Source organism: Ahaetulla prasina, chromosome 1 (genome assembly GCF_028640845.1).
Source record: "Ahaetulla prasina isolate Xishuangbanna chromosome 1, ASM2864084v1, whole genome shotgun sequence".
Taxonomy (NCBI): domain Eukaryota; kingdom Metazoa; phylum Chordata; class Lepidosauria; order Squamata; family Colubridae; genus Ahaetulla; species Ahaetulla prasina.
This window is the reverse complement of record NC_080539.1, coordinates 66,396,602-66,540,780: the sequence shown is the minus strand read 5'-3', so window position 1 is coordinate 66,540,780 and position 144,179 is coordinate 66,396,602. Positions and strand designations below refer to the sequence as shown.

General features: G+C 38.0%; 4 protein-coding genes and 3 non-coding genes across 7 annotated transcripts; 6 read left to right on the top strand and 1 right to left on the bottom strand.

Moving 5' to 3' along the window:
• The first annotated feature begins 40,851 nt into the window (after positions 1-40,851).
• On the top strand, positions 40,852-70,121 carry PPP1CB (protein phosphatase 1 catalytic subunit beta). The gene is made up of 8 exons (XM_058162407.1): positions 40,852-41,218; positions 54,897-55,028; positions 58,684-58,914; positions 59,106-59,210; positions 63,606-63,677; positions 64,670-64,821; positions 65,168-65,302; positions 67,183-70,121. The coding sequence occupies exons 1-8, from the start codon at positions 41,167-41,169 to the stop codon at positions 67,285-67,287; spliced, it is 984 nt and encodes a 327-aa protein (XP_058018390.1). The 5' UTR covers positions 40,852-41,166; the 3' UTR covers positions 67,288-70,121.
• Positions 70,122-83,784: 13,663 nt separating this feature from the next.
• On the top strand, positions 83,785-96,578 carry SPDYA (speedy/RINGO cell cycle regulator family member A). Its single transcript, XM_058162280.1, has 6 exons — positions 83,785-84,019; positions 84,597-84,655; positions 85,710-85,795; positions 92,212-92,383; positions 95,274-95,559; positions 96,461-96,578. Exons 1-6 carry the CDS (start codon positions 83,785-83,787, stop codon positions 96,532-96,534), a joined length of 912 nt encoding a protein of 303 aa, XP_058018263.1. The 3' UTR covers positions 96,535-96,578.
• A 16-nt stretch (positions 96,579-96,594) lies between these two features.
• On the bottom strand, positions 96,595-105,933 carry TRMT61B (tRNA methyltransferase 61B). The gene is made up of 7 exons (XM_058162157.1): positions 103,985-105,933; positions 100,869-100,971; positions 99,782-99,972; positions 99,387-99,478; positions 97,806-98,026; positions 96,973-97,041; positions 96,595-96,827 (listed from the first exon to the last, which is right to left on the bottom strand). Exons 1-7 carry the CDS (start codon positions 104,804-104,806, stop codon positions 96,724-96,726), a joined length of 1,602 nt encoding a protein of 533 aa, XP_058018140.1. The 5' UTR covers positions 104,807-105,933; the 3' UTR covers positions 96,595-96,723.
• Positions 105,934-108,041: 2,108 nt separating this feature from the next.
• Positions 108,042-136,160, top strand: WDR43 (WD repeat domain 43). The gene is made up of 18 exons (XM_058162028.1): positions 108,042-108,387; positions 112,608-112,742; positions 113,218-113,336; positions 115,230-115,350; positions 116,615-116,754; positions 117,413-117,515; positions 120,716-120,780; positions 121,563-121,734; positions 122,078-122,164; positions 124,691-124,813; positions 125,716-125,856; positions 126,235-126,321; positions 127,036-127,067; positions 127,754-127,817; positions 128,661-128,774; positions 130,353-130,422; positions 134,909-134,961; positions 135,055-136,160. The coding sequence occupies exons 1-18, from the start codon at positions 108,100-108,102 to the stop codon at positions 135,196-135,198; spliced, it is 2,058 nt and encodes a 685-aa protein (XP_058018011.1). The 5' UTR covers positions 108,042-108,099; the 3' UTR covers positions 135,199-136,160.
• On the top strand, positions 114,470-114,547 carry LOC131189381 (small nucleolar RNA SNORD53/SNORD92). Its single transcript, XR_009152995.1, has one exon. It is a non-coding gene; the product is annotated as a small nucleolar RNA SNORD53/SNORD92 (small nucleolar RNA).
• On the top strand, positions 115,461-115,545 carry LOC131189383 (small nucleolar RNA SNORD53/SNORD92). The gene has a single exon (XR_009152997.1). It is a non-coding gene; the product is annotated as a small nucleolar RNA SNORD53/SNORD92 (small nucleolar RNA).
• LOC131189382 (small nucleolar RNA SNORD53/SNORD92) lies at positions 122,540-122,614 on the top strand. Its single transcript, XR_009152996.1, has one exon. It is a non-coding gene; the product is annotated as a small nucleolar RNA SNORD53/SNORD92 (small nucleolar RNA).
• Positions 136,161-144,179: the final 8,019 nt, after the last annotated feature.

Here is a 144,179-nt window from a genome sequence, read left to right as displayed (position 1 = left end):
ACACACAGGCATTAAATAGAAAGCCAATATTTTCAGTCAAAATTTTACAGTATTCTGCTGTATTTTGTTGTTGTGTAAGGCAACAACCTGGTAAATACCCAGAATTATCCTTCAGCCCAAAATAGCTAAAACTAACCAAGATCTTGCTGTTCTTGGTTATTGTGGGTAAACAAAACCCAGGCTTGCAAAATAAAAGCCAACTTTCATATGAATCCATTTTTTGTCTAAAAGTCTCTTAACCCTTTCAGACTATTTCTGAAAGTTTTCTTTCGAAGTGTGCTAGTTTTTGTATTGCCTGCCCTATGCCAACGAGTCCTCATCATTTCCCCACCACCACCATGTCATTACAATGTGTTGTTGTTTTTTTTCATTTAATTCTTGTATGTCAGGATGTTGCTAAATGCTCAGGAGACAGGCAGTTAGAAAACTTGCAGTGCACCTTTCTTTTCACAAATACATTGCTGTACATAGACTAAATGATGGCAAAGTGAAAACAGTAGGCAATGTTAGGCTTTGTCCTTATACACCAAGATCTTTTAGGTGGTATACTTTCATCACAATATGTCAAGCTTTCTCTGCCTAAGGCTACTCTTGTTCTTTCCATTCACCTAATTGAATGGAATCACTGAAAGTACCATAATGGTAAAATGCTGATAATTTTCACTTCTTTTGGACTTTGCCAAAGAAACCCAAACACCATACAAAACAGTGGTGGGTTTCAAATTTTTTTTACTACTGGTTCTGTGGGTGTGGCTTGGTGGGCGTGGCAAGGCTTGGTGGGTGTGGCAGGGGAAGGATACTGTAAAATCTCAATTCCCTCCCCAATCCAGGAGAAGGATATGCAAAATGCCCATTTCCTCCCAATCAGCTGGGACTTGGGAGGCAGAGAATAGATGGGGGCGGCGCCAGTCAGAATTTTTACTACCCGTTTTCTGAACTACTCAAAATTTCCGCTACCGGTTCTCCAGAACTGGTCAGAACCTGCTGAAATCCACCTCTGATACAGAAATAAGACAACATTGGTAAAAAAATAATTCATCTGGTTTAATTTCATTTCAATGTATAAATGCTGTTGTAACTTGAAAAAAGGAACTATCTTCGCAGCATCATCCATTGATAAAGGCTAATCAAGGGTCTTCTGTACTAAAATTAATGAATATATTTAGCATAGAATTTTATAAGACAAATTCCACTCCTTTTGAACTCCCATATATCAGAGGACTTTTCTGGGGCCACACTTGTCATTTGAGCGACATGCCAAGTTCCACACTCCCAAAGTAATTGATAATGTTATCTACAGGTCATTACGTCTAGTTTACATGTCATAAGTCTATGAGTACTCTCCAGGTAAGTACTGCATAACTTCCTCTTCTGTGACATGAAACATTACAAATTGACAACAATATCTGGAGGTTTTTGGGGCAGCATTGAAGTCTTATGGAGCCATATACAAGTCTGATGTACTACGTTATGCACCTTCACTGTCTATTCCAAAAAAATGTTGAATTGGATGGTGCTTACTTCCAAGTAATAGTACATAATAGTCTACTACTAAAAACTGGCATCAGTATAGCCAGCTAGGGAAAAAGGAAGAAAAGGGGGGGGGTGGAAACTGTTTCTGAGTGGTACATCAAAAAAAACCATGGACTTCAAAGATATTATTAATCAGTCAGGAAGAGATTGCTTCTGTTGAGAGAACCAAAAGATCACCATCTGTCAGATCAAATAGAATCAGCACATACAGCAGATCAGTAACAATTGTGACCAATGAATATGCTTGTGAACTGTCCAAGAAAAGGGCAATGGATATTTAGCTATAGCAACATCTCCCAAGCCTAGTTCGATACACAACTTCTCTTCATGTTCCAGTTTTATTTCTTTCTGCTTCACTAAAAAGCTCCTTTGCCCTTGTACTTTTCCCAGACTCCTTGTGCTTGGCATGCTGCCCCCGAGTTTAATAAAAGCATTTGTCTCATTCAACTGGTACAGGATATTTGGCAGCTGTTAAAATCCTCCTCCCTTCCCCCTCTTCCCTGCCTACCATTGCCCAAGATAAATAATCCAGAAAAGCAAATGGATGATAGTTAAGATGACGATTTCAGAATTTGTTTGGAGCAAGAGAAATGACTGCCAAGGACAGAAAAGAGGACTGTGGATCTGAAAAAATGTGTATTGGACACAATAAAGCAGGGTTATTATTTTGTTCAGAGAGGTCACTCACTTTGCTGTTTTTTGTGCTAAATTGTACATTCTGTAGGAGTGCTTGGAAGAATAACAGCTGGTTTATATGAACAGTAAATTATGTGGTAAAACTATTCCTGGGGTTGAGCTATACAGAATGAGACCATCAAGTACAATCTTAGTCTGCAAAATGTTCCAGGTTCAGAAATGCATAAAATACATTATTTAATCCCCATCATTAAAAAAGATACAGGGTGGGGGTGGGGGGGAAAGAAGAAAAAGAAATAGAATAGTTCCACTCCATATTATATGCAAGTGCTCTGTCTGCTCTGTTTACTTCTTCTTATGAGGTATCCACAAATTATTATCCATTGAATTATTGCCATAATCATCACCGTCATCCTTTCCTAGTTATTCTAAGCTAGATGAATACTTTAGAAAACAGAAAGGACAATCCTCAGTAGGGAGAAATCATTATTTTTATTGTTCCAACTTTTTTTACTCTGTGTGTGTGTGTGTGTGTGTGTGTGTGTGTGTGTGTGTGTGTGTGAGAGAGAGAGAGAGAGAGAGGGAGAGAGAGGGAGGGAGGGAGGGGGAGAGAGAGAGAGGGAGAGAGAGAGGGGGGAGATTAAACTATTTGAACAGAAGTACCTAAAAACCAACTAGGCCTGAGGACCATGTTCAAATCCATCCTAAACCATGGGTGTTCAGTGGATGACTTTGGACCAGTCATTTTCTCTTAGTCCAAATAATCTTACATGATAGTGGGGGATGGGATGGAGGATGGACGAATACTCTTTTGTGCTCCTCCAGGAAAAGAGAGATGTAAATAAAATAACATTAAAAAAACAACTCCGTTACATCAGACCAGAGGACCCATTTTTGTACAACACTATGTTTCTCATAAGGACTAGCCAACTGCAGGCCTCTGGATTGTAGGCCAGCAGAAGGTGGAGAAAGATCCTACTTCTTCTACTGTTCCCCTGCAAGTAATATTTAGAGAGAAAGTTCAACCTAGAGGTAACAATGAATCTCAAGACTAAGAGCTTTTAAATAAATAATGAATTTATCGAATCCTGTTTTTAGACCATCCAAATTAGTGTACATCACATTTTTGTGGTAACAAATTTGACAGGCTAGTTATGCACTGCAGAAGTGCATCTTCTAAATTTCCTTTCGATCAGCTTCACTGAATGGTTCCTAATTCTAGTCTTTTGAGAAAAGAACAATACATTTTCCTTTCTACATTCTCGATACCAGCCATAATCTTATCCATAATCAAATCTCCCCTTCAATTTCCCCCTTTTCAAGTTAAAAGTTTTGAGACCTTGTGTGGCTCTTTTATCCTAAGAATCAATCACCCTGACACCCTGATACTTTTAGTTGCCCTTTTCTATAATTTATATAAATCCACATGTAGTTTCAGTCCCCATACTTGAGAATGAATGAATGAATGAATGAATGAATGAATGAATGAATGAATGCACACATGTTCATCCATCCATCCATTCTCAAGTATGGGAATTTGCATAAAGGTATTACAATGTTGGCATTTTCAGTATCTTTGCTGTTTATCACTACCATGGAATTTGTCGTTTTTCTCAACTGCCTGAATTGATATTTTCATAGATCTGTTCACTGTTGACATCATCACTGATGTATGCAGATATTTTGTTCCTTAATTACTGGCAGCCCCAGATCCATTGATATCTCTGGGAATTTAAGGGAAGGTTACCGCAATATGCAGTACCATTCACTCACTTAAATTGAAGTACATTTGGTAGTTGATTTACCCAATTTAAAGAAATCCTTCTGGAATTCTTCACAAATACTTTTGGTTTTTGCTGCCTTGAATAGTTTAGAATTAACATGAAGTTAACCAAGTTGATTAATCTGCATCACTAATGAAAAGCCAATATGTAGCATAGTGCAAATATAATAGGGGAAAAGTAAATTTGATACTCTCCATAATAACATTACTTATGTATCAATTGAACTAGGAACTGCACACTCAGGAATAACAATGCTCTTTGTCTTTTTTAACCTTATCTGTGTACAGTGTTCAGTGTTTGAAGAAAGTTTGGGCATTAGCTTAAGACGTGGTCTGCCTCTCTCACCAGATTGCCAAAAGAGATATATGGGAAACAGCCTATGATGACCCAGGGTATGGCACAAAGGCAACACAGCCAGAAAATAAATACAAGTCCCTTTATTAGTACCAACATTGCCCCCAACATCCCTTTACTTTCAGGTCTGGAGAAAACCTGTAAGCAGACAAAACTTCCAACCATAATTCCAACAGGGCAAGATAAGGTAATTCATCTGGCAGGGCAAGCAAGATAAGGAATTCCAGAATTGAAGTAGCATGGCCGTATATCAAACCAGTTGGGAGGATGCCAGGAACTCAGATAAAGCAGTCAACATATACATGAACTCAGTGTTTGTTCCCGACAACCACCCCTCCCATTTGACTCTCCTTTTAAGGGGATTGGGGCCCTTTCCTCCCTTGAAAGCCACGCAACCCACTTTGCTCTCTTCGTTCTTCCCTGTGTGCCCTAGGATGAGGAGGGGGTGGGCTTTGGTCTTCATCAGAACCCTGTTGTGGTCCTCCAACAGCCTGCGGAGCTGGCAATGGAGTCAGACAGCGATGAGGCTGAGGAAGAGCATGGGACAGTCCTGGAAGCTGGGACAGGCCCAGATCAGGGCTCTGCATCGGAGGCTGAGGTGGGGCCAGGGCCATCGGGGAGTGAGGTGTGGACTCCAGAGCCTCCAGAGACTGATACTAGTGAGGCAGAGGAACAGGAGGACCCTGTTCCTAATGCACACATGAGAAGAGCTGCCAGAAGGCAAGAGCAACTCAAGCAAAGAGGACAACTTGGGAGTAGGGCCAAGAGATTATTGGCCTCTCCCATAAGGCTTAAAACAGACCAGCAATGGCATTTGGATTTTGCTGGAAAACAACATTGGTAGCTTTGTCTTCTTGCATTTATTTTTGTATCAGTGACTTCTGAACATTTGCCAAGAAAGGCTTTTGGCAGTTTGCCTAATTGGACCAAGGTTTGTGACAGGACTGAAGCCTTTTCTCCTAGAAGCACGAAGCTGTAAACACCTAGCCTGAAGATGGCGAATGGGATTTCGTCGAAACGTCGCCAAGACACTTCCAATTTTACACGGGAGAAAACCCGAATAACCAAAGACCTACATATAAACATCCGCGAAAACCTCAGAAAATAGATATAGATATAGATATATAGATATAGATATAGATATATAGATATAGATATATAGATATGTGTGTGTGTGTGTGTGTGTGTTTAGGTCTTTGGTTATATAGATATACTTAATGTTCATAGCAGCTACAACTGTAATAGCATTCATTTAAAGTTCATATAATAACATAAAATAAATAAAGGATGACACAAAGGTCTACTAAAACAATATCAGAGGATCTGTTATGCTTATTCAGTTTCATTTATGTAATTATTGTTAAGTATAGATGCACCAAATCACATACACTTAAGAATCAACACATATCCTAAATAAAATTTCACAGTGGTTTCTTTGAAAAACTTAACTAGAACCTTTTCCTGATTTTCTGTCTTGACTCGGCTCCCTTGCCTTCTATGTCTTTTCTTTTGTGACAGTGTCCTATTTGAAAGTCTGGCCAATTTCCTCAGATGGTTCTCTGGTTGTGCACCTGAACACAGCTACTGGTATCTTTCTCCACAGGTTTTCACAGCAACTACTGAGAAAGGGCACTTTCATTAAAGTGCACTTCAAACAGCAGAGACCAACAGCAGCATTTAATCTGCAGCAGAATCAGATGCCCACTATGCTTCCAACAGGTGAAGCAATGCTATAAACCAGAGGTAGACAATATGCTGCCCATCGGGCCCCTCCCTTGATGTCTACCAAGCTCCCTGCTCTATTTCTATTTAAATTACGATTTTAATTAAATTAAAACAGGAAGCCAGGATGCTTTAGAGGAAAGCACTAGCTTCTAGAATCAGATTTATACAGCAGTGCCTATGGGTATCTCAAAACTCTGCAAGCAAGAGGACAACTTGGGAGTAGGGCCAAGAGATTATTGGCCTCTCCCATAAGGCTTAAAACAGACCAGCAATGGCATTTGGATTTTGCTGGAAAACAACATTGGTAGCTTTGTCTTCTTGCATTTATTTTTGTATCAGTGACTTCTGAACATTTGCCAAGAAAGGCTTTTGGCAGTTTGCCTAATTGGACCAAGGTTTGTGACAGGACTGAAGCCTTTTCTCCTAGAAGCACGAAGCTGTAAACACCTAGCCTGAAGATGGCGAATGGGATTTCGTCGAAACGTCGCCAAGACACTTCCAATTTTACACGGGAGAAAACCCGAATAACCAAAGACCTACAAATAAACATCCGCCAAAACCTCAGAAAATAGATATAGATATATAGATATAGATATAGATATATAGATATAGATATATAGATATGTGTGTGTGTGTGTGTGTGTGTTTAGGTCTTTGGTTATATAGATATACTTAATGTTCATAGCAGCTACAACTGTAATAGCATTCATTTAAAGTTCATATAATAACATAAAATAAATAAAGGATGACACAAAGGTCTACTAAAACAATATCAGAGGATCTGTTATGCTTATTCAGTTTCATTTATGTAATTATTGTTAAGTATAGATGCACCAAATCACATACACTTAAGAATCAACACATATCCTAAATAAAATTTCACAGTGGTTTCTTTGAAAAACTTAACTAGAACCTTTTCCTGATTTTCTGTCTTGACTCGGCTCCCTTGCCTTCTATGTCTTTTCTTTTGTGACAGTGTCCTATTTGAAAGTCTGGCCAATTTCCTCAGATGGTTCTCTGGTTGTGCACCTGAACACAGCTACTGGTATCTTTCTCCACAGGTTTTCACAGCAACTACTGAGAAAGGGCACTTTCATTAAAGTGCACTTCAAACAGCAGAGACCAACAGCAGCATTTAATCTGCAGCAGAATCAGATGCCCACTATGCTTCCAACAGGTGAAGCAATGCTATAAACCAGAGGTAGACAATATGCTGCCCATCGGGCCCCTCCCTTGATGTCTACCAAGCTCCCTGCTCTATTTCTATTTAAATTACGATTTTAATTAAATTAAAACAGGAAGCCAGGATGCTTTAGAGGAAAGCACTAGCTTCTAGAATCAGATTTATACAGCAGTGCCTATGGGTATCTCAAAACTCTGCGAAAGCAAGAGGTATACTGAGGATACTTCATTTTTCGTAAATGGATGCTTTGTGACTAATTATGCCTATCACTGTATCCATTCTGCGAACAGCCAAGTTCCCCATAACAGCCATTTTCAAGTGCAACCATCAAAAATATCCTGACAATTTCAATAGGACTTTTGGCCAGAAAGATTGCCTACCCATTATTAGGGTTGCAAAATTTTGATTTGAGGTTACTTCTCACTTTCCTAAATTTCTGCTCCGTCCAGGTATTTTGGTCAGGTCAGATGGTACTGAATTAAACTCTTGTTGTATTGTCTCTATTATTAAATGCCCACACTCACCACATTGTGAAAAAGATTTGTAAAAAAGATTTACAATGTTAATTCATCCGAACTTGAAAATATTCCAAGGTTCTGTCTTAGACCCAATACTTTTCAATGTTTTCATCAATGATTTAGATAAGGGGATAGAAGGAGAACTCATCAAATTTGTAAACAATACCAAGCTAGCAGGAATAGCGAACACTCCAGAAGATAGGCTCAAGATACTGAAGGGTCTCCAGAGACTTGAACACTGTGCTCTATCTAACAAAATGAAATTCAATGGTGAGAAATATATGGTTCTATATTTAGACAAGAAAAACAAAATGCACAAATACAGAATAGGTAATATCTGACTCAATAGCAGAAATTGTGAGAGGGATCTTGGAGTCCTAGTGGATAATCACTTAAATATGAGCCAGCAGTGTGCTGCAGCTGCCAAAAAAGCTAATGCAATCCTAGTCTGCATTAACAGAGGGGTAGAATCAAGATTATGGACATGAGCATCGCACCCTAGAGTTGGACACTAGGAAGCGAACCTTTATCTTTAGTTTAATGAAAAGCACTAGGGGTAGCAATGTTCCAATATGTAAGGGGCTGCTACAAAGAAGAGGGAGTCAAGCTATTCTCCAAAACACCAGAAGGCAGGACAAGAAGAAAGGATGGAAATTAATCAGGGAGAGATCCAACCTAGAACTATGCAGGAATTTCTGACAGTTAGAACAATTAATCAGTGGAATGATTTGCCTCCAGAAGTTGTGTGCGGTCCAACACTGGAGGTTTTTAAGAAGAGATTGGACAGCCATTGGTCTAAAATTGTATATAGCAAGAGGTTGGACTAGAAGACTTCCAAAATCCTTTCCAGTTCTGTTATTCTGTTATTAACTATTTAAGGATAAGGGAAAGTTGGTCAAGTTTATTAAATCAAGGCTGATAACAACAAGGTTGCAATCCACAATTTCTGCATAATGATATCTGAAGCTGAAGGGAAGCAGGGTGGGGTAGGGTGGGGGGAGAGAATGGGGAAAATAGAACATTGGACATTAATTTTATATTTTTATAAATGAGAACTGCTTCTGAAGGTGCTTCCTAACCAAAAAAAAAATATAAGAATTAATTATCTGGTCCAGAAAAAAAAATTCCAGCAGATTATGCTCTGTTCAATTTTCCCCATTCTTTACTGATATTTACATCATAAGTATATCTCATGATTAGTTCTCCATAATTAAACTCTTTCTGCTCCCAAATTTGTCCTTTTATTAATTAAATAAAATCTAGGACTAGAGAACAGGTAAAAATTTCTAGTCATCCAAAGTGTTCCCTAAATAGTCTTGGATCAATCATGACTTGGCTAACCTACCCAATGCATGTTTGTAAGGAGAGAAATACGTCATGAACGTATTAAAATGTTACTCATTTATAGAACACTTGGACCACTTTAATCTGAGGCAGCATACAACTCCTCAATACCTGAGATTAAAACATTACAAATACAGTCCCTACCCAGGGCCTGACATAGATTATATTTCCTAATGCACCTTTAATAAGATGGTGTTGGGTTTTGGGTTGTTTTTGATGCCAGGACAATCCCATGTAGATTTTGTGGCAATGTTTTCAAAATTGGTTAGCTACTGCCTCTTTTCTGGGGTTGAGAATAAGTGACTAACACAAAGTCACACAGCTGGCATTATGTCTAAACCAGGATTAGCATTCAGAGTTCCATTCCCCACTATCCTGTCAGAGATAAAGAAATTTCTTGGATGCGAAGTGAAACGTCTTCAAAGAAAAAAGCAAGAAAGTCCAGTTGCCTCTTGAAAAAGCACCTTTGGGACAACCATGACCTGGATGACTGAGGATCTCTACAGACTTTGAGCTGCACAATTTGGGATGAATACCCTTGGAATGGTGTGAGAGTAGGAATGGATTTGCAGAGAAAAAAAAATTGCAGAGTACAGGAACCAGGAGCAATACTCAGGTGATCCTAAGGACACAGATAAACCTTCAAATGCTTCAATGACCCTCTAAAGCAGGGATATCAAATTTGCAGCCCATGGGCCGGATGCATCACGCGCTGGCCATGCCCATCCCGGTTTAGCGAAGGGGGGAAAAGTCATGATATGTCACGTGATGACACGAGTTTGGCACCCCTGGTCTTTTAGATGCAAATAATTAGCTGTCTGCAGGGAATATAAATCCTTCCATTCTCCACTATCCTGTCACAGCTGAAGAAGCTTCTTGGATGAGAAGTGAAACATCTACAAAGAAAAAGCAAGAAAGTTCAGTTGCCTCCTGAAAAAGCACCTTTGGGACAACCATGACTTGGATGACTGAGAATCTCTACAGACATTCAGAGTCTGCCAAATTTTAGCCTGATGTTTTTAACCACTGTACCAAAATGACTTTGTAAAACTATGTATTTCCAAGAATTAGAACTAAAGTAAAATGACAAACTGCAGTAATAGGTGGTTAATAACTGAACACCAGCAATAATACAATAAAAGCAACATTGAAATGTTATTCAATACAAGTGCTGGGAAAAACTTTTTTAAAAGTTTCTTCATTTTATTCATGATCAAAGACAGCTATTTTCCAATTATATAAAAATAATAATGAATTTCAAAGCATAAATTCAGGTAAGAATACATGTCTTCCTAGTAGCTGTATGAAATTCAGGCTGATGTAAACCACTAAAACAAGCCTAATTTACAGATCACAAACCAAAGTAATAATCCCAGAGTCAGTTAGTCTCTCTCTCTCTGCCACACACACGGTTTCAAAAACAGTGAATAACTATCAGTAGCAAGTAAGCCTTTCTAATGATGTTACTGTTATAATAGAATAGAATAGAATAGAATAGAATAGAATAGAATAGAATAGAATAGAATAGAATAGAATAGAATTTTTATTGGCCAAGTGTGATTGGACACACAAGGAATTTGTCTTGGTGCATATGCTCTCAGTGTACATAAAAGAAAAGATACGTTCATCAAGGTATGACATTTACAACACAATTGATGGTCAATATATCAATATAAATCATAAGGATTGCCAGCAACAAGTTATAGTCATACAGTCATAAATGGAAAGAGATTGGTGATGGGAACAATGAGAAGATTAATAGTAGTGCAGATTCAGTAAATAGTTTGACAGTGTTGATGGAATTATTTGTTTAGCAGAGTGATGGCCTTCGGGAAAAAACTGTTCTTGTGTCTAGTTGTTCTGGTGTGCAGTGCTCTATAGCGTCGTTTTGAGGGTAGGAGTTGAAACAGTTTATGTCCAGGATGCGAGGGGTCTGTAAATATTTTCACGGCCCTCTTCTTGATTCGTGCAGTATACAGGTCCTCAATGGAAGGCAGGTTGGTAGCAATTATTTTTTCTGCAGTTCTTATAATGATAAGAAGCTATCATTATAAAGATCATTTCTCTTGTGATCATTTACCACATGGCATCTGTAAGCATATTAGAGTTTTTGGAAATTCTTTGATGTATGGACTTCAGACTCCCAGAATTTTCTATCTAGAATGGACATTTCTAAGAATTCTGGGAGTCTGAATTCCACACAACTGAAACAAGCAAGTTGGGAACAACTGACTGACTTTTGAATCAGTCCTTTTTCAACTTGCAATATACACACTATGAGTTAATCAGGAACCACAGTAACCAGAACTGATTAAGAGTAATATGTGAAGACAAAACTGTCAACCTGCCACAGTTCTTGGCGCAACAAAATTCTCCTTAAGCCCAACATCATGCAATGAAGAAATAAAGTGGTACTCCTTGCCCTAACCCTGCTTTTAATAAACTGGACATTTTTCTGATTCTTGATAAGGGGATATGACCAGGGGTGGGTTCTACTTACCTTTACTACCGGTTCGCAATGGGAGCGCATGCACGCTTCTGCACGTGCGCAGATCGTCAATTATGACGTCCGGGCATGTGGGCAGAGCCTCCCCCCGCTTTTACTACCGATTTTCAAGAACCGGACAGAACCAGGAGCAACCCACCACTGGATATGACTGGTTTCTATGAGGAGAAGCTAGACAAAGCTCCTCTGTTTTAGTCAGAAGCACTTTGAAATCACTGAAGGAGAAGCTATAGCCTGTTTGCAGTCAATAGCTGTAACCATGGTTGCACATCATCTGGTGGTGGGAAGGGAGAGATACTTTCTCTAAACATGAACTCTAAGGTTCATGATGTTGCCTGAGTTTTTTCAGCTTTTCAAAGATGGCAGATAAGCCAACGGTTGTAGTTTGGCTTCAAATTATTTACAATACACTGAAGAATGATAAATGGAGGTGACGTAGAAATTTGACCATCAATGACTGTTTGTTGTGCTGACTCCTGAATGAAGAACAGCAGAGGAACAGGAAATTCAACTACGAATTATTTCAGCCTCATTTCTCAAATGAGCATTTGATTTAGCTCTGCAGAGATTAGAAGGCGACTGTTGAAAACAACCCCAAATTCTATAAATCCTGTTTGTCTAGAGAAAAAATTTAAAAACTCATATTTTACCACAAAAATGTAAAAAAGTTGATAACATTTTTTCTTTTGCCCTTGGACCTATAATTTGAGAGTGTCCAATTAAATTGATTTGGTAGCAGATTCAGGAGATAAAAAAATAGTTCTTTAAACAACCGACAATTATTTTCTAATACAATTCACTCCCATAGGATGAGGTGCCTTTATATTTGTCTTCAGATTTTGAATACATTCAGTTTAATGAATCATGCCTTTAGTAAATTACCTATTCATTTTAACTTTTAATTGTACTTAATTAATTACAGTAATTTTTCCTGCTTCACAGACTGAATAGAAGAAAATACTATTGTGATTATCTGCATGTCAAAACTTGCCTAGTGAAAGCTTAATATGCTTGCTTCATTTATCAACAAGCTGGTTATTATGCTAATTATGTATATATTGCCAAACAATAGAAAGAATTATTACTTTTCTAAAACACTGTAGGATTACTTTTTATATGAGAGGCTTGGAAAATAATGCTATACTTGAGTCATATTTTAATGGCATACATAATTCAGGTGTCCCTGTGTGCACACATAGGAAGAGTTTAATCCAAAATTAAAATCTCTATTAAACCACTCTTCTAAAGTAACCCACTAACATCTTACAAAGCCTTTATTAAATTACCTATACATTAGAAAATTACCAAAAAAAGGAGAGGCAACAAAAAGAGCTTAAGTGGGCTTGTGTAATTTTCAAAAGCAAGGTAATATGTTCATTGCTGAGATTTAAACAGAATTATCAATAATTACATTCTCACTTTAGTTGGAAAAATTATCTATGACAATGTGTCTGATTATTTAGTTCTTTCCACATGGTGACTGTTGTTAGGCAGCTGGGGGAAAAACCCTGTTTTTTATGTCTAGATTCCCCACCCCCAATGATTTATCAAACCAGCCAAACCAACCCAGAATCCTCATTCAAGGCACAAATGATTAGGCTCAAATCATCCTACTTCTGACACACCATTCAAAATCCCAGTTCTACGGAAAAGGCTCTAATGCTGGAAACAGTAGGACAAAAGAAGAGGACGAGGAGCAACAAAATGGACAGTCTGTGATGGGATGTGACTTTGCCAACTTAGAGACTTCCTAGAAAGAAGCTTGGAATAACATATTGTAGAAAGTTAGCACCCGCCCCCAGAAGAATGAAATATTTTTGGAAATATTAAAAAGGCAGAATATTATATTTCCCTAAAGGAGAAATGGATAAACATGCTCTTGGAGACAGAAAGCAGCCCCCAAGTCTGTCTTTTTTTTAAAAAAAGTTTTTATTTCCCATAATATATCCAACAATTTAACCAGTGTACAGTACAATTAAGTTATGCAACAGTTATTCCTTCCCTTAAATTGTACTCATTTGGGCCTGCCCAACCGCCTCTCCCACCCTTAAAGCTTTCTACCCTTCTCTACCTTCTTCTACTTTCCCCATCCTTCCTCCACCTCACTTTCCTACTTCCACTCCTCCTTCCCACTTCTCACTTCTGCCCTTTCTAACCCTCTCACTTCCCCTCCTTCTTCTCCTTCTATCCCTTCTTCCCCCTCCCTTCTTTCCTACCTACCTACCTACTTTCTACCTTCTCTCTTCTCCTCTCTCCCTACACTTTCCCTTCTGGAGTGGTTGCTGAGCAGCCCCGACTTTGCACCATTCCAACTTAATTAATTCTTCAATTATTCCTGTACATTAGCAATCAATCAGTTTGTAATCTTCCCCCTTCCCCCCCCGCCCCCGAGACTTCCCAGAACAGAATACAGGGTATAATGTCTAACAAACATAATCTAAAATAAAACATAAAACATAATCCTCAATCACTCACATCTTCACAATATCAATTCCCCTCTTTCTTAAACATACTAATACAAAACAAATCCTAACTTCACTCAAAAACTAATTGATATTTTTTATCTGATACTTATTTTGAATATAATCAATCCACATTCTCAATTCCAAAAATATTTTTCTTGTGTACAGTCTTTCAAATACGCAGAAATTTTCTACTAAATTTGATACTTTACTTGTCCATTCTCCAATTGTAGGTAAATCTTCTTTCTCCCCCCCCCCAAGTCTTTCTTAATAGCCCCCAGCTTAATTTGTGCCCATTAAGATTGGGCCAGCCTATTCAGAAAGCAGCCCCAAGCTCCCTGTCCCCCAAGCAGAAACTGAGGACACACATTTTAGAAATGCAGATTCATTCAGGAGGGGATATGTTGAAACTCCCTGTAGCAAAGTCTGAACAAAGGCAGCATGGTAGGATTAGTCCCTCATTCAAGATCCCAATCAGGACAAAGGCATTAAGCCACAATAGGAATTGCCCAATACCCTTTCAGAGCACAAGCCCCTTCATTGCATCACTCTAGAGCAGTCCAAACTTCAACCAAATTAGCTCAAACAAGCACCTAGGGCAGTGATGGCTAACCTTTTTGCCGTCATGTGTCAAAAGCGGGGGGAGGTCACAAATGCATGCCCATACCCATAATTCAATGCACCCTGCCCCCCGCATGCACCCCCCCATGCTCCCCCCACTTTTGGCACGTGATGGCACGGTGGACCTAGTAGGCCCGTTTTTCGCCCTCCCCAGGATCCAGAGACTTTCTTGGAGCCTGGGAAGGCAAATAACCTTTCCCACCTGCAGAGGCCCTCCAGAGACCGGAAACAACCCGTTTCCCAAATTCCAGTGGGCCTGAAAATCAGCTGGCTGGTGCACTCATGTGCGCTGGGGCTGAGCTAGGGCAACACTCGCATGTCCACAGATATGGCTCCACGTGCCACCTGTGGCACGCATGGCATAGATTCGCCATCATGGACCTAGGGTTTGCATTTTCTCTTTTACCTAAAGCAGGGCTGTCAAATTCCCAGCCCGTGTGTCACACGCTGGCCATGCTCATGCCTGGCTTAGCAAAGAGGAAAAAAAGTCCCAATATGTCACGTGGCGCTGCCATGACAATGTGAGTTTGACACATCTGGCCTATAGAGCTAGCTATGACCCATACATAACCCCTACATGACCCCATAGGAATCTGACAACAACCAATAGAATACATGTTCTTGCACAGGAACAGGAAGCTCAGTGCAAAGCCCAAAGGAAGATATAAAAGCCATCCACTCTCAACTCCATTTTGTCAGCTGCCCAGAACGACAAACCCATGTGGTTCTGCTTCATCAATAAACCACCTTTCCAATCAGCCTCCATGTTTCCAGTGTCTTTCTCCTGGCTTGGAACTGAACCAGGAGGATATTTCTTCCAACAATATTGTGCAAATCCTGAGCTGGATGGAGAGGGAGAAGAGGTTCAGGGTTACATCCAGGCCTTTTCTGGAAAGGCTCAGAGTTGGCAAAGTATTCCTCTCTGCTACTGCAGGTGTACATTCCACCACATGGAGCCAGCTGCAGTGGCAATAGATACACCACTGGGAGATTTGAAAGAACAGGTTGAAGACAGATTGTCATGAGACAATATATCAATCTGATTGCTAGGAATAAAAAGTAACTTATAGCGGATAATTTTTATACCTAAGATGGCCCAATAGAGCATTATTTTGATTAGAAGATGCTTCTTGCTAATATGACATCAAGTATAATAAAAAGTAAACCTTTTTTGAAAAAGCCGTTATATGAAAGGTTTTTCCAATAAAATGAGAAGATATATGGGTTCAAGCAGACTCCTTTGTGATTATGCTGAGGTCTACTACCAGATTAAAAAAAATAATAGTTAACAAACTGTCCCTATGGTTTCATATGCCAGAAGGGTAAAAAAGTGAAATAATTAAAAAATAATTAGATACCGTATATACCGAATATAAGCCGATCCGAGTATAAGCCGAGGTCCATTTTACCCCAAAACTGGGGTAAACTGGGGACTCGAGTATAAGCCGAGGTGGGAAATGAGGCACCTACCGGTTGAAACCTCCCTCCCTCAGCTGAGAAGGCTGGCTGGCGGCTCCCGCCCGCCTCTCACTGCACCGCAGGGCTTCAGTCCGTAAAATGTGAAAAGAAAAAACTCGAGTATAAGCCGTATATACTCGAGTATAAGCCGAGGCTTAAAAAAAACAAAAGGTTGAAGCAATGAAAATGGGGAAGAGAGAGAAAAAAAGGAAGCAGGAAATCTGCTTGGGGCCCTGAGTGCCCGGAGGCTGCCAGTTTTACCTGGTATGCGGAAAAAGAAATTGAGGAAATTGTGTAATAAAGATGAGAATAGGAAACAAATTTGGCTAAATAAAGGTACTTAAAAGAAAAGGGAAATATATAAATAGGAATGTTTGGGTTTTTGTTTTGTTTGTTTGTTTGTTTGTCTCTTTCTCTGTCTTCTATGGAACCACGTGGTCTGTCTGTTAAGATTTGTGCCTTCCCTAATTTAACTGAGATTTATGGCGGGAATGATCAGTGTGTGTGTAAATCTCAGAGTTTTGTTTTCCTCTCTGTCCTCCTTGTTTTTATGTGTGTATGTCTGTCTTTGTGGGCCCTTGAAGTAATTGTAACTGTAAAATGTATCTGATCTCTAGAGACAAGAATTTTAAATTGTTAGAGAAAAACAAAAGGTTGAAGCAATGAAAATGGGGAAGAGAGAGAAAAAAAAAGGAAAGCCTTTTTCCTGTCTTTGTCCGGCCAACAAAATAGTAAAAAGGACTTTATACCCATAATTCAATGCACCCTGCCCCGCATGCACCCCCATGCTCCCCACTTTTGGCACGTGATGGCACGGCAGGCCCAGTAGGCCCATTTTCGCCTCCCAGGCTCCAGAGGCTTTCTTGGAGCCTGGGAAGGCAAATAACCTTTCCCACCTGCAGAGGCCCTCCAGAGACCGGAAACAACCCGTTTCCCAAATTCCAGTGGGCCTGAAAATCAGCTGGCTGGTGCACTCATGTGCGCTGGAGCTGAGCTAGGGCAACACTCGCATGTCCACAGTTATGGCTCCACGTGCCACCTGTGGCACGCATGGCATAGATTCGCCATCATGGACCTAGGGTTTGCATTTTCTCTTTTACCTAAAGCAGGGCTGTCAAATTCCCAGCCCGTGTGTCACACGCTGGCCATGCTCATGCCTGGCTTAGCAAAGAGGAAAAAAAGTCCCAATATGTCACGTGGCGCTGCCATGACAATGTGAGTTTGACACATCTGGCCTATAGAGCTAGCTATGACCCATACATAACCCCTACATGACCCCATAGGAATCTGACAACAACCAATAGAATACATGTTCTTGCACAGGAACAGGAAGCTCAGTGCAAAGCCCAAAGGAAGATATAAAAGCCATCCACTCTCAACTCCATTTTGTCAGCTGCCCAGAACGACAAACCCATGTGGTTCTGCTTCATCAATAAACCACCTTTCCAATCAGCCTCCATGTTTCCAGTGTCTTTCTCCTGGCTTGGAACTGAACCAGGAGGATATTTCTTCCAACAATATTGTGCAAATCCTGAGCTGGATGGAGAGGGGAGAAGAGGTTCAGGGTTACATCCAGGCCTTTTTCTGGAAAGGCTCAGAGTTGGCAAAGTATTCCCTCTCTGCTACTGCAGGTGTACATTCCACCACATGGAGCCAGCTGCAGTGGCAATAGATACACCACTGGGAGATTTGAAAGAACAGGTTGAAGACAGATTGTCATGGAGACAATATATCAATCTGATTGCTAGGAATAAAAAGTAACTTATAGCGGATAATTTTTATACCTAAGATGGCCCAATAGAGCATTATTTTGATTAGAAGATGCTTCTTGCTAATATGACATCAAGTATAATAAAAAGTAAACCTTTTTTGAAAAAGCCGTTATATGAAAGGTTTTTCCAATAAAATGAGAAGATATATGGGTTCAAGCAGACTCCTTTGTGATTATGCTGAGGTCTACTACCAGATTAAAAAAAATAATAGTTAACAAACTGTCCCTATGGTTTCATATGCCAGAAGGGTAAAAAAGTGAAATAATTAAAAAATAATTAGATACCGTATATACTCGAATATAAGCCGATCCGAGTATAAGCCGAGGTCCCCAATTTTACCCCAAAAACTGGGGTAAACTGGGGACTCGAGTATAAGCCGAGGGTGGGAAATGAGGCACCTACCGGTTGGGGAAACCCTCCCTCCCTCAGCTGAGAAGGCTGGCGGCTCCCCCGCCCCGCCCTCTCACTGCACCGGCAGGGCTTCAGTCCGGTAAAATGTGAAAAAAAGAAAAAAAAAACTCGAGTATAAGCCGTATATACTCGAGTATAAGCCGAGGGGCTTAAAAAAAACAAAACTTGAGTATAAGCCGTATAGACCCGAGTATAAGCCGAGGGGACGTTTTTCAGCACAAAAAATGTGCTGAAAAACTCGGCTTATACTGATAAACCTAAAGGGGCCTTGAATTCTAAAGAAAAGAAAAGGAAATATATAAATAGGAATGTTTGGGTTTTGTTTTGTTTTGTTTTGTTTTGTTTGTCTCTTTCTCTGTCTTCTATGGAACCACGTGGTCTGTCTGTTAAGATTTGTGCCTTCCCTAATTTAACTGAGATTTATGGCGGGAATGATCAGTGTGTGTGTAAATCTCAGAGTTTTGTTTTCCTCTCTGTCCTCCTTGTTTTTATGTGTGTATGTCTGTCTTTGTGGGCCCTTGAAGTAATTGTAACTGTAAAATGTATCTGATCTCTAGAGACAAGAATTTTAAATTGTTAGAGAAAAACAAAAGGTTGAAGCAATGAAAATGGGGAAGAGAGAGAAAAAAAAAGGAAAGCCTTTTTCCTGTCTTTGTCCGGCCAACAAAATAGTAAAAAGGACTTTTCATCCTATTTGTTTTTTTTTCTCCTCTCTATCTTAAAGTAACAACTCAAGTTTATAAGGAAACATTTTAAGTTCACTTACAAGATAAGTTTATGAGGAAATGTTTTAAGTTCACTTACAAGAGAAAAAAAAAAATTCAGTCTTGCATTTACTGTGTGTTTAAATGATTTTACCTGTTCCTGAAGCATGTGAATCCAGTTTTTTCTTCCTCATCAGTTGTTGAAACTGCATTTTGTTGAAACTGCATTATCTTTTAGTAACTGCAATATTGATGTGTTGTTTCTTTTCAAACTCTGCCTGCAAGATATCTACCCCCCTCCTTTTTTAATCCTGTTACAATGCCTTTCCTGAGAAGATTACCCACAAAAGTGGGGAGGAGATTCTGTTCTAATGTCTTTCAGCCCTGAAACAACTTGAGTCATATTTTAATGGCATACATAATTCAGGTGTCCCTGTGTGCACACATAGGAAGAGTTTAATCCAAAATTAAAATCTCTATTAAACCACTCTTCTAAAGTAACCCACTAACATCTTACAAAGCCTTTATTAAATTACCTATACATTAGAAAATTACCAAAAAAAGGAGAGGCAACAAAAAGAGCTTAAGTGGGCTTGTGTAATTTTCAAAAGCAAGGTAATATGTTCATTGCTGAGATTTAAACAGAATTATCAATAATTACATTCTCACTTTAGTTGGAAAAATTATCTATGACAATGTGTCTGATTATTTAGTTCTTTCCACATGGTGACTGTTGTTAGGCAGCTGGGGGAAAAACCCTGTTTTTTATGTCTAGATTCCCCACCCCCAATGATTTATCAAACCAGCCAAACCAACCCAGAATCCTCATTCAAGGCACAAATGATTAGGCTCAAATCATCCTACTTCTGACACACCATTCAAAATCCCAGTTCTACGGAAAAGGCTCTAATGCTGGAAACAGTAGGACAAAAGAAGAGGACGAGGAGCAACAAAATGGACAGTCTGTGATGGGATGTGACTTTGCCAACTTAGAGACTTCCTAGAAAGAAGCTTGGAATAACATATTGTAGAAAGTTAGCACCCGCCCCCAGAAGAATGAAATATTTTGGAAATATTAAAAGGCAGAATATTATATTTCCCTAAAGGAGAAATGGATAAACATGCTCTTGGAGACAGAAAGCAGCCCCAAGTCTGTCTTTTTTTTAAAAAAAGTTTTTATTTCCCATAATATATCCAACAATTTAACCAGTGTACAGTACAATTAAGTTATGCAACAGTTATTCCTTCCCTTAAATTGTACTCATTTGGGCCTGCCCAACCGCCTCTCCCACCCTTAAAGCTTTCTACCCTTCTCTACCCTCCTCTACTTTCCCCATCCTTCCTCCACCTCACTTTCCTACTTCCACTCCTCCTTCCCACTTCTCACTTCTGCCCTTTCTAACCCTCTCACTTCCCCTCCTTCTTCTCCTTCTATCCCTTCTTCCCCCTACCTTCTTTCCTACCTACCTACCTACTTTCTTCCTTCTCTCTTCTCCTCTCTCCCTACCCTTTCCCTTCTGGAGTGGTTGCTGAGCAGCCCCGACTTTGCACCATTCCAACTTAATTAATTCTTCAATTATTCCTGTACATTAGCAATCAATCAGTTTGTAATCTTCCCCCCCCTCCCCCCCCGAGACTTCCCAGAACAGAATACAGGGTATAATGTCTAACAAACATAATCTAAAATAAAACATAAAACATAATCCTCAATCACTCACATCTTCACAATATCAATTCCCCTCTTTCTTAAACATACTAATACAAAACAAATCCTAACTTCACTCAAAAACTAATTGATATTTTTTATCTGATACTTATTTTGAATATAATCAATCCACATTCTCAATTCCAAAAATATTTTTCTTGTGTACAGTCTTTCAAATACGCAGAAATTTTCTACTAAATTTGATACTTTACTTGTCCATTCTCCAATTGTAGGTAAATCTTCTTTCTCCCCCCCCCCCAAGTCTTTCTTAATAGCCCCCAGCTTAATTTGTGCCCATTAAGATTGGGCCAGCCTATTCAGAAAGCAGCCCCAAGCTCCCTGTCCCCCAAGCAGAAACTGAGGACACACATTTTAGAAATGCAGATTCATTCAGGAGGGGATATGTTGAAACTCCCTGTAGCAAAGTCTGAACAAAGGCAGCATGGTAGGATTAGTCCCTCATTCAAGATCCCAATCAGGACAAAGGCATTAAGCCACAATAGGAATTGCCCAATACCCTTTCAGAGCACAAGCCCCTTCATTGCATCACTCTAGAGCAGTCCAAACTTCAACCAAATTAGCTCAAACAAGCACCTAGGGCAGTGATGGCTAACCTTTTTGCCGTCATGTGTCAAAAGCGGGGGGAGGTCACAAATGCATGCCCATACCCATAATTCAATGCACCCTGCCCCCCGCATGCACCCCCCCATGCTCCCCCCACTTTTGGCACGTGATGGCACGGCAGGCCCAGTAGGCCCATTTTTCGCCCTCCCCAGGCTCCAGAGGCTTTCTTGGAGCCTGGGAAGGGCAAAAATGGCCTTTCCCACCCCTGCAGAGGCCCTCCAGAGACCGGAAACAACCCGTTTCCCAAATTCCAGTGGGCCTGAAAATCAGCTGGCTGGTGCACTCATGTGCGCTGGAGCTGAGCTAGGGCAACACTCGCATGCCCACAGATATGGCTCCACGTGCCACCTGTGGCACGCATGGCATAGATTCGCCATCATGGACCTAGGGTTTGCATTTTCTCTTTTACCTAAAGCAGGGCTGTCAAATTCCCAGCCCGTGTGTCACACGCTGGCCATGCTCATGCCTGGCTTAGCAAAGAGGAAAAAAAGTCCCAATATGTCACGTGACGCTGCCATGACAATGTGAGTTTGACACATCTGGCCTATAGAGCTAGCTATGACCCATACATAACCCCTACATGACCCCATAGGAATCTGACAACAACCAATAGAATACATGTTCTTGCACAGGAACAGGAAGCTCAGTGCAAAGCCCAAAGGAAGATATAAAAGCCATCCACTCTCAACTCCATTTTGTCAGCTGCCCAGAACGACAAACCCATGTGGTTCTGCTTCATCAATAAACCACCTTTCCAATCAGCCTCCATGTTTCCAGTGTCTTTCTCCTGGCTTGGAACTGAACCAGGAGGATATTTCTTCCAACAATATTGTGCAAATCCTGAGCTGGATGGAGAGGGGAGAAGAGGTTCAGGGTTACATCCAGGCCTTTTTCTGGAAAGGCTCAGAGTTGGCAAAGTATTCCCTCTCTGCTACTGCAGGTGTACATTCCACCACATGGAGCCAGCTGCAGTGGCAATAGATACACCACTGGGAGATTTGAAAGAACAGGTTGAAGACAGATTGTCATGGAGACAATATATCAATCTGATTGCTAGGAATAAAAAGTAACTTATAGCGGATAATTTTTATACCTAAGATGGCCCAATAGAGCATTATTTTGATTAGAAGATGCTTCTTGCTAATATGACATCAAGTATAATAAAAAGTAAACCTTTTTTGAAAAAGCCGTTATATGAAAGGTTTTTCCAATAAAATGAGAAGATATATGGGTTCAAGCAGACTCCTTTGTGATTATGCTGAGGTCTACTACCAGATTAAAAAAAATAATAGTTAACAAACTGTCCCTATGGTTTCATATGCCAGAAGGGTAAAAAAGTGAAATAATTAAAAAATAATTAGATACCGTATATACTCGAATATAAGCCGATCCGAGTATAAGCCGAGGTCCCCAATTTTACCCCAAAAACTGGGGTAAACTGGGGACTCGAGTATAAGCCGAGGGTGGGAAATGAGGCACCTACCGGTTGGGGAAACCCTCCCTCCCTCAGCTGAGAAGGCTGGCGGCTCCCCGCCCGCCTCTCACTGCACCGGCAGGGCTTCAGTCCGGTAAAATGTGAAAAAAAGAAAAAAAAAACTCGAGTATAAGCCGTATATACTCGAGTATAAGCCGAGGGGCTTAAAAAAAAAACAAAACTTGAGTATAAGCCGTATAGACCCGAGTATAAGCCGAGGGGACGTTTTTCAGCACAAAAAATGTGCTGAAAAACTCGGCTTATACTCGAGTATATACGGTAAACCTAAAGGGGCCTTGAATTCTAAAGAAAAAGAAAAGGAAATATCTTTGTAGACCACTTGTGAGCATTGGGATTTGGGCCACTGTTTTCTCCTAGTTTCCCATCTTCCTAAGCAGATTCTAGGTGGTTGGGAGAGGAAATATTGTGTTTTGTTCTCTCTTTTCAACTAACGTCTACATGAAACCACCTGGTATATTGTTGATAGTTGGAAGTCTATTTGTTCCTAGCTAGGAGGTACATGTAATATAGTGGCACAGATTCAAGAAAACTGGTGCCATAAAACAATTATATAAGATACTTAGTTATTAATAAAAAAAATTTACTAAAAGGACTGCGTAGACAGTGAATCCCAATGCGCAGGGCCCTCATGCCACACCTGTTGGCCATTCCTTAAAGGAGTTGTATCTTTTCCATCATGTAATCCCAGGAAAAGACACATTTGGTTTAAAGACATGCCTATAGATGAAATCTACATACCCAAACAGACTCTAAATTAACTTTTCTCTTTTGAATCCATATCACTGCATAGCCATATTTGCTAATTGCCAATGGAATATTTCAGATGAATTAGATCAGATAGCTTAGCCAGGCTCCTTTCCTATTATTAAATTGAAATTATGAATGTCTAAGAAAAAGTTAGTAATTTGCACTTCATATAATTATAGTGTTCAAGGACACTCAAACGTAAAACAATATATAAATTAACATATCATTACATCCAACTTGTACAAAACAGCTTTGATCATGACAGAACATGCAAACTTTCAAAAGCAAGAGAGAAAGCAAAAAATGGTCTATTCATGGCTATTAGCTGAGAGGCTCAACATATGCCTCCTGGGTGGGTGATGTGTTCCATTAGTGCCCTCTGCCATTATAAACTTTTTTTGTAAGAATTGGGTCATCATCAGAGTGAATTCATTTCTATATAATGTGAATGGAAGCAAAATACTGAATAATAGCACATGATAAAATTTTGCATTCCTATTGAAAATTGTCAACTTAAACCTCACCTGAAATATATAAAGAAACGGAAAGTCAGTTTGGGAAAGGTATTTTCATACAGTCTCTCTGCAGTCATCCAAAACCAGCTCTTCACACCTCTGTGATCCTATGCCTTCAACAGCTGAACTAGTTTATTTTGGCCTCAACTACAGTGTTTTCACACTACAAAGCTACCCATTTGCAATACCAAATCTTTGCAGTGTTTGTGAGTATTGTAAGTCCTTTTCCCATTAGCAAGTATTTGCTTTACATTGTTCCTATCCTGCTAGTTGAGAAATTCAGCTGCAGAGTGCCTGCCTTTGGAGCGTTGTGTATCCCCTTCATAAAGTAGGAACTGCTCATTTGAGAAGAACAGGAACCAGCTGACAAATACACACAGCAGGAAGCATAAATGTTGATGAGGCAACAATTGAATTCTGTTCCTTATGCTCCCGTTAGGAAGAATTTATTGGCTCAGCATTTTGCAGTTACCGTATATACTCGAGTATAAGCCGATCCGAATATAAGCCGAGGTACCTAATTTTACCACAAAAACTGGGAAAAACTATTGACTCGAGTATAAGCCGAGGGTGGGAAATGAGGCAGCTACTGGTCAATGTAAAAAATAAAGATAGAGCCAAGTAAAATAACATGAATATTTATTTGAACGAAAAACAATAAAAGTGCAAAAGGGGGTCCCCAAAAAGAATATGGTATCAAAAATACAGTATCTTTAAAAGTAACAGCAACCAAGCTAACGAGAGCTAAAATCCCTCAAAACTGGAGTTCTCCTCCTCATCATCTGTTTGTCCAAACAGAGCTTCAGCTACTTCAGCTTCTGTGATGTTATCCGCATATACGTTGTCGTCATCACTGAGTTCACAGTCGTCATCATCACTGCTGTCACTCTCATACAATGCGCTGTCTTCACTGCCATCCATAGCATTACTAATGCCACATTTCTTGAAGGCACGTTGCACCATGTCCTCTGGAATATCTTCCCATGCATCACGAACCCACTGTGCTATTAGTTCTATGTCTGGCTTTCTCAGATTTCCAACTTTTGTCAGACGAGCTTGACCAGATGTCATCCATTCATGCCACATCCTTCGCACATGGTCCTTGAAAGGTTTATTTAAACTGACATCTAGGGGCTGCAATACAGATGTAAGCCCACCTGGAATAACGGCCAAAGTGACTTGAGATGACTTTGCCAATTTTTTTATGTCATCAGATGTGTGGGCTCTGAACATATCCCAAACTAACAGTGATCTTCTAGTCCAGTCCCCACTCCTCAAGCAAGAGATCCTATACTGTTTCAGACAAAGGATTGTCCAGTCTGTTCTTTAAAAACCCTCCAGGAATGAAGTGTCCAATAAGGTTCAAATTGCAAGTACCGGTAGTCCTCAATTTAAGACTGCAATTGAGCCCAAAACATTGTTTTGTTATTTTTCCCTAACCGTGTATGTATCCCCCTGCCCCCCATTTTACGTCAGGCTGCCATCAAAGCGAAGCACGGCTGAATATTATTATTATTATTATTATTATTATTATTATTATTATTATTATTATTATTATCATTATCATTATCATCATCATCATCATCATTATTATTATTATTATTATTATTATCATTATCATTATTATCATTATCATCATCATCATTATTATTATTATTATCATTATCATTATTATCATTATCATCATTATTATTATTATTATTATTATCATTATCATTATTATCATTATCATCATCATTATTATTATTATTATTATTATCATTATTATTATTATTATTATATGATGATGATGATTTTTTTGCATTGGACAGAGCGAGCTTCAGTTTACCAAACTTTGTATCTTTTAATGAAACGTGTTAGTCTGGAAGGGACTGTTTGAACTCACAAAACACTTGCAACTTTTAGTTCCGTGCTGAGGATTTTTGGAAAGCAGCCCAGCAATATTTATTTATTGCTCGGACTGCTCTTATTTTCACTCCCCCTTTTCTTTTCTTTTCCTTCCTCCTCCTCCTTCTCTGCCTCTCTTCGTCCCCCACCTCCCGGGATCCTTGCGGGTCGAAGGTTCTGCCCTGCCTTACACCAGCCGCCCACCTATGCCAAGGTCTCCCTGGCTCTTTCGCTCTCTGTAAGCAGCGGCTTCTCGGCAGCGTCGCCCCCCTCCCCTCCATGGATCGGCTCCTTCCCCAGCACTGAAGGCATCCTTAGGAATACACCTCCACCTCCAGGAAAATAAAAAGAGGCAGAGAAGGTAAATCGCCCGCCCCGTTCGGAAAGGAAGGGGAGAGGACTCCAATGGAAGAAGGGAGAGGAGAATTACCAATAACAAACACAAAGCGCTGGGTTAGAGGTGCCTTGTCATGTACAAGGAGATCAGAGAGGGCAACCACCGCGAAACAATAATCAGACTCAAAACGGGCTGCTTATTTGCCATTTGCTCTGGGTAGAACGGGTTTTTTTTTTTAAAAAAAATTGGTTTGGAGAAGGAAAGCTAATTTGCTGATCTGCGCGAGGGTCGGTTTCTTTTGCCTCCCTTCTTCTTCCTCCTCCTTCTTCCCACCCTAGCTTGCAATGCCCCCATCTCTCCTCCTCCTCCTCCTCCTGCCCCCCTCTCGGGGGGAGAAATTGTTTGTTCTTGCCGTATTTCTCCGCTTTCCAAGAGGCTTTTCTTTTTCACCTCTTTCTCCCCACCTCCCCAATTTCCATAGGGGGGAAAAAAAACCCTGGGGAAAACTTGGCAAAAAATAAAATAAAATAAAAAGTACTGAGTGCAAATGTTTTTTTTTTATACTGTAGTTGGAGTTTTCCACGTTTCTTTTCACATTCAAGGCAGCATTCTCCCCCATCCTCGCTGCTTTTCCAAAACATGCTTTGAAACCTTTGCATTTTATTGGGATGTATTCGTGACAACGCCTCCGCCTCCGAGGCGAGAGGAGGCAGTAAGAGGAGGCGAGAGTGACAAACAAATAAAGAGAGTTCTTCTCGCCTTGGCGTTGACACACTCGCCGTCCTCTCCGAAAAGCCGAAATTGAGTGCGGCGGCGGTGGGGGTGGGGAGGCCGCCGTGAAGTGCCGGCTGGGGAGCCGGGATTGAAGTGCCGGCATGCTTTGCCAGCTCGGCCGGCTCGTTTTGGGCGGCGGCTGGCCTCGGCGTTTTCTTCCGCCGCTTTTGATGGCGGCGGCGGCGGTGGTCGGCGGAGGCGGAGGGCGTTGACATTTCGCCTCTCACTGCCCTCCTCTTGCCCGCGGTGGGGGCGGAGGGCGTTGTCACCTCGCCCTCCTCTCCGAAAAGCCGAAATTGAGTGCGGCGGCAGGGAGGCCGCCGTGAGTGCCGGCTGGGGGCCAGGAGCCAATCCCGGCCCCCAGCCGGCACTTCACGGCGGCCTCCACCCACCCACCCCACTGCCGCCGCACTCAATTTCGCCGGAGAGGAGGGCGAGTGACAAACGCCAAGCGAGAAGAACTCTGTTTGTCACTCTCGCCCAGCGGGCGTTTGTCTCTCGCCTCCTCTCCGAAAAGCCGAAATTGAGTGCGGCGGCAGGAGGCCGCCGTGAAGTGCGGCTGGGGGCCAGGAGCCAATCCCGGGCTCCCCAGCCGGCACTTCACGCGGCCTCCCCACCCCACTGCCGCCGCACTCAATTTCGGCTTTCGAGAGGAGGCGAGTGACAAACGCCAAGCGAGAAGAACTCTGTTGTTTGTCACTCTCGCCCAGCGGGCGTTGTCACTCGCCCTCCTCTCCAGCCGAAATTGAGTGCGAGCGGCAGGAGGCCGCCGTGAAGTGCCGGCTGGGGGCCGGGATTGGCTCCGGGCTCCCCAGCCGGCACTTCACGCGGCCTCCCCACCCACCCCACTGCCGCTCGCACTCAATTTCGGCTGGAGAGGAGGCGGTGACAACGCCTCCGCCTCCGAGGCGAGAGTGACAAACAAATAAAGAGTTCTTCTCGCCTTGGCGTTGTCACCTCGCCCTCCTCTCCGGCGAAATTGAGTGCGGCGGCGGTGGGGGTGGGGAGGCCGCGTGAAGTGCCGGCTGGGGGCCGGGATTGGCTCCGGGCTCCCCAGCGGCCTCCCCACCCACCCCACTGCCGCTCGCACTCAATTTCGGCTTTCGAGAGGAGGGCGAGAGTGACAAACGCCAAGGCGAGAAGAACTCTATTTGTTTGTCCCTCGCCCTCCTCTCCGAAAAGCCGAAATTGAGTGCGAAGCGGCAGGGGGGGGGAGGCCGCCGTGAAGTGCCGGCTGGGGGCCGGGATTGGCTCCGGGCTCCCCACCCACCCACCCCACTGCCGCCGCACTCAATTTCGGCTGGAGAGGAGGCGAGGTGACAACGCCTCCGCCCCCACCGCGGGCAAGAGGAGGACGAGTGAGAGGGGGGCGAAAATGTCGAACGCCCCCTCCGCCCCCACCCTCCGCCGACCACCGCCGCCGCCATCAAAAGCGGCGGAAGAAACGCCGGAGGCCAGCCGCCGCCCAAAACGAGCCGGCCGAGCTGGCAAAGCATGCCGGCAGCATTTGCTCGCCCTGCCGCCCAGCTGTTCCCGAGGGCAAAAAACCCTCTCCCTGGGTCGGCTCTGCAAGGGTAGACTCGAGTATAAGCCGAGGGGGCGTTTTTCAGCACAAAAAACGTGCCGAAAAACTCGGCTTATACTCGAGTATATACGGTAATAGTAGTGAAGATGACCAGAGATTGGCCTCAAACTGATTTTACTATTGTTAATACTCTGCATAATGCAGAGTATTAACAATAGTATGTGGATTCTATTGTGGGGGAAGGAAAATAAATCTTTGATTCTCCTTTGAAAAATAATTTGACAAACCTTCTTCCCAAAAGAAGCCGAACCATTATGATTCCGATTGGCAGTATAAAATTTAGAGGCTGCCTGAAAAGCTGCCTAGAATTGCTCCAAACAATGAGCTGGGTTGTATTTAATAAATAAATAAAAATATCAGGAACTCTTTACAAATCTTTGAATGTTTTGTGATGCATCTGTATAATCTGTAATTCTGAATACGTTATGATTTTAGCTAAACAGTTCAAATAGATTAGAAGTTGTGTATTACAGTAATTAAAGAAGCAAAACATGAGTTTTAGAGTCTGCAAAATTGTTTTCAAATAGCGGTACTGCTATGCAGATTTTCCATACATATTACAGCTTTCCTTTATACTGAGAAGGCCACTTTTTAGTTTCTCTTGTTCAAGTAACAGCCTAAGCAAAGGAGTGACTACTCCAATGTAGCAGCTACTTGCTTAATCATTCTGGAGAGAATTTCAGATAAAAAGTGGTCCATGCAATTTGTTAGCATAAAAAGCCTAGCATGATGACAGCCTTAAAGCAAATTGTGACATGATGAATACAGTTAAGCGCCTTCGTTCTAATCTAATGTTTATGCCAACCTCACCACCTGCATGTTTTCGTTTAATAGAAACAGCTTTTGAAAATCACTTTGAGGATGAACATTTAGCTTTATTAACTTCCCTTGAGCCCTGAAATGAAGCTTATGTTGTGTTGAATTGTTTTTGGTTTTGTCACAGGCTAACCCAGGATACTAAGTTCACTTATAAGAATAAAAACCACCATGCCTGAAGTAAAACTTCCATTGTGATCAATGACAAGCAGGCAGAAGTAGAATTAACTAGCAAAGTGCCACACTCACTGTAGTTGAGGCTTTTTATAATCCCAGACATTGTAGCCTCTTTTGTGATTTGAGTTCCAATTAGCTGAAAAGTCAACAGTTGTGAGCTGCAACTTGTTTCTTTCAATCCATCAGAAGAAGGATTGAACCTCTGGTGACAATGCTATGAGAAGAAAGTTAAAAATAAAGGCCTGAACTTCTTCAAAGATCCAAGTATCCTCCAGTTTCTACAATTTTGATCCCAGCATTGTATTATCATGTATTGAGCAGAGGCAAACAGAAGGAAGGGAAAAAAGTTAACATATTGTTTATAATTGAAATCTAATATTAGCATTTTAGGATACCCATCTTAAAACAAGATCTATATCGATGTAATCCCGATTCCATTTTTCTGGCTATAATCAAGATTTTGCATGAAGTCATGATTAAGCAAGAAATAATTAGTTGTTAGTTTAAGAGCCCATTTTCAGTTAATGCTTCCCTTTCTGATGTTTTATCATTCAAAATAAAATGTAAAACTGTTGGTATGGGTATTATTACGCTAATTCATTCTTGAGATTTCTAGCAACATTACTATTTTTCTAATAAATCTATTGTGGCAATAAAAATATAGTACATTTTAAATTCTAAAATGGAGTTTGTTACAATTTTAATATATTTTTTCCCCACATTTAACAACATGCTGTTGCCCCACAATCTTCTCCAAAATTTCCTAAATGAGAGCCTGGAAAAAGAGAGAGTCTCTTATTCAGTCATTGAAATGTAGGAATTTAGCACCCACCCCCCTCCTAGAAGAATGAAATGTTCCTGAAGTATTATACAGGTAGTCCTTGACTTACAAAAACAACTGGAACTGGAAGCGGCAGTGAGATACCAAGTGACTCATGCTCAATTTTACAATATTTTTCACTGTGATCATTATAGTAATCATGTAATTATTAAGAAAATCCAGCTTCACTCATTGACATTTGTCAGAAACCAGCTGGGAAAATTGCAAATGGCAATCACCTGATCCCAGGATGTTGTATTCCATGCCACTTGCCAAATGACCCGGGGTGAAATCCTCTTACCTTTGCTACTGGTTCGCAAATGCACGCGCGCTTGCACGTGACACCTCTGTGCATGCACAAGACCATCTGCACATGTGCAGAGCGTCAAAAATGGGGCATGACGACGTTCAGGCAGGTGGGCGGAGCCTCCCGCTATCGGTTCGCCCAAGCCAGATAGAACCGGCTGCATTTCACCACTGCAAATGACCTAATTTTAATCATATGACTATAGATACTGTAATGGTCATAAATATGAGGACCATCATGTCACCTTTTTTTAGCATTATGACATCAAATGGTTGCTAAATGAATGACCATAAGCTGAGAGCTACGTGTAATGTTTACCAACATAATTAAAATATGTAATAAAATACCCTCAGTGTCTTATTTGGGAATAAATTCATAAAATAAAAATGTTTATATGATTTACTATTATAAAAGTTTAGTCTGAGTTAAAACAACCTGCCAAGATGCTCACTTGCAGCACTGTAGGCTTCCTGTTTCAGGGCAGCATGGTCTTTCCGCTTCACACTCTGCAGTGTTTAAATAATCACATTTCACACTTTGTTGACTGTAGCTTCAGATGCAAGATTGAAATAAGTTGCCAGCTTGTAAACGCACAGAACTATCTGCCAATGTTAATTGAAGCACTATTCTTTAACAAACCAGAGCTATTAATGTGGATAATAGAAAATCTAGTGGTATGGGGAAATATGAATGCTGAAAAGTGGTATCATAGCCTATAATTAAGTGCTACTAATAGAGAATTGAAGTCTTAAGCAAATATTGGTAATCAGAGCGGGGTATTAACCAGTTTCCATTTTACATGCTTGTGTGCATGACTTCATGTTTCATTCACCCTAACAGAAAAAGAAATAAATGGATAAAAATGTCAAATTTGGCTGACTGTGCAACCACCATATAAATGTATAATCAAACAACATTAATAATCATAACCAGAGTATGTTAGCATCCCTTCACTTCTCTTTCAGTCATTATTTGATGAATTTGTCTATAATACTATAGCAATATTTAGGGGAATCTTTCTCAATTAGAGCTTCTGGATAATTCAAATCTAAACTCTCCGAATCTTTAAGTAGTACTTATTGGTGTTGAAGTTCAAAAGATCTTGTTAGGTAAGGCTAGTTTAGAAAATTCATTGGTATGAATCACTGACTGAGAGTTTCTGGATTTGTACATTCCTTTTTTCCTACTATTGATGCTTAGATAGATAATAGGTAGTAGAGAACAAGAACTCTTGTTCACTGAAATGTGGAAAGATGCTTCTTTTGAACATTTCTTTATTAATTAATGATTATGTTCTAGGACAGCGGTCACCAACTGGTGGTCCGTGGACCACTGGTGGACCACGAGAAAATTTTGGTGGTCCACAGAAAAATTATTTGCATTTTTTATATTGCACTAAATCAGGAGTCCTCAAACTATGGCCCCTGGGACGGATACATGCAATGAACGTTTGTGCTGGTGCAGAGTGTCTCCCCCTTCGGGGTCTTTTTGTGAGGGTCGGAGGGGGGCAGAAATTCCAACTTGGGGTCTGCTTCAGCCTCCTGGTGCGGGGCTTTGGGTGAAGGCTGGAGGGAAGCGCCACTGGTGGCGAAGAGCCGGAAGGCCTTGTTCCAGTGGGACTGCCTCATGGCCTGGAACTGGCTGACCATCTCAGCCCACTGAACCTCCAAGTGCCAGTACCTGGCCTTGTATTCCCACAGGTCTTCCCTATGTTTGGAAAGCCTATGCTCATAGTCCTCAATGAGGTACTTCTGCTGAGCTGTTTTGCCAACTCTTTCTTGTGGTGGCTGCTTAGCTTCCTGTTGGGCCCCTAAGGAGTCCGGGCGGGGAGGCGAGGAGTGGCTGGGAGGGGAGGGGAGGGGTGAGTAAAGGCTGGTGATGCACCCCTCAACATGAGTGACATCGAGTTGGCCACACCCACCCAGCCAGTCATTAGGCAGATCATATTAGTGGTCCGCAGGATTTAATATTATGAATTTAGTGGTCCCTGAGGTCCAAAAGGTTGGTGACCCGTTCTAGGAAGCTTGAAACCAAGTTGATTGATGCTGTCATTATAGAAAACACAAAAGAATTGTCATATATTGTACCTTTCAAGCTTGATCAAATTGTTGGTTTGTAATATATTTAATATACGATTAACATTTGTTAATTTTAATATATTAATATTTTTTATCACAATACAAATAATCCTGCAAAAACTATTTGCAAAGTAAAATGATGTGAAGTCTTCCTTAATTTATTTTGACTCAGGATTAATCATGACAGTCATTAAGAATTGATTCATGATGCAATTTTCAAATCAATATTGACTTACTGGGGACCAATGAGCCAATAACAATGAACCAGAATAATATGATGATCTCATTTTGTTCAACAGAGATGTATTATTTGTCAGGAAGGAAAAAAGGAATGTACAAATCTAGAAACTCTCAGTCAGTGACAAATGATATACCATAGTTGCTTGCAATGTTGCAACTCACACAACTGAAGCATAAACCTCACGTGACTGGGATATGAAGTGTATACACTGCTGCTAAACTGCTTAAAGCTCCACAAGTCATGTTTGCTTTTTAAGTAAAGAAATATTAAATATAACTTTTTATTAGAAACAGAAACTGAAATCCCATTGTTGTTGTTATTAGTTGTGAAGTCATGTCCGACCCATCGCGAACCCATGGACAACATTCCTCCAGGCCTTCCTGTCCTCTACCATCTTCTGGAGTCCATTTAAACTCACGCCGATTGCTTCAGTGACTCCATCCAGCCACCTTGTTCCCATAGCTCAGCTAATATGTCTTTCTGAAATACAGGCTATAACTGGATGATTCACTTTAATCCTATTTTTCTACACCAACAAAAAAAAATTAAATAAGAGTTTATTAAACTTGCACACCACCCAATTCTCAATCCCTGTGTAGGAAGAAAATGAAAAATTTGAAATAAACTATATCCTCTCTTTTATTTGTGACTTTCAGTCTATGTTGATTGCTGGTGAGTGCCTGGACAAGTCTGTGAAGTTTCCTTGACAAGGTTTTTTTTTGGGGAATAGATTCGCTATTGCCTCTTTCCTAGGGCTGAGAATGAGTAACTGGCCCAAAGCCAATTGGCAAGATTCATGTCAAAAACAGGACTAGAATTCAGTGCCTCCCAATTTCTAGCCTGATGCTTCATTGCTACACCAAACTGGCTTCCATTTATCCCCTTTGTTGTTGTTGTTAATTACGAAGTCATGTCTGACCCATCACGACCCCATGTACAACATTCTTCCTGGCCTTCCTGTCCTCTACCATCCTCTGGAGTCCATTTAAGCGCACACCTATTGCTACAGTGACTTCATCCAGCCACTTTGTTATCTGTCGTCCCCTTCTTCTTTTGCCCTCAATTTTTCCCAGCATTTGGCTCTTCTCCAGTGAATCCCCTACCTAACATAATTATATGAGCATATATTGTAACTGTCTTCTGCCTTATTTATTTTTAGACTTTCCTCCAAATAACCCAAGGGAACATACTCAATTTCCTGCCTTTCTCCTCTAGTTACTTATGGAAATTTACTGATGGAACAGGTGTTTGGAATTCAGAATTTTAATTAAATTTTGGTCTATAGACCTTTCATAACAATGAAACCAAAGAAACAGAACTTCAGTTGAAGCTGCTTGCCTAGGCAGTTTTACAAGTATTTGGAAAACGTACGATTCCTTATAGGGTTCCATGAGACTAAAAAAAAAAGTTCACTTGAATGCAGCAAATTTTATTTTCCTGTCTTTTATTGTATTGCTTGATACATTTGACTTCAACTCAGACTTTAATACAGCAATATTTATATGATTAAAAATTATTAAGATTCTATTATTAAAAAGCATAACATACAATTTGTTTAAAAAAGTACAAGTAATCCTCAATTTAATCCTCAACAAAACCACTCATTTAGTGACTTTTCGAAGTTACAACAGCACTGAAAAAAGGGACTTATGACCGTTTTTCACACAACTGTTACAGCATCCCCAGGGTCACGTGATCATGCTTAGCAACTGGTTCATATTTATAATTGCAGTGTCCCAGGTCACATGATCATCTTTTGCAACCTTCTGACAAGCAAAGTTAATGGGGAAGCCAGATTCACAACAATTGTGTTACTAATTCAGCAACTGCAGTGGTTCACTTAATAACTGTAGCAAGAAAGGTCGCAAAACTCACTGTCTTGCTTAGCAACAGAAATTTTGGATTCAATTATGGTTGTAAATCAAAGACTACCGGTACCTGTAAAAATCCTATCAAACATAGCCAATTTTCTACCATTAGCATTTTGTCTTTGGATCATAGATTCTAGGAATTTGTTTTTGTTTATTATCTAACAGGTTATATGGCTTGAAAAAGTTTGAAACTTCTGCTCAAGGCAACAAAACAAACCGGTCAAAGATTTCTTTTATACCTAATAAAAAAACTTCATCATGACATTTTAATAAGCTTGATCCACAGATGGCCAGTTAATGGGTCTACATCAAATTGGAAAATAGTATCCATACAAGGTTCTCTCATGGGCCCAGTAATAGCCCAGAGTTTGTGTTCTCTATCCCTGGAGTTTTTAAGGCTGGACAGATACACTTGAGAATGGTTTGATTCATTTTGTGCACATTGCAGAGAGTTTTGCTTAGATATTTTGTGTTTTTTCAACTATCATTCTAAGTCTGCAGTTCTAGGCATTGGCACTGAAAGGCTTCTGGGGATTTTTAACCTAACCCTTTAGACACTGGCTGATCTCAGAAAGTTAAATAGGGTTGAACCCTATTATCACTTCGATGAGAGACAACGAATAACCCCTGCAACTTTAAAGTATTCTCTAAACATCCTAGAGTGGGCCGGATTGTGCTTAATCTGGCCCATGGGCCGCCCTAGAAACAGCGAAGGTGGTGCTTCTGCCAGTGAAAATGAAGCTCGCCAAGCTCCATTTTTGCTGGCAGAGCACTCAGGCCACCATAGGCATTCCAACACAAGTGATGTTGAGCTGGCCACGGCTACATCAGACCCCCAAGGGTCAAACACCGGGCCCCCAAGGGGGTGAAGTATTGGCCCCCAGGGGAAGGGTGCACAATTTGGGCGTTCTCCTAGACGATCGGCTGTCTTTAGAAGAACACCTGACGGCCGTCGCCAGGGGAGCATTTTATCAGGTTCGCCTGATTCGACAGTTGCGCCCCTTCCTTGACCGGGACTCCTTACGCATGGTCACTCACGCCCTCGTTACCTCTCGCCTAGACTATTGCAATGCTCTCTATATGGGGCTCCCCTTGAAGAGCACCAGGAGGCACCAGTTAGTCCAGAATGCGGCTGCACGGGTAATAGAGGGAGCACCACGTTGCTCCCATATAACACCTATCCTGCGTGGCCTGCACTGGCTGCCAGTAGCCTTCTGGGTGCAATTCAAGGTGTTAGTGACCACCTTCAAAACGCTCCATGGCTTAGGACCGGGGTATCTACGAGATCGCCTTCTGCCACCGATAGCCTTCCAACGACCTGTGCGCTCCCACAGAGTGGGCCTGCTCAGGGTGCTGTCGACCAAACAATGTCGGTTGGTGGCCCCCAGAGGGAGAACCTTCTCTGTGGAAGCACCGGCCCTTTGGAACGAGTTACCTCTGGGGTTACGCCAACTCCCCGACCTCCGAACCTTCAAGTGGGAATTAAAAGCTTTATTATTTAATCGTGCGGGACTAGCCTGAATGTATTTTAATTGTATTTTAATTATAGTTTTTAAATTTTAAAGGGTTTTATGTCGGTTTTGACCGTTTTAGTAAATTGGCCAATTAAATATTTGTATTAAATGTTTTAAATTTGTTATTTATATTATGTGTACTTTTGTGTTTTTTAATATGGCTGTAAACAGCCCTGAGTCCTTCGGGAGAAGGGCGGTATAGAAATTGGATTATAAATAAATAAATAAATAAACACAAACCTGATGCGGTCCTCAATGAAATCGAGTCATTGTCCACTGTCCTAGAGGAATATATTGCAGACCACTTTTGATGCTATGAAAACTGTATGGACATGCTTGTGAAGTCATTAGCAATCAAGTTGCCTCAAATAAGGCTCTTACCTTAATGCCAATTGGGCTCAAGTCTCGAAAAAAACAGAATGAAAAACAGCATTTACTTTTCTCCTGAGTTGAAGGATGACTATTTCAATAGAAACTGCATTAGATGAAGAGGAGATTATAAGAATTTTAAACACACAAATGCACAAAAAAAACCTATTCAGTGTCTCAAAAGTGATAAGTAATACAAAAGCTGGCACACAAAAGTAAGAAAAAGATAAGAGCATCTTAAAGTTTATGTAGAAAAGAACATTATTTATACTTACTGTTTTAATAGTAATGTGAAAAATCATTCCAATATTTTTTATTCAATTATTTGTACTAATTAAAAATTTTTACTCATTTACATTACTTTAGTCACATCCCAACTTATTGGTCAACTATAGTTATACCTAACTATAAACTTATTTATGCCCTTATAGATGTGTCAACCATCAGCTATAGAATACTTTCAACCCTGTTATTTTGCATTCTGTATCTACTATTATCACCTATTCATAGGCATTGAAATAGTAAAATCTGTGGCCATCTTATTTTTTCTGTAGTAAATTATTTTCTTTTGATTTCTCTTTTATAATTAATGTTATTTACAGAATTAGTGAACAAAGTATGTTTTAGACTAGTCCATATCTATAAACTCTGCAGCAAACTTTCATGTATTTATGTATGTTCATTAAGATTAATATGAATTCCTGTAGTTTAAAAATGCAACTATTTCCCTGCAGAAACACAACTTTATGCTGTTGTGCTGTTTATGCTGTTACATAGGTAAGACTATGCTGTTACACAGGTAAGATAAGGAAACTCAAATATGTAAATCAATCTTTTCAGCCCTCATTTGGAATTAATGTGAGAACTGTTCAGAATACTATATTCAAAATACATTAATTCAGAACTCCAATATTAACATAAAATTGTCTCTTTAAGAATAGCTCTCAGAAGGAACTTGGATAATGCCTTTGTAAGAATATAGTGTATATCATTATTTCTTTGGAGGGAAGAGAAATATTGAAATTTGAATGTTATTCTTACCCTTCTAGGTTCTGTGCCCCGACAAGCAATCGTATAGTCCTTCTAAATGTTGGCATGTTTTCAGTGCTTTTCAGTGCCTATCACAATTCTTACTCTCAATCATCATCAGCAACCTTATAACACTGGGAGGAAAGAAACACCAATGTAGCAACATCAACAGTAATGCTCACAGGATCCCCAATGATCCTTTTGTCATTGTTATTGTGCAGATTTACAGTGGGGCCATTGTAATTTCTGCTGGGTCCAGCCCCTAACATGTGTTCATTTGATCAGTGCACACATAAGGAGCCTCTGTCTATCCTGTAGTCTTTGTTTATCTGATACATGTGCACTGTTGGCTTTGGTTGTGAAAGGATAAATGAGTCTTGACTAGCTGTGGCAATAAATGGAGTGCTTTATGTTCACCAACAAAGTTAGCTGTGCTTCTCATGGTCTTGGATTATATGTAGAGATATCATGAAGCAAAGAGTTTATATCCTGCAGAGACTCTATTTCTACAATCTTATCCAGCATTCCTTGTAAAGGTACAGTGAAATAAATGTTAAATGGAAACATTATTTCCTTATATTGCAAAATGAGGAAGATTATTTTAAAGTCAAGAGTGTATGGACTCTCCCTATCTTACAGAATTCAAAGTATGGGACAGATTGCTTGGCAGTTGAGTCAAGAAGTCAACTGCTTCACAGAATCAGATCTACAGGCTTTAAGTGGTAGGGCTGTCCTCTCTTTTGCAGGCATGTTATAGGATTATTAGATCTAAACTACAAAATCTGAAAAATTGCTGGACAGCAACAAGAAATTAATTTCCTGTAATTCTACCTCTTTACTCCCATTCAATGGATGTCTAAGTTTTTGCAGCCCAAACCTCAGTTTTAGCATTCACTTTGAGGAGAATACAGATTAATAAAATTCTTTCTATTGTTTCTTGCCTTCTTCAGCCATGCTTTGTCTCATTTGTTGACAATGTTTTACAGGAACTATCTTGTCTTTGTAAGTTTTTCCATCTGCAATTAAAAGGGGCTACCAGATAAGGGAACAAATCTGGGTACGGAAAAGAAAAAGATGTTGGAAGATCTAAATATGCATCAAATATTTTGTACACAATGTTTTCCTATTTAAGATAAATACTCGGAGGAGAAATAAAGGGCATGCATAAGAGCACAAAAGTGCCTACCGTTCCTGTCCTATTGTTTCATTATATCAAATTAATATAGTTATTGCATACTGTTGCTCATATACATGCTTATATGATATGTAGTTATTTTATATTGATGTTTGTGTATATTGTTGTGACAAAATAAAAAAAGAGCAAGATAACAATGTGTGTGGATACTTCAGCTATCAAAGTAGTGCTTGTCTCCGTCCAATCAGAATTCTTGTGTTTCACCTAGTTGTATTGTTAAGAATAATTGTATTTTGCCCAATGGGCTTCATGAGAATAAGAGAATTTAGTTCTCCGAGATCAACCGAACTATTCACATAGAAATCTATTACCAAAGCCCAGAGGTTCTGAATTCCTTCTTACTCCTTTTAATCATTTGGTCTATTGCTCATTTCTTTTGTGTTAGAAACATTAATTAAATGTTTGCCAGGTTATTGCCAGATTTTTCTTAAAGCATCAATTGGGGATTTTAAAAAAACTTGGTACTCAGCGCTAAGCAAGAAAACAAAGACAAGCTACTTGTTTTATTGCCAAAAAAAGCCAAATGGATGCATCTCTGAAATCATAAGATAAATTCATCAGAATAATATTGCTATTGGACAGTGAGTGGACTCATAGACTAAATGGCCTCTTTCTAGGATTCTAGAGGAATCTAGAAGAGAATCTTTTAATATTACTTTTCTGTAAAATGGGTTTTCTTAAAACTCTTTAATTTCTGATTGAAATAATTTGTACCTGTTTTTTTTCTTAAAATTAGATATTTCTTATACTCACCCTCATTACTTTTTTTTTCAATAGAACGGTCAGAAACTCATCTGTATTTAAATCCATGAAAAAGGTGGAGTGGGGAGGAAAAGTGTGTCAGATTTGCTACCTCTTAAGAATGGTGAAAAACCTTCAAATGTATAAATTGGCTCATATCATGTGCAGGAGGGGCATTACATAACACTGGATATATTTTCAAAGCTTATAGGGAAGAACACAAGCAGGTACCTATACCCATTGTGTATAGCAACCCCAACCAAAGTTGTTGCAAAACTGGAAGTTTTGGTAGGAAGTTTTGCTTGGGACCCCAGTAAAAAGAGCATGTGGCATTTTATTAATAAAGCAAATAAAGATTCCACGGTTGAATTCCAAACATCTAAGATTTTGTACTGAGCACATGAAGAGCGTTTTTCTACTTAACCAACGTTTCTTCCAAAGCACATGAGTAAAGTTTGCGCCCATGTGAGAGTGCCCCAACTTTTGAGCCATTCTCCTCTGCAGGATTTTAATCCCAAGCGCCATAAAACAAGACCAGAAAACGAAACTTGTTCAAAACTCTTTTTCTCTGAAAATGCATTAAGGGTAATGAATATTAATTTCTCGGGGGCGGGGATCCCACAAGAAACGACATGAGGCTGTTTTTGAGCGATCAAAACGGAATCAACAGCTGTGATTCTTGCCTCTACCGAGACTAACCCTTTAGCTCTTTCCGAAAGATTCTGGACTTTGAGCAAGGAAAATTATAAGGTCCGCTGCACCAAGTAAGCACTGTAGGAGCCAACTACACTTCCACGTCTAGATGTTTTAAAAGACCCAACCTTCCCGTTACTATGATACTAGAGCCGATGGCAAGAAGGGGGAAAAGCAGTCCGAAAGAAGCCGCGTCCATGAGCGGCGGCCCCTGAGCCTGTTGCGCTTGCGCAGGCTCTCCTGGGGGAGGTGGCCTAAAAGCCGCTTCAGCCTTTAGGAGGCGAACCCGATACTCCCGCGCAGTTGTTGACAAGAGGCGCGCGCTTGTGGAAAGAAACGAAAGGCGCTTGCGCGGAGAGGCCTAAAAAAACCTGGCAGGAGGGTGGGGAGGAGGAGGAGCGGCGGTCTTGCTTTCGTCGCTTTCTTTGCTCCCTCCTCCCTGCTCAGCGGCGCTAGGGAAGGAGAAAGTAGGACGGGGGTCCCCGTTGGGCTGGGCGCTTTCGGGGGCTGGAGCCGCGGCCGGGAGGGAGGGATCTGAGAAGAAGCTGTTGCTTTCGCCGACGCCGCCTCCTCCTCCTCCTCCTCTGTGAAGCGCCTTCTGTGTTTCCGCCCGGGACGAATCCATTGGTTACAAAATGGCGGACGGTGAGCTGAATGTGGACAGCCTTATCACCAGGCTTCTAGAAGGTGAGCGTTGGCCGGTCGGAGGGAACGCCGAAGGATGGGCGGGGAGCCGCTTCTCTGACTTGAAAGGCGAAGGGGCATTTTTTTGAAGCGCGGGGAGCGAAGTTCTTCCTCGAGGGTGGAAGGCGAGGCGGGGGAGCCTGGCGAAGGGCAGTGGGGGTGCGGGTGCGGTATGCTTGTAAGCGGACACATGTACTCTTGCCTGCGGGGACGGGGACAGGGAGAGGCGGCCGAGAAGATGGTTTGGTGGCCTTGTTTCTCTTGTGAATGCGCTCTGGTGGAAACCTCCCTAAAACCTTTCGCCGCTTTGCTCGAGCACAGCTCTTCTTTACCTCGAAGGGGCCTTATATCTCCCACCCGCCGCCTCTCCCAAAGCGAGACTGGGGGTGCAGAAATAGGCAAGATTCCCCACCTCCTCAGCCAGCTTTCTGGGTAGCAGCATTCGCGCTCTCCTCCAACCGCCACTACTAGTACCTCTCGGTTCTTCAATTACTACGACGAGTCAATTAGAAAAGCGCAATGTAGGTAAAAGTAGGAGCTGCTGCTTTTATAAAAATAAAAATATCGTCCGCTTCTATCTCACCACACCCCGTAAGCTGCTGCCGACCTTAAATAATATGTAGGCCGCGGTAGAGGGGAGTTACCCTTTAATATAATTCAGATTGCTATACACTAATACCCAAAGAATGGGAGGTATTATCTGGCATCCACACGTGAAATGGACCTCAGTCCATGAAAGCTGAGGCTATAATCTCAGGTGCTATATATTGCCATATATATACTACAACAATACCATTACAGCTCTGGAGTACAGTATTGGTAACATTATTAATCATACTTTTTTCTGTTGGTAATGTGTAACCGCCATCTAAGAGTTTCTATGGTTATACAGTATTTTACTGTGCTGAGAATTTGTATTAACTTTTTTCCACTTTACAGCTACTGAGTATATTTAAAAATATCTCTGACCCTTTTTTTACATGCCCTGTCTTCCTGGAAATTTCCCTTAATTCTTTGTATTTCACCTAAACATTCTGCTTTTTGCTTAGATGCTTTTTACATTGGATAAAGTACTTAAAATGATTGTACAACATAGAATAAAACTGGGTCATTTGAATTTCAACCAAAACGTTTATTTGTACAGTAAAAAATAAATTTCCATTTCAGTAGAAATTTTTTTACGATATTCACTTTAATTTATTGCATGATACACTGGAAACTTTAGTGCAATTTAAAGCATAGCATACCTATACTTAGAATTTTGATGCATTTCTAGTTAATCTTTGTTCTCTCCCAGCTAGTAGTGAAGAGCACAGCCTGTCAGAAAAGGCTTCAATGCATGAGTCTGCTGTAATAGAAGGTTAGCAGCCTGCTTTGCAGATGCAATTTTCTATGCTCTGTGAGTGAACTATTTGATATTGAGGAGGAGGTAATTTTAGCACCACCTATATTTTGTTATTCTAAATAGTGTTGCTTAGAAGCTTATTCAGCTGTTCTGGGGTTATAGATAGGGATAAGATGCCATCTACTGAGGATAGGCATCACATAGCACATGATTTAGACATGAGTAGGCTAAGGAAAGCAAAAAAACAGAAGCCATGCTAGCTTTCCACAGCTGTAAGAGAAAAGTGACTTATCAAGCATGCAGCATAAGGATTTTGGATTGATGCAACAAAACGTGTGTTTAGGATACTAGTTACATTTTTTGGATGAAAGGTAATGTGTCTATATTTAAAATAAAGTGTGTAGGTTGTGAGTAGTTACTGCTAACTGAAGATACTTAACAGCAAGATATTTTACCTAATAAAAGCTGTTGTAAGATTGGCTTTGATAAATTATTTTTTAAACTTTTTAGACAGTTGAATCTACTTATTTTTTATATTTTATTACTATTCACATTCATGGCTGAATTTATTAATTGGAAGATGCAGTCTGAGAAATTAGGTAACTTTTTTTCAAGGAACTGTAAGGAAAACCAATGGCATTCTGATTTGATATTTATTAATGGTACTGCATTAAGATAAATTATATTGAGGAAATGACTTCATTATTTTTTGTTTTGTTTTAGAGTTTTGATTGCCTTTTACTGCTTTTCCAAAATAGGACAATCAAAATGTATGAGAGACTGAAGCACCATTTGTCTGAGGGTAACTGAAGAATGGAATGTTATAATTGAAAAAAAAAAGCATGTAGGTAATAGGGAGGAGCATTATAAGCATGTCAAGAGGGAATTCTCTCATAATTTTAAAAAGTACTGTGGAATTGTTAAAAGAAAAAAAGGGAAAAACCTGCTTCATAGAAATTTGTGTCACAATACATGTTGATAATGACTTAAAAGAGTTAAATTCCTAGAGGGTAGTTTTTTTTAAACAGCTATTAACTATAATTGGTATATGTAGTTTTTCTTTTCACAGGCAGTGTTTTGGCCATCATAACAAAACAAAGCTATTACTTGATTCTGGTCTTCTCAGACCCATTTAATTGATAAGCAATAAAGCACCACATGCTGAGCTAGAGAGATTTCTGGTTTGATTCAGCAGGGTTATTTTTATGCCAGATGTAACATATGCACTGTCCTATAGCAGATTTGGTTTTTTTAATAGTTCTAGGCATAACTACAATAATTGTGTTCAAGGAAAATAGGAAAAAATATTGTGGTGTTTAGATTTTGGTTCATGCAGGGGAAATAGAAGGAATGGTCCCTCCTTTGAGTTAATCTAGCTGGCTGTATATTTTATACAGAAAGCAAAAGAACAATTTTGCTTTCAGGTTTAATATTAGTGGTTAGACTATGCTGGCATTTTTTTAAAGTTCGTTTTTCTACTTTCAGAAATTTGTTTCAATTTGATATCAGCAAATTGGTTAGGGTTCTAATTAGCTGTAGTTCTGACTTCTAAAATTATAGTTATAAATTATTTCTTAGTGACTACTGGACTTTTTGAAAGCTTTATTGCCACTTCGTTAAAAACTAAAATCCTATTTCTAATAAGTGGTAAAGTTTGTACAAACTATTGAGCTAATTTAAGAACTGAGTATCAACAAGGGCAGTTCATTGAAGTTTCTAGGAAGCAATAGTTACTGCGGGACTCCAAATACAACATAATTTCCTAACTCTAGTTTTTTAGCTTTCATTACATTCATTATTTCCACTATTAAGAGGAAATAAAATATGCTTTTTTTGCAGAAAATGGTATTTAGGAGCATCTGGAAGTTATTACACACAGTATTCTGACTTAAACTAGCAAGCTTGTGAGCAAGGCAGTTGCTAGTTCAGATTTCCTGTCCCTATAACTTCTCTTAATGGTACTTAACAAGTGTTGTCTTTGTCTTAACTCTTCTGAAATACTGGATTTGTAATAAAATAATTAATACTTGTAAAAGTGAACATATACAGTACACTGAATCTTTTTTTAAAGAAGGCAATTGGTGGGTTCTTTTAATCTGCAGAAGAATCAATATTCTATTATCGTATCTGACAATTCCTACCCAATGTGTCCGGCCCTGTTACGCTGGTGCAAGACTTTGATACTTTGCTGTGCACTGTATTCTCAGAAGTGTGCTCTGAAAAGAGAGAGATGTCTTTCAGAATATCTAAGGTTTGTGTTTTCTTTGTAGTCTTGCGGGTGAGATGAAGCGGGATCTTGCACTTAGCTTAGATATTGGAAATACTCCGAAGTATGTAAAAAGTATTGAGTAGTATGCATGTTTTTCACATTTTAAAATCAATTTTCCTCAAATTAAAGACTAGTGTATTAGTTTTAAAAATTCCACCTATACAGGGCCAGCCTGTGCAAAACAATTCACTACCTGCATGAGTTCCATAAAGTAGAATAATTAGCATTTGGAAAAGATAAGTAATGATTCTCCAAACATCTAGAAACAAGCAGAGCTATTAGGAGTCAGCAAGGGTTTGTCAAAACAAATCATGCCTTATTGCATTCTTTGACAAAGTGACTGAATTAGTGGACCAGTGAAATGCTATAGACATAGTATATGTGGACTTCAGTAAGGCATTTGACAAAGTAGACCATAAATGGTGAATTAGAAAAATATGGGATATCGCCACCAGATGGATTCGTAATTGGATGGCTAATTGCACTCAATCTGTAGTCCTCAATGGAGCTACATCTTCATGAAGGAAAGCATGCAATGGACTATCCCAAGGCCCAGCACTCTTCAAATCTTAATAAACAATTTAATGAGGGGATAGAAAGGGAACTCATCAAATTTGTGAGCCATACTAAGCTGGGGGAAATAGGTTCAAGATCCAGAAGGATCTTGGCAGATTTGAACACTGGGCCCCATCCATCAAAATGCTTCTCAGCGGTGAGAAAAGTAAGGTTTTACACTTAGGCAAGAAAAACTAAATGCCTAGGTGGAGAATAGGTGGTATGTGGCTCAACAGCAGAAACAGGAATCTATGTGTCCTGGTGGACAGCCATTTAAATATGAGTCAGCAGTATGCTGCAGCTGCCAGAATAGTAATAGGAATTGAATTGAATTGAATTCTTTATTGGCCAAGTGTGATTGGACACACAAGGGATTTGTCTTTGGTGCATATACACTTTGGTGCATATACACTCAGTGTACATAAAAAGACATACACTCATCAAGAATCATAAGGCACAACACCCAGTGACAGTCATACATTACAATAAGCAATCAATCGTACTAGGAAACAATCAATAGCAATATAAATTGCAATATAAATATAAATACAAGCAACAAAGTTACAGTCATGCAATCACAAGTGGGAGGAGAAAAAAATGTAATGCTATCCTAGGCTGCAACCATGGAAGTACAGTATTAAGGTCACAAGAATCCAGTTTTAGCCACCATGATACAAAAAGTATGTTGAGATTCAAGAGTACAGAGAATTGCAACAAAGATGATTAGGGAGCAAGAGGTTAAAATATATGAACGGTTGCAGGAACTTAGTATGCCTAGTCTAACAAAGAGAAGGATTATGGGCAGTGGTAAGATTCAGCTCGTTCTCTCCGGATCGCGCGAACCGGTAGTGACGACTGTGGGAGTCTCCCAGACATAATGTGCGACTACTGCGCATGCGCAGAAGGCTGTGCGCATGCACAGAGGTGGCAGATGCATGCTCTCATTTGCGAACTGGTAGGGAAGGTAAGTGAATTCTACCTCTGATTATGGGTGACATGATAGCAGCCTTCCAATGTCTGAGCAGATGTTGCAGAGAAGAGGAGATTCAGCCTATTCCTCAAAGCACTTGAGGGCTGGACAAAAAGTAAAGGATAGGAGCGTATTAAGGAGAAAGCTGTCTTAAAACCAGGGAAAAATTTTCTGACATAATAATTAAACCAGTGGAACTGCTTGCGTCCAGAAGTTATGGGTGTTCCATCACTGGAGGGTTTTAAGAAGAAATTGGATAGCCATTTGTCCTGAATGGTATATACTTGAGCAGGGAGTTGGACTACAAAACCTCCAAGGTTCCTTTCAACTCTGTTATCCTGTATTCTATTAAAAAGATATATATATATATATATATATCTCCTTTGGCTACTTCTGGAGTTTGAATTGAAAACCCGGTTTTTAGAGATGGCAAAGACAAATGATTAGCCCTTTTCCATGTAGACTTAAATAATTATTTCATGAAAATTCAGGGCAGTATGTTATTTTCAAAATTAAGTTATGATTTGAATTTTAAATGAAAACCTATATTAACTTCTTCTTTTTTTTAAAAAAAGTTTTATTTTAACATTCATATCCAATAACATATTTAATGTACCATCATATACAATTAATCGGACCTGCCCAGTCACCACCCCCTTCCTTTAACTCTCTTCCCTTCTCTATCTTCTTCTACTTTCCACAACCATCCTCCCCCTCTCTTATCTACATCCTCTCCTCCTTCCTCCCTACTCCTTTCTTCTCCCTCTTCTATCCCTCTTCCTTCCTTCCTTTCCTCTTCCTCCTCTTCTCTTTCCTACCTCTTTCTCTCTTCTACTTCCTTCTTTCCCGTCATTCTGAAGTGGTAGCCAGGCAGCTCCGATCTTACATTAATTATACATCTTCAATCATCTTTGTACATTAACCATCAATCCATTTTCTACCCTCATCCCCCCTCCCCCTCCCTTCCCCTTCCTGCCCCCACACCCCCCCGGGACTTCCCAGAACCGAATACAGGGTATAAAACTAACAACAAAAATTAAAATATAACACAAATCATAATCCATAGTCACTCCTTAAAACCTCAACTCCCCTTCCAGAAACAAAGAAAGTACATTTCTTCCAATCCATTATATATCAGACCATTCCACTCCTAGAGTTCTCAGAAATTTCCGATAGAGTAGTGTTTGTTCTTGAATAAAGTACATAGTTTTTAATATCCAACCTTCATCAATCAATATCAAAACAACGTTCCATCTTCCAATAGTCACCAAGGGTTCTTCTAAAATGTCTTTCTTCCTTAAGCAGTCTCTCAAAAATAGTTCATATTTCCAACTTAATTTCTCAAATTTTTCTGTCCAACCTTCAAGAGTAAACAATAGCCCATCTTTTCACATCTTTGACATTTATATATATCAAATAATATTAGAAATATCCAATATATCAATTATAATAATTAAAATCTTCACTTTACCTTGCTTATATCAAATAACATTATTAAAATTACACCTATAACTTATCCAAAATATATCTATTATAACAATTAAATTCTAATTAGCCATATAACAACATTACATCCATCTCTTAAATATAATATTTAATCCAAATTCCTAAATTTTACTATCTATCCTCCAAAGTTAAACAATATTCCATCTTCCTATTCCTTTATACCTGAAATATATCAAATAGTACCCCTAAAATTACACCTTTATATCCAAAATAAATCATTTACAAAAATTAATCATAATCATATATAATAGAATTAAACATTCTCCCTCCCCTTCTTCTGTCTTACACATTTTCCACCATCTATTCACCATTCAACTTAACATCTATTAATAAAGAGTTCCCAATCTTTAATACATTAGTATAGAAATCTCGTGCTTTACAAACTGTATTGAGAAAATACTTTCTTTCTTTATAATTCACTGTTAAACCAGCTGGAACCTCCCATCTAAAATATATCTGATGTTTCTTAAGCTCATCCACTAAAAAGGCAAATTCTTTTCTCTTTCTTAACATTTTAGGAGGAATTTCCTTCATCATTATTATATCTTGTCCTAATATTTGAAATTTATTTTTATAAAATGCTTGCAAAATTCCATACCTAATCTTCTTATTTATAAAATAAATAACCACATCTCTCGGTAAACACTTCTGCCTTGCCAACCAAGAATTAACACGATAATTTTTTTCAATATTAACTTCAAAATCTTCTTGTTCCACTCCCTCTATCTGAGCAAAGGCCTGAATAAAAATCTCTTTCAAATTTTTCTCTTTATATTCTCTTAAACTCCTTACCCTTATAGCATATTCCATTAATTTATATTGTAATATAACCCTTTCTTCATCTGCCTTATCTACCTTAACCTGAATATCATCTATTTTATTTTCTAAATTCAAATTAATTTGAACTTCTTCTATTTTCCTTTGCAAATCTAAATTAATTTGGTTAAGTTCATCCAGTCTTTCTTCTGTCTGAATACTAGATAACAATAATGGGGTAATTGTTTCCTTTAATTTTTTCATCTCCCTCCTCTGCTCTTCCACCATATCTTTAAAATCCAGTATTTCTTTCTCCATTTCATTAAATTTTTGATCTATTTCTGAAAGATAAGCCTCCATAAGCTCCTGTAAAAAATTCCTTAGACTGTCTTTAATATCTTCTTTCAATTTCCGTATCTAAAGTGAAGAAATTTCCAATATTTTAGAAGTGATTAAATCTCTTTTGCTTGAAGGCCATTTTAAAACTAAGTAATACCAAGAAGAAGAAAAAAAGAGAAAAAAAGAAAAAAAAAAGAAAAAAAATTCAATAAGCTTTTCTTCTTAAACACTGTAAGAAAAAGATAATAAAAAAAAGAGATTTTTTTTTTAAAAAAGATTTTTTTAAAAATATCTTGTTATATTCTTAAAGGTTCCACGCCAGCAATTATAATAAGCATTTCCTTAGCTTTCGCTTAGCTTAGCTTTCACTTTCAATACACAAAACGCCATCTTTCATCATCTCCACTCTTGAATACAAATACCTTCTCTGTCAGGGAGTTAAAATCATCTTACAATCAAATGCCAGCACTCCTGTTTTCAGCTCTGTCCGTGTTAGCAATCCTTCAGTAATCCATCAGTCACGGAGATGGACGCTGCGTTTTGTTCTGCCATTTGCAGAAGCGTTCTGGATTCTGGAGCTTTTTTCGAGCTATAGAAGGAGCGTTCCCAACAAACCACCAGAAATCTTCCTGGGGCTTTCCTTGGGGGCTCTATTTCAGCCCGAATGCTCACCTCCCCCTCTTTGCCCGAGAGTAGAGATTTACAAGCTGTTGACAGCAGATTAACGCTGTCTAAACAGCTCTACAGAATCACACAGAACTGGCGGTCTAAAATAGACCCCCATTAACGAAGCGGAGCCACCGGAAGCTTCTGAAAACCTATATTAACTTCTTTGTGGTATAGTGAAGGCATACCTTTCTTGAGCATTTAGTGAAATTCTGCTCAATGCATATTGTTGGTTTTCTGCTAGACTTGTTTTTTTGGGGGGTTCCTAGTTAAACTGACATTTGTTTCTGTATTCTTGAGAAAGTCATGGTCTAAAAATAGTCTATTTCGATATTGAATATGATATATATGTGGATTTTGAATAAGCAACTATTTTAAGTATGTTAGTTGAAAATCAGAATAGCATGGACAGAATATGGAATAGGAGTCACTATACTGAAAACAAACATGCTTACAGTGGAGTGCAAACTGAATATGAGCTATGTGTTGATGACCATGAAAATGTTCCAAAAAGAGTAGTAGTTCCTTTCTCTTCGATGTTGGTCCTATCTCACCTAGAACATTGCATACAGTTCTGGCTTCTGTATTTTAGGAAGGCCATTAATACTGGCATGTTCAGAGATCAAGATGATGAGGGGCTTTAAGTAAAAACTTACAAAGAATAGTAGAAAGCATTGGATATTTTTAGCCTGCAGGAGACAAGACTGAAACATTATAGAAGAGGTGGACTTTGTGAGTGTGATTTCAGAAAGCAGACGAGAAACACTAGGTTTGAATTGCAAAAAAAGAAATTTTTATTGAATGTCAGGAAAAAATGTAATGGAAAAACTATTAGGGAATAGGATAGTGGTGATTTCTCTTTCATTAGAGGTGTTTAAAAACTGGATGGTAGTTTGTCAGAAAGCCATAGTAATGACTTATTGCACTGGGAACGTAAGGCAGGATTTAATGATTTCCAAGTTGTCTTTCAATTTCTGATATAAAAGTGTGTTACTGCTTTTCAGGTGTTTTGGACATTTCTTATCAGCATTAACTGCAATGTAGAATTTAAAGTTATGATTAAAGAAAACTTCATTTAATTATTTAAATGTATGCTTGAAATAGTCTATTTAATCCTTTTAGTAAAAGAATACACATTGATTGTTTATTAGAAGGGGAATGAACTATAGTTAATTATAGGTGTTCGGAGGATATATTTGTCATGCTAGAAGTACCATCACTAAACAAGATTTTTAAATCATATTAAAACTATTTAGAAATTGTCTGAACAGCAAAAATAATAGTAATAAATTTCATCTCAAAAGCTGAACTCACCCAAAGAAGCTTTTTTTAAAAAGATAATTTGATGTTGAGGATGTAGTTTTAAGAGATAATTACTTAAAAGGAACACTTTCTGTGAATTGTTTCTAAAATTTTACATTGTGTTTTTGTTTCTGTTGTCAGATAGAATCCAGTTTGAGAAATTATACTTGTTTCCCTTCAAGATTTTTTTTTTTATGGAAGTCTTTTGTTGCCTCCCTGAAACTTAATATTTAAGCTTCTGATAAAAATGCTATCATCCTTAACACCACATTGTGCAGGACCCTCATCTTGCTGTACTCCCCTGAGATGTTTATTTTTTTTTCTTTACTCCCACTTCAGAATATATTAATTTTGGACATATTTTAGGTTTTTATTTTAGGGCTAGTTAACAGAATGTTGCTTATAAAGCAGATTTTTGGCTTATTTTCACTTTTCTCTATAGCTAATAGTTTCAATTAAAAAATTAGTCTTTGTGCTATATCTGAAACAAAAGAATTAAACCTACGTATTAAACTGCAATTATGAATGGCAATAAAATACACCCTCATCAATATAAATATTTATGAAAAGGGCTAGATATTGTTTAGCAACAAGAACTTTATTGTGAGTGTCCTATAGTAGTACATTAATAATGACAGCTTTTGCTGAAGTAGTTTTTCTTAGGTAGATTGGAAAGGTGAGTTGGAGATAGTAAGTAATGATAGTTCATAGATATAAAACTGATATTTGAGTATAACTTTTCTTTATTTCAACCATTGTATAAATAAGATAATATTTCTGTTGATTGCTACAAACTTTATTTTGATGGGCAAGATTGCATTCATGTAAAACTAACAAAATAAGTCCAACTAAATTAAGTGATATTTTCTGATAACCCTATGATGTCTTTATGTTCGTATAAGTACGGTAATATTTCTGTATGCTTCTCTTAATCCAATTGGATTCCAGAGTATTATAGAAATAATTTTAAAGATTTTGTTCTGACCTAGGCTCCCTTAAAAGGCAGGAAGCAGGAATTGGGTCCCAGCAAAACCTCTTTTGTTTACACTACTGTGAATTACTTTCATACACAGTCAGCAAGGCTTGTCCAAACAGTTTTTCAAAGGAATATTTATCAACACAACTTATCTCATTTGGCAAGCTGCCATGTAACTTGTTTCCAAACGCAGAGTAAAGCAAAACTTGGCACAGAGTCTCTTAGAGTCATGAATAGAACTTTCTACTCTTGAAATTATTGAACAAATTGTTTCCTGTAAAAGCCCCCTCCCCGTTCTCTCCTCTTTCATTTCCTATAAAAAGGTAAAGGTTTCCCTCGCACATACATGCTAGTTGTTCCTGACTCTAGGGGGCAATGCTCATCTCCATTTCAAAGCTGAAGAACCAGCGCTGTCCAAAGACGTCTCCGTGGTCATGTGGCCGGCATGACTCAACGCCAAAGGCGCACAGAACGCTGTTACCTTCCCACCAAAGGTGGTCCCTATTTTTTCTACTTGCATTTTTTACGTGCTTTCGAACTGCTAGGTTGGCAGAAGCTGGGACAAGTAACAGGAGCTCACCCTGTTACACAGCAGCACTAGGGATTAGAACTGCTAAACTGCCGACTTTTCGATCGACAAGTTCAGCATCTTAGCCCCTGACCCACTGCGTTCCTTTTGTTTCCTATGGGAGGGGCCAATTATCTCCACGGTGTGGCTTTACTCCCAAGTCGACCCTGCTTTCTGAGTTGTTCTTTTCTTCTGGCAGCTCTGCACATGCGCACACTGAGAATGGGCTCCAGCTGTTCCTCTGCCTTGCTGCTATCTATCTCCCTCTCTGCCTCCAACACAGAGCCCTCATCCAAGCTTTCCTCAGCCCCCAGGACTGGCCCATATTCCTCCTCAACCTCCTCACTGTCTGACTGCTGCCAGCTCTGCTGGCCTTCAGCGGGCCACAACAGATTTTTCTCCTGGAGATTGAAGAATAATAATTGAAGTCTTTTTTTTTCTTTTGTAATTAGATTTTAAACTTTAAAATAGGTCACTTACGTTTGAGGTATAACTTCCATTTACTTTCATGTTAAGATACAGTAAAGAACTAGCATGATATGTTTGACAAGGATCAGGGAGAACCATGAAACTTATTTGTTAATTTTGGACCAGTTATTTTCTCCAGCCTAACCTTTTTCACAAATTTGATGTTGTAACTGAATAAAGCATAAAATAAATAAGATCCTCATGTAAAAAGTGCCTTATCTTCTGGGAGGAAAGTTAGGACAAAAATCTAAGAAATACATAAATAAAAATAAGTATGGAATAGTTTGTTTATTTCTGGGGTTATTTAGCCAATGAAATCATGAGTCACATAGGTATCCAAACATTTTTTGTTGGCTATTAGTTTTTAAAAAATAGAGGTAGTCCTTGACTTAAGACCACAATTGGGACCAGAATTTTCATTGTTAAGCAAGATGTTGTTAAGTGAATCACATCTGATTTTACAACTTTATTTGCCAGGGCTGTTAAGCGAATCACTACTTGTTAAATGAATCATGCAGTCATTAGGCGAGTCAAGCTTCCCCCACTGTTTTTGCTTGTCAGAGGCTGCCTGGGAAGTTTGTAAATGGTAACCACATGATCCTGGAGATGCTACAACTGTTGCCAAGCATCCGAATTTTAGTTATGTGACCATAGGGATGCTGCGATGGTTTTAAGTGTGAGGACCACTTGTAAGTTAAATATTTCATCTAACAAATGTCTGTTTTTCTTAAAAGTGTGATTTTTAATTATCTAATTACCACTGGAAGATTTGGAGGTGGGGAAATCTCCCTATAAACCATGTACTTGAAAAAGGGAGTAGCTAGTAAATGCTTAGCTACACTATGTCATATTTTCTGGAGGTACACTTTTTAACTCCAAAGTCAGTTGTTGCATTACTAGCAATGAAACATAAAAAATTAAATAGATATTACAAAGGTGTTTTTGTGTGTGTGTGTGTTTTTGGAATCTTGGTTTAAAAATAGTATGATTTCTGAAGAATTGTATTTCCTCTAGCCCAGTAAATCAGTATTTTACCCAGAAAGCTTGGAGTTCTGGAACATCTGAGTTAGATTAACATCTGAGACATAGGGATTGTAACAAAATGGAATTAACAATTTTTTTTTCAAATTTGGGTTGTGAGATTTGAAATCAAATATTTTCCCCCATTTTTATTTGTGGGAGACCTCATAATTTTATTGTGAAAGTGACAGATGTCGAAAGCTTGTCTTTTAAAAATTAAAGTCTTTTTGTCTATAGTAGAAGTTTCTGCATTCTGGCGGCTCTCTGAAGGCTATATTTGCACTTCCCCCAAACACCATAATCAAGTTAAAGATAGTATCACTATTTGGAGCAATACAAAAGAAGAATTAACTCAGTGACTGCAGTAGTTGCAGATTCAAGGAATCTTAAGAAACAATTATAGAAACCCCTACATTGGGGTGGTATGGTTTATGAACAAACTTTAAAAACCTCATTATTTCTACATCCATATGCCTCTAGAAAAGTGGAGAACCATAGCAGGCATAACTACCCTATTAAGCAGGGGAGGTTGATTTCTAGGCAGTCCACAGATGAAGAACCTCTGAATTAAAGACAATTTCTAGCTATGAAGAGGCTGCGTATTACTAAAAATTTCAGCTTGAGTTCTCCTTAAACTGACAAAGCACTGAAGATGTTCAGTACTTTCAAGAACCACTGAAGTTACGAGGTTTTTTACACACAGCCTGTTTTCAACGGTTCCTAAAAACGTTGTTTGTCTTCAGTGCTTCATTAGCTTGAGGGAAGTCAGTGTGATCCACCTTTTTTAGTAATAGACAGTGTTTGTAAGTACAAGTTCCAACTTAAATAACCAATTTTGGGTTAAAAACAGGAAACAAATAATTCTTAACCTGGGAAATGCCTTTTTTCCTTGATATTTTAAGAGATTCAGAATTTTGATGTTTTAATACTTCAACTTGCAGTTCGAGGATGTCGCCCTGGAAAGATTGTGCAGATGACAGAAGCCGAAGTTCGGGGTTTGTGTATAAAATCACGAGAAATTTTTCTTAGCCAGCCCATTCTCTTGGAGTTAGAGGCACCACTGAAGATCTGTGGTATGTGCTGATTTCTTTCATTTTTTTAAAAAAACGTTTACATTGGATGACAAAACTTCTCAATGCTGATGATGGGTTTAAAGTTACCGTATTTTTCGGAGTATAAGAGACACCTTATTTTGGGGGGAGGGGAAAAAATCTGCTTGAGAGGCTGTGTTTGCAGCCTCCAAAAGCTCCATTTGCAAAGGAGCTTCTCTTTGCAAAAGGAGCCTCTCAAACGGACCTTTTGGAGGCTGTTTGAGAGGCTCTCTGTTTGGGAGGCAGCCTCCAAAAGCTCCAAAAGGGTGTAGCGCAGGCTACATTTGGTGTATAAGACCCACCCAAATTTTTACCCTCTTTTAGGGGAGAAAAAGTGTGCCTTATACTCTGAAAAATATGGTATATAAAGAATAAACACAGCAAAATATTCCAATCTGAATGGATGATTGGCTAAGTACCGTATATACTCGAGTATAAGCCGAGTTTTTCAGCACGTTTTTTGTGCTGAAAAACGTCCCCTCGGCTTATACTCGAGTATATACGGCTTATACTCGAGTTTTTTTTTTCTTCTTTTTTCACATTATACCGGATGGTGCAAACTTGGCGGGCTTTTGCATTAGCGCAGGGAAGCCCTGCCGGTGCAGTGAGAGGGCGGGGCGGGGGAGCCGCCAGCCTTCTCGGCTGAGGGAGGGAGGCTTTCCCTGACTGGTAGCTGCCTCATTTCCCTCCCTCGGCTTATACTCGAGTCCCCAGTTTACCCCAGTTTTTTGGGGTAAAATTGGGGACCTCGGCTTATACTCGGATCGGCTTATATTCGAGTATATACGGTAATCAGTTTTAAAATTAAATACAATCATTGGAATAGGAATTAAAGGGTAAACTAAGAACTAAAATGTGTAGCATTCTGTGCAGTTATTTTGTATCAATATGTTTGGGATCTTCTGAATACCCTTCTCTAAAGAAGCTTTTTGTCTTTTGATCTAAACATCAAGAATGGCAGATGGTTTTGAGACTTTGAAGGAGTAGCAGAATGTCATTATAATACCTCTCACAATAATCTTCATTTTCCTAAATTAATACTTAGTACAGAGAAATCTGTTATTTACATTCATCTTTTCAAGTGGTCAGAATGATTGTCACGTAGATTGACATGGTAAAAATAATAGAAAGTAGAAAATGCGTAATCATAAGTTGCTTTTAAAATGTATTGGGTTTACTGGGCTTGTATTTTTGTTAGGTGTAACCAAATGCTGATACAATAAAAGATTTACTATCTTGGTTGTATTATGTAATATTAATTTTAAAACGTCTGTTATGTATTTACTATATTAAAAAATGTAGAGTTTAGGAAACAAAACTTGGAAAAAAGCGGTCCCTTAAATATAATCAAATCTTTAAATCTCCATTCCTTTTTTAAAGAAAACAAAACAAAAAACTATTTATGAAAGTTAGGGAGGCCTCAGGACTTTTAAAAAGTATATTAAGGATTTTTTTAAAATAAACTTACAACATCAAGAGGATATTACCCCAATCAGCTGGGTGAGCTCTAACAGTAAAGGTTCATGTTCCAGAACTTGACTCACAAGGAAGCTGGAAAAAGGGGACAAATCTTATAGCCATTTTTCCTACTCATACACCTTTTGGAATCTCTACCTCAGTTCTGGGATAATTAGTGGAAATCAATGGTTTTATTTGAAAGGAAGAAATTATAAGAAAGTAAGCATACACACAGTGGGGAATAAACATTGAAATTAATGCCTTGATAACTTGCTTGTGGCTGCTTAGGATATAAAAGGAAACTGGGGTGAAATTGATTAAGATCATAGTGACCTGAGTGCTAATCAAGTTTGCAGAGCTGAGCTAACTTTCTGTTAGTACCTTTCAGGGAAGTGCAGCCTGTCTGGCAAACAAAAGCAGTTTAGAAAGCAAGAGCTTCTCCAAGCAATCTCTGTCCCCTGCAAGAGAGAAAATTCTGGGAATGGGGAAAATGGGGGAATCTTTTTTTAAAAAAAAAAATAGTTTAGGCACAGGACAGCCACCTTGAATTACTTATAAAGTAGTAAATAATCACCAGGAGTCCACTCTGACTCAAAGGCACAAATAAAAAAGGAAGGATGAAATTTATTTATTTATTTATTTATTTATTTATTACATTTATATCCCGCCCTTCTCCAAAGACTCAGGGCGGCTTACAGTGTATAAGGCAATAGTCTCATTCTATTTGTATATTTACAAAGTCAACTTATTGCCCCCCCAAAAATCTGGGTCCTCGTTTTACCTACCTTATAAAGGATGGAAGGCTGAGTCAACCTTGGGCCGGGCTTGAACCTGCAGTAATTGCAGGCTACTGTCTTCTAATAACAGGCTCCTTACAGCCTGAGCCATTCCGGCCCATTTTGTTTGCAGAATGAAGTTGTAATGCCAGTACAATGGCATCATAATCATTGCTGCTGAGGAAGATTGAAGGATTGATCCAATTTAGATGAAATCCTACTGTCCTTACTATTTACGGCCATCTGCTGGCCTCCCTATTTTTTCATCCTCTTATGAGAAACAAAAGGAGAAGAATTTGCTTTCATTTCCACATAACCATGTCCAAACTAAATTATGATTTTTAAATGGGTTAACTTAACCATCCAGGATGTGAACCATAGTGTGAAGCTGATGTGCTTCAACACATCGTAGTTCAACATACAGTATATTGTCCAAGTTCTGTTATAGTAGTAAATTGTAGTTGAGTAAAAAAACGAAATACTTTCAAAGCATATATATATAAATAAAAATATTATTTTATATTCTTGTATAAAGCTACCCATAAAAATATGGGCAGCTGTATATAAGAATATAAGATATCAAAGTTAGTATTTCCTTATGATGTAATTAAGAACAATTATAACAGGTCAAATGCTAAGTGAAGCCTGAAAATACCTTAGCAAAAGGACTGCCTATAATTGTTACCTGAAGAATATGATATGAATGTGGGAGACACATCAAATTCAAAATCAGTTATGGTTCGCTCATGTCCATAAATAGATTCTATTTATAATTTGCATGTGTGATAATATCACAGTTTTGATTACATAGATTTGATTATGTGCTGGTATTGCTAAGGGCAAATTGGCACATATCTTATGCATATGGTTGATGTTAACTGATTAGCAATTATAAACAACTGAACATTTAATACTCTTATGAAAGCTTCCAAAAAAGGGGCAAGGAAGGTGTTCTATTTTAATAATTTAGTAAACTTGTATGGTGCCCAGCTCTCAAGATTCTGAGAGGCTTGCAACAAATTATAATAAAACCAATAAGACATCAAATAAAGATAAAAGATGAGAAGTTCAGTTGAAGCAAGAAGTCTCGGTTTCCCTCACTAAAGGGCTTGGTAAAAAGCCAGGTCTTTACAGCTGTTCTAAACGGCAATGAAGTGAGGCCATCCAGATCTTGGGGGGAAGCCTCCTTCCATATCCAGTCTAATGAGCAAAACAATTTAGAAATTATTTGCAAGATAAAAATTCAGATAGGCAAAATCTTGAATCACCCTTGAAGCTTATTATATTAATTATTGGAGAACTTGAGAAGCAAGATTCTGTTTTTTATTTCCAGTTGTTTAGATAATTGTAAACTGATACAAGCCTCATGTTACTTGTAATACAACTTTTCTTAATTATTTTAGGTGACATTCATGGCCAGTATACGGATTTACTTCGATTATTTGAATATGGAGGATTTCCACCAGAAGCTAACTATCTTTTTCTGGGAGATTATGTGGACAGAGGCAAACAATCCTTGGAAACTATCTGCTTGTTACTTGCCTATAAAATAAAATACCCTGAGAATTTTTTTCTCTTGAGAGGAAATCATGAGTGTGCTAGTATAAACCGCATCTATGGATTCTATGATGAATGTAAGTAAAATTTTCTGTAAATGATTCTCTTTTATGAAATGATTGCAATATTTTGAAATGCTTGATGCATTTATGGTTCTTCAAGTTGTGATGCATCCTGTTGCAACAAGAAGTTACTGAAATAGTTGAACAATTCATGTCATATAAACATTAGTTATATTACAGTGTAAATATTCTTCCAATTTTATTAGGTAAACGGAGATTTAATATCAAACTCTGGAAGACATTTACAGACTGCTTTAATTGTCTGCCTATTGCAGCAATAGTAGATGAAAAGATTTTCTGCTGCCACGGAGGTAAGGAAAAACCCATTTTTATATTGATGAAATTATTTCTTTGTTGAAAGTTCAATAAAAATATACATGTTTGATTTCTTTTCAAACAAAATGTGAACTATATGATCACCATATCCCCTGGAATACCAATATTTTCCAAGAACCTGTCCAAGAATATGTGATAAATCAGAAATTCAGCTCCTTCAGGAGGAAACATAAAGCTTGTAAACAGAGTATGGCAGTTTAATTCATTTTCTCAGTCGTGAAGGAAAACAAAGGTTATAAATTTGAAGAACCAAATAGATATATTGAACTATAAGCTTGCACTCTTAATTTTTGCTGTATCATTTACTATTTGTTCTTTTATTATCCTTTAAGCCACTTCGCTTAAGAGGACTTAAGAGGCAAAAGGGTATGCATGTTGGCTTTGTTTCAGAGACCACCAGAGTGTATGTATGTCAGTTGAGATGAGCTAGAAATCCTAGGACAGCATAACTTTTGGTATGACCTGAAATTTAAATTATCCAATTCCATCTCAATAGCTATACTATTTTGATGATATTGCCAATTTTATTGAATACTTCTGTAATTCAAGGAGGAGGAGCATTTGCTACGCCAGATCAAGTCTGGTATACTGAGATAACGTATTTGTTCAACTTTTTGGCCCCTTGAAGAATACAGATAAAATGCCTAAAATCTTTCTTGAAGGGGTGCTAGACCTCAGCAGGGACACTATGAACCTCCAGAAAGAACCATCCACATTTCTAATGGGATGGTAAGCACATTTCTTTGAGCCATTCACAGTAGAATTCTGAATTTAAAGCACTTGGCTCAGAGGGAAATGAATCTGAAATGAATAGATCATAACCTAATATTTTAAATTAAAACAAATGTGTTCCAAATAAGCTTATCCTTAAAATAGCTTGATCAGAATTCCAGCTTCTGATACATAATAGAATAGAATAGAATTTTTTACTGCCCAAGTGTGATTGGACACACAAGGAATTTGTCTTGGTGCATATGCTCTCAGTGTACATAAAAGAAAAGATACGTTCATCAAGGTACAAGTTGCTTGATGTGAATTTGCCTCAGGGTAGGTGCCCAGCAAATGAGCTTTAACTACTACATTTTTTAACACTGGCCTTAACTGGGTAGGAAATTGTAGATAAAGTTCATATATGTGAACATGCAACTAATATGCTGTATAATAACTATTTCATAAAAGATGCAATCTTAAAAATTAACATTGTATTGATACGATTGGAACATTCTCTCTGAGTATGGGGCCAGCAGTCAGGAATGGGTTAACTCTGTCATCTGATCCAGGATTGAGTCTGTAAATTTGGAATATTTCACACAATATAAACTAGCTAAAAGAATAAAATCCTAGATTTTCAAAAAATTTATGAACACTTTTAAAAAAATCTAAATCTTTATCTGGGATTAAAATGATAATTAAAACACAGTTACAAAGAATGCATTTGTTTAACAATATTTTTGTTAAAGATAATTGGTTGGAGAAAAATCAGATTTCATACATACTGGGGGGTGGGGGCAGTTCCTAATGTCTTGCATTTAGTTCAGGAACTTAAAAGGTCCCAGTGAACAGTCATCCTGCAAGACCAACTGGAAATCTATGGACTGTTTTTTTCAAAAATATATTAATATACCAAATGGAGGGTTATTGGAACATCTATCATAATGAGATTACACCCAGCCTACAAAGTTCCGTTCAGCTTCTGGTGAAAAATAGCAATTTCTAGATATCTGAAACATCTGTTTTCTTTCTATGTCTACCCATAGGACACTCATACTAGCTTACAGTAATAACAAAAGAATAGGAAAGTATGATCATGATAATGCCAGCATAGTTTTATGAAGTGTTAATGAGATAACTTAGAAAATTGGTTCTGGGTTAAGTGGTACAACAGCAAGCACTTAGTTTAGTGTTCGTCCTACCACCTACACTTTCCTATCTAAAGTAAAAAAGCTTGCACATGTACTCATTTTGTTTTATGTTAAAGAATTGAATTTGGAATAAATGTATAGAAGACAGTATTTGTCAGTAAAATGAAAATATCAGATTAGTCTCTAGACTGAACTATTTTCTCAGTTCATTATCAGTGGATTCTATCTGATCTAGAACAGTATTTGTGTAGGCACAGAATTGTGTACAGTGGTCTTATTTCATGAGTGGAATGCAGAAATCAAATTCTTCATCTTGTACACCCTCCCTATCCTTCAGACTTATGCTACATAATTAAGAAATTCTCTAGGTCCATACATATTTGCTTTGCACTTGAAGAAGTCTATTAGCATAACATTAGATTTAGCTTTCTGTACAAAACTTTGGTCTGACCATTAATATGGCTTACTTGTGGTTGTTTTGCTTCTTTTCACTCAAATGTGAAAAAGATAATTACTGTATTTCAAGTCTTGTTAATTTGTCATAAGAGTCTAGTAGATGCACTAAAGCATACATATTACTTTTATAAATCTTAGAGTTTGAATTGACAGGCTTGATTTCTAAAAAAATCAGGTAATCCTTTTAAAGCTTTTCAGAAGCAACCCTCATTGAGTTTGATTTGGGTGTAGTTTGTTAATTCCTTGTACAAATTCTTCCTATATCATAGTATGTCCAATGAATATTTTATCTACTAATTTCTTATTCTAGTAAATTTTGTTGTTCTATAAATCCATGTATGTAGTGTGTTAGTTGGGACTATGCTAGTTATTTTAAAGAGAGTTTGCCTTTTGACAATTGGGAAGCAGTGTTTTGTATCCTAAGTAGTATTCAGGATGATTTAGAAATAGTAATGGTTTTTAAAAGTCATACAATCCATTACTGCATTTCCCTCCATAAGTATATTTGTAGGGATGCTAGATTCCTGTAGTGTTTTAACTTTTTCTTTATTGAGTCCTGTTCTTAATCACTTTGATTATAGCAAATTGTATGTTTTAGGTGATCCGTGCATTTTCTGGATAACAAAATGTTTTATTTTATTTTATTTTATTTTATTTTTTGCATTTATATTCTGCCCTTCTCCGAAGATTCAGGGCGGCTTACACTATGTTATTTGTATCATGCCTTTTATTATTTTCACAAATAACTCAAGGCAGAAACATATCCACCTTTGTCCTCCTATTTTCCTCGAAATAACAAACCTGTGAAGTGATTGGACTGAGAGAGAGCAATTGGCCCAAAATCACCCACCTGGCTTTCATGGCTAAGGCGGGATACGACTCATAGTCTCCTGGTTTCTATCCGAGTGCCTTTTGGGACTTTTTTTTTTTTTTAGTTTTAGTTTTAGAGTTGCTGACATTTTTCTAGGAAAATATAACTCCAACCAAGCAGATTCATTTGAATTGTTTTATAGAGGAAACTTCCTAAAATCTAAGTTCTTTCAGAATAAATTCTTAGATTTTCTGTGCTCAGCATTTTTCCCACCTAGAAAATAGTCACTATGTGGAGATGATTGTACAGTTTTTTTAAAAGTGCGGCATAAATTTTCAATGTGTTGCAGGTACACAGATCTGTTTCAAGACATACCAAAGTATCAGAAAAACTTGAAATAATAAAATATGTGTAGTCTAACCTTATGCTCGCTTACTATTTGCACTCCCTCCCTTGAATTACTTATTTGTTTTTCTATACTGTTTTAAAATGATGCTGCTACAGCTGCATACCAGAACTAAAACCATCAGAGGCAACCTTTTACTTACTAGTGAAGTTTGAATGGTGGCAATAACTCGTGTCTAGTCACAGCAGTTCCTTGCAGCAGTACCAGTCCTTTCTGAGATCCAGAATGCCGCCTGCAGCTTAACTCTGTTTCCTCAAGATCACCTCACACAATGTAAGCAGATAGTAGCAGAAAATACCCTGCTGCTATACAGTGGCACAGAAAGAAAATTTGAGATAGCATTCTGGTCCCATTTCACAGAACACTTAACCGTACAGTTCAAAAAGGCTGCAGTTGTTAAAAGTTTGCCAAAAACAGAGTTCTTAAAATGCCTGCTCTTTGGTTTTGAGCATGGAATACTTACATGTTCTGAGTTTAAAAATGTTGAATGGTTTTATATATGCTTATCAAAAAAAAATAAAAATCAAATTCCTACTCTTATGCCGGATCATTGAACTACACTTGTTCTCTATCAAGAGTTTTGTCTTATAAATTTATCTGTAAAGTATTGGAAATGGGTCGGTTAAGAATTCCTTTCCTGTTATTTAGACGTGTAAAAGATGGTAGTGGTGCTTTATTTAAAAGTATAACATCAGCATTAGTAACACTAGTTACAAAAATGACTACAAAAATGCTATAAGGGTGGTCAATTTGACTGTATTTAACTGAAAAGTATAGAGAATAAATGCTCATTTTGATCATTTTTTTACAGTAAACTTAAAATCTCTTGTTATAGGATTGTCACCAGATCTGCAGTCAATGGAACAGATCCGAAGAATTATGAGACCCACAGATGTTCCTGACACAGGTGAAACTTTTTTAAAGATTAAGAATATGCTCTGGATCTGCCGTTTTAGTAGCATATTCTCAAAATACTTAATAGTCTGGTCCTGAAACTAATATTTATAAATTAATGTACACCACCTAGAATCTCATGGGAAGGGGACTAAAAAAAAGTGTTATTAAAGTTAAAGCTTTAACTTCTGTAAAGTTAATTATAGAAAGTGCACTGTAGACATTTTCTAGTTATTAATGCTGTGGCTTGACAATGGGAATTTTGTCCCACTGGGTTTAGTGAATACTAATTATGACTTAATCCCACTATATATTGCTTTTTAGATTTTAAAAAAGTTGAGGTAGGCTATTCATATATGAAATCTAGTCAAACATTATTGCTTTATCAATTTGGGTCTCAGTTGTTTGTGTCTTAATTGGGTTGTTAAATTGTATTACTTTTTAGAACGTGAAATCAGTGAATTGTAAACTAGTGCTTAGTGATTGTAGCCTTGGAAATTAAAATTATATGTTTATGCTACATATGTATAAATAGATTTAAATACAATAACAGCAATAATCAAAAATTGCAAGACACTTAGAATATTGACAAAATTTCCATCTATAGATTACAAATGTTGCTGATCCAAACATACATACCAATACATTAGAACAGGGGTGTCAAACTCTGTTTCATTGAGGACTGCATCAGGGTTGTGTTCGACTTCAGGGGGCTTGGGTAGGTGTGGCCAGCTTGATGTTACTCGGGTCAGGGGCGTCTATGGTGGCCCAAGCGCTCTGCCAGTGAAAACGGGCTCCCAAGCTCCGTTTTCAGTCGCGGGCCAAATCTGGCCCCCAGGACTTGAGTTTGACACCCCTGCATTAGAACATCGTAGGTTCTTGGGAAGAACTTGATGCAAATGAAAACCAACACCAACTAAAGAAATGGCAGGGATGAGTTCATATTGTTGTATATGTAATGTTGTTTATAAGTCTTAATGAATGTACAATTTCTTCCTTTTTAAGGCTTGCTCTGTGATCTGTTGTGGTCTGATCCTGACAAGGATGTGCAAGGCTGGGGCGAAAATGACCGTGGAGTTTCCTTTACTTTTGGAGCTGATGTGGTCAGCAAATTCTTGAACAGACATGATTTGGACTTGATTTGTCGAGCTCATCAGGTATGAAAACATTACTGCTAAAATTTAGATATTTTTTATTCTCAGAAGTTATGCTTTGGCAAGTTTTTTTTACTTTTATTTTTGCATTCAGTGTATTCTGTGGATGTAGATTCATGTAGATGAGCCAGTGTAAATTGGATTGCATATGACTATCACTTCTGTCAATACAAATACCCTGTTGCAGCCAAATATTTCCTGTGAAATTACTGTACAGGACCATAGTTATTGTCACACTATATGCTCATATACACCTTCATTTTAAAATGTACTACAAGCAATCTAAAATTATAGAAATATTTACAATTACGGTATATTGATCATGGCTTTCTGTTCTCCTCACTGACAGGTGGTTGAAGATGGCTATGAATTTTTTGCTAAAAGACAGCTGGTTACTCTATTTTCTGCTCCTAATTACTGTGGAGAATTTGACAATGCTGGTGGCATGATGAGTGTGGATGAAACTTTAATGTGTTCTTTTCAGGTAGGTGTTTTTGTATTAAGATATTAACCATATCATAAATTTACAAACATTAGCATATGCCTAAAACTAAAATAGTAAAAATTAATTGGAATCACTTAAGATAATATTTATTTGAATCTTGATTGAAGATTAGGACTTTGGATTGTAAAGGCTAAGTTCTCTGTTGGAAAGCACTAATTATTATGTCCATTACATCAAACCAAAATAAAAGGCCTGAAGGTGTGAATCCAAACTTGAACTCTCTCAATGGAATCTTTTGATAATGTAGGTAAAATAATACCCCAATTAGTGCAAAGCACAAGCGGGATTTGGTGTAACGTTAAGAGATGTCATTTACAAAACTCTTGAGTTCCCATCTCTTTCTGATACCACAGCAATCAATAAATGCACTGATTTTTTTAAACTTCAGTTTAGCAGTAACATGGGCGGTTATAGAAATTGAATGAACGGGTATTTGTAAACCTCGCAATTACAAAATTTTTACACATACCTACAGTTTTATTGAACGCAACTCATGTATAAGATAAAAACAAAAAACAACTACTTCCATGCTAGTCAGCCTGATTTGTTCCAAACTCCAGATAAATTTCCGAAATACTCAATGTTTTTTCTACAGTCAAAAACCTAGCGCCCAGAAATTGTTCTGTTTTTTTTTAGCAAATCGGAAATATTCTTAAATAATAGTTTGTGGATAATGACAACTCCAAAATCCTTTTAAGCAAAACTGAATTCTTGTTTGGTATTTCTTTAATTGTATATCGAATGGATAAGGAAATAAGAACATGTAACAAGTTTTGTGACATCTCCCATCTTGTAAATATACCAGCCCAGCTTCTTGTTTCTCTGAGATTTTCTTCACTGAGGGAATCAGTCTACAATTAGTCCTCACTTAATCATTCATTTAGTGACTGTTTAAAATGGTGCAGAATGAATAATGCTTATGCCTGGCCCTGGAAGTTTTTTATTTATCAAATTTAGACACTGTACAACTCAATATCAAAGTGACTCTGGACCATTTACAGATGTTAAGAAAAAAGGCTGTTGGTCACATGATGGTGATTTTTATGATCAGGGAGTACATTTCAACTCTCCTGCCCCTTTTACCTCTTCCCATCCCTGTTCTTTTGGCTACCCTGTGTTCTCTTGCTACCCCCACTGTAGCCAGCCCTGGCTCACTTGCGCACCCTCTCCCTCCAAGCAGCAGATGGCCCTGACTCAGCTGCACTCTGCCAAGCTGCAGCAGTCCCATGCTTCTCTGCTGAGCTGCTTGCAGGTGCCCAGGACTTGCAAGTTCCTGCCATTTTCTCCATTGACTTTGATTGTTGAAAACAAGCAGGAATTTATGAGGAGGTCCTGACAATGACAGCAATGGGATTACTGTCACTAAGTGTGGTCATGTAACATCAGTCATGCTTTTTGACCTTATTACATAGCACTGAAAATTCTTTCCCAATTATTGCGTTATCAAAGGACTACCTGTAGTATTTTGAAGGGATTGGTTATATGTGTTTCTGAGCACCATTGTCTACAAAATGACTTCTCCATAGTAGAACAAATAATAGTTGCAGATCTGGTAGTCATAATTTTGCCAGGCTTATGGCTGTATAAGGTAGGAGAAAACAGTCTAAGATTATATAATCCCAGTTAAGGGCATATAGATTCAAAATAATGGGTTTATATTCAGGTCATCTATCCTTTTTGCTATGGATTTGTGATCTTGGGCAAGTTATTTGTTTTCTATTCTTTTCAGTTTCCCCTAAATGAAGATTCATATAGCTAGTTCAGTCATGGCAGCCATTTTATAGTGACATAAAATGCTTTTTTGACATGCAAAATATTCCCCAGCTCATAAAGACTGAACTCTTTTTTTTTTTCTTAAGATTCTCAAACCTTCTGAAAAGAAAGCAAAGTACCAGTATGGTGGACTGAATTCTGGACGTCCAGTCACTCCACCTCGCACAGCTAATCCACCGAAGAAGAGGTGAAGAAAGGAATACAGTAGAAAATCATCAGATCTGTAAAGGACAAAATTCCATATATACAGTATATAATAAGTGTGCACTGTAAAACCATCCAGCCATTTGACAACCTTTATGATGTCACATCTTTAACTTAAAGAGACGGGTAAAGGATCCTTAATATTTTCTAGTTGACAGATGTGCAACACTGTATTGTAATAAGTATACACCAAGTTCCAGTAATCAACATAAAGTAAATCAGATCTAAACAAATTATTTTGGTTGCATACATGTCAGTTTTAAAGTTGACCAACATCCCAATTTAAGCTTAATGTAATAGTTAAATCAGATGAGAGCATGATGTTTCATTTGTGTAATGTGGTCTTACTGTTGCTTGATTGCTTTTATTTCTATTTTGTAGCTAGAATGATGGCAAGGTATCTTAGTAATGTTCCCTGGCTAAAAATGAACTGTGGAAGGGATTTGAATAGCCAGCTGTTGCTGTTCTTTCTCTTCCAGTAATCTTGCTGACTAAGTGTTTGCCCCTCTAATAGGAGTCTGGTGATTAAAGACAAACCAAGCTAAAGCTAGTTCTTACAGTAATATTCCTTTTCCAAAGAGACTAGAAATCAGTGTATTTTCATGAAACAGAACTTGTTACTTAGTCTGCCACTTCGTGCACTGCACCATTTTAAACTAACATTATACTCACAACAGCACTTCATTCAACTAAAATAGGTCAAAAGTTGTATTTCTTCTTTGTTGGTCATGGAATATCTTGCATTAGATTTTATTAGCATGAAACATTTTTCAGCATGCTTAGCTTCTTGATAACGCCATACTTGCATTAAAGTGCATTCTGCATTTCTCAGAAGATGTGAAGATTCTTCTCTGACAGCCTTGGAAGTGCTATTTCTCTTCCCTTTTCTTCCCTGTCAACACTCCAGGAGGGTTATTTAAATGTATATTGATAAATAAACAGTAGGATAACTAAAGCTAATGGTGGTTGAACTGTCTAATATATCTACATGATTGTAAGGCTTATGTCACAAAGAATGGTATCTTCTGGATTTTCATGATCAAAATTCATATTCATGTAGAGATTTCTGCTTTGTAGTGTACGTATAGTAGCAATAATTTCTGTACATGATCAAGAGTTGATGCAGTATTTCTTTTCCTGCTTTCCTTTTTTAAGGATTCATATTAATGATAAGTGTAAGGTCATGTGTAAAGTTTGTAAGACAATAAAAATTGAAAGGCAAGGATTTCAGTGAATAGGATTACAAACTTTTATTGGACACTGACAAACTTGTAAGATTTAAGAGGTAAGGTTATAGTTTGTACCATTCTGTGTGCAACAATAAATGTAAAACTTTAATTTTGCCTTTGCAAATGTTACACTGAGGATTTGAAACTTGCATTTTATAAATAGCACGTATTATGCAAGTGATTTCTGCTAAGTGAAGTTCTTTAAATTTAAGCCTCTTTTCTAATTCCATTTTGTTTTAAACATTAAATGTAGTTTTTTTTTCATTTAGTAAAGTTGTTTAATTCATTTGAAGTCTGACTGTTTATTCCAATCCTTTTTTAAAATTCATTAGCTCTTAATGGCATGCATTAATTACTATGTGGGTAAAAGGTTGATACTAATATAAACATTCAATAAGGGTATTTAAAACCAGTGTTATTTTCCTGTTTTAAAATCACAGAACTCAGTAATAAGAATGGTGCAGTGCCAAGTAGCTGAACAAATGTCACTTTCAGAACAATGACTAATTTTCAGTTGCAGTTATCCAGCACAGTGATAAAAAGTTCTCATCTGACAGGTGAACTTGAGTCATTAGATGAGAAATTCATGCCAATAACCACATTAGGAATTGAGCAAATGCAAAGCTTATAAAACTGCTGGTCAAATAATGATCCTTTTTGACAAGTGAACCCTTATTTAAGTGTTTTAGAACATTAATTTGTACATCTGAGTTTAACATTATTTTGAAAAAAAATGCTGTTACATCACTGCTGTTTTGCATGCATGCAAAACCTTATTGAAAGACAGTAACTTTTTACTTATCAGTATCCTGTAGCTGATATCTCTCATGTCATTTCTTAGTATCCGGTAACAGCACAATTCTAGTATCTGTGCAACAAATAATATAATCACTAAAATCACCACTTATCTTTTTCTTACAAACATTTCTGAAAGAATAATTTATTGCAAGCGTGTAAGGGCAGATCATGTTCAGTGCTTAGAACTGGTCCATGAATACGAAATCCCCATTGATATATGAGCTCTGGCATGTCATAAGTTCAGTTTAAAGATCAGTAATGTGTCATTTGCAGTTCCTTTAAAAATATTTTGGCCATGGGTGCATATCCTTTCTGTATAATCAGAATGGAAGTTGTAATGTATTAAGCATGATTTTAAATATTATTTTATTGTCTGTCTTCCCACCCCTTCCATTCATTGCTTGCGTAAAAGGAACACAGTTCCTTTTTCTGCAGTCTTTCTGTAAAGCTGATGTCACTTTCTAGTAGCATTTTTCCACAGTTTTATTTCTAAGTAGCTTCTACTTACTGTGTGGAGTTTTCTTTTCTGCCATTGTTCCATCAAACTGTCATATAAGCAATTTGCTTAAAGACAATCTTGTGCAATGTGGATGGACTGCTAAAAGACTCCGATATGAAAGTAGTTCACAGGATAGTTTTTGAACAAACTGTATAAAAGACTTCTTTCCACATGTGTGAATGGACATTGTTTAAAACCCATCTTGTGGATGCAAAATATCATATCCAAGCTGGTTGTGTCCTGCCAACTTGAGAGAATATTGAGTTTTAGGAATAAATACAACTAAATCTCTTGATTCTGTATTCATGTCTCTTATTTGCACATTAACACATTTCAGTTGAACACATTGTCTCGACATGTATTTGCTGTTAAATCTGTTGCAGACGTGATGTTTTGAAAACGAAGAACACCTCTTTAAATGCCACTAACTTTGTTAATCCCAAAGGAAAAACAATCTGTAAAATCCAGTTAAGTTCCAGTTAAGTTCTTGCTTCATTAGAATGGATTGGGTTAGCTTTTTGTGCAACATCTCAATATCTGCTGAATTTTGGGAAATGTCTAGAACTACGTACTAACTAATATCCATATTTCATAGTGGTCAGCATTGTGGACATAAACTTAGACAATTAAAAAGGCAGAAGAAAAAAGTGTTTCCATGCAGATCAGATGCTAACACACAGCCAAACATTTAAGAAACATGGAGGCACATAAAAGTGCACTCTTGGGTGAGCAAAAGAACATGAAATGTACAAGTTACCCTCCCCTGCATTTAGAAACTTAATAGAAATATTAAAATATATACATATTGAAGATTTAAGAAATCCTATTTTGACGATATCCATCTTATGTAGACACAAAAAATTGGGGGAATTTTGTTTGCAATACTTCTAGTAGTTATAGTCTATATCCGTTTCTGCAATTAAAACAAGGCTTTCCATCCTTGAACATGAGTTCATATTTTTTATATATGAATCAGATTCATTTCTCTGTTGCAGAATTTTCTTTTACTTTACACTTATTCACAAATGTATTAAAAGAATGGACATAAACATTTTTGGGTGCTTTAGTGATTAAGAAGCTATGATGGTATGACAATTCCTGAAGACATTCAGAGTCCCATCTAACCCTCATCTAATGATTGAATTATTTTATTGCAAGTCTGGTAGAATCCCCACATCTTGTCGGACATTTCCTTTGCCCCCACAAATATATATTTGTTGCGATTGCAAATACCAATATTTAGAAAGGTGGAGTAAAAATTAAAATTGTGGAATTACCGGTAGCAACATCTGTTAAGTCATTAATATTGTTACTTCCTGATTTGGAAGACACTAAAGTATGTGCAAGCTACCAGTTTCAAATATGCATATTTGAGAGACTGCTCTGATTTTTGTTATTTACTTACTACACAGAGGTATTAATCTTGTATTTTAGGTGGAGAAGAAAGATAAAAAAGGACCAGATCAGACCAGTAACTGGAAAATTGTAATTAATTGTTAGTCATCCAGGGTTAAGAATAAGTAATGGGAGAAAAAAATATTAAAAAAAAAAATCCCCCAGTGCATCAGTATGGAAGAAGCAGCTGGAAAGCTATTCAGAATATTGGCAACTCCTACAATTTAAGCTGTTCACTTCTCTAAAAAGAGTGTATGCAGCCTGCCCCCTGCTTTTTCATCTGCATGTTCATATAAAAATATGACCACTTCTAAAGTAAAAAAGTGATAACCTTTGAAACTGTCCTGCCCGTTCGCCATAGTGGTGGAGACAGCAGCCAGGAATAGGAATGGGTTGTACTCGTCTGTTCAGTTGAAGGACTGTGTCTGTCAAAGTTGTTAAGTCCCGCCCTTGTTGCTAGGCCTCCCAGCTTTTGACTCAGTCCTTCAGACTGGACGGATGTTTTGGATTGCTTCTCTTCACATTCCTGACTACTACATCTTATAGAGGCTGATTCACAGTTTTCATCCTTGAGTAAAGAACAGCTGATTCAACTTAAAGGGGCTTTAAGACCAATTGACTGGTTACTGGGTCAGTCAGCAAAACACTGCAAATCCAAGAGAGGCGGGAGGGCGGAAGCGGCTACAAGTCCGATGCTGCGCCTATGGAGACTGGTCCAGGGCACTCTAGAGCTGTTGACTTGGCAGCTACATTCAAAGAACAGCATAGTTCCCAGCCTCATCACAAAGCTAGCCACCAGAGCAAGGCATCCCTGCGGGATGAGCAGCGCAGGGATCAGGCCCTGCAAAAGATCTGCAGTACGGCCAGTAAAAAAAGGGACTCTAAACTAGCTTCCGGGGAAGATCCCTGTACGTCGGCCGACCAAGTTCCAGACGAACGGTTACCAGGGGCAATCCCTGACCAAATATCTCCGGGACTGTCCCCTCGCTGTTTCACCCTTCAGGTTGTGGGGACCTTCATTGGCCTCACCGGAACAACCTACTGGTGGCGAACCTTCTGTTCGGGATCCCAAATGGGTTCCTCATGGTATTATCATCCCTCCGGATGCCAGTTTCAGTCTGGCAGAGGATTGGGGTTTCCCCTTACCGGATAATTTGTAAACGTAATCTCAAGGGCCATACAGCAGACCCTTTCTTCCGGTTTCAAACAGACCAGCCGGGCATTCTCTGAGGTGTCGGTCGCATCAGGCTTACATTTTGACCCTTGCCCGGATGACTTTCAATCTTTTCGAGACCCAGGGTCCCCTGCCCATTCTCACAAGAACCATCTATTGCTCTTCGAGGAAGTTGGGCACAAGGAACCGGACCTTTCAGATGAAGGGTTCCCGCCCCAGCAACCTGCCTTTACTGGTCTCTTCCCACCACCCATTTTCAAATTGTTGTTCAAGGTCACCAATGCGGCACGTTTGGGTTTTCCCCTGAATGGTGATGCCCTCAGATTTCTTGTGAGCTGTCAGACTCACTATTTTCGGAACCTAGTAAGGCAGTGGATGTCATTCCCACCCCTCACCTTTTCCTTAATGTCGTTCAATGACAATGGATTATTCCCGGGTCGGCCCCTCTTCCTTCCTCTACCAAGAGGTGGCTTTTCAACGTAGCCCCGGAGTTGACAACACTACGTCCAAGTTCCTTTGGTGGACACACCGATTGCCGCCTTATTGCCTAACTCCGTCATCCAGTTTACATCCCGAAGAGCGATGTTCTGATCAGTCCCTTCAATACATCCACCAAGGAGCAGCATGGGCAATTTGAGCAGTCACCACGGCATCGTTTTTTAATTACTGTGGCTGCACCAACTCTGGGACAAGCTGACAGCCAAGGATACCAGACTGTAGCAAGATTTGAATAAGATCATTGCTGCAATCCAATTCTCAGCCAATGCAATGCTGACCTTGGCCCGCTTTGCCTCCAAGACCATGGCTTCCGCACATCGTCTTCTCTAGCTGAGACATTGGCAGGCAGACACCAGTCACAAGTGGAGCCTTGCGTCTGCCCCTTTGCGGGGGGCAAATTATTTGGCCCAGCCCTGGACCCACTACTTGTTGAGACAAAACACAAACATAAAATCTTACCTACCTCTCAACGAAAGGGCGAATTCTTCTACTCCCCGTTTTTCTGTCGACCTCAATTTTGAGGTTTCAAGTGAGATGCTGGAACTTCACATTCCCAAGGGTCTTTCGGGCCGAGACAGAGGGGGCACCAAGGCAGGCCAACTCAAGGTAGACCGTTCCAAGTAAATGGCCCTTTCAAGGGGGAGGAAGTAATTTGTTCCGATGCCATCAATAACAGCATTTCAGATCCTCCCATTGGGGGCAGGCTAGCTCTATTTGCTGATTGATGGGAGGACCTTATGTCGGACACCTGGGTCAGGGATACCGTGAGATCTGGTTTATTCCTAGAATTTCTCTCCACACACACACCCAGGTTCTTTCTCCACTGCCCAGTGTCTAAAGACAGGAACAAGAGGGCCCTCCTGGATATGGCTGTGCAACAGCTATTGGGCATCAGAGCTATCCAGAGGGTTCCAGTGATCAGATAGGGCAGGGATTTTATTCTCTCTTATTTGTCGTTCCCAAGGCCTTGGATGGGTGGTGACCAATTCTTGATCTCAAAAGGCTGAACCAATATGTTGTATATAAACAGTTCAAAATGCAGTCTCTCCAATTCTCACTGGCATCAGGAAGGGCGACTTCCTCACTTCTATTGATCTAATTCAGGCATACCTGCATATTCCGATCCATTACGCATTTGGAAGGGGAGGTTTCTGACCAGACTAGGCCCGCCCGTGATTCAGGGGACAGTCAGCTTTGGTATGTCCCATTCCTGGCTGCTGTCTCCACCACTATGGAGAAGAGGCGTTGGTCTTACCAGAGACCCCTTTTCGTATGGTGGAGATAGAAGCCAGCCCCACCCTTAGTCAGTCTGGTCTCCGATTCTCTACTTCACTTCTATTCCAACAAGTCGAATCCTGTGGTGGGGTGCTCCCGGTTCTGTCTGGTTCTATAGAACCTGTAGTAAAACCAGCAGGAGGCTCCACCCACCCACCCCGACATCATCAAAGGGCTTCTGTGCATGCACAGAAGTGTGTGCGCGCATGTAGTTGAAGCGAGAGCACATGCGCCCTCCCATTGCAAACCCGTAATAAAGGTAAGTAGAACCCACCGCTGGTCGAGTCTGTTTCTTAGTCTTCGCCAAAAGCTGGGAGGCCCTAGCAACAAGGGTGGGACTTAACAACTTTGACAGACTCAGTCCTTCAACTGAACAGATGAATACAAGCCATTCCTATTCCTGGCTGCTGTCTCCACCCCATGAAAAGGTGCGTCTCAGGTAAGACTAACGCCCCTTTTTCCTACCTTGTTTTAAAATCATAGTGGAATACACAGTTTAGGTTCATCCATCACATGTAATTTAAAACTTAAGAGGAATGAGGTACCTTACTATGCAATACAAGCCATTACAGTTTTTGTTAAATGTAAATTCAGCCAATTGTGGACTATTCAAACTTTGAACAAACCATGACTTAAAATAAGCTATGTTATTGTCTCTTATTACTAAAAACTTTTAACTATAATGGGAAACAAACAATACACAAATAAGAAATGCAACATATAAAAGTATAGATTTTTTTAAAAAAAAATAGCATTTGTATAACCAATTCAGGTCAGCACCAAGTAACCTTAGTGATCTAAAAAAATAATTTTCCTATTAATGACTTACTGGTAAAAAAAAATCTAATTTGTTTCACAGCAATGGGCAAAAATGGTATAGTGGATTATTTATCAGTTTCTTCAGTGAAATTAGAAATAAATGTTAAGCATACCTAAACACTCTGGTAATTCTTAGCATGAGTTTTCAAACAAGATTCTGGGTAGATTCCAACTGAAAAAAAATTCTGGGGTGATGAACTATATTTTTTCCTCTCATCCTAATGAGCAATATCAGCAGCTGTTAAATTTTAAATTTTAAAGGGTTTTATGTCGGTCTATGACCGTTTTAGTAATTTTGGCCTATTAAATATTTCATTTTAAATTCGTTTTAAATTTGTTATTTATATTTTGTATATGCTCTGTTTTTAATATGGCTGTAAACCGCCCTGAGTCCTTTGGGAGAAGGGCGGTATAGAAATTAAATTATAAATAAAAAATAAAAATATATTTATCATTTAGATGGATTGATTATATGCCATTGAATTGTCTGCCTTCCACTTTTCCTGGCATTCCAAACTTCTCAAAATTCAGCTTTTAATAATGAAGCTTTTCTTGTCTGTTTTCCTTTGAATAAGTACCTGATTATGCACTGGGATAATAATCTAAAATCCTTATGCTTTTCCAAGACACAACTTACCAATTATCTGGATTCTGACCATAGAATTTAGTCAAACCTTTAGATCCAATACTGTTGAACATCTTTGAATTCCAATGTATAATAGGCAAATAAAAAGAAATCAGCATTGAACAGATGGTGAAATTTTCCTGAAATCTCTGTCTTACCATAGTGTATTGGAAATTGCATGCATTAACACATTTATTTGTGAAACCTAGAATAAATTCAAATCAGAGTAACCCATACTCATATATACAATATGTGTTCATACTAAGAAGTAACATTTTTCTGCTTGCTGACAATCCAATCCTGCTGTTATTCAAACATCAACTTAAATTTATGAACTATCTCTTGGAAATCTGTTCATGTCTTAAGCAACTTTCAGCTGGGTTGTGATTAGGAAAATGATCACCTTGCAACCCAGCATGCTTTATTTGGGTCAAATGACGGCAACCAATGGATAATTTCATCAAGAGCATTGTACAGAAGCAGGAAGGGGCTGAATCGACATATCTATTAAGTTCCTGACTTCACTGAAATGTAGCAGCCCTGCTTTTCTTGATCCTAACCATGTGTTTTTCAAACAAAATATTACTGGTAATTACAAATGTGCATCAAATTTAGCTCAGAATCTAAAATTCAACAGTTTTTAAAAAATTCAAAATGTCCACACAAAATTGGACTTACAGCTTTAATTTCTGAGCATTTTAAATGGATTTACCAGAACTCATCAATCCCTGTGCTCAAAAGATGGTGAACCAACATATTGCAAGGAAGTGCCAGTTTTTAATGCTGTATAATTCTGTCTTCCTGGGGTAGAATTGATTTATGGGATCTGAGATAAGATTAACATTGGGTGTTTACTTGGAAAATGCTGGATATTCAATTTATCAGTGTCAAAATAAATAAATAAATGTTTTTGTTAATTATTATTCCCGAGTTCATGTTTTTGTCATAAAAATTGGTGAAGAATATCACTTTTGTATAAATTGCTAAAATATCTATGGGATGGGGAGAAAAGGGAGAAAACTTTTTTCTCCTTTCAAACATAAAGCCTTGTTGAGTTCTTGTCTTTCCCTAAGTTACTTAAGTAATCTAGCTGAACTTTCACAAAAAATAATAAAAAGCTGTAGATCATTGATGTAATCTCTACCATCTCTACCCTGAGTCCTTCGGGAGATAGGGCGGTATACAAATACGAATAAACTAAACTAACATTTCTTCATTTTATATTATGAAATATTATGAGTCCAACATCCCTGCCCCATGGACCCATCTGAAATTTGACAATTATTTCTTGGAAAAGGATAGACATCTACAGAAATACTCTAAATTTCTCAAAGAATAACAATACAGGACTATTATCATTTCCTTTTTTAAAAAAAATCTACATTAACTATCTGGTGGAAAGATTAAAGACTGTCAAAGGCTACAATGCTTGCAGCTTTCATTAAATTCTTTTAGGGTGAAAACATCATATAAGTATAATGAAATACAATGCAAGGAACAGGCCAGTGGTGAAATGTAAAATTTGTTACTACGGGTTCTGTGGGCATGGCTTGGTGGTGGTGGTAATGTGACTGGATGGGCATGGCCAACTTTTTTTTTAAACTTTTAAAAGCATTTTTTCTACAACCTCTTCGGCTGAAGAGATTGTAGAAAAAATGCTTTTAAGAGGTTCCTCTGATGATCCCAGCTGACTTGCCTGATTGTCAGAGGTTTTTCTTTTAAAAGCGTGGGGGGTTTTTTGCCTTTAAAAGAAAAAAAAAGCCTCTGACGATCAGGCAATTCAGCTGGGATCATCCGAGTCTTTTAAAAGCATTTTTTTACAACCTCTTCGGCCAAAGAGGTTATAGAAAAAATGTTTTTAAAAGTAAAAAAAAAACCTCTGATGATTGCGTGGCTCAGCTGCGCATGCGGGGGGGCAGGGATTTTTGCTACCGGTTCTCCGAACCTCCTGTCACCATTGCTACCGGATTGGGAGCATTTCATCCCTGGAACAGGCCAAGGATAGGAGGAAAACAATATCAAACCTATCTATTTTCTGCTGGCCTCTTTTGCTTTTTCAGGCAGAATCATCTCCAAAGACTCTTTATTTCCACATTAGGTATCTATTAATACATAAACTTGGATGTTAATAATTTTTATTAATGTTTTCAGTGAGCTCTCTGATTTCATTTCAAGGAGTATTAAATTATTTGGTCTCCATGCTGTGCAAGGCATTTTCAACTGTCTTTATCAGTTCAAAGGTACTGATTTCCCCCCCACTTTTCATTTAGTTTTTATAGCCATACATTTATATGCAGAAAATCCATGATAATGTATATCTTGCCATCTTATATCTTTGGCATTGCAATTGTTTCTACATGTACATTTTTTGCAAAGATTTGTCATTTCCCCCCATGAAACAAACATCTGTATAGTATTGCATGGTTACAGTAATAAACTTTTAGAATAAAAGCTTGTTCCTACTTGAAATTCTATTTGCATTGGATTGACTGGCATCAGCAGTTGACAAAGTTTGGTTATTGTTTTTCTCAAGCATTCACTTGGTTCAGTTTCAATACACAAACCTTCAGAATAAAGCACATTTGCCAAAGTCCATAATTCAAAAAGCAAGTCCTATATAATCTTGTTTGACCTTCCTTGTTTCTCTTAAATTCACAAAAACTGCCTCCCAAATTTTTTAGAAGCTGTCCAGCAAAGTTTCTGGGACTTTATTTCTAACTGTAAACCATAGCAAGAATCCTGATAGACAATATACAAATAAAAATAAGTATTTCATTTGTTTCTTATATAACATTAAGATACAACAATTTACATGAGTCACAATGACCAGTTTAATGCACTACATTATACCAAATGGAAATGACCCCACAATATTTATAAACTTTAATTTCTGTAATGTGCATAGTATTTCCTGCCTGGGCAGGGGGTTGGACTAGAAGGCCTCCAAGGTCCCTTCCAACTCTGTTGTTGTTGTCGTTGTCCCTTCCAACTCTGTTGTTGTTGTTGTTGTTGTTGTTGTTGTTATTATTATTATTATTATTATTATTATTATTATTATTATTATTATTTGCAAACTGATTTTGCAAGGGAATTAACAGTTTGATTTTGGCAGTGGATGTCTGCTGCCCCCTGCTGTCCAGCTAATTATGAAAACTGAAATTTACAGAAAGTATAAATTCACCATTTTTTTAAAAAAAGTGATGTTTTCTTGGGGAGTCCTTTACCCTCCTCCTTTCTTATCTTTATTGAAATCCTGAGCATTTTCCATAATCTCATTCATCATCTTGGATGCAACCTTACTTACTGAACCAGAGGGATTAAGAACTTTCCCGTCTTCAGTAGCATAAATTGCCTGGTGTATATATTTGTTGGCGGCATCTTCCAAATTTTCAGAGATCTCTTTACTTGCCATCTGCATAACCAAAGTACACAGCTTTTGGACAGTGCTTGCTACTTCAGACTGATGGCATTTGTTGACCTTCTGAAGCTTTGAAAGCTCTATTGTTGTTATTCTAGGACATCTTGTCCCCTGCCGATGGCGTTTGTGCAGGAGAGGCAGTTGAAGGGGGCAGTGCATCCTGAAATCCACATGCATATTTGTGCAGGTCATCAAAAAGCCAGGACACAACAGTAAGTTCTTCGGTTGAACCTTGATTGAACAGACAAACTGCTCCTTCTGTCTTAAGACTGTTCTGGTGTGTCATTGTCCTTTATTACTATGACCTCTTCGTCCTGCATTTTCCCCAGATCAAGTCCTGTGGCAGATTCAGCAGATTTAGACTGGCCAGCAGCATCTTTATCTGTATCATCTGTTTGCTTAATGTTCAAGCTGGAAACATCAACAAAACAAATCACTTTGCATTCCTGGTCCTTTCCTCCTCCAGGATTATAGAGATCACCCTAACTCACACCTGCTTGGCTGTGTAACCAATCAACTTCCTGAGACATCTTCTGAAGCTTGGATGTGGAAATGTACCTAAGACTGTAAGGTTGCTCCTTATCAGCTGAACTGCTTTGATGACCCTGCCAGACCAAAGATGTTGCCTCCTCTCTCAACTTTCCATGCTCTTCTGCTGCCAGATGTCATTTTCATATCTGTGCACATAGTTTTTATGGCAGCAATGACATCACAAAGAAGCATCTTATCACCCTCTGATAATATATATTTCAGCTACTTTTTCTCATTCACCTACCTGGTTTATGAGAAATTTGTCTTGATTAAGAACAAGTAATGTTGCATTCCTTGAAATAATAGTGGAAAATTAAGAGAAGTTAACTTATTCCTACACCAAATCTTACAGGACCTTTTACTTACAATGTCCTTCAGAACACTGCAAAAGTAGTTTGACAAATTACATGCAGTTGGAGAAGCACTTACATTTAGGGAATTCTTACGTTGTTTTCTGCGTGCTCAGCTGCCATACCCATAAAAAAGAATCTGTTGGGAAGGCCTGCCATCTTTAGTTGCAGATCTGCTTGCAGTGGGTAGGACCTGGTAGCAAACACTGAACTGGATTTGGCACAATATGGACAATACTTTTAACGATTTACCCCATGGAACAAAATCCTATCATAGTTAAAATTATCATGCTTAAAATAAGAGTTGATTAATAGACAGGTAACATCACCATCTATAACTTCATGCCCTCCTAACCCTTAAAAGCTTTGAAAAAGAGGGATCAATCTATCAGACGATGACAAATGTAAAAGAAGGGAACAAAAAAAAGCCTTCCACCCTTTATAAGGTAGGTAAAATGAGGACCCAGATTGTTGGGGGGGCAATAAGTTGACTTTGTAAAAAAATATACAAATAGAATGAGACTATTGCCTTATACATTGTAAGCCGCCCTGAGTCTTCGGAGAAGGGCGGGGTATAAATATAAACAACAACAAAAAAAAAAAGTAAGACCTATAACATGGGTTGAATCAAACTAATATTAAATGCACATATTATAAATGAGACACGTCCTTCTACTTTTGTAAACAACAAGAGGACTGAACATAATAAATGACAACTAAGCCAGTGACCTATACGTAGCTTATCCATCCTAATGGGGAATTAACAACAAAAACAATTGACTATGTATGTATCCCTTCTGGCATAATAGGAACATTTCAAACCACAGGTGTTATTCCACAAGACTGTAGTGATCAGCAGCTTATCACATCCCAATACATTGGCTTTGAAGACAGTGGTATACTGAAAATAAAAAAATTAAGGCAGGACACTTCTAAATAAAGTTCAATTCACCAATAATATAGTTGTTGGATTGATACAGGATGTGGAACAACATGTGGAACAGCATGTTGCCTAGATAGGAATTTGGCAAGGAGAGCAAACGATAGTTGTGCCGCATGAGTAATTATACAATTGCTTAGAAAGAAAATTGTCTATAAATGTATCCTAAAACACAAGAAGACATTATATCAAATGTTTCTTTGGCATTCTCGCCTGACACCATAGATTCTAAAGACACATTATTCTGGAAATTGGTAAATGCCAATTTGGATGAAGATAAGAACAATGCAGAGATTTGAATGACCAAAAAGGAATGGGTGATCCATATATATTAGATGGCTCCCCATCCTACTCCAGTTAATCCTTCAATTTAGAATTTTAAATTTTAAATTTGGTTTTAATGGGGTTTTTATTATTCTATTGGGGTTTTAATATTCGGCCGTATTTAATAAGTTTTTTAATTGGGGTTTTAACTTGTATTTATGTATATTTTTTACTTGGCTGTAAACCGCCCTGAGTCCCTTGGGAGATAGGGCGGTATACAAATATGATTAAATAAATAAAATTAATTAATTAATTAATTAATTAACCTACAACTTTGTGATACTATACCCTGGCTCCCTGCTCTTTAAAAGAAATTGAATCTCTGATCCTGGCATTGCCATTAGGCAAAGTCCCCAGAGAAGAATATATCTCTGGTGTTATCTCTGGTGTTAAAAGGTGTTATTGTCTCATGAAAGCCTGTTTTGGCTAAATTACTTAATAGCAATAATTCTTCTGGCTACTTTGCCAGGCCTGAAATACAAAGATAGTGATCCCAATATACCAAAATGGAAGAATAGTACTTTTCCCGGAGAAGTATAAACCAATTAGTTTGATTGACATCATAGCTAAAATTTATGTAAAATATTTAGCTAATAAACTAAAGGATTGGATCTTTGACAATGAAGTGCTTGCAGAGAAAGAAGGCAGGGGTTAGAGCAAGATATTCAACAACTGATTATTGTTTTATATTGGAGTATCTGATAAATAAGAATATAAAACACACCCACAGGTAGTATGTTGCCTTTTGGATTTTCATGCAGCTTTTGATTCTATTGATAGAATTAAATCATGGATTGAGCTAAATCAGCTGAATCTGGATAGAAAGCTAATATACACATACTCAAATTCAGTTTAGATTCATCCAGTAGGGCACCTGAAAGATACCAAGGTTTTTAAAGTGGTGAAACAAGGATACGTACTTAAACCTTTACTTTTTAATCTGTACTTTGCAAAAAAAAAAAGCATTGTCTTCCATAAGTCTGTTTAAATCACAGTCTGAGCATTTTATATTCTATTGTTATTTTGACATAATTGTGTAGATAACATGTTTGCCACCCTTATTTAATGGTTAATAGTATTAGCATACATTAGCACACTTTCACTGCCTAAGTGAAGACCTAAGACTGGGAAATAATTTTTTTTCCTTCTCTCACCCATCCTAGAAATAAGATCTGTTTTAGCTCATTCTTTAATCCTCTGATTATGTTCTGCTTTGACTGACTCTCTTAAAACTAAGCCATTCTTAGTCTGGATTGATGAATTCCTTCTGTTTCAATTGGCTGAGAATTATAATCCCTGGGTCCTGATTGGATGGACATTTAATGGGGGAAGGAAGGGTGTTAATAGCTCCTCCCCAGAAAACATTGTGCTCCACACTGAAGGAATAAGTCAGTCTGAGGAGGAGATTTTTGATTGGCTGAAAAAGGCGGTGATCCCCTCCTGTTTTTCCTTTCCCATGTAGGGCACTTAATTCTGAGGTAAATGTAGCATGCAGGAAGTTTCCTGTTTTCTTAATAACTTACATGCTGCTAAATATGAGTCTTTGTTAGTCTTTGGCTCAAAGACCCTCTGGAGGAAAAAAATAAAACTAAAAGAAACACACCACAGGCCTGATTTGAGTATTTCAAGCCCTTTACTGTGACAAATATCTTTATTATTTGGGGAAGGCTGCCATTTTAATGTTTATTTTTAGGGAGGAAGGAGGCACTTCTGAATATTTCTGTCCCTTTCAGCACTTTTATTTTCTACAGAGTGAACACCAAGTACAAATATATTTCCCTCTTTAAAACATTAGGGAGAGCCTGTTTTTTAAAATCCCCTTAAGGTATTTGAGGTAAGGGAAATTCTAGGGTGTCATTATTTATAAATAATACTAAATACTTATGCAGGGTTAGGTCCCTTTGCATGTGTGCTAGGCCATCTTTTGAAATAGTCTGTATGCCTTTAGGAATAAATAACTACAAGCAGCAAGCTGCATCCCCAGAGGCCCTCGCAAGTCTGAAAGATACAAGTTAATACATTTTATAGTTTCATAAGTTTTTTTAAAATAACTAGTTATTAGTCCCAACACTTTGAAACCCAAAACAAGGGGTGACATGTTAGTAGTATTCCAGTATTTGAGGGGATGCCACAAAGAAGTGGGGGTCCATTTATTTTCAAAAGCACCAGATGGCTTTGAAATATAATCACGTAGAATTACCACCATCAAGAACAAGAATAATTCTGCTTTTAATCTAAAATAAGTAATTGAATTGCAAATTAGCAAACATCAAGATAGTATTATTAATATCAGTAGTGTTATCCATTGTCCAAACTTATAATTATACCCATTAATAACTGTTGCTATGATCAGTACAATTAGTTTAAGTTACTCAATGACTTTTTATATATAGTAACATTTTAAAACACCAAATACTAATACACTGTATATATAAAATAGATATTGTACTTTATGTAGCAAAAATATAGAAAAGATATAACATTTACTGATAGCATATGAATAAAGATATAGCATATATGCATGGTGTATTTTTCATGATATCGTTTCTATAATTTTAATTTCAGCTAAGAATTTATTTTTATTTCAACAGGTAACTTCATTTAGGAAAATGAAACATAACCACCGCTGCTGTCGAACACCTCCCACTATTACCATTCATGTAAAACCAAGTGAATCTAAATCATATCAGCAAAAAAAGACACTTGCCCTTAGGCGCCCAAAATTTAAAGACTGCCAGGAGACCTCTGGAAAAAATATTAATCATAATATTAAGCCAAAACAGTCAAAGGGTTCATGTTTAATTATTCAGCGTCAGGAAATGACAGCTTTCTTTAAACTATTTGGTAAATTTTTTTGTACATTAATAGAATGTTATATCTATGCATACACACACATATGCATATAGTACATAGTTCTATATATATGTATATTGATTATGTGCTATCAAGCCATTTATACACATCTATATGAAAATAGATACCTAATATTTCATATTTCAATAAAATATGCAAACTGATCGTATGTGCATTCGAGGTAACTCAGAAACTCTCACAAACTTAAAACTCTTCACCAGTCTGATTTTATTCTCATGGGAACCAAAATATAAATAAAAATTTCCTGTGCTTATAGAATTCAATGATAGCAATGACTGTTTCTTCTGCCCTAACATGTGTGGAAGTTGGAAATTAGATAAGGCTCATAAATCTATGTACTTTAAAGAAGTTTGTTTTGTGCTCATATCATTTTTTCCTTGGTTTTGGTTTTCTTTAGAGACAACTTCCTTCCCCCCCTCCCAAATAGCTGGTGACTTTATAGTCAAATCAGAACTTATGAAAAATATAATTTTGTTGTTAAAAGGCTGTTTTCAAAGAATATGTCCTGAGATTATAATTAGTTTGTCGTTGCTGCCTTATTTTACAGATGATGATTTGATACAAGATTTCTTGTGGATGGACTGTTGCTGTAAAATTGCAGACAAGGTAGACTTATTGCTATTAAATCAGTATAACTTTAAAAATTAGAGGATTTCTGTATATTATGTTGTCATCTACCAAACCCTATTATTTCATGCTAATTTCAACTTAATAATTCAATTATTGTTTTAAATAATATAAAATTTAAAAATATTGTGATTAGATGTGATTGACTCACATAGATTAATATTTTAAAAATACAAACCAAAATTTTATAAATCTAGATAAAAATAATATATTTATACCTCTTATTGAGATATGAGAACATGGCCCTAATTCTTAATACATGCATACTGGACATTACTATCTAGTAAGTAGAAGGCTCATTTTAATATAGTCTAAGCTACTTGTCTGGATAATCCTACAGCTTTATTTATTCATTTGCTGAATTAAAAGTTTGAAAAAATATTTATTCAAAACCCAACTGTAGGCATTAAAATAATTTTAACTCTGATATTAAAATGCTGCAATGAATAAAATATTATTGGGAGAGTTGAGTTCTGCTACATGACATCTGTTTAGAAAACAAAAAGTATTTGAGAGCAGAGGCTGTAGGTATTGGTACCCAATACAACACCACAGGATTGTGCAGAAAGTGACACACTGCATGGCATACTATCAATTTATGTGACAGGCTATTATGTAATTAGCAGCACTTTATTCTGCAGCAGAAGGCCAGTGGCTGCAATTTATTGCCCCATTTTTCTCTATATCAGTTTTACATTGGTTTCCTGTTTTCTAAATTTCCACTATAACTGAAAAATTACCTGATCCTTAATCTGTTGGTTAGGAGCAATATCTCTGGCCCTGCTTTATGTCCTATTAATGAGGTTAAGACAGTGAGAAGATGAGTCAAGTTTCTGTGGCGAGCATGACTGAAAAATCCAATTGGAGGTGTGATTCACCTGAATTTTGAAACTATTCTGTGCTTGGCAATTAATTAAAAATAATATTTTTTTTTGGTTGATAATTTTTTTTCTGTTGATTTTATCAAATGACTTTTGTCATTTTTAGGCCAAAGGGAAAAGAGGAACATTAATATTCTACTTTCTTTCAACAGTATCTTTTGGCAATGACTTTTGTTTATTTCAAGAGGGCTGGCTATAGTATAAACGAACACACCAGGCTTAATTTCTTTGTTGCTCTGTAAGTAACTCTAAACTTTATAGTTGTGATTAAAGTACAAGAGAGAGAATTTATTATTTGAGAGAAGACTAGTTAGAACAAAGCCTCACTGGCTCCAATAAATAGATATTTATATTTATACATTTACAATATTTATAATTATATTTATAATATTTATATCTTGAAGCACCTTAGGACTAATAGGCTGATAGAAATTTAATTTGTAAAATGGTGTATGAACCCAGCTTGCTTGTCAAAACCAAGTAGAAGAATGACTGATTTCTGCAGATTTCTAATATTTTAAAATGAAAGTTAATAATAGAAATATTTATATTTTATGTTCATTGAAAAAAACCCAAAAAATATATAATAGTGCTGTGTAATCTTGCTTTGTAAAAAAAAAAGAAAAAAAGACCAGGGGCGATAGAGCCCTATTAATTCTCTACCAGAGCAGTTATCTAATTTTCAATATCTTTTTCAATATACCTTTTGGAGTTCTATATTCCCATCAGGTGCTTAGACTTCCTGATTTGAATAGGCTTCACATTTCACCTTAAATATTGCGTAAGGTGAAAACTTCATTTAATTTTCTAAATCTTTAGGTGATTTCTTCAGTGGGAAAAATTAATAAATGTTTACAATTTAAAAACTACCTTAATAAAAATTGTTCATATCCCAAAACTAGAGACTACTAAAATTTTAGGAAAATAAGTAAATTAGGCAATTATATATTTAAAACCCACTATTTGTGTTTTAAATATATAATTGCCTAATGTCGTACTTATTTTCTATTTGGTCCACTATTTGGACCAAGTAGTGTTTTTGCTCAATTTGCTTCAGTCTTAAGTGAAAAGCTATGAAGTCAGATTTTGGCAGTAATTATAAGCATCCTTAGAATGCTATTTGGTAGACAAGACTCATGACTGTGTTATGGGATTTGTTTTACCATAATTTATTAAATAGGAACAATTGCTGATGTTCATGCATAATACTAAATCAAAATACAGTATAAAACTTTTTTAAAGTGGTAATTTCCCTTTATAAAGTAACAAATCTTAATAATTAGCCATCTAAACCTGGCAGGGCTGGAAGATTTCATGCTTGCATTCCTCTCAACTGTGCCATTGAATAGCACAAGAGAGTTGTAGAGCCACCATTAAATGAGAATGTTGAACTTATCTTTAAGTTGTCCATAGTAAATCTATTGATTTGATGTCAAAACAGTATTTTATTAAGAAAAAAATCTACATTCTTGTGGAAACTCCTGAAAATTACTGAGAAGCTAAGTAAACTTTATTCTTCTCTCTAATAGTTTAACTCCTTTAAAGAGGATCATCCAGATAACTTTAGTACACTTTATTAGTCATTCACAAAATTCTGTGTGGGGTGTGTGTGTGTGCACATAATCATAAAACAAAATAGTCAAGAAAAAGGGATAAAATGTAAAATACAGAAGAATCAACAAGTATGTCTTGGACCTTATGATTTCTAGTATCTCATTAATTATAAATAACTAAATATATTTGTGGATTTATTCACTTATATATTTCTATATATTTACCCACATGGGCTGCAACAAATGAAGGATACCAATTAATGTCTGATCAGATGTATCTGATGCTACATCCATATCAAATGTAATATTGTACATCAAAGGACAGCAAAACTTCATTACTGACTTCTTATCACTGAATGGTAAAGAGGTTGAGATTACACTAACCTCATGAAAAGAAAAAAAATCAAAAACTTGATTTTTTTTCCTTTCAAAAGAGATGGGGTATGTGTACAAGTAAGCTAATTGAAAGAATTGCAGGCATTTATACTTCCTTCTTCCCTTCCCATCTGAGTTTTCCCTTAGCACCAACACAGTAAGAGTTGTCAATAAAACTGCAACCTTGGCAGAGGTATGGGAGTTTTGAAGCTTTGCAACCAATAGTAAACAGAACAGAGCAGCCAAATGAAAGAAAGTGTTTTTCCTTTAGAAAGCAGTAGATGATCCAAAAAGAGGAAAAGAAGTATAGAATCACAGCAAGACAAAGTACAATGTAGAAAAGATGCAAGAGCTCTACATGCTGGCTATTAAAAGAAAAAGAAGAAATTTAACATTGGAATTAGTTTTTTTTTTTACAAAATACAACAACTTTCCAACACTTATGGTGAGATACAAAGAACCCGCTTGTCCAGGATCCAGTGCTTTTGTGTCTTTCCTGAGTCTGAGTTAAACCAATTAGGTACAGTTAAAAAAAAAAGAATCTGTGAAAATATTGCTATAAAAGACTAAAAATCACTATTAAGCTGTAGGCTAAGAATGTATATCAATAACCATCAAGCAGAATTATAAACCATGAACAATTCAATTAACAGTGCTAAGAATCTGCCTTGATTTAGATACATCTGTAAAATTGAAATATATGCTTTATACATAAAAAGTCCCATTTTTTACTGCATTTTTTTTTAACTTTTACTTTTTTTACTACAAATCCATGAATTAAATACTGACCTGGAAATGTTTTCCAATTTGAGTTGAATTCTATACCATGTTGACTTTTAAGTCATTAAATTATTCTAAATGTCAAAACCTACTCCCATATCTTGGTTATTTAATTATTCTTGCATTGAGGGCATCTGATAAATAAATGTTTCTTAGTTGAGAAAAGTCCTCAGTTTAGGTGAAGATCCAGTTTATTTGAACTGAACTGAATTTAAATTAACCACTGTTATTATTCTCTAATAACATAGTAAACATCACAAGAAGGGTTGTATAAATCTCTGTAAATAAATACATTTCTCCCCCAACTCTCACAGAATATAGGTGCATGGGCCCTTTCCTGACAGTCACGAAAGACTGGAACAGGTTTTTAATGTTTCTTCTATGTCTTTCCCAAAACGCCTGTTTTGAAGAACCCATAAAGTCATTCCTTGACTGGATGGTGTAGCTGTCAAATACATATCCACTTCTCCTATTTACATTTGACAGTTTCCATTTATAGAAACTACAGCAGAAGATTTACAATGCATTGGTTAAAAAAGGACTAGCAAAATTCAGTATTATCCTTTGCTTTGGATTTAAGATGAATATTTCTAAGACAAATCCAGAAAAGTACTAGGTAGCCATATCATAGGGCTCTGCAAATCTGTCAAAAGAGATGCTTTGCAATACACAGGGGTATTTGAATCAGTAAAAAAGAAACATCTTTTTCCAGGTTTCCTTGGCTGTTTCATGAATTCCAGTTTCCAACTCTGCCTGTATTGTTGAAACATTTGTTTATTCATAATTTATTTATTTATGCACATTCATATCATATTTTGATAAAAAGAGATAAAATATGAAATGAAAAATCTAAAATATTATAAATGTATGTCTAGATTAGATATAATTTTTTACTTCATTTGTCACAGCCAGGAAATCAGCAGTCTCCATTATACCCTCTATTTTGGCATTGTCACTATATGTTGGCTAGATTGTTTTTTGGCCCCGCAGTCACAATTTAATGATGGTATTTTGCCCCAGGTATGGAGGCCATCAGTCATCTACCATGGCCAATGTGTGAATTCAGTTCAGCGTTGTCCCTATTGCATGGGGTTTAGCACATCCAGGTGTTTTCTTCAAAATGCAAGGAAAACTTCAACATTGTGAGGAGCAATTTTATTTTACATATTGTGTATATCAAAACCATCTTCTATAAGTACTTTAGCAATAGAAATAGCTGGATATCTGGATCTCAATCTGTTTCACTCCAGGCATGCTACATCTCTCAGTATTGGTAGCTGAGAGTTATAAGTAATCTTCAGGTATTTGTGATGACCAAGGGCTGGGCATGGAAGCAACACAGCCAGAACAAAGACTTAACTCCCCTTTATTGAGCCTTGTTAAGAGGGGTGGGGTGCCCTCCTCCTGAGTGGTCGGGTCGCCCTGTACTGATCCTGTCTCATCTCCATTCTCCATGCTTGGGAATCAGGGAGGGGGGGAAGGTGATTGTTCGTTGTTGGAGCTCCATCACTCCTATGCTCCGCTGCCTGCCCTCTCCTCCCCCCTTGCTTAGTCTTCCTGCGCCCTCTCTCCTTCGCTGGCAATACTTCCCAAGTCCAAGAGACCCAGGACTGCCTCGTCCTGCTCCTCCGGTTATTCCTCTGGAGCCAGAGAGGCCACACCATCTTCCTCCATTGGCTCTAGCTCCGTCTTCTCCTCCTTCTTGGAGCCAGGCTCCAATGGCACCATGACAGTATTCTTGGAGGACCACATTTTTTCATCTTACTTCCGGGAGCTGTATATGGCTCAAAAGAGGTAGCTAATATGTGGAAGTACTTCTGTTCGTCCCAATAACAATGCACATTGAATTCATGCGATTGTGCATCAATCCTATTTGTGTGGGGCTATTAAGCCATACTGTGGCACAATACTCTGCTGCTGAATAAACCAAGTTCACTGCAGGATGACTGTTTGCATTCATGACATTCCTTAAGGTACATGTGCTAAAGAAGAACAGTCACTTCAAGGTGAAACATCTGAAGCCTTGAAGATATGGCAGCCAGTTAATCCTAGTGATCTCCTGGCTATATCACATCATATCATATGGTCAGCTCTGGTCAGTGCCAGGGGGACAGATTTAGCCCTTTGCTCTTTTTATGAGGGATGCCTCAGGGTTTTACATCAAGCTGTTGGGTGAAGTCAAAATCAATATGGAGTGTAGTATCATAAGTATACTGATGATATTCAGATGTACATCTCTACCACGGGCTGGATTAGATGTGGTTGAGGCAACTGGAGATTGTTAACGTCTGGTGGGGTTACTGTGAGTGTCTGGAAGAATGGGTAGTATACAACCCTATGAAGATGGAGTGGTGTTTTTAAATTTAATTTTTCACTTTTAAAATAGTAACAGAAAAAGAACAAAACACAAAGATAATTATAATGGGTACATTCTCAAAAAAATGCATAAAAGATGCTTTAAAAAGGTGAAAAATACAACAGAAAAGAGAAACAAAAAATATCAATAGAAAAGATAACAGGTAGAATTCTCTAAGTACTTAATGTAAACATAATTCAAGTATGTATATTTTTATTTCTAATATACTTATATAACATTCTTTTTTTAAACATACTATATTTTGTATAAATAAGTTTCACATTCCATTATACTTGTCAATATCAAGTTTGTATCTATTGTATCTATTGTATAAACTTCTCATAGGTGACAAGTGTAATCAGGCCTTCACTTATCTTTTCAATGTTGCAGTGTCAATCTTTTAGCCATAGTAAGGGCACAGGGACTCCATTTAGGCTGTCCAGTTGTCATACTCCTTGTAGTAGATATGTAATTCAAGTGAATATTTTCCTCTGAAAATATTAGCTTTTGTTTCACATCATATTTATATAATCCCACTACTTTATCCCATGAGGCCCTATTCATGGTCACTCAGTCATCTTTTTGATTTTACTGTTGCAATGCAAGACTGCTCTTGAAGACACCCCCTGAAGGTTTAGTTGGTCCAGCATGCACTGGCAGGTTCAGTTCTGGTACTCCAAAGTTTTCCAATTTTGTATGCACTGTAGTGGATCGCAGTCATCTTTCAAGTACAATTCAAAATGCTGATTATCACCGTTAAAGTCCAGAATGATACAGGCCAGTTTATTTGAGGATCTACTTCTCCTTGAGGCTGTCTATCCAGCTTACCAATTCTAAAAGAGTGCTCCAGGTCCCCTCTATCAAACAATGTCATCTGGTAAGACTTAGGAGGTGTTCCTTCTCTGTAGTGGCACCTGTCCTATGAAACAGTCTCTTGCCAGAAATCTGAAGGGCTTCTACTCTCTTGGTTTTCCATAAGGTCATAAACACCTGACTCTTTCCACCAGTGCTGGGCCAGGATGTGAACTCAACTGGTGGGGGCAGCTGGTTGTTACAATACCTTTATTAGAGTAGAGTGGTTTTTAATTTTGCATTTGGGTTTCTACATATTTATATTGTTCTGATTGTTTCTAGTCTCCTAGTTTTATATTTGAAGATGGCAGCAATATAAATCTTTTCAATGCATATATGAGAAATATCAATTATCAATTAGAAATATGAAAGCCAGATATTTTAACTTGATTTGCATTCAGCATTGTTTCTATATTCTGAAACTGCAAGACTTTAACTCTTTAAAAAACTGAGATTTTCAGGATGCCTGAATTTCTATTTCTGTATTTTGACTTTTGACTGTCTTTGCACGTATAGTTCTGAGTTTGGTACTCTGAATATTAGGTTAAGATAAGCAAATGTCAGAAATGATAATCTATTTTTCTAATATGAAATATAAGCTTAGGGATGTTTGTCCAAACTAAATTGTTCTAAGCAATCTATAATGACATGGGAATGGGGGCAAGAAAAAAAATATGGGAGACAGTGGTAAACATTTGATTAAAGTTATGTTTAATTGTCATATACATGTTATTGCAGATACCTTGCAAATACAGTTGAAGAAGATGATGAAGAGTCAAAATATGAGATTTTCCCATGGGCTTTAGGAAAAACTTGGAGAAAACTCTTCCCAGATTTCTTGGCTTTGAGGGATGAACTGTGGAGTAAGATCGGTTATAGAGCTATAGTAAGCAGACGGTGCTGTGAAGAGGTAAGAAAACTTTGTTTCATATTATTAAGAAAGAGGATAGGTAAATTATAATAAACAACTTCTGTTTTCTAATACAGCTCCTTTCCTTGTTTTCAAAACTCTAGAAATTATTTTTAAATATTGCCAAAATTATCTTTAGTCACTTGAATTGCTAGTTGATACCATGTTTTCAATGCACTCTAGTGAATAATTGACCTTCATCAGAGTAGGTGTATGTTTTAAAAAACATGATGCTAACACTTATTGGAAAATATGAAATAACCTATGTACATTATATAATTAGATACTAGCTATTTTTGTTACACCAGTTCATCAAACCCTCTTCTTCCTTGTGGTAAGCATCCTCACTGTCATCTTGAATGAGGCCCGCTACCCTTGTATCATTCTCATACTTCATAATATGGTTGGTGGCAAACCTAGCACATGGGTCAACAGGATGAACAACAGCGGACTTAGGACACAGCCCTGGGGAGAACCTGTGCTCAAGAAAATGGTGTTAGAAATATTAGTCCCAACTCGCACATACTGGGGCCTATCAATAAGAAAATCAAGAATCCAGTTGCACAAAGCTTAAAAAGGCCCAGTTTGTCTAATATATGGTGAGGAATGATTAAATTAAATGCTGAACTAAAGTCGACAAACTCGACACATGAGTGTTTCTTTCCTCTAAGTGCACCAAGCTTAGATGGAGAACAGAAGAAATAGCAGAGCGATTTGGACGGTAAGCAAACTGAAGTGAGTCAAATGCTGCAGGGAGGCTGGATACAATAATGTCCTTTATCAGCCTCTCAAAACATTTCATAATGATGGGTGTAAGTGCAACTGGATGGTAATAATTTTATTATAAGTTTTCCCCTGCTTCTGTCAAAGAGAGGTTTCAAATGACTATATTTTACTGTTCCTATTACTTGGGAATTTATTCACAGTGCAAAACAAGCAGCAATTATTCTATCGCTGACTAGTTTTCAGCCAATAAGTGCCTTTGTTGCTCATTCTCCTAAAACAAGGCTAACCCTGTGTTCATACCACCTTTCATAGCTTGCATATGATGGTCTTACCATTCCTATTCATTTGGCCACTAGCCACCTGATCTGATGATACCTAAGACATCTAGCTTGTAGTCATCAAAGAGCCGCAGAATTTGAGATTTTCCAACCTGGTGTAACGTTCTCACATTTCACGTCCCAATTCTTGTATGATAATTCTTGGCTGAGAAGATCATTTTCAACTTCTGGCACCAGACCCCATGTCCAGTTTGTTCCAGTGCTGCCAAATAAGCAATATGGCTTGAAACAGAATTCTTGCTTGGTTGACTAAATTTTCTCGAGATTATTCTTGCTGTTTTTGTTTCTTCGCCTTATGAAATATCAAAGAACAGTGCATTTACATCCGCTGGCCATCAACTTTATTGATTTTAAGAAAGTATTTGAGTGTCCACTGAGAATCTCGCTGGCAAATCCTACATCTATACGGTGTATTGACAGTTTTCATTATTATCTTTAAATTTTATACCTACAATCAAACGGCTGAATTAAGACTGAAAATGGCCATCCAGACTCCTTCCAAATTACTACCAGAGTTAGACAAGGCTGTATTCTATCACTGCTCCTCTTCCTTGTGGCCCTTAACTATGTTATGTGATGAACATCACACATCAGGAAAGACATTCATTATTCTGATCAAGACTGTTTTGGTGACCTGGAGTTTACAGATTATATTGTCCTATTTGAGGAAAACAAGCCAAAACTACAATAAGTGATGCCTGCCTTAGATGAAGAACAAACCTAAATTGGACTCAGGATAAGTGCCAAGGTATCGAAGATCATGTATGTGAATTCCACTGCACAGATACAGGAAATCACATTCAGATCAGTGACTTGAGAAAGTAGAAAGGTTTACCTCTTTGGCTGGCGTAAACTTAAAGACTCTAAACATCACATGGGAAGACGCTGAAGTACTTGCCCAAGACTGAAAATGCTGGAGATCCCCTGCTTCCCTATATGCTACATAGCACAGGAAGATCTAATGCTAAAAAACAACAACAACCACCACCTTGGGAAATGTGCTATTTTGCCTACAGGTAATCCTTGAGTTACGAACGTAATAGACCCTGCCAATTACATTCATAACCCGAGGATTTGTTAATTGGATAACATTAAATGAATGTGATCCCTTCCAGCTTTCAACAACACATTCATTATTTGAACGCACAAGTTGTTAAGTGCACATGAGGTATCTCAGAGTGGAGAAGACCACGGGGGCATAGTGCTGGAACAGGCCGCTTACTTCTAACCACCCAAGGTCTCCCCCCCCACCCACTGAGATATCTCATGCTCTGCTTACAATCCCCTGGGATACCCATAGTTGCTTCACCTCCCCATCCTGTCCCGCTGGGTCTCCACAGGCACTGGGCCTGTTTTATGAGCCCACCACATTCCATTTTTCCACCCCACCCCATTACCGATCGCTCACTTATCTTTTGAAGATCTCCAGAGTTCCAGAACAGGCTGACCCACATGGCACAAAAGCGACCACCTTTTATCAGATGCTGGTGAAGCTGTCACAGATAGAGTGGCATGGAATGAAGCTGTCAGGACTGCCCTCAATGCTCCATGGAACCTCTTTTCTGCAGCTTTGGCTTTTTAGTTCAGCTTTTTCTGAATGTAGATGTAGCATTCATTTGAAAGTGGTGCCTGCCCTTTCACTTTCTCTTGCTCTATACTTATTAGACCAATTTTGTTAATAAATAGCAGTTTTTTGATGTTTTATAATTATGTTCTTGTTAATTAAGAAAATGAATCTTGCCCACTAGTCTTTATAATTTATGTGCACTGTTTGCTATATGATAGTTCTGATGCAGTCCTTTCTGAGATAAGAGTCTTTGATACAGGTAATGGCAATTGCTTCAACACATTATGTATGGCAGCGGGAACGGTCTCTTTATCATAGTGGAGCTATAAGAAACAGTTGCAGAAACAAAGTACAGTTGCCTCGAGGACCCAATGCCACACCGGTAGACTGTTCACTTTGTGGGAAAAAAACACGATATATAAGGCTGGGATTATCATCTTCTTCCTCCACTGACACTCTGGAAATGGAGCAAAATGTCATCCCTGGTTTGCTTGATCCAACAGATAAAATGCTCCTTGATCCATCTTATCATTGTCACTCCCAAGGTAAGTTAAGTGAACATAGAAATAAAATATTGCTGTAATGCTTAAACTTCTAGTCTAACTATAGCCAAGAAGTCAAAAGGGCTCTATATTTAGAGATCACATACATGTCTCTCTTTCTGGCAATGTTTTGTGTCTACATGAAAACCATAGAGTAGGTTTAAACTTAATGAAAGAACATCTAATGCACCAAGAAATTAGAATTAATGAGCTGAAGGCAAGAACAATAGAAAATGGTCTATATTTATTGTTGTTAGTTGCAAAGTCGTGTCCGACCCATTGTGACCCCATGGACAACGTTCCTCCAGGCCTTCCTGTCCTCTACCATCCTTTGGAGTCCATTTAAGCTCAAAACAACTATATATTTAACTGGAAAGCCATTTTACAATTTTATTTTGCTAGCTGGTTTTTCATTCTATTATTCCTATTTATGTAATCTGTTCTGAATTACAGATAGTTCTCAATTTACAATTGAGCCCAAAATTTATGTTAAGTGAGAAATTTGTTAAGTGAATTTTGCCCCCTTTTACGACTTTTCTTGCCCCATTTCTTAAGTGAATCACTGCAGCTATTAAATTAGTAACACGGTTGTTAAGTGAATCTGGTTTCCTCATTGAGTTTGCTTGTCAGAAGGTCACAAAAGGCGATCACATGACTGGGACACTGCAACTGTCATAAATGTGAGTCAGTTGTCAAGCATCCGAATGTAAATCACGTGACCATGGAGATGTTGCAACAGTTGTAAGTGTGGAAAAACGGCCATAAATCACTTTTTCAGTGATGTTGTAACTTTGAATGGTCACTAAATGAACTGTTGTAAATCGAGGACTACCTGAATACAAAAGCATACTTGCTTATCCATAATGATACTCTAAGCTCCCAAATACTTCCATTTTTTTGACAGATGACTGGCCAAGGAATGGGAAAAAAAGTAGTCGAGATAAATCCATGGACTGGTTTACTGGAAATGAAGAATAACAAAACTTAACAAATTTCAAAATGAATAGCAAATTAAACACAAAATACATGTCAAAATATTTGTTATCTAAATTTATTTTATTTCTTTTATTTGTTAAACAAATTAGTATATTGAAACATACTGTATCTTAGTCAGTGTAAACACGTCAGTTGTTTCCCAAATCATACACGTATCAAGGAAAATTTCTTCTAATGTGTTATTTCTGATGAAGTACAGTCTTCAAATTGGCGCATACCATCTGGAGCAGTGTTTGAATATAGTGAATTAAATTTCCTCAGCTTGACAAGGAATACTATATGAAAGGGGAGAAAAAGTAATGTTTTAACAGTCATTAGCATTTTTATTATTCATTTCTAAAAATGCTTTCACAGTGCTTATAAAAAACATAGTAATAATGAAATGTATAGCTTATTACATTTTTGCTAAGTTATTCTTACCTGTATGACCAACTTGATATGGGAAAGGTTTAGCAACATAAGGTATTCTTATATTGGCAGAAGCAAGAACTGTTGAGATAAAATAAAATATGTAAATGACCAAAATTCTTTTAATTCAATTTGTTCTTGAAAAAATCTGCATCGAGCTTTTCATCCCTGTGTTAATTCTCATCCCCCCCCCCCCCAGACACCCAGCCTTGGGAACCTTAGCAACTTTCCCTGTTTCTTTCCTTTCCCATAAGAGGAGGACATGAATTTTATTTCATATTGTCATCCCTGAAGGAAAGCAATATCAAACATTGGTATTTAGACAAATCAACCATCAATAGACACCAAGAAATAAGCCATATTTACACACTATTCAAAAGAGACAACCAAAAGCTAAGCTGGAAACAAAAGGGGCAGAACACATCCATATCCTTTAGCAACCAAGACTCATAAAAGCAGGGATTAACACCAGGCAAACAATCAAACAAACAAAAAACAATACCCTAATCAAAGAACTACCAAGGAGACAAACTACATCTCCACCAACACTGGCAGGGCAACAAGTCTGTATATAAACAGGGAACAAACTTTAGACTAACTAGCACTGATGTTACCTAGTTAGGTAATTAAATGTCTGCAAGTAAACAACCATGCTCAGAGACCATTTAGGTCTCCATAGTTCATTCATAATGTGTGATTCAAGGAAGTTGTTATTTATCCAGCAAACTACAGTTAAGTAAACATGGTTTAGTATGCATAAATCCAACCTACCTCTTCTGAACAAGACATATCATTAGGTTACAATATTTCAGTTATTATTACAAAGAACCCAATTTATTTCCTACCTTCACTTCCTCTCTCTTCAGCAGAAACATCGTTTTCATAATGACAAAGAGTTTCATCATTGATATTTAGTTCAGATGCTATATTTTTAAGAACATTTCTCTTTTCCCATGTAGCTGGGCATATTAGCCAATCTCTATGTGTAACTTCCAAAACCTTTTCACAAAAAAGGGCTAATTTTCTGATCCGGATAGCTTCCATCAATTCAATAACCTGAGTGATACTTGTAGAAAAATAAATGATTATGTATATTGCCAATGAATTTCTAAAAATGTATTTTAGAATTTATTTTGTAGCCCAATTTTAATGCATAGTTATTCAATCTGGTATCACTGTTATTAGTGACATTCATTTTTCAGCAATGTTTATACAACTATAAACATATAACGTGTTAAGACATAATGTGAATTATTTGCTTTTGCTTAGACTAAATTCAGTCATTATGGTTTACTAAACAATGGTTAATTCACATCTTAGCATGATGTTTCAACCTTACTTGTCACTTTGGAAGGAACCATAAGGACCATCCATTCCAAACTGAAATGTACAGAAAACTAATTAAACCAGTCTTGATAGATGTCTAACCAGATGGAGAATCCACAACTTACATCAGTAAATTGGTCCATTATTATACCTTATCATATTGATGTTTTTTTTCCTTATATTTGAAATCTAAGTATAGGTAGTCCTTGAATTATGGCAGTAATTGGAACTGGAATTTCTATTACTAAGTGATATGGCCATAAATAATCCCAGCAGTCCCCATTGCGGCTGTTAACCAAACCTATTGGTCATTAGGTGAAAACCAACCTGATTCAAGCAATTCTGTTTGGTCTTCCTAACCCTAATCCTTGGTGAGTTAAGGATCTGCCTTCTTTATTTCCTTTCCAAGTCCTCTCATTTGCCTATCTCTCCCTCCGTCTCTGCCCTTTTGGCTGTCCTGCGCAGTGGAGAGGTGGTGGTGCTGGGGCTTCAGCAGGCTCAGCTGGCTACCACCACCCCAGGTCCTCTCTTTTACTCCCAATGCTACCAAGGAGCCCTGCCTCAAGCTTTGTGTCATAGTTAGTCACCCTAGTGCCACAGTGCAAAGCCCCAACTGCCCCTATACCTTATGTTCCATAGGCTTTGTTACTGTCTGCTGACCTTTGCTATCTTATACCCCAGCTTGACACGTTGGCTCTAGTTCTATGCGAGACAGCTGCTGGCCATGTCAGGATCTTCTTCCTGAGGCTGCATGTGTCATTCCCCAAATAGCATGAGGAGAACTGATGGGCAAAGCTATCAAAAGAGACCTAAGGAAAATAATTTCATGCAATTTCTGTTCCTATTTGATTTCATATACACATGCGTCACAGCCACTTTGCTGCCTTCTTTCCTGCAAAGTTGAAATGGTTCTGCATGTACATATACATGAAGCAACAAGGTGCAGCTTTAAGGCAGGAATATTTGTCTGGGAAAATATTTGTCTGCTTGAAAAGTTTGAAAGGGGTGCTTCATTCATGCATGAAATAGTTTCAAATGTTTTGCACAATTGTACTAAGCACTGAAAGCAAAACCTGGAGATTTAAGGAATGAATACTTACTTTGCAAAGTATACAATACAGACTCCCCCTTGTTTAAGACTTGGGAAAATTGCAGGCAAAGCATTCTGAGGAGAAAGCATGTCCAGAACTACCTATCAAAGGGGAAAGAAAAATATTAATATTGAAGTAAAACACAACAGGGATTGATTTTAATGAGTACTTGTATTAGAAGTACTTATTGTACTATAAGAATGTGACAGTATATGTTTTTAGCATAAAGTATATCAATGTTTTTAGCTGCACACACAAACCATAATGTCAGATTGGCAAGATTATGAGTTAATGATGATAAAACTAAAGGTGTTTGCTTATAGTGCTAATGGTATTATGTTTTAAGTCCCCAAGCCACTTTGAACAGGAAACTCTGACTTTAAGAAAACAAATACAGTACTTACAGCATCAAGCATTACAGATTTCAAATCCTCAGCTACAGTCAAAATATCTTGATTAATGAAATCCACATTATTTGGCCACTCTTTACCATGTCCTATTTTCCATGCATTACGCCATTGCCAAAAATTCTTCTCTGCCAATTTATGATGTTGTTTTATGATTTCATAACTTATAACATGACCTTGTGACCCAACTGAAAGCAGAATATAAACAAGTTGATTTATTTTTATATAAACAATTTCAAAAATGATACAGAAAATATTTAAATAGCCTCCTGCAGGGAAAACCCAAGATCTACCACCACTCTTTTCCTGTTTGATTTATATTACCTCCCATACCCGCCTTTCCTAATTTTAGCTGCCCTACCATTCACCTTTGACTAGTCAACAACCCTTAGTTGTTGATTTAAAGGGTCCTTATGGTGATATATAGTAAAATAACCCATCAGCATAATATCTGAGGATGGCAAGTTTCTCCAGGGATGTCGGCAATAGGTGACTACCCTTGAAATTGTCATTCACTCTTCTTCAGCCCTTAAGGAGCTGTTGTATTTCACCAAATTGTAGCACAGGTAAAAAAGATGACAAATAAACAATAGGAAAATGTGTGAAAGTTTCAGAAAGAAGCACCTTAGTAAAATCCTATAAATAGAATGCAATAATTGCATGACAGTATTATCTGAAAAGCATCTTCTCATATTTCATCTCAAATGTGGCTTTACCACCAAAAGGTGCATAATTTTTTACTTGTTTCAGACAGCATTATAGTGGCATGTTCAGACAACATATTAAATATGAACGATGGATTAAATATCAAAATATCTAAGGCATAACCCAACAACTGCAGCTATGATAGCAATGAAGAATGGAATCTATGCTGGAAATCTTGGTCTTAAACCCTGCTTCCTCCTACTAAAATGATAAAGTGGCAGGAATGAAATACATTTTTTTTTCTGCCTGAAGCCTGGCAAAAGATTAGCAATTGTATACATTAAGATGTCAAAAAGTCTGATTTAGTATAAAGAAACAATAAAAGATGGAAACAGCTGATACCAATAATGAAAACCCTGTCCAAAAACTGTCATTTTACCTGCTTTTGATAGAAATAAACTCATACTGCCAGAACCAGAACCAGCTTCCAGTACTGTGTCCCCTTGAGTGATATCCATTAACAGCAGCATTGTATTGGCATCCTATAGGTTAAAAGAACAAAGACGACAGATATTTCGAAGCTACTATTCAAATAGTAATGAGAGGGATGTTTCTTTAGTCTATCCAGTTTCAATTCAGATCAAATTAATATTCAGTATGACTGAACAGCAGCTGTGGAAGATGTTTGCACGCAACTCCTGCAGAGAACAGGATTGAATATAATTTTATATGTATAACAACGGAAGTAATTCCAACCAGAATCTGTAGGTCCCACTACAATTTCTGTTTATAGCAATAGCACTTAGACTTATATACCGCTCCACAGTGCTTTACAGCCCTCTCTAAGCTGTTTACAGAGTCAGCATATTGCCCCCAACAATCTGGGTTTTCATTTTACTGAACTCGGAAAGATGGAAGGCTGAGTCAACCTTGTAGTCTAAATTACCTTATAGTCTAAATTAGCCCAGGTACTTTCCAAATAAATAGATCAAGTCTGAATTCTCAGCAATTGCTATGCTGACTGGACAGTTCTGGGAGGAAAGAAAGTTCGAATGTCCAAGTTGGGGAAGGATGCCTTAAGATGAAGCAATAACAGTGCGTTTTCTCTCAGTTTTGGGCTTACTATTGCAGTGTTTCTCAACCTCAGCAACATTAATGTGTCTGGATTTAATTCCCATAATTCCCCATGAAAGGATCATTGGGCTACAAAGGGAATCATACCAGACGGGGACTAAAAATACGGGGAAAGACTGATGTGGGTAGCCAAGGAAAGAAATAGGAAATATATACACCAGGCATAAAAGATTGTGCTACCTAGTGGCACTGAGGGAGGCGAAACGTTCTTACGTTTCCACCCTCATTGCTTCGGCAGATAACCGCCCGGCCGCCCTGTTTCGGGTGACCCGCTCTCTCCTACATCAGGAGGGGCGGGATGACCCCTTGCAGGGACGTGCCGAGGAGTTTAGTGGTTATCTATAAGATAAAATCGTTTGGCTTCGGGATAGTTTGGACCAAAATTGCGATGATCCAAGTGAGATGACGGAGACGCGTCTTGTCGATGTTCTTTGGGATGAGTTTGATTCTGTGGCTCTTGAGGACATGGACAGGCTACTGGGGAGGTTACATGCCACTACATGTTTACTGGACCCGTGTCCCTCCTGGCTGGTGCTGGCCACTCAGGAGGTGACACGAGGCTGGCTCCGGGGAATTATAAATGCTTCGTTGTTGGAAGGGGTTTTCCCCGCCGCCTTGAAAGAGGAGGTGGTGAGACCCCTCCTCAAGAAGCCTTCCCTGGACCCAGCTATTTTGGGAAATTATCATCCAGTCTCCAACCTTCGCTTTGTGGCGAAGGTTGTAGAGAGTGTGGTGGCATGGCAGCTTCCCCGGTACCTGGATGAAGCTGTCTATCTAGACCCATTCCAGTCCAGCTTCCGGTCCGGATATAGTACGGAGACAGCTTTGGTCGCGTTGATGGATGACCTCTGGAGGGCCAGGGATAGAGGTTGTTCCTCTGCCCTGGTCCTGTTAGATCTCTCAGTGGCTTTTGATACCATCGACCATGGTATCCTGCTGCACCGGTTGGAGAGTTTGGGAGTGGGAGGCACCGTTTATCGGTGGTTTTCCTCCTATCTCTCTGACTGGTCGCAGATGGTGTTGACAGGAGGGCAGAGATCGACCGCGAGGCGCCTTACTTGTGGGGTGCCTCAGGGGTCGATTCTCTCGCCTCTCCTGTTCAACATCTATATGAAGCCGTTGGGTGAGGTCATCAGTGGCTTTGGGGTGAGTTACCAGCTGTACGCTGACGATACTCAGCTGTACTTTTCCACCCGGGGCCACCCCAACGAAGCTGTCGAAGTGCTGTCCCGGTGCCTGGAAGCCGTACGGGTCTGGATGGGGAGAAACAGACTCAAGCTCAATCCCTCCAAGACCGAGTGGCTGTGGATGCCGGCATCCCAGTACAGTCAGCTGCAACCGCAGCTGACTGTTGGGGGCGAGTCATTGGCCCCAACAGAAAGGGTGCGCAACTTGGGCATTCTCCTGGATGGACGGCTGTCGTTTGAAGACCATTTGGCGGCCGTCTCCAGGAGAGCTTTTTACCAGGTCCGCTTGGTTCGCCAGTTGCGCCCCTTTCTTGACCGGGATGCCTTATGCACGGTAACTCACGCTCTTGTCACTTCTCGTTTGGATTATTGCAATGCTCTCTACATGGGGCTACCCTTGAAGTGCACTCGGAGGCTTCAGGTAGTTCAGAATGCAGCTGCGCGGGTGATCGAGGGAGCCACACGTTGCTCCCGTGTAACACCGCTCCTGCGCAGTCTGCACTGGCTACCTGTGGTCTTTTGGGTGCGCTTCAAGGTGTTGGTTACCACCTTTAAAGCGCTCCATGGCTTAGGGCCCGGGTATTTACGGGACCGCCTGCTGTTACCTTATGCCTCCCACCGACCCGTACGCTCACACAGAGAGGGTCTTCTCAGGGTGCCGTCCGCCAAGCAATGTCGGCTGGCGGCCCCCAGGGGAAGGGCCTTCTCTGTTGGAGCACCTACCCTCTGGAACGAACTTCCCCCTGGTTTGCGTCAACTACCTGACCTTCGGACCTTTCACCGTGAATTGAAAACGCACTTGTTTATCCAAGCGGGACTGGCCTAAATTTTTTAAACTTTTTGAATTTTAAATAATTTTAATTGGGGTATTTTATGAATTTTATGGGTTAAATTTGACGGTTTTAAATTTTCGGCCATTTATAGAATATGTTATTTTAACTTTCTGTTTTAATCTGTATATTGTATTGTTTTTTTATAATCTGGCTGTACACCGCCCTGAGTCCTTCGGGAGAAGGGCGGTATAAAAATCGAAATAATAAATAAATAAATAAAATAAATAAGATTAGGTAGGGAGTTATGTTGGGTCCTAAAAAGCCAAATGCCTATTTTACTAATTCTGTTTTCAAAATGAGCCCACAAGATCTCAGTGGAGCCCGTTGAAACAAAGGGAACTGTAACATACTTACCAGTCCCTAGATTTGGAATTGGGGAGTGCCGAACAATTAATATATACCTTCGGAGAGATGATGGAAGGTTTTCGATCCATTAGCAGCACATATTCCTCTAAGGATGGCCTCCGAATCAGCAAGATTTTCCCCTGGGACGTTTGGAACAGCTGTCCAGGGAGTCTCCCTACAATCTCAGAGAATCTAATGAAACCCAAATTAGTATTACACATTCCGGTATCAGTGAGCAGGCACTGGATCTTCCATTTCGTGCCGTGTTTTCGATGACCCTCTATTAGAATCAGCTCCCCAACTCGGAAGGGGCAGTTCCTTGAGGACGCATTTTTAATTTTCTCAGCCAGCGAGCCTCGATCCAGCTGGGAATCTGCTCCAGGAAAGACTCCCTCCTCTGTGACGCCCGTTTCGTATTCCTGAGACTTGGATTCCTTCACCTCCGCGCTTCTCAGAGCTCTGATCTCCGCAGAGAGAAGCTCGGGGGGCTCAGCGTTTCTAAGCATCTGGCTCAGCCTTTCTAAGGGCGATAGCGACCCTCTCCAAGCTCTGCTCGTCGCCCTCGACCTAAGGGAGTCCGGCTGAGATTTAGGGCTAACCTGTTCTGGGACCTCATCCCCTTCGTCTCCGCCCCCCGCCGAGGCAGAAGATACCCGGCGACTAACGCCCTGGGAATCGACTGTGGGCTTTCCTTGCAGCTGATGCCGGTGCGCTTTGGAATGACCGATGACCATCCCTGGCATTCCAGCGCGGAGATGCAGCCCTTTTCTCCCAGCGTCGCGTAAGGATCGATCCTCTCTCATCTTGGTCCGGAGCGATGCCCAAGTCGTCCCTTGCGATGCCCCCAGACCCAGCCTTTGCCAGCAGCAGGCCATCATGGCTTCGGCGAGAGCAGATGCCGCCAAGTCACCAATCTTTTATGCTTGGCTTGAGGGAACTCGCCATTCTACAACTCTGCCGAAGGTACCATGCTGATTGCAAGGCAAACAGGACGCAGACGGGAGTTTTTCTTCCCGGGCGAGCTGCGGAGCCAATCGCAATTCAGTCAAAGGGGCCTTTCCGAAAAACTACCGTAGGTTTCCTCTTCAGCTTCCGGTTATGAATGGACTCAATTGGGTGGTGGTGGTGGAGGGCTAAAGGCAGCGTGGGTACGTATATTAATAGAAATACTAAGCGAAAGGAGGCGGATGAAAGGATGTCTGTCGTTCGCTATGAGGTTTGGAACAAATGAGACTCTTCTCTAAGATACAGATTCTCTCAATGCCTCTTGAATTCTGCCCCTCTATCCTTTTCCAAGAGAAGTAGAGATTTAAATGGCTTTGCTTTCTTCAGTACTGCATCCCCATGACGGGAAAATGTGCCTGCTTAATTTCACAGAGTAATGATCTAAGAACCGTGTTCCGGTGTTTCCCAAGAACGAATCTAAATTGCAGTACGCGGATCCTCAGAATGGAGGAAACACAACGAACTCAACGTTTTCTTTCGTTTGAACTAAACCTATGCATAACTTGCTGGAGTGGCGGTATCTGACTTTTGCTTTTAGACCTAACCAGCAACTAAACGTTAAGCATTTTTTTTTCTTTTTTTCTTACGTTGTACGTATTTATAGTGGTCTTGCCCGCATATGGAAACCTGTTAACTGCAATTGAGAACCGAATGTTGGGATATAAAACCATTGGATCTTAGCCCTGTGGGGAGACAAGTACAAGGGATGATGCTTATGTTCTGCGCCGGCTGAGTGTCACGTGGTTCTCGACAAGTCGTGTTGGGATGTGTTTTGATTCTTCTATAAATTACCTTTGGGCTTGCCTGTCGTCCCGTTCTCTTCAGAGATTTTCCCCATTCCCTTGATTGATTTGTTTATTTAGGAGGCTAAATATACTCGGCCCTCCTTTGCTTCTTGTGTGTAATCCAACTATGGATTGCATAAAGGAAATTTGATACTTTCTGTGCGGAAAACACTACTGGCCTCGCGATAAAGCCGTACATGCGAATCTATTTGTTTGATGATTTAATTGATGAATAAAAAAAAGGGAGAAGTAAACAGCTCTGACTCCTCATTCGGTTGAAATGAAATGTGACAACCTTGCAGCCGTTATTCTTACTCTGGCCACAGTATCTTTAGAATAGAATAGAACAAAAATTTTTACTGGCCAAGTGTGATTGGACACACAAGGAATTTGTCTTGGTGCATATGCTCTCGGTGTACATAAAAGATATGTTCATCAAGAATTCTAAGGTACAACACTTAATGATAGTCATAGGCTACAAATAAGCAATCAGGAAACTATCAATATAAATCATAAGGATACAAGCAGCAAAATTAGTCATACAGTCATACAGTCATAAGTGGAAAGAGATGGGTGATGGGTACAATGAGATTAATAGTAGTGCAGACTTGGTAAATAGTTTGACTGTTGAGAGAATTATTTGTTTAGCAGGTGACGGCGTTCAGGGAAAAAAACTGTTCTTGTGTCTAGTTGTTCTGATGTACAGTGCTCTATAGCATCATTTTGAGGGTAGGAGTTGAAACAGTTTATGTCCAGGATGTGAGGGGTTTGTAAATATTTTCACAACCCTCTTTTTGGCTTGTGCAGTATGTAATTCAATTATGAAAAGATGAAAAGATTCCTATTGATGTCTGTCTTTGCAATTTTTAAAAAATTGGGATCTGTCAATTGATCCTTGATCCCAAAGGCATAAGTAAAATTGATGAATGAGACAGAGTTGCTTCGTATGTCTGCTGGTATATTGCTGGATAAAAGCCTTCAGGAGTGGCACAATGATCTACTGTGCTTTATGAATCTTGCCTGTTCTGAGTAGAAAAAAATTCTTTCAATCATGTAATTTAGTCAAGAGATGTAGAGCATAAAGTTAAGAAGAAATATCCAGAAGGCTAATTGGATGTTATTTGGCAAGATCATGCCTGCTGTCCTTTTAAAGGACTGGGTCCATAATACTTGATTTCCAATTAATAAATACAACATAAGCTTTATCTATTTCTGAAAAAAGTTTAGAATTCTTTATGTAATTCTATATTTTGTAAATCTTAATGCATTTTTCTTTTTCTTCATTCTTTTTTTCAGCTTTAACTCTTTAAGTTTCTTTAAAAATGAATCTTTTTAAATGCAGAAAGAGTAAATGGGTTATAAGGAGTTTAAAATAACATCGACAGCACATTTTAAATATGTGAAAGGATATCTTCTAGAGGATGAACAGTTCCACTATGATACAGTGAACATGGAATTAAAAGTTCATTCCTATCAGAGTCTACTCATATGCATCCCACCAATTGGGATTTACACATGCCTGGTATTTGTTTCAAACAAGTGAATTTAGGACTGTAACAAAAGTAGGCAACATAGAGAAATGTGGCTGGTTTGTGGAACCATCAAGCTATTTACACTGTTTTCCTTCACATCTATTTCTCCAGTTGCTGATGCTATTTAGAACAGTGCTTTTAAGTCTTCCATGCTCTCTGAGCTTGATTCTCTTCTTGCAGACGTTCCACCGTACTAGGTTAGCATCTAGTTGGGTAATAAAAATGTCTTCAAGAAAACAACCAAACTCAGAGAGCAGCAAAGACTAAACCAGTTCAATCTTGAGCTATAAACAATTCTCTTCTATTAGACCAGGGGTCTCCAACCTTGGCAACTTTAAGACTTGTGGACTTCAACACCCAGAGCAAAGTGGCTGAGGAACTCTGGGAGTTGAAGTCCACAAGTCTTAAAGTCGCCAAGGTTGAAGACCCCCGTATTTGGCCTAGTGCTTTTCAACCGGGGCAACTTTTTAAGATCCGTGGACTACAACTCCCAGAATTCCGCAGCCAGCTGGTTTCGGCCGATTGTAACTGAGCTCTTATTACGATGAAACGTTATGAACAATTATCAGTCGGGATTCCAGCAGCCCAATTCAAAGATGAGGCTTGTCCCTGATTTCTAAATCGGCTCCCAGCTGTGTGGCTCCATTCCTGGGCTAGTTCATTTGGAAGAAAGCCGGAGGCTACACAAACCGACTCCCGACGTCTTTGAAGCGTCGGGATGACGGATGGCAGCGCGTCGGAGGTTGCGAGTGCGCGTGCTCGGGAGGGGGGGGAAAGAGAAAAAGGCCGACCACGTGGCTGCGCGCCTGCCTGCTGGGAGCAGAGAGGGCCGGGCCTGCAGCGAGCGCCATGGCGGCAGCAGCAGGAGCGAGAGGAGAAGGCGCTTCGGCGGGCGAGCGGGAGCAGGCGGCGGCCTTCGAGAGCCCCATCTACGTGACAGGAAGCCCCTGTGCCTTTTCTCCCCACGAGCGGCGCTTGTTGGCTCTCTCTGGGCCGGACGGGCGGCTTCGCGTGTGGGAGACGGCCAGCAGCCGCCTCCACCACGAGTACGTGCCCTCTGCCCACCTCAGCGCCGCTTGTACCTGCCTGGCCTGGGCACCGCCGACCGTCGGAGGAGGCCGACCGCCTCCCAGCAAGGTATTCCAAGAGTGGGCTTGCCCGGCGGCGGCGGCCTCACCGTCGCCGTAAAGGAACATCCTGCGTTGCGTTTGCTGGGCCTGGGCCTCCGTTCCCGGACCATGTGGAAGCGCCCATCCCCAGCAGCGAGGCGGGCCTGTCACTGAGGGCAGCGGGGGTGGGTTGGGACAAAAAAAGACGGTGGTGTGTGTGTGAAACCAATTCTCTTAAGTGGGATAAAATCACAGCTCCCACCACCCTTCGCGTGCGGATTGGAGCCACGTGCCATTAGGACCTCCGCAGCGCTCTGCTTTTTCTTAAAGACGGAGGAGCCCCCGTGGACGACTACTCTTTCCCCCCCCCCATTGCGTCACCGTTCTCTGTAGGGGGTTCGGGCCTCTCCTCAAAGCAGCCCCGATTTCTCCCCCCCCCCCCGGCCAGGATTCTTCAGAGTGGGAAGCAGCACATGTGTGCTCTCCTGACTCCGCCCCTCCACAATGCATGGAGGCTTGAAGAGCCGAAAAGAAGACGCCGCTTCTGCTGCTGCTTTGAAATGCGTCAGGGGTTCACGCCACCCGTGACTTGGCAGCCTCACCCCTGTCTGAAAAAACGATTTAGTTCTCTTTCTTCTTCCCCAGCGGGTGGGGTGGGTGAGGTTTTCGTACAGAATTCGGAAGATAAAAAGCATCGATCTTGGGAAAAGGAAAGCCACGTCGAAACCTACTGTGGGTCTAGTTTTTTGAGCATTAGCAAGCACATTGGGGAGCCACCTCTGTTCTTCCCCAATTTGTTCATAACTTAATGGCTTGGCATCGGACTCTGCTTTGGTGCGGCGAATACCTTGCGCCCAACAAAGCTTCGGTTTTGCAGCATTATTTATGTGCAGTTTTAGTGTCGTCCAGAAATGTCGCCGGAAGTGGGTTTTGGTTTTAGGCTGGACTTCCTAAAGACAACTTTTTAGCTCTGATCTCCATTCCAGCTGTAATCCTAAGTGACCTCTTTAGTTACTCCAATTTTGATGGAGAGTTTTAGAGTGTAAAGCAGTGGTGGGATTCAAATAATTTAACAACTGGTTCTCTGCCCTAATGATTTCTCTCAACAACCAGTTCACCAATCTGCTCAGAAAGTTAACTGGTTTGTGATGCAAACTGGCTGAATCCCACCACTGGTGTAAAGCCTATATATTATTCTGAGTTGGCTTTCTGACTCTCTGTGATACACATGTGTGCGTGTACCCATATATGCACATCTACTTAATTTGTGCTCTTATTTTTTCATAAAATATATGGGCCTTTGAAAAGAATTTTACATTTCTCCACTCCATCAGGCTTGAAAAATCTGTAGAGTTAATTGCTAAAAATCATCTAAAAGTAATTTGTAATACCTGTTTATAAATTCAGACAATTAAAATGCTTTTGAATATTTTTAAAGCTTTATTAATCACAGACTAGTTTTTCAAGAACCTTATGCACCTTATGCATTTTATTTCAATAAATATAAGTAAAGTGGCAAAATAAAGTATTTAACAGAGTGAGAATGTGGGAGTACTGCTGCTATATTGAGATTACAATCCTATTTAGGTTGCTTGAAAGTGATTGAAAATGTGAAGATTGTTACTGATGAGAGAAGCTTGCTGGTTTATCAAAGGGAATTTAAACATGTAAATGAAAAAGAGCATTTGCTGAATAAACATTCCTGAAAAGGAAAGGCTTGTAATGGAAAGAAGAGAGTGCATGTTCCTGTACCCCATTTTTTTCCACTTGAACTTTCCCTGTGTATTACCACTTTTTAAAAAAGCAGATTTTAAAGTTTATCCAATTACTGCATCATTTCAGGTATGCAAAGTTTATGCTACTTGCAAAAAAAATTCATCCTTGTGCAAATACTAAAATCCAAAAATTTAATTTCATATTCACAACTCAATACGATTTTCATTATACTTAAGTCTCAAATAGTCAATATATTGGCCTTCATTTACTCTTGAATTGTAATTCTTATAGTTATCAAAACTAGGATATATTGTAAATTTTAATGTTTTAAGAGAGACCTGGTGACCTGTAAAACACTCACCAAGAAAATTCTGTGGAAAGAGTGTAAGACATCTAGAGTGCTCAACGATAGACAAGAGGAATCCCAGTTGCTGAGGCAGCCAGTGGTGAACACAGATATCTGTGTTGCACAGAGATACATGGGGTAGCCATGTTGAACATCAGAGGTGTGAGTTGGTAAATTAAATATTGTCAAACGTGAGATGATCAGATTGGAAATTGATCTCCTTGGTGTTAGTGAGTTACTTAGGTTGGACTTTGAACTATGAAACAAGTGTCCAAAAAAGACATTGTTTACAACCTGGATGACTTAAATGCAAAAATTGGCAAACAAGTGGAGACAGGCATCACTGGTTGTTTTATACTAGGTGAAAGGAATGATGCAGGTGATTGATTTTGCTAAGAATTGTCAAATTTAGGATCACGAATGTATAGTTCAAACAGCACAATCGCCACTTATACACTTGGACCTCATCAAATGGACTTCACCATAATCGGATTGACTATGTCCTATGCCATATCCAAGTGCTGATTGTGGTTCAGGTCATGAACTGTTGATGGCAAAGATTAGTCATACTATGCAGCATCAAAAAGGCAGTGCCTCCAAAGAAGTTGGATGTCTCCAAAATCTCTGCTACATATACAATTGAGGTGAAAAATAGGTTTGATCTATTGGACACTGCTGAGAAAACACCTGAACTATGGTAGGACATTCAGTCAACCTTATTGGAATTGCAGAATGTATACCACTCAAGAAATCGGAGAAAAAGTGCAAGTGGCTCCCAGATGAAACCATCAAAACAGCTGAGCAAAGAAAACCAGCTAAGGCAGCGGGCAAACTGGAAGAAGTAAGAATACTAAATACAGCTTTCCAGAGGAGAGCAAAGAAGGATAATTAAGTTTACTGGGAGTAGTGATGTAAACAGTTTAAAATGGACGACATGAAGGGTCACCGGCCATCCTTGAGGAAGAGATCATATGGGCTATCTATAGCAATAGCATTTAGACTTATATACCACTTCACATTGCTTTACAGCCTTCTCTAAGCGGTTTACAGAGTCAGCATATTGCCCCCAACAGTCTGGGTCTTTATTTTACTGACCTTGGAAGGATGAAATTGTGATAGTGAAACAACATTTTTGGCATTTTTTAAAATCACAATTGAAAATGTATTTCAAGTTGTGGTTTCCAATTCTGATATGGAGGTAAACTAAAATAAAGAAGCCATTGAAATGAGCAAGATGTGAAATTAGAAGACACTGAATTATGTTTGTAACAGTCAAACTGAATGGGAAATATGTTTGAAACATTTTAATGTTATGCATTTTAGCTTAGAGATAAAATTTTGAATGAGATTTGAAGTGTTGGTATATTTGAAGCAATGTGTATGAACTTTTATAGATGTTTATGATCTCTGAAATCAAGATGATATAGGGTTTTTTTGGCAGGGTGGGTTGGAGAAATTATAAAGTAGAATTCTTGTGGTTTCCATAGTTTTTAATTCCAAATGTACAGTAAACCATATAGGAGTTAAATAGCTGGAACTACAACTGAGAGATAGAAATAATTTTAATTTGAAACAGAGGAGAAAATTATACTTGCAGTGATCAATGCAGAGACACACAGAAATAAAGGGGCCTTGTAGATCTGTGGTGAACAATAGCAGGAGGAAATAGTGTCTAGGAAAGATACACTTGGAGAAATTAATAGGTTCCGAAAGAGAAGTGATGATTCAGTTAGATATAGAAGAAGAAAAAGGAAGTTATTTGAAAACTCATTAGACAGTTAATGTTGCAGAAATAGGTTGTTTCTGTTACTAAAACAAAGCACCTTTCTTGGTTGGGAAAAAACTGGATTTGACTATTTTGAACTGTGCCTAAGTACTGTTAATAAAGATATTATTATATCAGATTAAATCAATATATATGGTCTCTGATCACCATGCATGATGAATGTTCATGTTTGCTCAGCAGAATTGAAGGTTCTTTATATTAGCTGGATTTTAACAAGATAAAGATGACTGTTAGGTTTGAGCTTGGATTATGTTGATAGAGCAATTCAGCACTCTTTTCAAAGTGTGCAAAGGCATGAGGATTCTGTGTTTATACTCCCTGACAATTTTGAATATGCTTTTATTTCATATGTCTTGTAAAATTGTTATTTAATATCCAGGCTATTTTAACTGTTTTACAGGAAGGTCCTCAAAGGAAGAAGAGGAAATCTGAAATTGTAGAAGCAGCTGAACAGTTAGATCTTTTGGCTATTGGTACTGCTGTTGGTGGCATTTTATTATACAGCACAGTCAAAGGAGAATTACAGAGTAAACTAGTAAGTATGATATATAGCAACATTATTTTTCTGTTAAGAGACAATTAACTTAAAGTTGTTAAACAAAAGCTTAGGTGTGCAATGTTTTATCAGTCTGGGATAGCAGTTTTTTTTTTTTTTATCTAAGGCTAGAGTGGTGGTAACACTAGCAAAGTGGTTGGCGTTATTTATTTAGCCCTCCCAATATGCTAGGAGTATTAACAATGTAAAAAAGATACTCAAAGCTATGTTTCTGTCTGGGGGAAATTAGGAGACATAAGGTGTAAGTAAAATTTGTGCTTTCAGAAATAAAGCAGCTTAAGATAATGACTTTGCCTCTTAAAATCTTTTTATGTGATACAAATAGGCTAGTTTGGGAGGGCAATTTTAGGAGATTTAAAGATTTTTGTAAGTCAAGGACCACCTGTAAAGCATTTTGGTCACAACTGGTTTGATGAAAGTATCATATTTGCTGATAACTTTTCTTTTTACCTAGAATGGGCATGACAATAAAATAAACTGCATACGGTGGCATCAGGACAATGGTTGTTTATATAGCTGTTCAGATGACAAACATATTGTGGAGTGGAATGTGCAGACGTGTAAAGTGAAATGGTGAGTCTGGCCTAGTATATAAGTGTCTCAAAATTTCTGTTTTGCTATCATCAGATCAGTTTATCTTAGGTAGGATTGAGTAATGTGTAAAGAAACGGTAAGATTTTTCATCTCCAAATACTAAATTGAATATTATTTGCTTATTCAATAATATTAAAAGTAAATTTACAAAACAATGAGAAAATAACATTATGAGCCTTATTAAGAAGCATGATCTCAAACATAACAGTCCCATTGAGAGATTGCCTCTCAAGCTAACCCAAGGCCTAGATCAGGTTTTAAGGGCTCATTTGAACGAGGCCAGGTTAGGGGTAATACAAACTTCTGGGGAGGGATGCTGTCATGGAGGCAGGATTCATAAGTCCCATCAGATAATAAAGCTTAATTGAAGACCCTGAAGCATGCCAACTCTGTTAGATAAACAGGACCATTGAAGTACTCCCTCAGAATCTCAGAATTGTTGAAATAAATAAAATTAGGAAAGAAATAACTTACGACAGTTGCAATCACTAAAGGAAATTCCTGTGTAGTTTACTTTTCAGATAAATATCCATTCATCATGAATAATCCCATACACATTCTTATGGAAGTTTCTGAATTAATAAAATGTGATTGCTTTTTCGTTTAAAGTGCTTGGATCCTAACTTAATTTTTACTCAGCAGCCCAATTCCTTTATTTAAATTTAGAAATGTTTTCAATCCAGTGGAACAATTAACTGTAACACCGCTTGCATTATAATATAATATGCAAATATTATCTTGTAGGCTATTAGAATATATCTAATACTTGATTTTTAAATCAAGGTGTAATAAATATTTGGTCATAGTTTATCTTGTGAGGGGAAAATACCTTAAATTTGCAAGAGAGAAAAAATACTTTACAGATAACATCTTTCTGAAATGTAAAACCCAGGACTGAAACTTGAACCTTTTGTTAGGTATATAAACCATCTGTTTATGATCTTTACTTTTTGTAAGCAGTAAAGGGGGAAAATTGTATAAAAACTATTCTTCAAACTACTGGTTATATATGAGGAATAAAACAATAAGCATCTTGCATAAACAAGCTGGCCTATTTCATTTATTAATGAAAGTACAGTCTTCAAGTGATTTCCAACAACAACAAAAATACCCTGCTGTGATGATTCCCAATTGGTTTCACTCACTTCTGATACCAAGTGAGGATAATTTTCTCTTGGCTGTCTGAGCAGGCTGTCTTCAAGTCAAAATTTAATAATTTTGAGCACGTTAAAGCTTATCAAATAGCATGGTAAGTACATAGTTGGAAAAGTCCAGAATCAAACACATTTTTTTCTTCAATTTCTCAATGTTAAAATAAGGTATTCTGGTTGGACAGAATATTTTTTAAAGGTAGTGAAAGTAGACACATAATATTTTTCAAACTCTGGATATAAACTATAACACAAATGGAATTAAAACATTCCTAGATGTTAGAAATCCAGTTACCAGACTTTGTATCACATGTATTTCCAGACATGTCTTAGCGCCCTACAAAGTTCTCATTGAGAAGAACATCACCTTTAGTTAAATGGAGTGGGTGTTTGTAAGAGTCATTTTGTGAATAAGCAGTGTTTCCAAGGCAGTCATATTGTGTGTACAGGCTGTCAAAATTTGGGTCCTTCTTACCCAAATAGCTTTGTCATGGAAAAGCAGCTTAATCTGTACCTTCACTCTTTGGTTGAATTTTTCTGGCTAAAATATTAATATTAAAGGAATATTTTGGGTTCAGATTCTAAATCAAAGTCTTAGTGATTTAAGACATACATACACACACACACACACACACACACACACACACACACACACACACACCCTTTGTTAAATAAGTCTATATTACAGTAATTTTTAATTTGTTTTTCCTAAATTCACTAGTAAATGGAAAGGAGATAACAGCAGTGTGAGCTCATTGTGCATCAGTCCGGATGGAAAAGTACTACTTTCAGCAGGTCGAACTATCAAACTGTGGGACTTGGAGACCAAAGAAGTCTATAGAGTATGTATTCAGGGACATAGTGAACCTAAATGAGCTTAACTCCTTAATCAATTGCTTTACTTCATCTTGTTTAATAATATCATTAGCATAGTTGGAAACTGCTGGACAGTTTGCTGTGATGATACTTTTAAAAGGTGGTTTCAGCTGGCTGACAGTTGAATGAGGACATGAAATTCCTTGGCTGTGTCTGAGCACTGCCAACAGCAGTATTTGACAACGTTAATCTGAGTTCCTGTAAACACTATTGCTGTACACATCACAGGAATAATGTCTGGTTTGTTGTTTGTTTAATTATGAAAGTATTAATGGTTCTTAAACCCACTACTTTGGAAAAGATAATTATTTTTATCATTACAGTATTTTATGATAATGAACATGAGCATTCTCTTCCCCCACTCCCTCTCTCCGTCCCTCCCCCTCCAATATCATTGGGTAAAAATGTTTACCAGTTTCTTCTTATTCTTAGACGTTTAGTTGATTTTTAAACACAAATTCTGTTAATGTTACCTTCCATGGAAATCTGAAGGAATAATTGGTAGAATCAATTTATCACATTATTGAATGCTAAAGATTGGATCTACTGACATTCAAAGTTTGAAAGTCTTGTTGCAACCCAGGAGAAGTAACTGCAATTAATTCTCCTGGGCTGCAACAAGACTTTCAAACACTGAATTTGAAAAGTTGTGGTAGAAAATAAATTATCTGTCAAGGTTCTGACTAATGAACCCAACCAATTAGAGCACTCTGAGACTTTCAATTATCTGAAGAACTGTTATTAGTATATCGTTTCGGCAGGAATGAAAACAAAATCAGCTCTAAATATATGGTCACAGGTCTCAAATTATGCAATTAGTCTCTGGCCAGCACCTGTTGAGATGACCTTGGTTCCCACGGGATGATCTGTTGTCTGGTCTGAGATTCCAGACTTTCTCCCTCCCACACTGTGTGGCAAGCTGAGAAATGGAAAAATGGCTGCAGCAGGCCTGATCTGTTTTGAAGTTGACAGTATCAATTTTTCACTCTTCATTTAGCTCAACAGAAAACTTAAAATTCCTGATTGTGACTATATTTAAAAAGTGTTCCCTCGCTGCCTGTACTCTGAAGCTAAATTCATTCCGTTCTTTAGGAAAAATGACTTTCTTGTGTGACACTATTTTGGGGGCTAATGGATTCTTGCTGGGATACAGAATCTCAACTTTGGATTTTTCTATGCATTTTAAACACTATATCTTCCTGATCAGTCTAAATGACATTTCTTGTTCAGCATTTCACAGGACATGCTACAGCAGTCTCAATACTTAGGTTCATCACAATGTGGCCTCCAGCTGAAAATCAACCTTTTGATGGAATTACAGGCCTCTATTTCTTATCTGGAGCAATGCATGACCGGTTACTCAGTGTATGGTATGTATTTTTTTCAAACTCGAACAATCACTGTTTGATAATAAACTTTAGTCCCAAAGTAAGAAATAAAAACACAAAATAAATGAGGTTTGTGGATTACTACAGTGCATACATATAATATAAAATTAATCCATAGACTTTTCCATATCGTTTGTAGAAGAAAATTTCTCAGCTATTCTGTGAATATTCTACATACTGCTTTCTGATTATTTTATTCATAGCAAGCATGAAATCTTTGAGAAGTTGAATTCTATATATGGTGTGGATAAAATGGGCAAGGAGAAGCTGCTTTCCCCTTCCTAAAATTCTAGAACCAGAGATCACACAAGAATTGGGACAGACAAAAGAAAACAATGCTTTATATAATTCTTTATTTGTTCATAGAATTCATTACCACAAAATACAGTCTTGACTACTACTTGTCTAGCTTTCAAAAAGTGTTGGCAATCCAAGGGTATTACCTCTGCCTCTGAAGGCCATCTATATGGAGATCAGTGTGCTTTTTGTGCAGTTGGTGGGCCGCTGTGTGAACAGACTGCTGTACCAGATCAGCTAGAGGTTCACTCCAACAGGGCATTACTTATGTTCTTATGCTCTCCAAAATCCTTTTTATTTATATGTCTTTTCATTTTTTTAAACTGGTCCTGTTTTTCTCAAGGCAGGTGAGATCAGACAGGAAAGAAAAGAATGCTGTGATGAGTTTCACAGTAACAGATGAGCCAATCCATATTGACTTGACAATATCAGAAAGCAAAGAACAGGTAAGAAATAGAGCTTATTTTTTCAACATTGATATTCTAGTGCAGTGATGGTTAACCTTTTTGCCATTGTATGCCAGGAGGGGGGGTGTCGGGGGATGTTGCGCGCAGTGGGACTGGAAGTTGACAAATGGGCTGTTTTTGGCCTCGGAGGACCTCCGGGGGGATTGGGGAAGGCTGTTTTCTCCCTCCCCAGACTCCTAAAGAGGCCCTGGAGTCTGGGGACAGCAAAAAATGGGCATTCCAATCCTACCGGAAGTTGGCAAGCAGGCCATTTTCGGCCTCCAGAGGGGATGGGGAAGGCCGTTTTCGTCCCCCAGACTCCTAGAGAGGCTCTGGAACCAGGTGAGAGAGAAAAACAGGCCTTTCCCACCCACCCACCCCCAACCCTCTGGAGGCAGGAAACAGCCTGTTTCCCTATTTCTGGTGGGCCCAGAAGGCCCGAAAATCAGCTGGGAGCTGAGCTTGCTTGCCCACCTGATATGGCTACGCGTGCCACAGGTTCGTCATCACGGTTCTAGTGCAACAATTGAAACCACTTTAGATAACTATGGGGGTAAATTAAAAGCTGGTGATTTTTTAAAAAACTGGTTTAATGGCAAATGAAAATGAATTAATGATCTCCATTTTGGGCCACCTGTAGATTTGGTTTTCTTTTCCATAGAACCATATTTCTAGATGATCCATAATTTTTGGTATTGATTTTATATTCAGTAATGGTAATCCTCGATTTATGACCACAATTGGGCCCAAAATTTCTGTTGCTAAGCAGCAGTTATTAAAATGAATGTCCCCCATTTTACGACCTTGCTTGCTATTGTTGTTACTGAATCACTTCTGTTGTTAAGTTGGTTGTAAGTCGAAGACTACCTGTAATGGTTGCTGTTTGTAGTTCTGTTAATGATTTCTACTATGTTAACTGGTATATTCAATTTAAAGTTCAATATGGACAACATCTATACCTTATCTGCTTTCTTTTTTCTTTTTATATTTTTTTACTTTATTTTTCAAATTTATTTAAATTTTTTAAATACATTTTTAAAATGGTGGAAATGAAAAGAATGAATTATTATGTTTCCTAAACAGTGATTTAGATCACACATAATGTCATGGCAATATGGTTGGTGACTTTCTGGCTTGGTATGATAAGTAAATCATTCCAGAAAAGAATCAATCCATAGTTCTTTTTTAATAACACACAATCATAGTTATAGTCAGTTTATAAGTTCCAACTTTTTACATCTGAAAGGGACTAATGGTTTATTTCTGTTTTCTTATGTACGTTGTCCAAAATTTGAACAATGCCAGGAAGAATGAAAAGGAAGTTAACCAAGAGTTGCCCAAAGAATTTGTAGCTATAAAAATTCTTTACTTGGCTTTATATATATCCATCTAAACTGGTATTTTCATTGAAATGAATCGTAAAGAAAAGTACTTGAATGTAACTTTTATAGATATGCATGAAATTGTGTTTTGTTTCATGAACATAAAAAGTGGTTTTTTATAATCACAGCAAAGCTCTCAACATCTTTTGTTTCATTTGCTGACAACAAAAGTCTTGAAGTGCGTTTTGTTTCTTAGAATATTCAAAATGTCTGTTTTAAGCCTTGTAATGTTTTGGGATAGACATGTCTTCTTAAAATGACATAAAAGCACTTTTCATTGTCATATGTTTTGAGATAGACATGTCTTCTTAAAATGACACATAAGCACTTTTCATTGTCATACATTGTGTTATTAATTATTGAGCTTGCTACACACACATGCACAATGTATAGATAGCATTTATTGGATAAAAACTAAAATCATTTAATTCCATTTTTTAAATTCTTGCAGTGGGTCAAAAAGTAACCAAGAGAGCAAATTAAAAATAGTGATTATAATATGAAAAAATATATTTATTACAATTTTATATACATATACATACACACACACAAACACATGCACATTATTTACATGAATGATAATTTGTATTATTATTATTAAAACAGTTAATTCAATTGCTAAGCTTATAATTAAATCTGGACTACATAGCAAATTCCATATTTTAGGAATATTACATCACATCAATATCCTTAACTAGGCTATTTTTTCCAAAATTTTATTAATAGAAATGGGAAACAATGCAAGGCTATAATAGAACAAGTCCAAATAATATGACTTAAAAAAATCTTCAACTTTCTTATATCGCTAGCATAAAAAATCAGTTTTGCATTTTCTAAACATTATTTATGAGGTCAGTAAACAATAACTGTTATGATTAATGATGTTCATTTTTAAATTGTAAGTATATTTGCATTTTTTAAAATACGACTTGAATCAATCCATTGATTTTCCAAAATGGAATATTCACATTTTTCATTCCACAGTTGAGATATAAGGTATAATATTGACCCTCGTCATTTTTTAAAATATTTCATAAAATTATTTGCTTCTGTTCAAGCCTGTATCACTAAAAGAAGCTAAAATTGCAAGTATCTTGGAGGCTGCTAGTCCATCCTAATTTTACTGTTTAAATCAGTGCATGTTTTAATTGCATATATTACCAGGTGTATGTTGTAGGTTAGTCAGATTCAACATGCAGTGTCTTAAATATGTAAACAACATGTAGAAATCAGTTCATTTAAACTGTCAGGCTCAAACATTCCAGTAGACATGGCCACTTCCATAACACTATTAAGTGGAAGGCATCTTCCACCTCACCCCCCCCCCCAAATGCTATAGTGCCAGCTTCTTTCTATACTCCCAAACAGAGCTCCAATCAGAAATCTTGAAAAATACCAGAGAGAATGTATGCCAGTGGCATTCATAGAACTAGATAATGCTGAAGTTTGCTCTGCCTTGCAACATGAAAAGTTTCCCATTTAATTTAATGTTGTGATATGGAGAATCTGCTAGACCCAAGAGAGGTAGCTGTGTTGGTAGCTACAAGTATTCCATTGAAGAATATAGCATTAGTTTAGGTTCTTGGATTGCATGAAGTTGTTACTGAGCTGAAAATGAAAACAAATTTAGCTCTTTCGGGGTTTGACAAACATTTCCATGTCTATGAATTTTAAAAGGGGAAATTTTGATATAAATCAGTAATAAATTATATATTTAAGCTGATTTATTTTAAGTCTCGGTCTGTTTAAGATAAATGGATAGTTGGAATCAGTGGATTATGGCATTTTTTAACGATGATGAAATTCTGTTTTTTTCAGCCAGTGAAGATAGCCGTGGTATGCAGGGATGGACAACTGCATTTATTTGAGCAAGTTTTGAATGGGTAAGTTAGGATTAAAGAATCATGTGTTTAATCTGTTTTTAAAAACAAACAAGCCTATAGAAAGAATTACTGAGACAAGTTTCAATGTTAATAAAAAAATATCCAATAATAATAACGTTTCACTGGTATATCTAAATGTTTTCCAAGTTAAAGCAGATGTCCTATGGATTCCAGCTTTATAAATCAAGTGTGGAACTCTTGTGGTGGTGGCGGTGTGTGTGTGTGTGTGTGTGTGTGTGTGTGAAGAGAGTAAAACAAAGCACAGAAAAAAAGGCATATTTTTCTCAATAAATTCCAGCTCCAGATTCCAGAGCTTAGTAAATTGGCCCAATTGGCCTTATCACTTTGGCCCAGTGACTTTTTATTAACACATTAGAAAATAATAGGTATTGTGTTCCTCTAAGATTCCCGTGTAGAGTACTTCTAGTTTCAGTCAGTCCGTGTTGACTTCAGGTCCAGTTATGATTCTCAGAGTGTTGTTAGTAATATGAAGTCTAGACAATTTTCTTAGTTATAATGTCAATTTAGCCTAATTTTCTGCAAGCTGTGTGTTTGTGTGTATATATCTTAACCAAGTCCCCCTACAAATACTTTATATAACATATTGCATCATACAATATTAAATGTTTATCCACTTAACTGAATTTACATAAGCTTGTATCAAAGCTAATCATACTGTAGTTATTAAATATATGACAACTCAATTATTTCATGGTAAGTGAAACCATTAAGGTATACAGTATAAATATTGTTTATATTTTCAACAAATTGTTTTTCTGTAGCTATTGCAAGAAGCCCTTGACATCCAAATGTACAATCCAGATAGCAACACCTGGAGAAGAAAATGATTCCACACCAAAGCCAGTCCCTATCTTAGCAGTTGCGTTTTGTTCAGATAAAGAGTCATTGCTACTTGTGTATGGGAGTTCCTTACATCCTGTTATTGAGAAAGTGGTACGTATGGCTTTCTTAAATTCCAAGCTGGTATTTTAATAATGTAATTTTTTGTTTGTTTGAAGTTCTAGATAAGATTTATTTTTCTAAGTAACATGCATTGTAAATAAAATTCTATGTTTTATGTATTTTCTTCAATAAATACTGATTTCAGAATGAAAAAAAATGCAGTAAATCTATATTCTTAACTCTGCACGCTATGTACAGTTACATGCTGTTTAGTAATGATATTTTTCTAGAACTATTAGGGCATAGATTAAATGTTTAAATAATTTAAATGTGTTTTGGAAAAAAGAACACCCACAAAGGTATTAAAAGTTTTTTTGTCACCCTCATTTAATAGACTTTGAATACTACGGAAAGACACATCTGCTTTGTAAGGGACATTCAGAAGACACTGACCCTGAAAACAGAAATGGCTGTAACAAAGGTGAGATTTGAAATCAATATTTGCTCTCTAATTGGATATATCAGTTAATATGAAATGAGATGGACTTTAACAAGATTAAAATTTAACAGTATCCTCAGTTCTTTACAAGTATAGATGTTTTGTAAAAGAATAAAACCTAAACCCGTTTGCCTCCTTTACTTCAGTGATATCCAGCATATTCTGTGCTTGGTTGAATTAGTCCAGTTAAACGTCTGTATTGCACTTTGAATGCATACAAGATAGTTTCATGCTTGCTTTACTCGTATTTTGTTTACCTGCATGCTTACGTGGATGAACAAACCAGTGCTACAAGTTAGCTACATGGTTTATGATATGCTAATCTATGGAACAGTGAATGCTTACGGATCCTTGGATGTGCTGTGATGACCTCCTTATTGGTTTCACTCACTGAATTTATCTGAAGACACCTTCTCTTGGCTGGCTGAGCACATCGATTGGATAGAATAATGGATAGAAAGGAATTGCTGTCTAAAACACTTTGGCTTGCTATTATAGAACATAATTCTTTTTTTCACAATTTTCTGACTGTATAGCAAAACTTCAACGGATTATTTTGTGGAAGGATTATCTCTTGAATTAAAAATGTGCATTTAGTGTTTGGACTGATTTGTCAATTTGTCTTTTCTGTTATTTAAGGGTGAAGTCCAAAGTCAGTTTTGTTGGTTTTGTCCGATGTCTCTTAAATATAATCCATAAATCACGATTTTATGTACTCGTTTATTCTGTAAATAACTTGTAACATCTTTAATAATACATATAAGACTGGTCATTTCTAAAGAAAATAGGATGCAGGTACTCAGCAATTAGATAATAAAGATGGAAATTTAGGAACATTCCTTTCTTATGAAAATTATGTCCATTTAGATTCATAGGCTATATTTTGAAAATATTTTCTGTAATATATAGTACATAAATTGTGTCCAGCAGTAGGAGTCAGCAGTTCTATGTGTATTGTAAAATAGTTACTGCGGTCTCCTAATTGAATTCCATAAGTGATAAATATAAATGTATTGTGTTTCTTAGAGAATAAAAGAAAAGGCATGTGAATTCGAAGGAATTTATTTTTTCGTAATGTTTCAGTAAGATTAAATACAGATAATCCTCGACTTAAGCAGTTCAACAGCACTAACAAAAGTGACTTATGACCATTTTTCACACTTACGACTGTTGCAGCATCCCCATAGTCACATGATTAAGATGCTTGGTAACTGATTCATGTTTATGATGATTGCAGAGGTCATGTGATTACCTTTTGCAAAATTCTGACCAGCAAAGTCAATGGGGAAAGTAGATTCACTTACTGTATTTTTCACACAATAAGATGCTCTGGAGTATAAGATGCACATTAGCTTTAGAGGAGGAAAACAAGAAAAAAATATCTGCCTCTGCCTCCCAGCATCCATCTGGCTAGCATCCTTGCAGCAAACAGCCTGGTTAGCTTCAGCATATTATTACAGCCACAGCACATGGCTTGTCAGGGCTCCGCTCTATTGCGCCACCACCAGTCAACTGAGCTGAGCCGCCACCGGGGATCCCTGGAGCCTATCGCCAGCCATTCACCGTTGCCCATCAGCGAACGGGTGGGTGACGATCAGGTGATGGCGGCAATCTCTGCCTCCTAAAACAGCTGATTGGTAGTATTCCAGGAGGCCGATCCAACCACCAATCAGCTGCTTGGCAGCAAAGGCTCCAGCTGTCCCTGGTGCCACCGCCGCACCAACTCCCCTCCCCGCGCAATATTCACTCTATAAGATGCACAGACATTTCCACCCATTTTTTGGGTGGGAGGGAAGTGCGTCTTATAGAGCAAAAAATACGGTAACTGTTACTAACTTAATAATTGCAGTGATTCATTTAATTGTGGCAAGAAAGGTAATAAAATTGGCAAAATTCACTTAAAAATGTCTCGCTTAGCAACAGAAGTTTCCATTGTCATAAGTACAGGAAAATAATGGAAGGCCCTATGAATTTTGCTACAAAAGGCATAAAAATATTTGGAAAAGTGAAGCATATTTTCATCAGATTTTCACCCATTTAATCTATATACATTTAAAGAATTCCATCAAAGTTTATTTAGCTTTTATTTCTTTATTGGAACAAAACCATTATTTGAACTATAAAATATTGACCGTATATTTTGGAAGGTGACCTTCCAATGATTGCATTCTCAATCATTACAGTAATTAATTATTAATTAGTTCAAACGTGTGTAAGTATCAGTTGATGAACTGATAGCAGTTTGGTATTTATGGATGCCTTAATTGGGTTCTCAAATTTATGGTTATGAAGAAATAGGCACTCTAGTAGGGGAATTTTTGGAGAATTTCTCTAGGATTGTAAATTGTCATATATATGAACTAGCTATTCAATGCAATTTTTACAAAAGAAAAGTTTTGAGTTTTACTTGAATTATTTGTTCAGGTGTTGAATTTGATCAAAAATATTAAATACAGAACATAGTGGTACTTGGATACATATAAATATCTTTCTTCCCTTTAAAATTAGGTGAAAACTCCTGTAATCAACTCAGAGGTCAAAACATTAGTGCCTGGGATTCCTGGTCATAGTTCAGCTGTGAAATCTTCAGTATGCAGGGATAAAAATAAAAGGAAGACAGATGGCAAAGAGGTAATTGTTCTGCATTCAGTATTCTGTATTTAACCTAAACCACTTGTTGAATATTAATCATCTGCTTTGTTATGCTTCATACTCTGAATTAGAACTTACTGATTTTTTAAAGTATAATTTTCAGGCTGGGTTCTGAGAATTTTTATTTTCCTCAGAGAGGAAATACAGACTTTACAACACATTGATTTTCCTGAAAGAAAGTATTCCCACCACTGGAGAATATTAGGTGCATTCTAAACATTGTGTTTTTTTCATGTAGGCAGAGGCAAAGTCCAAGGATGTAATTTCACATGAACAAAAGTAGGTGGCCCAAAATATTGAGATAAACGTCTGTGCCTGTTAAGTCAATGCCATCCCTTTCTCCAGTGGGAAGAAGGTCATTACTTCTTTTTTTTTCTTCTGTTAATGGAAGGAGAACAGTAGAGTAAGTCTGGCTCTAGATCCAGTCATGGTTTAGAGTAAGAAATTCAAAATACAACATACATAAGAAAGGTGCTATGCAGATCAATAACTGAAGAGTCAAACTGATTTTTTCTGTTAAGTGATGGAAATGTGATCTGCGATGGAAATGAGATTTGGGGCAGCAAAGCTTGACCAAACCTCTTCCCTTTGTATGTATTGGATTACAGATCCGACTATCTATAGCTAGAGTGAAGACTGGATAAAATTGTTGAACATCTACCATTGCTCTTGTTTTTGAGGATCGGTTTTCTAAATTCAGACATTTAACCTCAATTATCTCTGACTCTGGATTTTACCATGCCCTTAAACCTGGAAGCACAATTAGCTATTAATTTTGTTACATGCAGTTATAGTATTATAAAGGAGAGATGCTCACCACAGGTAGCAAAAAAATGCTAACTTGTGTATTTTTTTTAATATCTTAATATTTTAATGTCTAGGAGAGTATTGAAGATCGCCTTAGTGCTATGGATATTGATGTGATGAAAGTAAAACAGCCATCTGGAAGCCTTCCACAAACTGATAATTTTGCAGTGCTTTTGGTTCAGGGTTTGGAAAGCAGTGATCCTGTGATTTTAAATGTAAGTATTAAAAGTAATACGATGGCTGGGGAGGATCTCTATAACATCGCAAAATTATCAAAACTTGAAACTTCATTATATTTGGAGTGTTGCAGTATTTTGTGTCTTTATGACAATGTAGTATATAGTATAGAATAATGACACAGAAATCTTTTAATAAAAGAATTTTGATGAACTTTATTTCTTACTTATCTAAATGACCTAAATTAGACTTTGAAGTTTTCAAGCTCAGCTATATTCCCACTTTTTGAAGGAAAACATGAAACTAAATTTTATATCTGTGTTAGGATTAAAAAGTTGTCTTCTCCGAGATCCATAAGGCCTTGGTAGTTTGGGTGTCTACTGATTCCATCATTGGTCCCTTTCTTTTTTTAACAGAAAGTGCTTCAAACCAAGAAGGAAGCAGTAATAAAGAAAACAGTAGCCAGAATTCCAGTATATTCTGTTATTCCACTACTGCGTGAGGTAAAAGATTAACTACTGTAATTCTAGCTTTTCTAGTGTATCTATAGTAAAATTTAAGCTTACTGTTCTAAATACATAATAAATAAAACTGATATATTGTAATCCAGTGTATGAAAAGAGATCATCTTCGATTTTCCAAATTTGTGGCTTGCGCTGTCTTGTTTAAGTCAGCCTTGAAACTTAACTTTTATGGACTTTTGTTTATCACAAAGTAAACATTTCTCTAGTCTGATGTAGTACTTAGGTGAATTCAGAGTCATTGTGGGGAAAAAACCTTCATTGTGCAGAATTTATTTAGTTGACATACTTTTGAATTTTAATTTATATTAGATTAATTTTAACTTATATTATATTATTATCCACTCTGTTATATATTTGCTATATATATTAATTTTTAGCTATGTGATTCCTGTATATATTGTGTACCTTTGGCCATGTATCTTTAAAAGTCTGCATGGGTATATATGAAAAAATACAAGAAAAAAATCTTAAAACTGACCATAGAGGCAGATGGGTTGGTTCTGGTAGATTTCAGCTTATACTGCAAATGGTGCATAAGCTGTGTTCACAATGAAATTTATTCACTACAAATATTTTGAAATAGTTTAGACTGTTTGAGAATTCATATATATCCGCATTTTGTTGAAGAATATACCATAATTTATATAAACATCTAAATGCATCTCAGTCTTTACATTCTCACTTCTGTTTCAGCTCACAAAAAGGCTACAAGGGCATCCATACAGGTAAGCATAGATTACCTAATATTCTCTCTGATAATAATAAATAGTGGGTGAGGGGGGTTGGTTGTAGCAGGCACTGTTTAAATTATTGAGCTGGGTTATTCATTTGAAAGCCATATGAAATGGGGCTCTCTTTGTATATCAGATTTGCTTGTTTAATTTTAACTTGTACGTGGTTCAAAGATGGCTTGGAAAAATTAGAAATTCTGGAAATGCAGCACTTGCTGTTCATTAAACCAGATTAATGCTGTTCATTAAACCAGACCTTTGTAGAAGCCTAAAAAGAAAACATGGTAGTGCTTAAAGACACACATTTACTTTAAAAAGTGGATTTCTTAAAATGTCAATCTATATAAAACTGCAGATTAGAGATGCAACATTAGCTTTATACCTGAGATTCTAAAAGATTTTAAAAGATAAAAGTTCATTTAGTCCCATGTTGTACATTCATCTGTTATAAAAAAATAAGGGGGACCCTAATTCTCTTTTTGTTGCTGCCTGTGAACTGTATAGCTGATAAGTTATTCCATGGATACTTATATCTGTAATATTACTTATCATTAATACGTGAGACTTGATCCATCTTTGTATCTTTATAGATGCAGTTTAAATTTATCATCTTGAAATACAATTTTTTATTTTTTTCTGACCCTCTGTAATAAATGAAAGATTTTGCTGTTATTTTCTAGTGCTTCACAAATGGTTCGATGGTTAAAACCTGTTCTAACTATGCATGCCTCCTATCTTTCAACAGTAAGTACTCTGAAACACAGGGCTTTCTACCATTTTGGTTTCATGTGGTGGGTGCATGAAGGGAAGGCATTTCCAGACTAATAAAGGATAATATTTATAGCTCAGGATAGAAATGAAAAGTCCTCAGTGCTCTCTGAGCTTGGTTGTTTTCTTGCAGATGTTTCATTACCCAAATTAAGTAATATCAGTCTAGCACTGATGATGTTATCTAGTTTAGGTAATGAAATGTTTGCAAGAAAACAACCAAGCTCAGAGAGCACCGCAAGGGTTCCTAATAATTTTCAGACTGTCCAATTCTTCTTGTCTGCTTACTAGTTTGACTATATTGCATAGGCTTTTTAAAAGTAAAGAAGAATTGATTCAAATCTGCTAGAAGGGCCAAAAACAGAGAGGAGAGGAAATTAGATTTCATGAATTGCCTTTTGCTTCTGCTGTCATAGTGTACAATTTTCTCTTCCCTTCTCATCTTGAATTTAGGCTTCTTGAATTCTTTTGTTTAAAGTTAATTCCTTTCACAGTTGTCATTGTACATTTCACTCTTGTTCCAAAGTTCTCTAATACTAAGTGAACCTCATGTTAAGTGCATAACATGGCAGTATAATTTTTGCCTCTAAGATGAAAAAATTGACAAATTTGAAATAGGATGAGGTAAGATGTTTAACTCTCAGATAACATTTAAAAATTATGCAGTAAGATAGGCGATCACTAAACAGGGCAGTCTAAGCAAGGGTTATATATAAATATAAATAAATCTTCTGTATGTTTAATATAGAAATGGCCTAGGACTATATTTGCATATGTCTTCATTGCCTATTCTCTTTTTTCTCTTTATCCCCATCACAGTTGCCAGATCTAGCCTCCCAGCTTGGAACATTATATGAGTTAATGGAAAGCAGAGTAAAAACTTTGCAAAAACTGTCTCGCTTGCATGGAAAACTATATCTTATTATCACTCAAGTAAGTTAAAGTTGATAATCCTGCTCCGTGAGCATATGTTACTAATAACAATGAGATCTTCTGTTAAATGTGGGAGGGTTTGCCAGTGCCCCGGAATTTATAACACGAAAGAACTGATGATCCATTTCAGAGTGATTTTGGGGGAAATGAAACTACACATGATCTGTAGCAGTCTTACTTAGAAAGTGTTTTGTGTATGATAATTTTCTCTGAAATAGTGCAGTTATCATGCATAATTTTCAAATGTAGAAGGTGATTCCCAACATTAAGGGTAGTTTCCCATTGATCATTTGAGACTGCAGAATTTCTGTGCGCTTGATAATTCAACAATTCTCATAAAAGATAAATCAGTTTTGGAAAAAGAAAAAGTTTATGTTAAGTCATCCAGGGAACTTCCAATCTTTAATTGAAGGCATTGCATCGACAAGCCTTTTATCCCACTAGAGACCTTTATAATTTTGTTTCAGTAGAGGAGTTTTACAGATTCACTGAGGATATAGTAAGGAAGGCGCACAAAATGTATTTGTTCTAATCTTCAGGGATGAGGTTACAATAAATTTAGAGTTATCTTCTTTTCAGGTGGACGTTAAAGCACACGAACATATGTATTCATGTTTTCATAAGGCTACCTAATTATATATTTATTGATAGGCAGAACATAAATCTAATAAATAGAACAAGTCTATAATGACATTTCGTTGGAAAATAGATTAAAACATTTTTTTTATCTTCAATGGCCATTGTTTGCTATAATTTAGTAGCAGCTGCTGTTTTTTTTCTTGATACCAAAATTGATTCAGTTCAGCTCTTACAGTGAAATATAAAACTTGTAGTTTGTTACAGATGTTGCAGAGTCCTATTAATGCAGAAACAATTCAATTTTTTGAGTAGAGAAAGAATCTGTTAATGCCAGCAAAAAGTAATCACTTTTAATATTTGGGTTGGAGCTTCAGTTATCTTTCTCTCTCTCAATATTTTTTCCTGCGATATTTATTTAGTTATTATCTTAAGCATATAACAGCACTGGACAGAGTGGTTGTGCTGTCGCTTTCGGTTGCATCTAGATAGAAGTTAGTTAGAGCCTTGTTTTGTATAGAAGATAATGTGGATTCTAGTCATAGATATTAAAAAGTTTATGTCGAACGACATTAGTTTGTAAGATGCCTTCATTACTTGCTACAGACTAATGTACATTTTGAGTTTTTGGAAAGGTATGTTTGATACAATAGTGTATAATAATATTTTTACTCAAAAACATACAAATGTTGCAAAACATACATTGTTAACAAAACATACATTGTTTTGTTACATTGTTACAAAACATACATTGTTAACAATTTAAAAAGGCAGAATCAAGTATTAACTAAACTTGTGAAAATGTAATTAAAAAAACCATTTTATTTTATTGGAATTAAAACTTTTCATTATTTGACAAATTAGCAATCGTATATAGAATAGCACTTTTCAAAAATTGGACATAGTTAATCATTTTTCTATTTGATATAATGTAATTTGAATTCAACACAAGCTATATGGCCTAGCTACAATCTCTGTTGATATCAAATACCATTTTTTTAGGTGGCTGCATTAGAACAAATTCAGGATGTGCCTGCTATTGATCAGACTGCAAAACTAGTATATGAAGAAGGTAAGCAAAAGAAATTTGGTACTCATTGATTTGGATCAGTTAGAAAATAAGTGTATTGATAAATGAGAATATTTGTGGCTGAGGGTTGAAACGAGGGGGTCCTTGGTGCTCTCTGAGGTTGGTTGTTTTCTTGCAGATGTTTCAATACCCAAACTAAGTAACATCAGAGAGCACCCAGAACCCCTCAAGATAGTGTGTTCTTTTTTACTTTCTGGCTCTGTTTCTTAGTTGAGTGTCATTTCAGTTGAATCTTCTTACTTAAAATTGGGGAATAGAGAAGTTTGTGTATTTTTTAATCGGACTTAGTAGGAAAACACTTAGAAGATTTCTTTAGATACTTTGCTTGTGTTTTTTGTCCCTGCTTTCCATTCTACACTTCCTGTTTCCACGTCCTCAGTGGGATGTCTTAAAAGGGGTGTATTTATTTATTTTATTTATTATTTAAATTTTTATACCGCCCTTCTCCCGAAGGACTCAGGGCGGTGTACAGCCAAGATTAAAACAATTAAATATACAAAATTAAAATATCAGTTAAAATACATATTCAATAATGGCCAAATTAAAACCGTCAAATTGACCCAAACTAAAATACCCCATATAAAATTATTAAAAATTCAAAATTTGAGAATTTAAAAATCAAGCCAGTCCCGCTTGAATAAACAAATAAGTAATTTTCTCTATTGAAATTTTATAAATTTTATAATCTGTTGTATTGAATTTTAAATAGAATATTCTTGAAAGATCTTATGTAAGAAAGACTTGGGGGGGAAATTATATGGTTATATGGTTATAGAAGCTATAAGGGAGGTATTCTCTGAATTGGATTGGATTTTTATGCTTTAGCTGGTTTTAAATATTTTAGGATTAATTTGTTCTACTGATTTATATATTTTATTACTGTTTATTGTTAATTTTTTGAAGGATTTGGTTATGTAAGGAGGAAGTCAGAGCTAGAGAGGGAGAATTGGTATAATAGTTTGGGGAAAATTTTTTTTAGCATATGTTTGTTTTATTTTTAACTATACCTTGTGTTTGTTCCGGGAAGCCAGGGGGGGAGGGGGGAGGGGGTTTGTGAAGGGAGAGGGGTTGGGAAAGGGGGGGAAAATTTTTTTTGTAAAACTTTTCGAATTAAAAAAAACAAAAAAACAAAACAAAAAAAAACAAATAAGTTTTCAATTCACGGCGAAAGGTCCGAAGGTCAGATAGTTGGCGCAAACCGGGGGGAAGTTCGTTCCAGAGAGTAGGTGCTCCAACAGAGAAGGCCCTTCCCCTGGGGGCCGCCAGCCGACATTGCTTGGCGGACGGCACCCTGAGAAGACCCTCTCTGTGAGAGCGTACGGGTCGGTGGGAGGCATAAGGTAACAGCAGGCGGTCCCGTAAGTACCCGGGCCCTAAGCCATGGAGCGCTTTAAAGGTGGTAACCAGGACCTTGAAGCGCACCCGAAAGACCACAGGTAGCCAGTGCAGACTGCGCAGGAGTGGTGTTACCCGGGAGCAATGTGAAGCTCCCTCAATCACCCGCGCAGCTGCATTCTGGACTAACTGGAGTCTCCGAGTGCACTTCAGGGGTAGCCCCATGTAGAGAGCATTGCAATAATCCAGACGAGAAGTGACGAGAACATGAGTGACCGTGCATAAGGCATCCCGGTCCAGAAAGGGGCGCAACTGGCAAACCAGGCGAACTTGGTAAAAGGCTCTCCTGGAGACGGCCGCCAGGTGGTCTTCAAACGACAGCCGTCCATCCAGGAGAACGCCCAAGTTGCGTACCCTCTCTGTTGGGGCCAGTGACTCGCCCCCAACAGTCAGCCGCGGTTGCAGCTGACTGTACCGGGGTGCCGGCATCCACAGCCACTCTGTCTTGGATGGATTGAGTCTGAGTCTGTTTCTCCCCATCCAGACCCGTACGGCCTCCAGGCAACGGGACAACACTTCGACAGCTTCTTTGGGGTGGCCCGGGGTGGAAAAGTACAGCTGAGTGTCATCAGCGTACAGCTGGTAACTCACCCCGAAGCCACTGATGACCTTGCACAACGGCTTCATATAGATGTTGAACAGGAGAGGCGAGAGAATCGACCCTTGAGGCACCCCACAAGTAAGGCGCCTCGCGGTCGATCTCTGCCCTCCTGTCAACACCGTCTGCGACCGGTCGGAGAGATAGGAGGAGAACCACCGGTAAACGGTGCCTCCGTTATAGCAGATGTTTCATGGAAAGTACAGGTTTTTGGCATGTGGGCAGTAGACACAAATTTTCTGTGCACAGCCAGAACATGTAGAGAAAAAATAAGCATAAACCTTCTAGGACTGAGAGTAGCTAACCTTGCAGATGTTGTTGACTTTGAACTTCCCCCCAGCACAGCAGGTGACTGATTACAACAAGTCTTTGCTTTTGACCACTTTGTTAATGACAGTTTGAAGTTAACAGTGGTTGGGGGAAAACCAGCTTTACGACTAACCCTCACATTTACAGTTATTTTAGAGCCCCATGGTCATGTGATCACCATTTGGGCACAACTGGTAAGCATTTATGATCATTGTGATATGCCACAGTCATGTGATTGCCGTTTGCAAGCTTCACAATGAGCTTCCAACAGGCAGAAGTAATGGAGAACATGAAAGTAAAATTGAAAGTCACGGTCATGTGATGCCTTGCTTAACAACCATGGTTATTTCCTTAATGACAGAAACATGGTCGTAGTTCTGGTGTGGACACATAGTTTTTCTGCCAAGGAACATAGTACTTAGTGACAGAATTGCCAGCCCTAGTTGTGGTGAGTACACGAGGACTGCCTATGCAGACAATCCCCTGGATTAAGAATCGAGTTCTGTTCTTGTTTTTAACTTGAATTTGTATGCAAGTTGGAACTCATACTTAACGAATGGGCTGCCTATTACTAAAATGGCAGATGACGTTCTTCTTCCTTAAACTGATGAACCTCTGAAGCCATGTAATGTTTTCATGAACTGTTTGGAACTTCTGAAGGCAGGCCCTGTATTAAAAATGTATGGCCTCAGTGGTTCATTAAAAAGATTGCATGGTCTCAGTGGTTCATTGGCTCAAGGAAGGACAATGATGTCTGCCACCTTTAATAATGGGCAGCCAATCCATAAGTAGGATGTTCTTAATCCAGGATTGCTTGTATAAAAGATGGAGATTGTCGGCTCAAAGCAGGAGAAGCACAGGTTTCTTACCTCATTTACTAAATAAAGTGCAATTTTATAATGCTTAAATATTCTATCAAAACAACAAAGTGAAAACTGGAAGCTTTATGGCTGGCTTCTTTAAGATGAGTTGCTAGTCTGCAGAAAGTATCTAGGGGCTTTTCTACTGTGTGCTATCACCATGCCAGATTTGACACTGTAACATATATGCCCTACTTCAGTGTATATTTGCACCATCCAGAGTTGCTCTATGAGGGAGGTGGGCAATTTCTGAATGTGATAATATAAATTTAAAAATACATTTAAAGAAAAAGTATTTTCATCTGTTGAAAGGAATAGTGCTATACATTTATTTCAGAAAACCAAATAGGTTTGTTGATATTTCTAATTTGTCCCATGTTAATATTACAAAGATTCAAAAAAGCATGGGACCATCAGTCTTCAGGATCCTTGAGTTCATAAGGACCTGACTCCTTAAAAACAAGATACAGGTACTCCTTGCAACTACAGTTGGGTCTGGCAATTCTATCCCTAAGCAATGCGGTCACTAAGTCAGATATCACTTGTGATTTTACTGCCAGCTTTGCTCTTGAGACTGCTTGTTAGAAGCCGCTTGTGAAGCTGCTTGCAAATGGCAGTCATGACCGCGAGATGCTGCAACAGTTGTAAACACCCACTGGATGAAAAGTGCCCAAATGCCAATAATGTGATTTCAGAGACATTGCAACAGTCGTAAAAGTGAGGACTGATCATAAAATTACTTTTGTCATGCCGCCATAATTGCAGACAGTTGCTAAACAGGGCAATTACAGGTAGTCCTTGACTTATGACCACAATTGAGCCCAAAATTTCTGATGCTAAGTGAGACATTTGTTAAGCAAATTTTGGGCCATTTTACAATCTTTCTTGCCACAGTTGTTAAGTGAATCACCACAGTTGTTAAGCCAGTGAACGTTGTTAAGTGAATCTGGTTTCCCCATTGACTTTGCTTGTCAGAAGGTTACAAAAGGTTACATGACCCTGCCAAGTTTCTGAATTTTGATCACATGACCCTGGGGATGCTGCATGGTCATAAGTATGAAAAATGGTCATAAGTTACCTTTTTCAATGTCGTTGCAACTTTGAACGGTTAGTAAATGAACTGTTACAAGTCAAAGATTACCTGTATTAAACAAGGTCTACCTGTAAGTATACTGATGATATGCACTCAAAGATATAAGGACAAGAAATTCTCAAACACATTTTTGGTTGCCATTTTCTTTATTTGGTGGGCCATGTTTGTTTTCTTTAGTTACAAATATCACACATTGGTGTTCTTTACCCACAGAATCATCAGACGATGGTTCAGATGACGAGATGGCTGCAGAGAGAGATTCAGATGTAAGTAAAATTCAGTATCTTTCTTCACATACTTAAGAGGTTAAAAGTGATTATGGTGAATGCATATTTTGTGATGCTCTCGCTCTCCTTCAGGAAAATTGGGATGAAGATGAAGAGAAAGAAGATGAGAATGATGACAAAGATGAACAGTCGGACGATGAGCAGGAGATGGCAATAGAAAAAGAAATCAATGGAGAGTCAGATTTGGATCCAGAAAATGAAAGTGAAGAAGAATAGTCCACTGTTTAAAGAAATAAAGCTTGTTGGACCTGGCTACCAAAATGTGTCACTTCTGGATTGTCATGCTGGAAGCCACTTGGATCACACAAGGAGGGCACACTTGATTCCTAATATATCTGATGGTATATTGGAAAACTTTTGTTTCCAAATCTGGAGCGCACAGTGATGCCATCATTCTTCAGTTCTGTATTTCTAGGGATCACAGTGAAACAACTTTCTTCCACATAGCAAGCAAATTATCTTTTTTATTTGGATATTCATTTTACAGCTCAAGCTAATAGTTTATCGATCCCCATTGGGTGATGACCCTATTGCAGCTTTGTTTTAAGTTTTGATGGATTGAAGACCACTCTATCTTCTTAATCTGCTTTAGTTAAATACTTTCCTAGTTGGCATCTTGCTACAATTTTTTGGAAGAAAATAAATATTTTTGTAAGACTCAAAAACATTACTTTGAATTTCTTGGTAGTTCTTCCTCTTTCCTCCACAACAACATCAATTCTCATAAGAGAATTATTCATACCTTAGCAATGATACATTGCAAACCAGGTTTCAAGACTAAACTGACTTTTTTTTTTATATGTGTGTAAATCAGTCATTTTTCATGTACTTTAAAAAAAAAAAGACTTGTGCATAATCCTAACTTTTTGGTTTTTTTGTGCCTGTATATAAATTTACTGGCTGACCCAGGGGAAGTTCTTTGGAGGGAGAAAAATAATGAAAATGGGGAGGGCAGAGACTTGTGAATAACATTACACAAAACTTATACATTTATTATGAATTTTTAATCTTGGGAAGAATGGGGTTGCTATTAGCTCAATTAAGCTGAATATAAACAATTGGGTAAAATTTTTGAGCCATTCACCGGGATAATGTACAGTTTAATTTGTCTATAATTGGAGCTGTTGAAACTTAATGCTGCTCTCCTTTGTAAAGTGAATAAATATACATTGTCTTTATGAAGTATTAGTCTGTGATATATGGAATATTATGAAATGCTTGTAACTGGAATTTTGTACTGAAGATGCACCAAGTCCTTTTTTTGCTATCATAGAGCAAGTTTGGAATAAATTCTAGTTTTTTGGAGCTGCCTTGTTGCATTGCAAAGGTTAGTTGTCACTTATCAATGGTAATTGGAACTGGGAACCCCATTGTTAAGTAATGCAGTGTTAAGCACAATGTTACTTGGCTGCATCAACTTAACAGTTCTGGTAGTTGCTATTGCCGTTGTTAGGTGAATCCCATGCGGCTGCAGGATCTTGCAAGTCATGTGATGGCCATTTTTGACCTTCAGCTGGTTTCCTCACTGATTTTGTTGTCCGGAAGCCAGTTGTGAAGGTTGCAAATGCTATGTACCTGGGATGTTGTGTGTGACATAATTGTGAGCAAGTTGCCAAGCATCCTGAATTGCAATCACATGACCATGGGGATGTTGCAGCTGCTGCAACTTGGAGGACCTGTTGTAGGTATCCCTTGTTCAGTGCCATCACAACTTCAGTTGCTGAACAAGTGGACAATAAACAGATTACTTGTATTTTGTTCTTTTTCTGCAACTTGCATGTGTTCATATTATTTGTCTGAACTATATAACATGGGTTGGACGGGTTCCCATGTAATACCAAGCAAAACTAAAGAACCTCTATATACATATAGCTTTAATGAATAAGGTGGAGATACTTTACAAATATATCAGCATGGCTGGCTGAGGAATTCTGGAAATTGAAGTCCACAACTATTAAGGTTGCCAAGTTTGGAAACCCCTGAGTTATATCATAGAATCTTCCATGTCAAGCCATCTTATACCACTGCAATGGCACAAAATGATGTGCCCAATATCCTATATTCATTCCCTGCCATTCAAACTAGGAAGGTATAGTTCAAAAAGCTTCAACTACTTTGAAAATTCTATTAACATTTATTATAGAATAAAATACAATGAAAATGAAGATTAAAAAAAGATTAAAAAGGGAGAGTTGAAAAAAAGGTGTTGACTTCGGATTCTTAACCTCAGTAGAGTACTAATATAGTTACAACCTAAATTTTTTACATTACCGATAATTACGATCCAGTTTACATAATTATTAAATTTTCAAAATTTTAGTTTTCATTTTTGTTCTATCAAGCATGAAAACCAGAAACACTATCCTAACAGAAACAAAATCAGATAAATTCTTTGTTTACATTGCATTCTTAATCAAATCCATTTTTTCTTTTTTCCCCAATTATGGGAAGTGATATATACTATATGTCTGTTTACACCTATTAGTCTTACTAAACATATTAACAAAAATCGTTATACATTTTCAAATCTAAAATTTTTATACCGTGTTTCCCTGAAAATAAGACCCTGTCATATTTTCTTGAACCCTGAAATAAGCGCTTGGCCTTATTGCCATGCGCTCAAAAGCCCAATTGGGCATATTGGGATGTTTTATTTTGGGGAAAACGGGGTATTTATTTTAAGAATATAATTATATTTCTATAATCTATATTCCATCTATAACTTAAATTAATTCTAATGCATCTTTTTAACATCCTTGCTCTGTCATGACTTCTTTGGAACATAGTTGAAGTGAATTCTATTCCAAAATAATTTTTACAATCTCTGGTTTAGATGGCGTCTCTGTTGCTTCATCATCTGTTCTTTAGTTCCCTCTTGTGGTCAAAGTATAATTTTAAGAAAAATGAGTATAAGATATATGTATGGAAGAGATGATTATTTTGTGAATGCACAGGAAGATACGTTAACATCCTTACAGCACATTGTAATGGAATTGATTCGACAAGGTTTTTTTATTTTATGTTTATATATATATATATATATATATATATATATATATATATATATATATATATATATATATATATATATATATATATATATATATATATATATATATATATATATATATATATGTCTTTGGTTATTCGGTTTTCTCCCGTAAAATTGGAAGTGTCTTGGCGGCGTTTAAGTCTCATTCGTCATCTTCAGGCTTCAGCTTCGTGCTTCTGGGAGCAATGTGTGATTGCAGCTGTTTCTTCCTTTTTAACTGCTAGTGGGGGTTTGAACTGATTGGGTGGGAGCTTGGCTGTGCTCTGATTGGATGTGGGTTTTTTTGTGCTCTGATTGGCTGGGGGTGTGTCCTGTTTGGGTGGGGGCTTGGTTGTGCTCAAATTAGTCTGAGTTGCAGGGGGATCTGAGCTGGTGAGCTGCACTGCTGCTGTTTGGCTTCGTGTTCGTGGTCACTACTAGATCCAAAATAAAAGCCTCCCCCATCAGCGAAGAAATCCAACAAAGAATCATTCCCAGAGAGAAATCATCCAGATGCCCTAAGCTCTACGGCCTCCCCAAGATACACAAAGAAGGAACCCCACTCAGACCCATAGTCAGCTCCATAGGCTCACCTCTACAAAACCTAGCCAAATTTCTCGCCAAACAACTACAGCCCTATGCAGAATCCATCGCCTCACACGTAAAAAACTCATTCCAGTTCATAGAGATCATAAAGAAACAAAACTTACAGCCCAGCGACCTACTCGTGAGCTTTGATGTCATATCCCTCTTCACCCAAGTGCCAATCAAAGAAGCCTTGACAGCTATCCAAAACAAATATAACCCCCCCAAGCACATCCTAGATCTGACCAACCACTGCCTATCCAACACATACTTCATCTATAACGGACAAAAATACAAACAAATAGAAGGCGCACCCATGGGATCACCCTCTCACCTGTCATTGCCAACCTCTACATGGAACACTTTGAAACCCAAGCACTAGAAAATCTGATCACAAACCCAAACTCTGGCTCAGATACGAGACGACACCTTCATAATCTGGCCACACGGGAAAGAAAACTTGAAAACTTCCTCACACACCTCAATAGCCTACACCCCAAAATACAGTTCACCATGGAAACAGAAGTTAACAACCAACTTCCTTCCTAGATGTCTTAGTCTACAAGAAACCCAATGGCTCCTAGGACACACCATCTACCAGAAGAAAACACACACAAACCGCTATCTGCATGCACTCACACCACCACCCAGCACAGATCAACTCCGAGCCAAGACACTCATCTCTAGAACAAAATGCTTAGCTGACGAACAACACCTAAAACCGAACTACACACTCTCACAAACGTACTAACATCCAATGGATTCCAGAGAAATAAGATTACCAAACTAATCCAAAAGAACCCCCACTAAAACCCAAGACAGAGAGCAAGAAAATGGCACAGCCCTCCTCCCATATATAAAAGGCACCACAGACAGAATCAGCAAGATCCTCCACAAACATAACATCAAGACAGCATTCTGCACAAACCAAAAATATCCACCATCCTAAGAAACCCCAAAGACAAAATTGAGTTAGAAAATCAAGGAGTATATGAAATCCCATGCACCGCCTGCCCCACCACATACATTGGACAAACCAACAGAAGAATAAGTGCACGATTGAAGAACACAAGAACTCATTCAAAAAGAGGAACCAACTTCTTCCTGGTCCAACACTTTAAAGTCACAGGACACGATATTGACTTTAAAAGACCAGAACTATCGCCAAAACTGAACACTTTAACAACAGAATAATCAGAGAAGCCATCGAGATAGAAAACGCCCACACAGCATGAACAAACGAGATGATACCTCCCGCCTACCAGCCATTTGGAAACCTGCCCTTATTGACAAACGTGTCCCTAACACGAGGAATGACACCAGACCCACACTCACGAGGTCCACACAGGATGTCACCACCACATCCACCCAGAAAGCACACCCAAACCCACACTGATCAGGAAGCACGACCAAGGACCAGAAGCCAGACCGCAGCTGCAACATTAGCCATTTCAAACCCCTCCAATCCATACATGCAGCAGACTGACACCCACTACGAAGATGTAGCACGACCACGAACACGAAGCCAAACAGCAGCAGTGCAGCTCACCAGCTCAAATCCCCCTGCAACTCAGACTAATTTGAGCACAACCAAGCCCCCACCCAAACAGGACACACCCCCCGCCAATCAGAGCACAAAAAAACCCACATCCAATCAGAGCACAGCCAAGCTCCCACCCAATCAGTTCAAACCCCCACTAGCAGTTAAAAAGGAAGAAACAGCTGCAATCACACATTGCTCCCAGAAGCACGAAGCTGAAGCCTGAAGATGACGAATGAGACTTCGTCGAAACGTCGCCAAGACACTTCCAATTTTACGCGGGAGAAAACCCGAATAACCAAAGACCTACATACAAACACCCGCGAAAACCTCAGAAAACAAATATATATATATATATATATATATATGTATAATTTAAAAATGTTTATAGATAAGCTGGTATCTCCTGGTCAATCAAAACCCATTAAGATCAGAAGATGTCAGCCTCCCACAACAAACAATCCAAAAGCAGAAATTATAGCTCAATGTCAAGTAAAGGTGAAAAATTCATGAAAATGATAAAAGAAAAAAATACTCCACACTGCCTTATTTTAGCTCACCTCTAACAAACCTCTTCATCCTTCAACAATAATGTCCCCCAAATAGCACTAATTTTCAAAAGGTGTAACAGGCTGTGATCGAAAAGATACCCTTTTAGCTTAGTAAATACACTAAATACAGGTAGTCCTTGACTTACGACCACAATTGTGCCCAAAATTTATGTGGCTAAGTGAGACATTTAAGTGAGTTTTGCCCCGTTTTATATGACTTCTTGCCACAGTTAAGTGAATCACTGCAGTTGTTAAATTAGTAACACAGTTGTTAAGTGAATCTGATTTCCCCATCGACTTTGCTTATCGGAAGGTCACAAAAGGGGATCACAATGACCCCGGGACTTCTACCATATACATCAGTTGCCAAGCGCCTGAATTTTGATCACATAACTATGGGGATATGGCAATAGTTGTAATTGTGAAAAATAATCTTTTTCAGTGCTGTTGTAACTTTGAACAGTCACTAAATCAACACTTAAAAGTCACGCTACTTTACCTGTAAAGTGTTTAAGAAATGAAAAGCACAACTTACTGTCAATTTGAAAATTAAAAGGATGCTCTTTTAATCTTCCCATCTTATGGATGACTCACCTGGCTGCTCCTGAGTGTTGCTTCAGAGTCTCCTTACAAATCACCACCATAAGAAGCATCTTGAGTGACTGGGTCTCTTCCCTAACCCATATGAACCTAGGGAATTCAGTTTCTTTGTAAATTTATAAAACATAAATCTTATCCAAGCAGGTGGCAGTACTTAGCTGGCTTGGTAGAAGTTGAAAATTTCAGGAGGTTTAAATTAATACTAACTTAATTATTTAAATAAATACTAATTTAGCTAGCATTTAATTAGTAAATACTAAGTATTTAGATGGGAGACTACATGAATTCCCTGGGTGGTCAACCAGAGTGGAAAAGTAAAATATGAAGACAACATCCAACCAATTCTAATTGCTGCAATAAAAATTACGGCACATTGATGTCTTCTGTAGTAGGTAAGAGTTGAACTTAAGAAAAATCTTTATCTTAAAAACAAAACAAACCCACCTAAGATGAAATATAATAATTTGCATTCAGAAATCGTCACAGATTCACATCCAGCATTGTAACAAATGGGGTGTATCCATAAATTTAATGAGGTAATGAAAGAAAACATTTGGTTGCACATACACACATTTGCATAATGTATCTTACTTTTTAATGCATACATATGATACACAAATCTGTTTATTTTGAATATATTATAACACATTGTGTTGTGTGTTTTTTTCCTTTTGGGAGATGTTTTTCCACTTGCTGACTTTTGGGGAATTAGTTTTTAACATTCAGGTTCGTTGATGCCCAATGTGTGCTCCAGAACCTTATTAATGTATTAGAAATATAATTCTAAAAGTGGCCATTGGGTGTCACATATGTGCTGCAGAATGATAGTAAATAATTGGCAAATGATACAAGGTGCCAGTAACATGACATACATTGAATTGGTTCTTGCAATATTAATATATTCTGTTTTATATTACTGCTTCTTAATCGTGTTCAGAATGCATTGTGGTGGTCCTAAGCCCATGAGAGGACCTAATACTCCTGTAAGTTGAATCACAAGTAATACCTGATCTATTTAAAATTTTAACCTGTTAATATTGCCATCACTGTGGGAAGAATTTTACATTTAAAAGCATTGTGGTCCAAATATTTGAGCGATGTGTGTTCCATGGGGAAAAACAAAACAAAACTGTTCATCCATAAACAGAGTGAAACATGGTTTATAATTCAGCTTTTTCTTTATTGGTTTACAATCCATGTTCCATAACAGGATAAAAAATTTAGCACTTTCTTTAAGGGCCAGAATAGTGCTTTTCTCCACAGAGAGTAACCCCAGCTTAAGAAGATTTATAGCTTCAGAGGCTGATATATTCAAAACCAAAAGAAGTAGCTTCTCCATGACTTCCTGCTTGCATACTTTGAGGAAAACAAGATCAGGATCGGGGCACAGCAGTTATGTTTTATATAGTAAACACCTGGCTGAAACCTTTCGTACTTAACTCAGGCATCCATAGATTCCCCAGTTCATCTCCATACGAACTTGGGAATTTCACTAGCCATGGGGTCAGACATTTTTCTTGGCTTCGTTTTTGTGGTGCATGTGTGCGCGCATATTGTCTTTGAGTCAGTTTTGACTCCCGGCGACTGCCTGGACAAATCCCTGCAGTTTTCTTGGCAAAGTTTCAGAAGTGGTTTGCCCTTGCCTGCTTCCTAGGGCTGAGAGAGAGAGGGACTGGCCCCAGATCGCCTGACTGGCTTTGTGCCCAAATCAGGAGTAGAATTCAACTCTTCTGTTTTTTAGTTGGGTGCCTTCACCACCATACCAAACCAGGGGTGAAATCTAGCAGGTTCTAACAGGTTCTGGAGAACCGGTAGCGGAAATTTTGACTAGTTTGACCCCCTATGGTTGGTCCCAGAGTGGGGAGGGAATGGAGATTTTGCAATATTCTTCCCCTGCCACACCCACCAGACCAAGCCCACCAAACCGGTAGGGAAATTTTTTTGAATTTCACCCCTATACCAAACTGGATTTTCTTATCCCCCTTTCTGGTCTTAGCTTTTTCCATTTTACTTTCCACTGGGCATTGAAAGCTCTTTCTATCTGATTAGCACTATTTCACAACAGTGTAGGCCAGGACCCCCAACCTTGGTCCCTTTAAGACTTGTGGACTTCAATTCCCAGAGTCCCTCAGCCAGCTTTGCTGGCTGAGGGACTCTGGGAGTTGAAGTCCACAAGTCTTAAAGGGACCAAGGTTGGAGACCCCTGGTGTAAGCAATCATAGACATTACCAACCCTTACATTTCTGTTGCCTTTTCCTGTTTTCTCCTCCATTCTCCCTCCCCCTGCCCTCCTCATTTACCCAATTTATGGCAACCGAACTGAAGCCTCCCTTTTGCAAGTAACTGCTTCAATGTAGATAGATGGTGCCAACTGTCTGAATCCCATATTCCCTACATTGCCATACACCCTGCTGGTCATAATAGGGCTAATATTTCTTCAGGTATTTATTACAAAGAAATGCTTTTGCTTTTGTTAGCTCCATCTATCATCTGGCATCTGGATTTATCGTCTTTTGTTTGGGAAAGGCTGCAAAGCAAGGGTCACAGGGCAGCTGAAAGCAAGAAGATTTGGAGATTGCATTTTAGGCTTACCCATATGTAAATGAGTGTAGGAGTGTTATGTTCTTTTCCTAACTGGGCTGGATGGGTTTTCTTCTGAAATACACACAGTTTGGGAAATCTATCTTCTCATGTATGTTGAGCCTCATCCCATGAAGTGCCTTTAAGATGATCTGATGAAATGATGGTGGAAAATGAGATCTGCTGGCTGAGGGACTCTGGGAGTTGAAGTCCACAAGTCTTAAAGGGACCAAGGTTGGAGACCCTTGGTTTAAAGCATTCTTGCCACTTAATAATTTAGTAAGTTCGCTTTTTGGCTTTGGGTTATATT

Excerpts from the sequence above, each read along its gene's own strand:
- WDR43 (XM_058162028.1), top strand. The coding sequence starts at position 108,100 with ATGGCGGCAGCAGCAGGAGCGAGAGGAGAAGGCGCTTCGGCGGGCGAG. Across the intron at positions 120,781-121,562 it reads TTTGAGCAAGTTTTGAATGG|CTATTGCAAGAAGCCCTTGA; the intron begins GTAAGTTAGGAT and ends GTTTTTCTGTAG. Across the intron at positions 121,735-122,077 it reads ATCCTGTTATTGAGAAAGTG|ACTTTGAATACTACGGAAAG; the intron begins GTACGTATGGCT and ends CTCATTTAATAG.
- TRMT61B (XM_058162157.1), bottom strand. The coding sequence starts at position 104,806 with ATGATGGCCTGCTGCTGGCAAAGGCTGGGTCTGGGGGCATCGCAAGGG. Across the intron at positions 99,479-99,781 it reads AATCTGTAATGCTTGATGCT|GTAGTTCTGGACATGCTTTC; the intron begins GTAAGTACTGTA and ends CCCCTTTGATAG. Across the intron at positions 97,042-97,805 it reads TGAAGAGAGAGGAAGTGAAG|TTCTTGCTTCTGCCAATATA; the intron begins GTAGGAAATAAA and ends TTATCTCAACAG.
- PPP1CB (XM_058162407.1), top strand. The coding sequence starts at position 41,167 with ATGGCGGACGGTGAGCTGAATGTGGACAGCCTTATCACCAGGCTTCTA. Across the intron at positions 55,029-58,683 it reads GGCACCACTGAAGATCTGTG|GTGACATTCATGGCCAGTAT; the intron begins GTATGTGCTGAT and ends TAATTATTTTAG. Across the intron at positions 59,211-63,605 it reads GATTTTCTGCTGCCACGGAG|GATTGTCACCAGATCTGCAG; the intron begins GTAAGGAAAAAC and ends CTCTTGTTATAG.
- SPDYA (XM_058162280.1), top strand. The coding sequence starts at position 83,785 with ATGAAACATAACCACCGCTGCTGTCGAACACCTCCCACTATTACCATT. Across the intron at positions 84,020-84,596 it reads AGCTTTCTTTAAACTATTTG|ATGATGATTTGATACAAGAT; the intron begins GTAAATTTTTTT and ends CTTATTTTACAG. Across the intron at positions 95,560-96,460 it reads TTATCATTGTCACTCCCAAG|ATGACTGGCCAAGGAATGGG; the intron begins GTAAGTTAAGTG and ends TTTTTTTGACAG.